A 126,362-nucleotide genomic window follows, 5' to 3' on the forward strand; every position below is an offset into this window, starting at 1 on the left:
TATTTGATTCTTTGCCTTTTGTTGGAAAATTGCGGAGACTTCCTCTGCCTTTTGCCTTAACTAATTATAACCGCCCAACGTAAACATGCCTGCCTCTCCTCTCCTTCCAATTGCCCTCCAACTTGCTCGTTTTTTATTGTGGGATTGTTGAAAAAGATGAGGATGATGGTAACACGCGTAAATGCAGCGTATGTGGGGTTCAGGTGCTCCCCCCTAAAGTGGGCCCCCCCAAGTTGGTTCTGGATTGGCTGTGAATGACGCCTTTCCAGTTTCCTCCATCACCCCAAGCCCAGCAGACCAGACACATATTACATGCTCTTTTTTTTTTTTTTTTTCTTTTCTCGGTTTTTCCCAGGGTGAGACATATGACTGATATGAGACATAATATTGTATTTATAACTTGCTTGGTATATATTTTGTTGTTCCATCACTTCCATGCTTCTCCCACCCCTTTTGGATACGCCCACGCCATGCGGAAAATTTTTTTTGTTACAAATGTAAATTATTAACCAACTTATCCAGTAATACTTTCTAATTTTACTTTTGTTTTAAAACTTATCTGGTCCTATTTATAAGATTGAGAGAGAAGTTTTTATTCGTCATATTTATGAGTTACTTTATTAAATTTTTAGCATGAATGTACTACTTTGCTCTTTATTTAATTATGATGTAGATAGTTATTTTTTTTTAAGGTGTTATATTATTAATAGGGATAAAGTTGAAAAGTTTAATATTTTAATGGAGAGTTAATACAGTTTAAAATTTTTCCTGATTTGTGTGAAATATATTGAAAGCGTCTTATAAATATGAGAAAGAGTAATAATGTTTGTTAAAAAGCTTGTTAAGAACTCTGTGTTTATCCATCTACATCAAATTGGGGAAACTTAGGAAAAAAAATTATTAATTTAGGACAAATTTAATTTAATGCTTTAACTGACATGAATGAGAATAAGCAGAAGGAGCATGAGAGCGGCAGGGCAAATAGGCAACTATGCATCCGCCTTGCAATCCACTGTCTGACAAGCGGACGGCGTTCATTGAGTAACAAACTTTAGCAGTTAGCACTGCTCCAACTTGAACCGTCCCTTCCTTCCACTCGCTGATATTTTTCGGGGCAGGGCACGTATTCCATGCTTTCCCCAAATAATAAACAACGACAATAATAAATTTGCAAGGAGATTGCGGTTCAGACGTGAAAGATGCGTGTTTTGAACATGAGAAAGAGACGGGACTTGGAAGGTGCCAAAGAGCCTCCACTTGAATTGACGAGGGCCCACCCCCTTCAATTATGCTTATCTCTATTCACTCCCAACCGTGGTTCCTCTGACGATTAAGAGTGTGTTTAGATGAAACCAAATTATGGTTTGGAGAATAGCTTTTGGAGAATAGATTCTAGAAAAATAGATTTTGTAAAAACAGATTTTTGTGAAAAAATAATTTTAAGAATTAAAGAGTTTTTGAATAGTGTTATCAGAAGCACTTTTATATGTACGAATTATTAAAAAAACAAGTTAAATAATAAGTTAATATGATAATTACATAAAGCATAGATCGTATGATATATTTTAATTTGAAGGAATAAAATTGTTAATAATAGTTTTTTACCAACATAATTAATAATACATAAGATAATAATTAATAAATAATTAATATGTGTATATTTATTTATAAGATATAAGATTATTGTTTATAAAAATTAATTAAGAGGTGTTAAAGTCATATTATTGTTGAGATTTACTCTAATAGGTACAATTATACTCTCCAATTTGAGCCAGAAGTAGAATGGATTCACTTCTCCGAAACCATAGTTTCAGAGAATTTGTGCCTGTTTGGGTTTGTTTTTTCTCACAACCAATAGTTGGGTTTCCAAACCATGGTTTGACCTGCTATCCAACAGGACCTAGTTCGTTATATTTATCTTTGCCACTCATGTTCTATACAATGTGGGGGCTTTTTATGTAGTAGGAGTTAGGTCTCAGAATTTAAAAAAAAAAAAAAAAACAGAGAATACATAAGCATTAACATATACTTCTCCGATTCTAAATATAAGACTCTTATACTAGTGTGTATAATGATCTTATATTAGGACTGGAAGAGTATAAAATGACATCACACTCCAAAATTTCTATAGTTCTTTTCTATTTTGTTTTTAAAAAAACAGATTGCATATTTTGAGGTGGCCCATAACCTAAGCCATACCAACTTATGCGTAGAAGGTGCTTCGCGTCCCACAGATTTGGAATAGAATCATTGATTCCTTCCTTATCCCCCAATTACCTCCACAGGGGATGCAACCCACTCCCTGCAAGAATCCCTTACGTTGCCACAAAACCAAATCATGTTATCTATTTTTTGTTAAAATTAATATTCCACACAGCTCCATCTGGAATCGATACATGTTAGTTCTAGTTGTGTCAATACTAAAAGGAATATCTATTTTTTTTAAAAAAAAAGAAGGAACGCAAGTAGGAAGCAAAGCTGACATGTTTATGCTAACAAGTAACTTGTGAGCCAATGACTTTTTTAAAATTTAAAAAAAAAAAAAAGAAATATGTTTCTGTTGGGCTGTGGAAGGGTGAGCCAAATGACTTTAGTGACCACTTGATGTTTTGGGTTAGAAGCAGTCAGTCAGCGCCGCAATCTTTACTTGTCACTTGTGCTTCCACTTTGTCCTTGACAGACCTTTTTAATACTTTCCCTTCCCTTCCACTTCAACCTTACTTTGTGCAGTCAATATTCTATGCTTTTATTTATTTCATTTGACCCCCTCCCTCATTTTGCAAATTGCCTGCCCTCTAAAAATCTTAATCACTCTACTTTTTGCCTCATCCTCATCCCTCAAGTTCCTTTCCTTCCCCTCTTGCTTTCCTCCTCCTCCTCAACTCCTTATTTTAGCCACGCAATTAGCATCTTAGATCTTTTATTGAATTATATGAATCAATTAGGACAATTTTGGAGGATAAAAAAATTATATTAATCCTTTATTATGAAAAGAAACTCAGATAAGGAGGGCGACTCTCATTTGGATTCACGGTATTCAAACTTAGACTAGTAAATAATAATGACACCAGATATAAGAGAATATTGATTCAATTTATAGATCCATGATTTAGACGAATGAACGATGTAAAACAACAAATACAGCCCATGATTTCGTCATAAAGTAAGGATATCACCGATTAATTGTATTATGCATGCATCGAATGCATGGGTGTTAAAATTGTTTATGTTTCCTTGGCGTGCAGTGTAATTGAATAGCAGAATAAATAATATTCTGTTTTTTCCCCGGTCAACCAAGAGTAGAACCAACAAAAACAACAACGAAGAAAAAGACCCGACGATACGATTCGCAGTTCCACCCCTAATAATAAAACGCATGTCAACCTTTAATTCGCCCATAAGAATTGAACCCAATTCAATGTATCAAAATGCCCCGACCCGGTTTATGGAGGCTCCTCCTTTTGACGTCTGTTTTGACACCTTCCTTCCTCCAATAATTAAGCATATTCCTATTTATTCTCTGGATATTCAGTTAGAAATCATCTTGTCCACGATTTTTCAAAAAAAAAAAAATTAAACATTGTATTTATCACTTTATTATGCCTATTTCTAAGCCCAAAAAAAAAAAAACCACCACTTTAAAACAATTACTCAATCTTAACCTAATGGGGATAAGGAATTTTTTTATGTCTAATTTATTTGCTGAATGAACAGCTAGAGAATTAGGAAGGTTTTGAAAGCGCCGTCAAGTGGGAGTCACGTCGCTTGGTTAGCGAGTTAAACATGGAAAGGAAAACGAGAAAGTTGAGGACAGACACATACACATGAAATGTAAGTTGGGTTAGTAGTAACTTTACTTGTTGGTAAAGCGCACACGTTGCTATATTCATCAAGTCGCAATCCAAGTCGCGTGAGACGTGCACTTAAATAAAGAAAGATCTTGAGACGTACCTTCACCTTGTGCATCGTATCCACCACCTTCACATCCTGTGCTTCCTTCCTTCCTTCTTCAATCTTCGATCATTCATTCACCACGCTTCGGAAACTCCAAAATATCCTCCTCTATCACGTGCTTCTTTTTATTTCTTTCCTGATTTTTTTAATTCATGCCTTTCATCCCTCACTTTCCCACTATATATATACATACACGATACTCCATCTCCCTCACAACTTCTTGTTGTGGCGCACAGTTGCTTGTTCCGTCGTCATCTTCTGTTGTTTTCTCCCTTCTTTCCACAAGCTAAGATGTCTTGGGTTCGAGGGAGCTTCATTGGAAGAGGGAGCTTCGCCGCCGTTCACCTTGCAGTACCTACCAACGGTGCCTCTCAGATTATTTCTGCTCCCACCGTTGTCAAATCGTCGGAAGTTCTCTGCTGTTCTTTTCTCAAGAACGAGAAGGAGGTTTTGGATGGGTCTTGGATTTTGTCCCCAAATTATAACTTGTTCTGGGGATGGGTATAGCTTGGAGAATGGTGTGGAGTATTATATTTGTTCTTGGATATATGCCGCAGGTGGTAACCTTGCGGACCACATCAAGAGCAGGGTGGTCGGTTTGCCGGAGTGTGATGTCCGGAGGTACACCGTGTCGATTCTGAAAGGAATCCAGCATATGCACGCGAAAGGTTTTGTTCACTGTGATATCAAGCTTCAGAACGTTCTTCTGTTCGACAATGGAGATGTCAAAATTGCGGACTTCGGCCTGGCGAAGAGAACAGGGGAGAAAGAACAGAGCAGGGAGGGAAGCAGTGCGAATGGAGGGGAACTCCTCTGTTTTATGTCGCCGGAATCGGTGAAAGACAACGTGTATGACTCACCGGCGGATATATGGTCTCTCGGCTGTGCTGTGGTGGAGATGGTGACCGGAAGACCCGCCTGGGATAGCCCGAAAGGATCGGAATTGAGTAATATCTATTCATTGTTGCTTCGAATTGGGGTTGGAGAAGAACTACCGGAAATTCCCGACGAATTATCAGAAGACGGGAAGGATTTTCTGAGGAAATGTCTGGTGAAGGATCCTGAAAAGAGATGGACGGCGGAGATGCTTTTGAAGCATCCCTTCCTAAAGCAGGCCGATAAAGAATCGTCGCCGAGAAGTCACTTCGATTTTCCAGATTGGGTTTCGAGCACAAGCAGCTTGGCTCCGAATTCACCGGAATCCGACGAATGGCGCGAATGGAAATTCGATGCGTCGTCGAGTTTTACTAGTTTCTGTTCGCCTGTCGATCGAGTCCGACAAATGGTGACTGATGAGAGACCCAATTGGCCGGAATCGGAATCTGAAAGTTGGGTGGTTGTTAGGTGAAAATAGAATATCAAAGCAGTGACGGAAAAAGCAGAGACCTCGACCCCGAAGCTATCTGGAAAATTTTTGATAGCACAAAAGGAGGTCTACTTCGACTTTGATTCTTTTTGTTTTTTTTCCGGGACATTGGTTCAGTGATACCAATTGAATTGAGGTTGTAAATTACATAGGATTAGGAAATGACCAGAATCGATTTAAGAATTTTCACAGGTCGAGTGTACAGAAAGCAACAGGCTCCAGTCTCGATTGATTATAATATACTACCAGTTTTGGGATTTTTTAGCTTGCAGTTCCTTGATTTTATATACTAAAATTCAGCTCGCTTGTTTAGTTTCCTTCACACAACTCTTTAACTTTTCGCAATTTATGAATCGAAAAAGAAGCTAAAAAATAAACATAGATTTTCTTTTGATGCAAAAGTTTAGCATTCTTATTCGAAAGAATATGCAACGCAATTTAAGGGGTGAATTGATTTTTTATGGTATGGCTTGACTAATATGATTTGGCGTGCGTATACGTGTATCTTGGTAAAGAAAAATTTAGATGAGTTAGGTTTATTTTATCACGCTCAAGACATACCTTCAAACTTAAAAAACACTTATAAAAATATTTACAGATTGTCTACTAATAAAGTTTTCATTTTGATTGTGAGATTTAAACTCATAGTCTTATGGATTATGAGTTAACTTATTACCAACTAGAACTATTCTTGTTTACAATTTTATATATATTTTACATTATAAAATATTAGCCGAGTGCAGATATTCATCTATGCTCAAGCCACTTTCTAGAGCATGATCGAGCGTTGATGCTCATATCAAATCATCACTGCACCTATCATGCGTTGATGTGAAATACAATCTCACACAGTTACTTGTTGCCTGTAGATGCGGAATCCAAGCGTGCATGTGCTCAAGTTTAGTTTTGATATTCCTGACGGGATCATCTAAATTGACCATGGGGCGTCCAAAGTTTGAGTTTTAGATTTGTAATTTCTTAAGCAATCAAATTGCTTTTAAAAATAAATTCTTAAAAATTATCTATACTTTAGATTTCATAACTACTGCCTTCGGTCCTTAATATAAGATCTTATTTGATTTTTATTTTGGTCCTAAATATAAGACCCCAATCCACTTTGTCTCTCATATTTATGTATTTTTTTCCAGATAGTCCTTCTAATAATTGTAGTTCTAGCCAATATAGTTGATTAGTAAGGATATTTTAAGAAAGACAACACCTATTAATTACAAATAACTAACTTAACTTCTTTCTTTAATCTCCTCAAATTGGTTAACTGGGTCTTATAATTAAGACCGGAGGTAGTATTAAATAAAAAACATTTATTAAAATTATAAAAACATATAATGAGCATCCAACAAGCTAATTTCATGTAAACGTTATCTCCAAATATACAAGGCCAGACCTACCACTGTAGCTATCATACGTCGATGCAAGATACAAATGTAAACTTGAACCATATAAATTAAAATTTCACTCTTTTTTGGCCAGTAAATTAAAATATCTCATTTTGCATATTAGTCCGACCATTCCCTGTTGCCCCATGACACCAACGCTTGTGTTCCTTTCATACATGAGAATTAGGTGAAATAGGAATGAGAATCCTAAAACAAGCATGTGGTGAACCCTTCTTAGCTATCAAAAAGCATGCTTCTCATAAATGAAATGAAATAAGGTTCAACAAAAATACAATAAAAAGAAACAACCGAACCCCACAAAAAAAAAAAAAAGAAACTATCCTGTATTAATTTAAAGTTGCGCATGTTATAATGGAGGTTTCCACACCCAATTCACAGGACAAAGATTTCTTTAACAAATTTTGACCACCGAATTAGCTATTAAATTTGTTTTCCTGACGGAAATGTGTTTTTTTTAAAATCAAATTCCTTAAAATAAGGATAGAATATCGCACTCTTCATTCAAGAGGAGGAACATTTTTGTTGAGACCGTTGATAAGAATAAAGCATTGCAATGCATTCAGCCATGAAAATAGAGTATTTGCAGTTTGTAAAAACATATTTAAATTTATAATTAAATACTAAAATGGCATTGACTCTTTTTCTCCCCTGGTTTTAATTTTTGGGTGCCGTCATATCACATATGATATTCAAAAGGCCAGGATGTTTTTTTAAAGCATAGGTATCCTTCTATTGGAAGTAATCCTATTCAAAGCACTGTAGGGTATTAAATGTAAGCACCTCTCCTAGCAAGAATTTAAACCTTAATTTATCATGTTGTGAGGAGCTAACCCCTTCTGCTAGATCCAACTCCGTTGGTTCAAAAGGCCAGATTGCAGTGAAGGAGGTTGGTCCTAGTGTGATCTGATGGTTTTACCTTTGGTCCCGTTTCTCCTTCTCTCTAAACTGGGCCTCTTTCATCGTTAACTTTGGACCAACTCACATGGTACATTATCTAAACTACACATATATCAGCGTGTACAGGTTTGGACTTAAATCTATTTTTTATTTTAATAATAAAAGTAAAATATAATCATTCAAATTAAGTCCATTTTTTTGGGTGGTTAAGCGCAAAGATCCAAATCAAATATTGAACAGTAAACAATGATGTACTAGTATTCTATTATTCCTCGTTCAAAACCACGTATGAATATGATTGACCTTGACCTAGAGCATATGGCGGCTTATAATCTGGGTGACGGTGATCTTTAATTTGCGGTTAGTCTTTGCATTACCCATAACCATCAGGAAAGCAATTAAAAATACATGTTTAATATAAAAACTAATTGACTAGTTTGAATAGATTAAAAAAACTAATTTAGTTATTTGCAATAAAGAGATATTGTTTTTTTAAATATCCTTAATAATTAAGTGTGTTGACTAGAACTATCATTATTACAAGTACTACTTTAAAAAAAGGAATAAATACGAGAGACCAAGTGAATTGAAATCTTATATTTAGAATTAAAATAAAAGTTAAACAAGTTCTTATATTAAAAACAGGAAATACTACCTCCGGTTTTAATTATAAAAGCTAGTTAACTAATTTGAGAAAATTAAGAAAATAAGCTAAGTTAGTTATTTGTAATAAATAGGTGTTATCTTTTCTAAAATATCTTTACTAATCAAGTGTATTAGCTAGAACTACCATTATTAGAAGGACTATTTTGAAAAAAAAAAGTATAAATATGAGAGACAAAATGAATTGGAATCTTATAATTAAAATCAAAATAAAAGTCAAATAATGTCTTAAATAAAGGAGGTAAATAGTATTAAAATTGTTAGAGGTGCCAGCGATTTTTCCTCTATGGACGGATTGAATTTAATCACTTCTCATTACCCATCAAAATCAAACCTCTCCCATTTTTGCCGACGACAAAAAACGAAAGCCACATGTTTCTCTCTTATTAATATGGCTAATTGAAGAACTTGATATAAAAGACAAAAGACGATCGAAATAAAACAAAATACTAAAGCACGCAAACAGAGCAAGTCTAAATCAGTGGTCCGGCAAATCCATGCAGAATCTGGCAGTGAACACCAGAGGAACCTGCTCCTTCGTGACGATTTTCACCAGTATCTGTATCACTGATAAGTACACATGTTCTTTAGCGAGATGGCCTTGTTCATCTTCTTCGGGTCCATATCCACCATGCACTCTACCTTCTTGTAGAACTTCGGCTTCACCAGTTCTCCCAACACCTTAGCCCTCGATCGCACCATGAAGCTCAGTTTCAACGGCACACTCTCCGCCGGTGCTCCGTTCACGCTGCTCAAGCTTGCTCCCCCTCCGTACAACGGTATGCCGCTCCCTATCAGCGTCACTCTGATCGATCTCTGGCTTTTCCTCGACTGATAGAACTTTGTTATCTGCAAATCCAAATCAAATCCCACACCCTGTTATTCAATAATCCTAAGTTAATTTAAATTTAAGTGATGAATTGCGCACGTACGGTGCCGGTGGCCAGAGTGAGCTGGTAATAAGTGAGATCTAGAGGCGTGGCGGTCACATGGACCCCGAAAAATGTCGCCGTGTTACGAAATGTCAGTTTCACAGAGGAATTCATGGACACCATGCTGGTCGGTACTCCTGATCCGTCCTCGCCCGCTTGAATCACAAATTGATTGAACACTATACTCTGTCCAACAAGACAACGATAATGCATTTAGATTAATCTGCGATTTCAAGAAATCAGAGTCTCAAAATGCAGGGTAGTCAGGTAGTTACCTTCATTGATATTGTGGGTTTCTGAGGGCGACTGGCTCCCCATAGGATCAAAGAGAAAACAGAGAACAAGGCGACGAAACCAAGAACGAAAACGGGAAAATAGCATCGGCGAGGGAGGCCTTGTTGGGAAGCGTCGTGAGGGTCGAGGAGGCCTTCTTCTTCGATGGCGCGGAACTGATCTTTCCAGGGTCGCCAAGTACTTTTCCGGTGAGAGGAACTGGTCTTGCGGGAGCCGGAGAAGCGGGTGGAGGAAGACTCGCGGGAATGTGGGCCCAGGGAAGAGTTGGAGTGGGAGTGCGGCGGAGAGCCCAAGGGGCTCTGGAGAGGGCTAGAATGGAAGGAGTTGGTGGTCTTCTCGCCGTCGTGGGAAGAGTCGCGAGACGGGCTCTGAACATAATAAACCGGGCGGCGAGGTGATCGTCCCGGCGACGACTGGCTCAGGCTGCTCACCTCAGAGTCGGTCTTGGCAAGCACTGATGACATGGCGACAGAGAAAAAGAAGAGGTATGAAAATCTAGAACGGAGAAATGCTTAGATTCATATGTATGGAGGCCAAGTTGATGAACATGCAGATGGGATAGAGAATAGTAGTGCTAATAGGTAAGAACGTACTTGCTGGTGCAGAAAGCGAGGGTTTGTGAAGTGGGAGTGGGGATTCTCGTATTTGTTTATTGTTTACGAAGGCTTTATTTATGGGGAAGTAATTAATACGATGCCCTGGTTTTTGTCCATTGTCAGAGATGGCATTGCAATTTGGATCCTTTCTTCCTTTGATGACACGCCCCGTGCACTAACTTAGGTCAACCAGAGAAGAAGATAATCCTTTTTTTTTTTCAATACAAAGATAATCCATTTTTTAAGTGTTAACAATAATCTCCGGATCTACTCGGCCCATTAGTCTAACTTTTAGCAGCCACCGAGGATCAATATGTGAGTTAGGCCCACTTTGGTACGCCGGATATAACCCTTTTAGGCTATACAACCAATGCTTTAGCCCAAAAAAAACTACAGCGCGGACGCAGGAGGGGTAATAACATGTTACTCTCATGTAATTATGGATCCGTTTGAATTAGTGATTAGAAAAGTAACTTATTATCAATTTGGTCTATAGAAAAGTGACATTAGATAAGTTGAATTGTGTTTTGATTGGAGTTCATAAAAATTAGTTTGCAAAAGTGAGATTGACAAAGAGTTTTTTGGATTATGGTTGAGTAAAAGTAAGTTTGGTTGTAAAATGACCAAAATGGGTATGAGTTTTAATAAATAATAAAATATCATTAAAAAAATAATTTCACATAATACAATAAAATTAAAATAAATTAATATGAAGAAGTCAAATTTAATGTGTGAATTAAATTTTAAAACTTTACAGAAATCATAAGAAATATTTTAAATATAAAGTGAAATATGAAAAAAATAAAAGTATATTTTTAGGAGCATATTTAAAAACAAAAGTATATTTCTAACTTATTTATTACTTTTCACTAATTTTAACTGATTTTTTGTTATTAGAAATCAGTTATTTGAGACTTATAATAAGAACCAAAGAATGTAATAAATTTCTTAGTTTTTTTCTCTCTCCATGTTTTAAAAGCTATACGTCATAAGCTGTTAATTTTAACTTATAGTTTATTGTAACTTTTCATACAAAAGTCAGATTGCTCAATCGTTCATCCAAACAGCATCCAAATTTTCAGTTGAGCTTCTATCAAATTTAAACTACTTTTCACTCTTGAAAAGCCTAACCAAACAGGCACTATGTTATGTTATGTTTAGTTTCTTTTAAGCTGCACGTATGGATCGAGCCGGTGGGCTGTGTCATACAGTGCAACCTAAGTGCCGCTAAACAGTTACTAATTCCTAACACACAAATGGGGTTTGGTGGTACCATACCGCCATATCTGATCCAAATTGATCTAAATAAAATTAAACAAGAAGCAGGCGGCGTTTCCAAAATAATGGCAAAAGCTGGGCTTGTGTTGCGAGCCTTCGGAACAAGAATGTCAGCACCCTTGATAGTTTCTGTACCAGAATAGATGGTTTCTAGGTCCCAGTTGGAGAGTGTAAGGGATCTCAAAGCCTGTATTTCACCTCCTAAAATATGAGATGAACCACAATGAACAAAGATCAGGTGGAAAACCTCTACAACATCTGTATGAAGTTTAATTTTGGAGACCCCTAAACCTATATGAATAGCCTGGATTTTTGCTGTGGTTGAGATCTATCACCTTGCTCTAGCGGCTAGTCCTTGGCTACTTAGGGAGCCATCTACGTCAACATGTACAGAACCAGTTGGAAATGGGGTCCGTTTTCAACAGCTTTTTTAGTGTATTCTTAAATTACCTTGAACTCGAAACTAATTTCTAGTCAGGAGTATTAAAGACTAAGATCTTCTCAATAAGTGTATTTTTTTTCAGGACTGAATTGTTAAGATTTGATAATATTGACTATATGCAAGATTCTTCTATATGGTCGGTCGCAACTCGCAATAAAAAGGTAGTGTGTGTGTGTCGTAAATCTTTCTTTTTGCGCAATAAATTTTTTTTGAAAAACAAAAAACCTTCCTCTCGTTTGTAACTGGCTTGTGATGAGTGTATATATATATATATATATATATATATATGTTTATTTATTTTTCATTATAAGGATGAGCCATGATAAATGATGATATTATTTTCTGCAGATGACCTCTGAACCTTGTTTTATTTTTAATTTTAAATAGTACCGTATAAAACAAATAAAGATTATTTCTGTAATCAATATCAATATAAATGCCAGCAAAACTTTTATGTGGAGACGCCGTTTTTTTCTAAGCTGTTTGAACCATGATGGCGGCATTGAGTTTTGCGCGTCAAGTAAAATATAAAATGGTTAGTAAATTGTTCTACTTAAAAGGTTATAAATAATACAATTTATTTTTCATACTTTTTAAATATAAATAAGTACGTACATCTAATTATACAAAAACTCTATCTTCATTCAAAAAAATTATACAAAAACTCCAGTAAAAAAAAAATTTCACAATGCAGACTGTCGTTGTGGATCAAATTAAACTCCTCAGATGATTCGTTTTACTCCCATTTAATACATGTAGAGGCATTATTAATCCGTACGTAGTTGTAAAAATTCTTGGACCGTTAAGCTGCTTTCTAATTTGAACTGAGGTGTACTTGTATTCCAGGCAGTTTCCTTGGATCTGGTTGTTGGGCTTGTTATTATGACAATTTAATGGAACACTTCAATTTTTTCTTACCTTAATTATGGGTGATTAAGTTTAGGCTGTGATTATTGTAAATAGTATTAGGTCATGAATGATTACTGGGTTTATACAAGGTTTAGGAATGAATTTTGTGCTTGATTGAGGGGTGGAAGAGAGTGAAGTTAGAAGGATTTAAGGAATGCCTATTAGTGTTCCAACACCATCTCATTGGTGCTACAACACCAGTGGGAGGAGGAAAAATTATAGCAGTTAGAGATCTTACAGCAATTTCACGATGATCTAGCACCAGATTCAGATTAGTAATAAATTGTAGCAAAAAAGGCGAGAAAAATAGAAAGAAAGAAGGAAGAACAAAAGAGGCTTGACTTCCTCTGCTAGGACTTATAGTTCCGTTTGATACGAAGCATTGAAAATGAGGGATTTATATTGAGGTTACAATTGAAAAAAAATCATTAAAATAGTATTTAGCATGAGTAATTGCTTATTATATGGGATTAGACAAACCTATAGACGTGGGATTAGGGAATACCACTTCCTCCCATGGTAATCTCTAATCCCATATACATGGGTTTGATTAATCTCATATAACAAACAATCTCTTATACCAAAATAGATTTTTGCAATCCCAATCCCAATCCCAATCCCTTGTATTCAATACTTCTTACCAAATGTAACCTATGATTTTAGCATCTTGGGAGTATTTCCAAGATCCTAATCATTCAGGTAAGCAATTCTAACTTAATTTTCATCTCTTGATCTTGGTTTTTGATAATGGGTAGTTCAGGGCTTTTGTTGGTTTTTGAATTGGGAAACATTTCACTAATTGTTTAAATAGTGTTTATGGGAGTGCATTTTTAGTGTTTAATTTTTTTGTTTTGTTGGGGGGGGGGTTACTCTATTGCATGATTTAAAGGATATGGAGTTACGGTTTGATGATCAATGGGAGTTTAGTTGAGATTTTATAATTCCACATGTGAAGAAGTGACTTCATGGTTTATTATGATTACTTGGGGTTGGATTAAAATTAATTGGTTTAGTTTATTATTTAAGCTTAAATTTCACATGAATATATTGAAGTTGAACCCAAATTAGACAGTTTTGGGAATAGTGTAATTTTTAGAGGATTCAATGGTTGATTAAGGGTTGTAGTGGATTAGTGAGTTTAAGAAAATATTGAATTTGAGATTGGAAGGAAGAGTTGGAAATTAGGAAGTGAGAATTTGGAAATTCTAAGCTATAGAATTAGTGTTAATAACTTGTTTAGTGTTGGTATTTGTTTTCATGCAGATTTACCTTGAATTGGATTATGAGGATTATCTTGTACTTTTGATGATTCTATATTGCCAAATGCCAAGTCTAAATTCAAATATTGCTATAGATCCAATGGCCAACACCCCTCCCATCATGACTACTCTCTATTGTTGTTATCATTTTTCTCTAATAATATTTATATTTTTTTACAATTTTTATATAAAATGCACAATAATCAGTTTTCATTGTTTTTTTTAAAATTTTTATTATATTAATAAAATTCGAACTTCAATTTATAAAAAATGTGTACCGAACATATCATATCAGTGTTTGGTGCAGAGAAAGGATCAAGAGGAACGCTTCAGAACATATTATTACCATCTTCCCTGCGATGAATACACAATAGCTAATCTCAAGTCCATCCCATTTCCCATTTGAAGGCTCAGCTAGACTAGCACAAGAACCTCATTATTTTCAAGACCCAGAACAGAAATACTGACCCTAAATTTTCTTATTTAATAAAGAAATACAAGATCATACATTAGTTTGGGACAACAAAATCATACAATTTAAAAGCACTTTAAACACCCGCATATCCTGACTGTATAAAAGGATTTATTTCCTCCCACTCGTACCAGAATCTTATTCAGGCCACGATCAATCGGTCCACAAGGCATGCAATTTTATTCACCTTGTTACTGCAGCTCCCCGACAGGTGCCTCATTGAGCCACAGAAAATGAATGAATTCATACAACTTCGCACTTACGCTAACCTGGTTAGGAAGCAATAAATTCAGAATCATAGAAGACGCAAATAATAGAATAATATGGGGTAAGATAATAGTCTATGACCTTATATGGAGTCGGGTTAAGTCTCCTCATGTGATCAGGTCGCATTTGTTCCAGTTGTTTAATACATCGCTCTCTAATGTCGTTTAAAGGAGGTAACGTCTCTCTCTTGTTAACTTCAATAAACAAGTACACATGTTACGCACAGAAAAGTAAAAATTTGACAATCAAGCTGATTTAGCTGTATATTAATAGCCCTTAGATAGTTTTGTAAAGAGTAACTCTGATTTTTTTTTTTTAACTAAGATATGTTCATTATAAAGTATGTTATGCAATCTTTTGTTATCACCTGAACTCCCGCGCCAGTAACACCTTAGAAGCTCCTCAACTCGCTGCGGCACCACATATGCTCTCTTGGACTCTTGAAAAGGATGGCGGCATAGAATTCTTTCTCCCACCTACAAAAAATAAAATGATAAAAAGATACGTTTAACCCTATATTGATTAAAATATATGTAATCAACTCCTGATTGTGACTTGTGAGGCTGTGAGGTGACTGGTCAAGAGATTTGAAACTTCAGAGAGCAACAAGATGACCCAAACTAATGCAAAGGCCTTGTGCCCGTTAATCTGATTTTATACCAAGGAAGAGTGGTTATATGTGGTTTTTTTCAGGACAGGATACAGTGGCTTCCGTAAATATTCACCCCAAATCCAACCCAAAAGATGTAAGCAACTCCCTAAGAATGCCTGAGAACAATTGTTTCAATCCCCAATCATACATTACAATAGATCATTGCATGCTTTGACAAACATGTATCGTGGCCTGCAGAATACCTTGGGAGGAGGCTCATTTTCCCCAGTCATTATGTCTACCAGTGGATAGCCTTCTTTTCCATACAACCTATAGGATCTTTTCTTGCATGGAATAGAGACCTGAACCAAAGAAGAAGGTCAAAGGGAGAAACAAATTATAAATAAAGATCACTAGGTGATTAACTAGCATGCCCTCTTCAGCATGTTCAAACCTTTGAAACATCTTCAGAAAGTTTAATGCGAGGTTGATTATTTATCTCAACCAACTTGAAAACAACACCTAAAGCAGCTTGAGCATAACACGTAACCAGGTATGTCCCAATCCCAAAGGCATCAACCTCATGACCCTGCATGGTTAAAAAAGCACAAACTAATGAACGTCACAAGCCTAGCAATCCTAAACTTGAACTCTGAACCAGTAGGGTAAAGACCCACTAGTCTGGAACGAATAATTACCTGTTTGTTTAGAGCATCCAATGTTTCCTCATTGAGGTCATTACTAGCAGTAATGCTCATCTTTCCAAAACCAGGCACTTTGAATTCCTCCTCAACGGAGCGAAAGAATTTTCTGGCCTCGCAAGACAGATACGCCAGGTCACCAGAGTCCAATCTAATTCCAATTGCCTTATATCTGTACAAGACATCGTCTAAACTCAGATAAGGAGCAAGCAATTCTACTGATGCTTCAAAAGCAATGTAACAGCTAGCAATCGAGGAGATTTTAAGTCCGGATTGAAAGTTTTTTTACATGACAGGCTTTCACGATTCTACAAATCTCTAAGCTGAAAGGTCAGGCTTTCCAAGAGTCAACTTGAGATCACGTCAAAAAGAAAGTAAATTTTATATATTTATTGCCCTGATTAGGCTAACTGAAGAAAAGGGGAAAAAGGACCACTGCCTTATACTCCGTGCAAATTTTGCATATATTGAAATAAAAGTTCAGATGTAACATAATAGGCATGATGTGAATCCCAATCATCACCATAGTTAATGCTATTGCAGCCATACTATCGCTACTGACAATGGTGCCTTGTGATTTTAGCATATGATTTTTTATTTGATTCATTTGCACACAAAAAAAACAAAAAAACAAAAAAAAAAAGAAAGAAAAGGAAAAAACTCTGTCAGCTCAAAACTAACTGGAAAACGCATTAATAACTTCCTGGCATACCCTAAGTCACCAAGAGCCAGTGCAACCGCACAGAAGTTTGGAATTCCACTTCTCATAACCTATCAAAAAAGATAAATTCATTGATGAAGAAAATCTAAACCAGAAAATTGGGATGACGCTACCATGGAATGACCGACAATGAAAAATTCAAGAAACTTAAAAACTTGCTATTAAACATACTGTCAACAAAAGATATCAGCTAGACAGACGACAATAACTGGATATTATAGTTTCTGAGCTTGCACGTTAACAGATGTTCAATATCAAGATATAAGATAGAATGATTTAGCAAGCTGAAGTGAGTTAGTTTTATGTACTAGAAATTCATAATTCACGTGCTTATCACACCACTTAAGGTTAAGTATGACTTATCATACATGCCATCCAGCTGTTATGCATCTGTTCTCTAGCATCCGTGTAATAAACAAGACCAACCATCCTGAGTTACACTATCTTCATTTGTACTTGAGGTTTACACTTACCTAAGATCAACATTAGTTATTGCGAACGAGACCAACCTTGTTCATCCACTCGTCTCTATCAAGCTAATTTCCAGGACATGCCATAAGGACCCTTTTACGTCAAAATCCAGTGGACTCATACTAGCAAATATAAGTTTCGTTTTCCTTTTACTACTAAGAAGATAAGCGAGTGGAATGGGTCTGCATTGGTGATTAAGAATATCAAAACTCATGAATATCTTAAACATCAAAGCTGAATCGTCATCTGACTCGATAAGAAATAATTCTCACTGAATCTATTATGCGCCTTTACTACTTTAGCAGAGTTTCCTACACAAGGCTAAAGCAATCTTTCCTGTTGCAAGGAGTTCACATAGGGCATCGTGAGAGACATACAGGATTTGCAAACAATTTTACATGTCTATTTGCAATTGCAAGACAATAGAAACTTCAAAGGAAAATACTTACATCATATGTATCCACAAGGGCAAGAAAGCTATCAGGAAATGCCAGTGCGTATGACGTGAATGCTGCTAGCTCACTTTGATTGGTCTCACCAAATATTCCACGTAGTGAATTTGACCACTGCAAAGTGTAAACATCCATTAATATGATGCCAAATCTATCTCTCATCTTGTGACTCTGCCAGTGATAAAAAGATGCTAGAATGATGGTCATTATTAATAAACTTGGGATAAAATGATCATAGTTTTTTTTTTTGGGGTGGGGGTTTTGAATTTGACCACTGCAAAGTGTAGACATCCGATAATATGATGCCAAATCTATCTTTCATCTTGTAACTCTGCCAGTGATAAAAAGATGCTAGAATGATGGTCATTATTAATAACCTTAGGATAAAATGATTTTTTTTTTTTTGGGTGAGAAAAAAGTTCGAGGGAGTTTTCACAATGATGACCAAGGACTATAATGTCTTCCTGAGTACTTTTACTGTCCCATTGCAAATTTTAACTTGGAATCACATTATTCCCATAAGAAATCATCCTGTGAACTTTGATTCTTAACCTCGATTTAAAATGCCTCTACACAATCTGGTGGTCCCCGATTCTCCTCCAAGGGAATAAAAAAAATTTAAATTGCTCATCCCAATTTGTGGATGGTCACCTATGATCATACAGCATTTATTATGGATTTTGTTCTTCTGATTCTCCTCTCTCTGTTGACCAAATATCAAGAGGTTGTTCTCATCTATGTCTTGGCTCTCTCTCTATCTCTCTCATATGTAGGTGTATGGCTCTACTTTTACTAATAACATGATATTATATGAGCTATTTTTGCATTCTCACAGCTACTGGCCATAAAATTATATCAAAATTTCATTTCTATAGGAAAAAAGCGAGAGAAATGAAACAATCTTCATTCATAATTATGAAAGATAAAAAAGTTAATAAAAATTGAACTTTACTAATACATGTCATTCTTGCCGTTAAAGAGCAACCACATCAAGTGTAAAAGCTTTTAGGAGAAGGCTAACTTTTTATTAATATCTTTAATGACCATGCTCACAGAAAAGCCTTTTGAACTTGAAATGTAAACATAGCAAAAAATACCCAAACTACGTACAGAAAGACTAATTAACACAGGACATAAATCCTGAGGAAATGGCTTAATGCATTACATTAACATTCCCAAAATTTCCAATCAGTTACTGTTATGTCCTTTTTATCTGCCAGGGAATTGAAACAATGCACTCAAATAGTTAATAGAGAGCAATACACTAATTAACATGAAGGATGCAAAGGCTCATATCATGACACCTGAATTTTGCTCAGCCATGATTGAACCAAACTAACAAAATCTTCACATTTACTTGAACCATCTTGTCTCCGAAGTGATTTATCTGTAATCTCATCAAGGCTCTGAAAATTAAAATAAGCAAAGTAAATAAAACAGAGAATGAATCATTTTCTAACAAAGTAAAATAACTTAATGCAAATGAAAAGTTTCACGCAAAAAGCCACCCAAAAACTGATAAAAATGTGCCTAGAAAAAACTTTATAAAGAAGTTTCAATTGTCGTATTTAGAGGGGATCTATCTTATAATTTTGAAGTTGCATTTGGTCTAACTTCGCATTTATAGGGTCTAATGCACATCTCAATAAACAATGAAAAGGAAAAAGTTTACTAAATTTCACAGACTCTTTCTATAATTTTCATCCAGTTCCTCAGACTTGTACAGTTCCTTTTGTCTTTCACCACAATCTCCATCAAGATTCCAATAATGAATCTGTTCTTTTTTATTCCTAAATTCTCAGCATTAGAATTCAAACAGATTTCTATATGTCTGAATTATTCATGCTGCAGAATTTTTTATGATTTAACAATTTGAAATACGGACAAGAAAAATAGAACCCTTCCTATATTTGAGTTTATAGTCGTATGCTTATATACCAAGATTGCAGCAAACAGCAGCATCTCACCACTTACTATTAAATTTGTCTATTTTTTCCCCCAATATGTATGACTTTCCTATTCACTAAGGCATAAGAACTGGGAATAACTAGAAATAAATGATCAAATCAAATTATGTTCCACTTTCAATTATATTGCATCGCTGGGTCAGACAAGAATCTTTCTGCTTTAAACTGCACTATAATCACAAATGACTTGTATATAAATTGGAAAAGCTCATTATAGACATCAGCCAAATGTGAAATTAGTCACTTCTTGTTCACCTAAAACAAAAGAAAAAAGGAAAAGTCAAGAGAAGTGGTCACACACCATATATGAGCTAACGAATGCATGAGAATGAGTGCCACGAAGGGGTATGCCAAATAACCTTCCTGCTGCAACATTGCTGTTGAAACATAGCATGAAAAAGTCAAGTTATTAAAAAACAAAAACTATTACCAATCTTCCAAATAAAAAGAAAAGGTAAATCGTACTTCCTCATATCAATGTCACCCCTAAAATTTCAACAAGTTTAGCAATGTCACACGTAGCACCCCATATTTGTATATAAATCTAGTTTTAATGGTAATGCTCACAACATGACATTTGCATGCCTAATACCCTGGATATTTACACGTTGTTAACCTACATGTGCAAATAAGAGGAAATGCCATATGTTTGTCAAACTAAAGTGCGTGGAAATTTACAAACATTCGATACAACATGTGAGGAATGGGGCCACAAGAGAGTTGATCAAGTCATCTCTCAATAATTGATAATACCTTGTTGCATCAAATCCTCCAATATAGCAGTACTTTGATGCTCCTATTGCACCATCAGGCCCCTACATTCAAAATAACAGATTCCTCTGGTGAAGACCAAGAAAGGTCAACTATTCCTAAGTTTACTTGCAGTAAACATTATTTCTGGAAAACTTAGTCACCTGAGCCCTTCGTAGTCCAAACTCAAGTAGAAGTTTGGATTTCCCAGCAACAAAACGATGCCTTGCAGCATTAGTAGTAACCAATGATGCATAGTTAACTAGATTCACGAAGGGTGTTTCCAGCAATTGAACTAGCTGAGCACCATACAAGCATATAGGTCAATTTACCATAAGAAATACATGATCTCCGAAAGGAAATAGCATTCAATAGATGTCTTTAAATGGTAGCAAGAAGCAAGTACTCACAGCAATTGGTCCTTCAATTCTCAACAGAGGTACCTTAGGGAAAACAACTGTTCCCTCGGGAATTGCATATACCTCAACATCAGAGCAATCAATTCCTCTAAGATAGTCAAAAAAACCATCCTATGAAAAGATCAATAATTATCATTGAACCAAACATTTAATATGAGGAGAGAATTTGAAATAATGAAGGCCAGCATAAAAACTGTTAACATAAAATCACTGTAAACAGAAGTATCAGCTACATTATTAAGGAACAAAAGAAAATGCACAAGGAAGCTTTATTAACATTTCATGGTTAACGTGATTATCTTTTCATCAAGAACTCCAAACATTTGTAACTTCATATTAAGTATGCATATCTTAGGATATTTGTCCCATTCAACCGAAGCAAGACAAGATGACTCAAGACTTTCGTGAAGAAAGAGCTGCCTAGGCTAGGGTTCTTTCTTCTAATCTATGTGCTACTATTTCTTTAACACCTTCCAAAATGCTACAATTTAACTTGTACTGAATTTCACTGCGGGATAAAATTTCAGGAAGACACTTACAAATGATAGAAGGAACATTAATTCTTTCATTATTGAAAAAACATGCTAATTACTAATCAGTAGGAGAGTATTATAGTTTGGTTTACCTCACATGATGTAGGTAAAGTTTCCCGGATGAATTTGATCTCCTCCTCTGTGAATTTGAAATTAGCTATGAATTTTATGCATTCTTCCAAACCAGCGAAGACTGTATACTCCCCACCAAAAGGATTCTTACGAAAATATAAATCAAACCTGAGCAAGTTAGAATCTCTATTAGACTAATACAATAATCTTATTAAAAATTCAAAAGACACCTGAGTATAAAAAGAAGATAAGCCCTGATATGCCACGAAGAAAGAAAGCAAGGACATGCTCAGGATCTTCGGAGCTGTCAGTAACTAGTCAATGAATTAGACAACACAAATGAAGTATATCGATTCTGCAATCATGGATGAGCTAAGTTCAGGAGGAGAAGAGTAACCTTAAATAGAGCTAACTGAACTGAGGGAACGTGTATTTTGAAGTTAAGTAACATCTATATGTTGTTTCCCTTGAACGTTTATGTGCCGTGTTTAATAGAATTGACCAATCAAAGCCTCAAATCGAAGCCGAAGATATTGAACGCTAGCAATTCGTTATAACTAGTCTTTAACAATTTTTTTCCATCTGTTCTTTCCGAGGCTAGCAGGCCATTAGAATAAAGGGAGAATTTGGATTCCTGTTACTTGCGGTTGCACTTCCTCGCCTCGGACAAACAGAGAATAAAGGCAATAAACAGAAGTAATGACAACTAAAATGATCACTCACACAGCTCGTTCTTGATGCTTGCCAGCTTTCCAGTAAGCGTAAGCCATAGTAAATTGGTAGAGATCCGTGAGCAGAGGCGTAACCATGGGGTTCGTGGGTCCCTCTACAACCCGACCAGTATTCTGCTCGGTCGGGCCATTCTCCTCGGCTTTCATTGTTTTCTCCATCGAATTTTTAGGGTTTTCTCTGTTTTTCTTCTTCTATCGAAATTTTAGTATTGCCGTGCTGTTCGTAGCCCGTTTATCGATCATAATAGGCTTCCCTGCGCGCTATTTAACATGAAAGGTGAAGCAAGAGCGAGAGCGTCACGCACGGGGGGAAAGAAGACAAAAAGAAGTGGATGGATGGTTCCTTGGAGTTTCTAAGCAAATGTATTGTTTTAGGTGTTGAACTCAATCTCGAAAACTACCGGGAAGAACCGAAGAAGAAGGGGAATAAAAAGAAATTAAGAAAAGGGGTAAGAAAGAGGATCAAGACGGGACAAAGGGGGTGATGTGTGACCTTGGGTTCAACGCAATTGGCTATTATGGGGATGAGAACAAATTCATCGTCTGTGGATTACACAGCTTCGTCCCTCCTTAACGACTTCTCAATCACGTGGCAGCTTCTCTGGTTTCTATTGTCTTATCTCCTCCGTCATTGATTTGTATTTGTCAACTCCATCACACCAGTTTCCCTAACGGATTCTCAGACCCCTTTCCAGCCGCCTCCCGGTTCACATCATTCTCCACGTCATTTTAAGTTTTCAACCGGTAAAAGTACCCAGGGGGACCGAATAAGAAGGTCAATGATATATCAAGAATCCTAAAATTTTTTATCACTATATTCAATCTATTATTCATAATTTAAAAATATTAAAAAATATTTAAGTTGATTATTTGTAATATTACTTTTAATCGGCTAATTGAGTAATTTGGAGAGATTAAATAAATTAGTTAAATTAGTTATTTGTAATAAATAAGTGTTATTTTTCTTAAAATACTCTTGCTAATCATGTGTATTAGTTAAAATTATCATTTAATGAAACATTTAACATGTGTAATTACAGTAAAAACTATTTTGAAAAAATAGATAAATATAAAAAACAAAGTAGATTAGAATATTATATTTAGGACCAAATTAAAAGTCAAACTAGCTCTTATATTAAAAACCGGCAGTAACAAATGCATATTTGCTTTCTAAACTATACTTTCAATAAGAATATTTTTTGAAAAAATTATAAATTTAGAAAACAAAATAAGTCGATATCTTATATTATATTGTATATTTTTTGGAAAAGAAAATTTGGCTCATAGACCCAGTCTTGCGTTATAACAATCATGACTCAAAATTAAAATGATTTTTTTGGCCCACCTCTAACATTTTAATATTATACTACCTCACTTTTAATATATTAGAGTTTGTTTGATTTTTAATTTGGTTCTGAATATAAAACCCCAATATATTTTGTGACTTATATTCATCTATTTCTTTAAGGTAGTCGTTGAAGTGGTTACATATGTTAAATATTTTATCAAATGAAACTTGATTTTAGAAAAAATAATATCTAATTATTACAAATAACTAACTTTTTTAATCTACTCAAATTAATCAACTAGCTCTTATATTAAGAACCGGACGTAATATATATATATGTGGATGGATGCCAGATTTTATGCTAGAGGACGTTAACATGTTGATGAAATGATGATATGTTAAATGGTCGGTCGTGTGTGTGTAATTATTTATGGGTCATGAATAGATAAATTTTTATGATAAGAATGTACAAAGATTTTACAGAAAGCTAACCAATTGTGCCCATAAATAACAGCGGAAGAAGTAACAAGACATCATTATTTTTGAACGCCCATTGTCCTGCTCGAATATTGTTAATTTTGTATAAATTAATATGTTTTATCTTTTATATACTACCTCCACTCCTAATTATAAAAGCTAGTTGACTAATTTGAGGAGATTAAAGAAGTAAGTTGAATTAGTTATTTGTCCTAAATAGGCGTTATTTTTCCTAAAATATCATTACTAATCAAGTGTATTGACTAGAACTATTATTGTTAAAATGACTATTTTGAAAAAAAAAATATATAAATATGAGAGACAAAGTGGATTAGGGTTTTATATTTAGGATCAAAATAAAAGTCAAACAGGATCTTATATTAAGAACCAGAGGTAGTATTTAACTTTTTTTTTTCCCAAAACCTATTTTAAAAACTTTAAACAGCCATATCTTTATACTTGATCATAGCCAAAAGGCTGAGAAAGCTATAGCCATATCTCTATACAATTTGAGTTGTAGTTGGTAATGAACCTGCTGTTAAATTCATTTAAAAATGATGCCGATCCATGAACATGATGATCAACATTATTTAAATTCATGTCTTCACTAATAAATAATATACAGTTTGAGTTATGTATGGTGGTGAACCGGCCACTAAATTCATTTCAAAAATGATGCTGATTCATGAATTGAACATGATGATTAATATTTTTTATGTACTGGGGAGTTTAATTTAATTTTGTGATTTATTCAATCCATTCAATTTGCTAAATAATACGTTAAAGACAAGCAGAGCCGCTATTGGCATTACTTTTCTTCTGTATGTGGAACTTTGAATTTTGGTCTAGACTTGCACATGTTTCAATTTCATTAAAAAAAAAAAAAACATTAGGTAAAACCAAAAACGCACCAGTTTTTTTTCGGTATAAACCATCCGGTATCTAACCGCGCCTTTTCTGGGTTCCAGCCTCTTTGAGCCAGTTGTACCCGAGCGATCGACTAGTCCGGATTCGGGCCAGGCGACAAATAAAGCCCTCCCCGGTATCTTTTTTAACAAGTGAGGATTCGAACCCCCGTCCTCAAAGAGCAGAGACTCGCCTCACTTGTGGCCTAACCAGTCACTACTAGGCCAGGAGTATTCAGGTACCAAAAATGCACCAGTGTCAATGAGGAAAATAATACCCTTTCTTAGACTAGTCAACAGTCAAAAAAAGAAAAGCGAAAAATTACTAGGAACAGAACAGTCCGAAAGTTTTGTCTTGACGTTCTTTCTTTTTCGTAGTCGCAAGACCAATTGGCTTTCTGTCGTATTGGACGGTATACTTTGAAGTCAACATTTAATAATGTTAACGATACAACTGAGAAATTTCGATCAATACATTTAGTAATAATTTACTACCTCAAAAATAGTTAAATAATTTATTAGTTATTTATGATAAATAGGAGTTATCTTTTTTAAAACATTATTTAAAACTGTAACATAGGAGTTATCTTTTTTAAAACACTATTTAAAACTGTAAAATATGTAACCAATACAAGAGCTACCTTAAAAAAATTGATAAATATGATAGACAAAATAAATTGATATCTTATATTTAGAACCAAATTAAATTTTAAATTAGTTTTTGTATTAAGCATCGGAATAGTTTTTTTTTATGGTAGAAGATCAGTGTGGTGTATATTGAAGGATAACTAAGAAAGATAAACTAATTTTACCACGGAAAAAAATGAAAAATGATACGATAAGAGAGAGACTTGCAAAATATAATTTAAATACTACATCCGGTTCTTAATATAAGATCTTGTTTAACTTTTATTTTAATCATAAATATAATATCTCAATTCACTTTGTCTCTCATATTTGTGTATTTTTCCTAAGGTAGTCCTTCTAATAATAGTAGTTTTAACCAATACACTTGATTAACAAGGATATTTTAGAAAAGACAATTCATATTTATTACAAATAACTAACTTAACTTATTTTTTTCATTTTCTTAAATTAGTCAATTAGTTCTTATAATTAAGACCAAAGATAGGATCTCTAAATATGACTAAAGAATAACCATGGCATGTTTGGTTTAACCAAAAAGGGAGTTGTACCTTGCGTATGAACTTTGAAATGCATCGGCATTAATAATAGAGCATAATAGAGCTTGCCATTTGATAGGATCCTAATTTGATTCGATCTAGATTAGTCTAAATCCCATTAAAGTCCTTAATTATGGGGTAAGCCCAGAATATTGTATGGTTTAATAAGAAAAAACAGATAATTAAAGAATATCACCAAGCATTCAATCCCTTCTTATTCCAAGATGAGTAAAGAATACCACCAAGCATTCCCATATGATCCTTTTCCCGAGGAGTTCAATCGCGTTTGGTTAGCAAGCACCGTTCTTTTCGCAAAGAATGTGCTTTTTAAGGACTTTGCATAGTAAAACAGCAGATTAAAGCAAGGCTCTCCTATCAAGACCAAACAATACTAATCAATCGTTATAGAATTTGGACTTGTTCATTACACATTTGACTTTAATAAATAGTAAATATTCTCATATATGGAAGCATCCTAGGACTAACTTTGACTAACATCCTTTCATTGTTCAATATTCCCTCGCTACGGAGTCCCTCGCATATTAGCCTGTAAAAAGGAGTTCTATTGTTTATAAATTGTAAATAGTGCATCTCATTTTTTTTAAGATCGATTTTAAATTTGAATGGCGAGAGTGGGGAAATGAGTCATCTTCTTGTTGGCATTTGGCAAGAACCCCAGCTCCTTAAGCTTATATGACCAAAGTTCAAGTTCTAATTAGTATAAATTTATTACATACAGGCCACTCTGGTTTTATAAACAAGCTGACAAGATAATGGCAGATAATGTGCGGCTTCTCGAAGAGGCAAAAGCTGACCATAGCAGGCATCCCCACAAACAGCTAAGCTAGCTTCATTCTTGTAATCATCGCAATATGGATTTCAGATATTCTTCTACAAGTTCATCGGATTTGGATCCTATCTCTAATACAATGAAAACCACATACCAACAAATTTAAGACATGATCAATGCTCTTGATATGTAAATCAATAGATGTTAGATACTTATATCCCATGCACCATAGTTTGGCTGCTGCTTCACTGAGAAGAACCTAAAATTCAAGCTGTGTTCATTGTCTTAAATTGACCCCTCACTAATCTCTTGCAATGAATGCTTTCAATTCTCCTTCACTTCGGTTGTTTTGCCCATCAAAGGAGAGTGATACTGTAGCCAAAGTGCCTGACTCAGTCTCGTACAGCTGAGGGGGCTTAAAAAAAGAAAAGGAGAAGACAGAAAGAGAGGCCATGAGTATGTTTATTTGTGTCTACTGTCAATTCTGTCAGTTACTTAAATCAGCATACAAGATGTCAGATCAGCACACCTTGAGAATCACCTAAAGGATTGGTATATGAATCTCCTGCATTTAATTGCTGGTGCTGCAATATGTCCTCCCTGCATATCTGCTTTATGATTCAAGAAAACAAATGTAAAAATTGACTGTTATAGAGGGGGTGAAAACCATGTGAGAAAACTTGAGCATACCTCAGAAGATGATGTTGTTGTGAGTTCAAAGGGTCTAAGATGCCCGATGATTTGGGAATCCAACCCAAAAGGTGTTTCTGCGTTGATTATATTTGATGGGGAAGGCACAGTGTGTTTGTTAGATAGATTGGATGAATGGTCAAGAGGCATAGTAGCAGTTGAGTTTAAAGGACATGACCCGTCTTCTTCTTCACCATATTCAACTCTCATCTGAGACAACTGCAGAGGCTGCAAGCCTTCGGCAAAGCACACGGGAAGCATATTCAATCCATTTCTCACAGACAGCATCTGAAGTATTAATCATTAGAACATATCAGAAACACGCTGACCAAGAACTTTTCATCTACATTTGTTGCAGTAAGTGACCATTTCACTAAGACTTTGCAAATATACAATGTGAGCAATCGTTAATGCATCATATATGATATGTGAAAATTTTTTGTTTTGGTAGTTTTCTAAGAAACCATAGGAGCGTTCATATTGATGCTCCAAAGAATATATATTGCAATTTTACCTTAAGCAGAACCCAATAAGCTAAGACAAAGGGCTTTTTTTATGCAGGATAATAATTTCCAATATAAGCCCGCATGATTAATTACTTGATCATGCTCCAAAATCTACACAACCAATCCGGGAAGCAGAAACAAAAATTAACAAGGACGTTAGGATTTAGGAAGGGGCCGGCACATATTATTGCGATCTTGTCATGTTGTCAAAGCAGCGAAGATGAACAATGGAACTTCAATTTTTGAAATCACACAAAGCATCCGACACTCCCGTTTTTGTGTATTGTCTCACTATAAATACATTGTAACGGTTTACTACTTAAAGTGCGTATCTTTTGCTCTTTGCTTAAAAGCATTGTTGCAGCTAAGATTTTCCAAATTGTACAACTTTTTTCAACTATTACATTCCCAGAAGGAATCCTTTTTCTGCAGAAATGTTCCCACCCCCAGGTTTACATGATAATATATGACAAGGATAAGCCCAAAGTATTACAATTTTTCCTTCGACAATCAACTTCTAGTAGTCTGAAAATAAGAATTGAGAATTATGACTGTTAAATGAATTTTTTGTATCGTAAAAAAAAAATTTTCCCCCCCTTTTCCCCTTCTTCTCTTGGGTTGCATGCATCAAGGTGAATTCTGGCATTAATCAAGTACAGTAATTATATAGACATACATGAGTACCAGTTTCAAAAAGGAAGCAAAGAATAAAGATTGCAGGTTTTAAAAGAGATACTCGCCTGGACTTGAAGCTGAAGCTGTTTAAGATACTCAATAGCTTCATCGAGCATTGAAGCTTTATCAGTCTGCCAAGGGCATAAGAAAGAAAGACTCAACCATGTCAGCTGAACAATGAATCCAAAACCGCAAGTAAACCAATATTGAACCAAGTGAAGAAGAAACTTGGTGTACCTTATTTGAATTTGGAATTAGATTCTGCAAAGCCTTCAGCTTTTCGTTGATCCGACTCCTCCTTCGCTGATCCATTAAAGAAAACCACAAGGAAATTTACACAATGTATGACAAAAAAATATCAAATCCCAGGTACACAGGCAACAACTACCAAATTACGCAATCAAATTCCAATAACCTTCTCAGACAAGTTATGAACTTCCGCAGCTCTGCTTCTCTTCGATGAACGCCTGGGAGGAACTGACTTCGCAACCATTGCTTCAACCGTGCCCCCCTAAACACAACAGTTAACTGTCAAGTAATTGAGCTGTGTTTTTACTTCAAATCTTAAGGAACTCAGAGATCCGGATAATGGACAGAGCAAATATAAAAAAACCAAAGTACTCATCAGTCAGATAACAGTACCTCACTTTCACAATCATACTCATCAGTCTCATTCCCACTTACTCCGACCGAGGAGGAAGACACATTTGCAGCAGAACCTCCCTGGATATAAGACGAGAGAAAGGCATGGTTTTTAGATGTAGAATTAACACCTGAGATTACGTCTTGAAGCAGAGAAGATGGGTACGAAAGGCTTGCATTTTCATGCTCAGAAGTGTTAGGCGCGTTCTCAGGCATGTGGGTGAGGAGGGAAGACGGTGGCGGTACGACGGCGGAGGAGGGGGGAGGGAGGAGAATCTGATGCAGAAAAAGGGAAAATTCGTCGGGAGGTAAGGTTGAAGAAGGAGATGAAGAGGGAATAATGTTACTCTTTCCATGGCCGTACATATCCCCCATGTCTCTCTGCTTCTTAGCTTTTCGATATCGTTTGCTTTTGGAGGGTGATGAGAGCCAAGAGGGTGCTTCTTTCCTTCAGAGTTGGTTGCAGAGTTTCTTTATTGGGTTCGTGTAGTTCGGAGCGGCTGCTTTGTCTTTATAAACGTTAGTAAATGAGTAATGTACTTTTCGAAACTGATGATGTGCTCGGATATGGGGAATTGTGGGCGGGTTTAGTGTCCAAATTATGACACAGCCAGTGTCACGCGCCACAAGACCGCGTTGAGACACATCAAACAGCAGACGGCATTTTTATTTCTTGAGCCCATACCGCCATTAAAATTATTTTAAAATTGTGAAATCCGATCCCTTTAATTTTTTCCAAAAAATATTTATAAAATTGTGAAGTTGGGAAAAGAATCATAACTCAAAGTATTTGTAAAATTATGGTAAGGTATATATTTGATCTTTTAATTTTATGTAAGATTTTAATTTGGTCTCTTAATTTTAAAAAGTACTAGTATACTTTTAATTTTTTAATCCTAAAATTGTTAGTCTTAAATGATAATTTTTTGTGATAATTATGGTTGTTGTGAAAATTAAACTTAATATGTTAGCATTTAGTATTGTTTTATCAATATTCAAAAGCTTAATATTATCATTTTTTGTTAACTGTTTTAGGGTTAGAGGACTAAAAGTTTACTTTTTAAATTTAAGATATCAAAATAAAACCTTATGTAAAGTTAAAAGACTAAAAATATACTTTAGTTTAAAATTATTTATGAATTGTTGTCCCAGGACATGTAACAATTAAATAAAGGCGTGCATGGATAGGGCTGGGCAGGGTAGGACTCTTGCCCAATGCCCAGCCCAAAGGATAAGCTGGCTGCATTGCCCGGCCCTGCCGAGTAGAAGCCCTAGTTAATTTGGGCCGGGCTAATGCGAGCTGGGCAGGACGGGCTTTCTTGTCCAAATTTACAACTTGAGTTATGAAATTTAAAATACTGACGTATGTCTTAACAGATATCCATGCTTTAAGAATTTAACAATATCCATAATTTATTAAAAACAAGACAATAAAAAATCATAATTAAAACTTTAAAGTCCAAATGATTTGCATCGGTCTCCACAAAGTTGAGAAAATAATAAAACATATAAAAAAATACAAGCTATATTAACATATTCAGTTATATTATTAACTTATAGTTCAATATAATTTATAGAAATCTATATATTACATTCAAATTAGTATAATTAGTATCATTTCATGATATATGAAGTAATATCAACATGAAAAAGTTAAAAAATAATTATAGTACACAGCAAAATAATTTAAAAAAGTTAAAAAAGGTGGTATATTTAAAAAAATAGAAATTTTTTTTAGCTGAAAAAATAGAACTTTAAAAATGTAAAGTCTAATAATATAAGGTAGTAATGTTTTGAAGTATAATAAAATATAGTATATTAATATTACACTATGTATATATTATAATCTTGAAAAAAATTTAAAATATAAATAATTATATATATTTAGGGTAGGGCCAAATGGGCAGGGTTGTATGCTGTGCCTGCAACCCAACCCTGCCCATGATTAGCCCAGCTTGAAAATGTTTATTTTTTTTCCTCGGGCTGTGTTTTTCTGGGCTGGGTAGGACATTTTTTTAGCGGGTTTGGGTGAACACACCGGGCTATTGGGCTTCATGAAAACCCCTACAATTGAATAACTAATTTGGAGATATTGAAAAAATTAGTTAAATTGATTATTGGTCACAAATATGTGTTGGTTTTTTTAAACTATCATTTTTAATTATGTGCATTGACACTCCCCTTAGTAAGAAATCCTTAATATATTCAATCAACAGGAATACTTGAAAAAAATTATAAATTTGAGAGAGAGAATGAATTAAAATCTCATATATAATACTACCTGTGGTCCTTATATAATAGTTAGTTAACTAATTTGAATAAATTAAGAAAATTAGTTAAGTTAGTTCTTTGTAATAAATATGTATTGTCTTTCCTAAAATATCCTTGTTAATCAAATGTATTGGCTGGGAACTACCATTATTATAAAAACTATTTTTTAAAAAAAAGATAAATATGAGAAACAAAATAAATTATGATATTTTATTTAGAATTAAAATAAAAGTCAAACAAACTCGTATACTAAAGACACTAAATTTATTTCCCAACTAGTTTTTATATTAATTACAAGGGTGGCGTTAATTAAGTCTTTAGTTTACAATGATAACAAAATTTACAATTATGATCAACTACAAGACTTACAGCTATCAATTTATTTTCTTTTTTTAATAAAACGACTGCAAATGATTAAACTTTTCCCTCCTCTTCCCACTCACCTCCAACCTCCAAGTCTAAATCATAAGTTTAGATCAATGAGTCTTTTAAGTCCTAAATATAAAAGTTATTTAAGAGGCTTTAGTTTTAAATATAAAACATTAATTTATTTTGTTCATCTCTTGGATTTATATTTTTTCCCTTAAATTATTCATATTAATTGCATATATGTTAAGGAGAATTCTCATTAATGGGATAATTTCAATATAAATGATTAAAAGTGATATTTTTGAGAAATCTACCCATATTTTTATAAATAATTAAACTGACTATTTTTCCTTAATCTTTGTAAATTAGTTACCAAAGGTGAATGATTTTTTTTCCCACTTGCCTTTGTATCAGGAAAAAAAAAAGGTAAATGATTTTGAATGCAGTATTTTGGTAATTACTCTCCACGATGTTGTGTCACTATTTTCCCGTGTGTATTGATGGGGGAACTTGAAATACAGGATCCTGAAATGGTGGAGAAGGACAAAAAAACACAACTACTAAATAAGAGATACCACTAAAACAGATGACAACTTCAACTTAAGCAGGGGAATTATATTAGTGAGAAAGATGACAACTTCAACTTAAGCAGGGGAATTATATATATATTAGTGAGAAATTTGGTATATGGCAGATGCATGTACGCTAAAACCTCAACATTTAAATCATCGTAGGCTCAACTTCAACATCTTGGTACATGGCATGAGGATGCATGTAACTCAACTTTTTTGACGAAAAGAGACGTGGGATGCCATTGAATTTAGAAGTTCTTGGCATATAATCCAGTAATTTTCCAGCGCAAGGAAGGGACCACAAAAAATCACCGTCCACGTCATCAAATGTCTCAATCCGAGCTCTGTTTTTGGCCCGACAGATAGTACACAATACAAGCTCAAGCTGTCAAACACAAATTGAATCAGCGAAAGCTCGTGCACGCCAAGTAACTCACTTGCGTCTGTCATCGAAGAAGAGATGATTTTCTCGAGATGTGTACCGTTCTGTGATTTTAAAACGGTGATTGGGTGGGTGAACCATGAGCTTCAGTAAATGCTATGTTCGCTTTCAGTCTTGCTATCCATGAGCTATTAACAAACCGTTCATACTGCGACTCATTCCTCACATTCCGTAGAGAAGGCAAGAAATTCATATCTATTTTGGCATTAATTAGAGAGTTCAAAGCAAATAAAACATGCAAATTATACTCCAAACTCTAACAGCAGGAAGTTTGCTTTACAAAAAGCAGCATAATCCTATATGAACAAAGCTGCGGGACACCTCTGTTGGGAAACCACTTTCCATTATGTCAACTGTTTATCAGAGGGTAGGAAGGGAGGGAAAGCAAAGGCCTCAAGGCCTTAAGCTTGCCAAAGTCAAACGCCGTCCCATGAAGGGAGAGATACAGAAATTTAAGGAGAATCAGGGAAAACAGGAAGCGCAACTTGTTTGCAGATTGGACAGCTGTTCTTCAGCTCTAGCCATGGCTTAATGCAGTCTACGTGAAACCTGTGGCCACACCACAGCTTACCCAGATCTTCATTTTCTTGGTACTCCTCCTACAAATAATATCGGGAACACAAGCATAAATCAAGACCAATAGATGGGAACCTTTAAATCTAAGAAAAGCCAGAACAGTTAATATAGTGGAGGCAAGATGAAGAAATTTTCATGAGCTCTAAATCTCATGGGATTAAGATGTACCGGACCTCACCTGACATACGCAGCAGCATTCATTTTCCTCGGACCCATCTGGGATGGGCTGGAATTTTTCCTGACTAAGGTGGCTGAGAATCATTTCCTCACTCAACCCCGCCTCTGGTACGCCAATAGGCTCTGTTAGGCCAGCAAGATCCTGAAGCCGGAAATCTACTTCCTTAGACGATGAACAAATGCAAAAGTGCTATTTAAGTGAAGCTTCACTTCAGCTTTTACCTCAAACGTCCAATCGTCTAAATCAAAATGCGCTTCATTTACGGTGTTATGCCCCATAAGTATATCCATTACTACTGAATGGTCCAACATCCTCAATTCCAGTGGAATCATCTGCTTTTGAAAGTGGAATAAAAAGTGAATCAATCAGCTCATAATTCCAGCCTAGAAGAACATCACAAATAATGTAACATAATATTAGTTTGTGTCCCTTGCATCTAACCTACCAATAACGTGATACAAAAGGAAGAAACAAAAACAGAGGAAAAACGAAAGCATTTCATTGAAAATATTTTATAGTTCATGTGAAAACCTACCACAGGCTGCAAGGGGTCAACACTGCGCAGATGTGCAAGGCGATTGTGAAGCTGCAACATATCGAAATACGAAAAGTGTCTGATTAGATCACAAATACTCATCAATTAGCATATCCATTAGATAGAATCGTCAAAAAGATACGTAGGCCAACTGTAGCATCATGGATCCTTAAATTTAATATAAAAGGGGGAATATAGAAGGGGGAAAAAGAAGATGGAGTCATCAAAATGATTTCAGCTTGATGGATTGGTTCTCAGCTCCCAAAAAAAAAAACTTGATGGATTGGTCCATTTAACCCACATATTTAACCCATGTGGGTTAAATGAGCCAACTCACGAGTTAGATGCATTGGCTCATTTAACTCACCGTGAATATTTTTTTAGTTTTTATTTTATTTTTCAGTGAATTAAACAAGTCAACTTACCGAACTCACCTAGTAAGTTAGATTTTACTTATTTATATATTCATGAAAGTCGGGTTTTGATTTTTAAGGCACCAAATTAAGATGAGATAAAACCAACTTGTTCACCTCAAGACCCATGATAACTTAGCTCATTTAACACGTCTGATCAGCAAGACAAAGAGACTTCGGCAGCTGAAAACAAACTTTATCTTGGAATAGGGAGGCTCATGCCTTCTACTTACCAAAGCTGGCAAAGCCAAATATGAGGGTTTTCTTTTTGCTTTTTTCTCAAATCCTTCTCAACAATCAATATTCTTTCTAATGATCCATGTGACATTGAATTGATATTTCCATTAAACACACCCTCAAAGTGGATGAATTGCATGTGTGCGTGCGCGCACAGCACTCACGGAGTCAACTATTACCATATTTTGTAAGAATCAGTTAAAAAATGGATCAGTAAAAACTGATAGTAATGATCACGAAGGCATTCAACATCGCAAAACAAGGAAAGAAAAAGGAATGCCTTTCCTTCCTTTCTACCAAGTGCGCTCAAACAAAATTGATCTGTATTCTTAATTAAAGTTTGAGGTGAAAATGCCAAAAGCTATTAATTTAATCAGTGCAATTTGGACAAATTACGGAATTATGCATGTCTGAGCAAATTAATGATGCAGGGAAGGAGAAACCAAGATGAATATCAAAAGAACAAAAAGTTTTGGTTTTCTTTTGTTTACAAATGAAAGTCCCAGTAAATGGGAAAAATAGTAAAAATCAAATTTACCACATCAAGCTCACCGAACTTACACTCCAAAGTTATATTTAAACCCTAAACGCCAATTTATAAACTCTAATCCCCTAAATCCTAATACGGTTACTAACAAAATCTAATTCCCTGATTCAATTGCAACAGAATTAATGCAGGTAGGAAATCACCATCACTTTGTCACGAATTGTAGCTCAATATCACATGCACGCGCATATAACCAAAACCAGAAAAGGAAATTTCCTTTCTATAATATAGTCACTTCTATCATTTGAATTAATTTCCCATCTTTAGAGTCTTGTACATCAGTATACACATTTCCACACATTACGACCAGATCAATTGTTTTCCACTCAAGTCATATCTAAATCGCCCAAGATATTCAGAGAGTATGTTATCAGGGCAAAGCATATATTGTAAGCATCACAAGTATTGGACAAACCATTTAAGAATAGGTGTCTCAGGCATACCTCAAGACTCAGCCTCCTTCTATACGCAGCATTAGCAGGTGACCAAAAATAATGATAAAGGTGATCATCATAGCTATCATCTTGATTCTCCAATCTTGCTTCTGATGTATACAGATTCTGAGATATAGCATTACCAAATCAAAAGAAAATCAAACCCAATCACTCCGAAGTTACCAAAAAATTAAAAACTAGAGAACTAGAATCACTGTGACAGATGATAAGCTCTATGGAGACAATTCAAACAAATCAGAATTTACCAAGGACAAGCAACCTGAAGAAAAAGGGGAGTGATTCTAAGGGGGGGAAAAAAGAAGGAAAAAAGAAATAGAATCATAATCCAAGAATTAACGAAGATACCATAAAACCTAGGTAATTAAATCTACGTACCCAAATAATCATATTTAAAACCAAAAATGCCAATTTACAAACTCAAATTCCCTAATTATATCTGCAACAAGGAAATCAAGAATTAATGCAGTTTACTCATCATCACTCCACGCATTATATATATATATATATATATATATATATATATATATATACACTCATCTTTGATTTTAATTTTCTAGAGTATTGCAAAATAGTATCTATCCACACATTACAACCTAATCATTTTAGTACTAAACAATAAACATTAAAGAAGGGGTGTATCAAGCATACCTCAGGCCTCAGCCTCATTCCATTTGGAGAATTAGCAAGACACCATGTAAAATTAGGGGCGGTGTGATTCTCAGATCTTGCTTCTGATGCATGCTGATTCTGGGATACAGCATTACCAAGTCCAACGGCAAAGCTCATTTCTTGTAGGACTGGTGAAGGGTCTGAATCTGCTGGGTTGTGAATATGCCTAGGGAAACCAGCAGTTGCAAGCACAGTATGATTCACAATTCTTGATGGTGTCAGCACATTACGATCAGCAAAACTGGACCCTGGGAACCAAGTAGGGGTATTTTCTGAATGAAGTACACCAGAAATAAAACGATGAAGGGGACAGGAAAAATCTCCATGGACATTTGCAGTTCCATCAACAAAATGCGAGTTTCTTGCATGAAGTGCCCAATTTCTCCTTTCAGTTTGCTGGTTAGGCATGATGTTTTCAGTTGTGTTTCTTGGGTAATGACAGGGTGCCACAGCCTCGCTTTCCAGTGCAGTATAGCCAGGCAAAAATGAAGAAAAACCACTACTTGATCTCATCATATGAATCCAGGGGGGAGCCTGTGAAGTTTCATGAAGATTAGGAACATGCTCATCAGGCTGCACCGAGGAAATCGGACAAATAGAACTTTCTGCAAACCTGAAGAAAGGAGGATGATTGTCTTGGCCATACAAAAGTGACTGAGTGGGTACCAGGATATGAGCATTCCTCATGTAATCTGAGGACAAAATGTTGGTTGGTAAAAAAGCTTGTTGATTTCTGGCTGTATGATGATGAACATCACTTTGGAAATTTTCAGATAGTCCGGCTCTATTCAAATGCTGCATATCAGAACATGGCCTTATCGTACCATGACCAATAATGGTCTCAGACTGTTCTTGATGACTAACAGGACTGGTACAAGGAGTAGATATGTCTAGGCAATTGCTGCCATGGACTTCAAAAGCCCCCTGTTTGGGAATCCCAGTTTGTGCAGCTGTGCTAGAACTCTCACCCACTAACAATTCTCTGACAGTATGTTCAGAAGACTTTCTCTTGCAGGATAAACGCCTCATATTCACTGAGCTGCTATCCAAACCCTGCTCATGCACTGTAGAACTTGATCTTCCATGATCATTTACTGTTGTATAAGAGTTGCTGGTATTCTGATTTTCTGGTCCATATGAATGAAGGCCTAAACTCAGAGACATATTCAAATTGTTGTAACAATTGTTCCGAGCATATTCTGCAACTGAGTCAACATTTTGAGGAGCAACACCAGCACTGCCACCAATGCTTGGAATACTATTATTACTTGCTTGACAATGGAGATCAATTGATCCAGACAGCCCATCTGGCAACCATTTAACATTTCTGGTAGGGGAAGTTAAAGAAGAAAAGCTCAATGCTTCAGATGACTCATGGGGAAAAACAGCAGCACACTGATCATTATTTGGAACAATATTTATACTCTCTTTATAGCTGACATGATTTGACCCCAAAACCTGATCAGGGAACCTTTGGTCACCTGCCGCAAGGGAACTTGCAGTAGGAAGCAATTCCAGTGCTCCAGTGGACTGATGATTGACCTTCTTTTGGTTATTAGCATTACAATTCGCGTGACTCATTCCTCCTGTCATAGCAAGGATATCATGAGTCAAGATAGTGACAGAAAATGTACCATGCATTATTCTTAATTAGCCCATGAAATCAGGTCGATTGTCAATCTTAATGTCCACAAGAAATTGGTGGTGATCAAGATTTAAAACAAACACACACGGAAGGAAAAAGAAGTGTTACCTTGATGGTTCATCATTGCCTATAGGTTAGCCCCTGAAGGCCAAATATTCAGGGGACAATCCCAAAAACGACCAGGCAGTGTGGCTAATTGTGGAGTTACTCAGGCTGCATGATGAGAACCAAGCAAATGAAGGCGAGAAATGAAACGAAATGGTTTTCTTTTCTAACCAACATCAGAACATAATTCATAACTATGGGCATTACTCTTAAGAATTCTGCAATGGTGGATATGTAAGAAGTGGCAACCAAGACAGAAAAAGGCAAGTTACTAAAATGGCACACAAATATATTCATGAGACGTGGGGGATGTCAATAAAATGGAAAGATAATGCATTTCAAAGAAGAATGGCATAAATGCATTCAAATGAAACTGAGGTTCTAACGGAGGGATTAACCATCTCAACGTGAAAGCTAAATCACAATGCAAAATTATTGCATTAAATAAACTTATAAATAGACATCTCTCACGTAAGAAGAGCATGCTTGTTAAGCAATTAACCAAACAAGGAGATCGCAGCCTTGTTTTCCGGTTACAGAGAGAGCAACTATTAATTGTAACTACCAATTGACTGGCAACCCATACATACAAATTATTAAACTAGTAGACATTATATGAAAATAGTAGTATTAAATACAAGCGTGGAGCTCAAGAACAAGAGCTCAGCAAAAATTTAATTGCAATGAAGTCTAGCCCTAAAAGGCATGAATATTACTCTTAAGAAGAAAAGGGTACTTATCCATAAAGAGTTTTTGAAACCATACGCAAGATAAACATGATTACTACATTAATGAATATACAACAAAACAACTCTTTTCCGACCACTGCACCTGAAAATACAGCAATGGAAAATCTAGGCGGGGTGAAATATTTATTAATTCAAACGTCATAAAGCAATATTACAAGTGGTACGCACAACTTCCAGACACTCAGGATGAACATTCACAACCGAAATATCTCAAGATATAACAGGAAACATGTTACCAGCTACAGTAACTGAAGTTGGCAAATGCCTATATGTAGTCATTCCCAACAACTCATGAAGGACGTACCTAACCCTAGACCAAAACATCATGCATAATCAATAAATGCCTACATTCTCCATCATTAATATTCAAAACTTACAAAAGAACCCAGCAGTCATAATAACATCATATGCAAATACTAGCAAGGCATGATGATAGATGAAACTAAAGTAGTAGTGAGCAAAATACGAGTAAAGAATGCATAATCAAAACTTAAGAAAGGAAAAATTATATATCATTGTCCAAAAAGACAGTCTAGACAGGTATAATATGCTAAAGCAATAAGTTCCATCCACAAATTTACTAGATCAGGAAAAAAAAAAAATTGACAAATAACATGATAAGAAATAGCAAGGCGTATAATTAAGAAGTCAGATCAACAATCATCCAAGAGGAAAAATTCCTTAGTCACTCAATCCTGAAAAAAAAATCGCCATTTCATAATCCATATAAGAAGCTTATATTCGTTCATGCAATGCATGAACAGAGGGATACGAGAATCTCAGACCAAAGAATGAGCATGCACTTAAACATGTCCATCTCCAATCTAAGCTGTTGATAAAGACATATTGATAGGATCAACATTTTCTACAGAGAAAAAATATTTCAAAAAATCAAAGCTCACAAGTAAAATAGTTTAATTCTTGCAATTTCTTATCCACTCAGCCATATAATGTAATCATATTATTTGCATAATACTGAGAGTTATCAAATATAAGATGTGAAGACAAGAATTTCTCATCAGTAAGATGTTTTTGGATTCTAGGTTCTATTCCTTCAGGCATCGTGTCTCAACATCCAGAACACTATATTATAATATTAATATGAAAAATGACAGCCACATGGGATAGTCGAAGTTAAGAATTTCACCAACATAAAGACGGTTTACAGAAACAAAAACACAAAAAATCAAAAGACATTGGATAATAAAAGAGAGAATGTTTTAGTTAAATCTTTGCTTCCAACAATCTATTCATAAAAATGTACACCTGATTGGCTGTGATATATTCCTAAACAATATCAAAAGGTTTCATGATTGATTGGCATTTGAAGAAAGAAATGTGAAAATGATCATCTATATGACAAAGGGAATGATAAACTAAAAATGGATGGACAATTAGAAGTTCTATTTTCTCTCCCTTAAAAACGAGTAAGATCTGTTTAGCCCTTTTCAAAGTTCACATAGAAAAGAAAAAAGCACACAAAATCGTCAAGCTCTTTTAGAAATGAAATAATAACAATATCATGGTCAATCATCAAATTTATTGAGGGATGATACACCTTACACCCATTAAGTCTAGCATCCTGATCACAATTTAAGTAAATGAAGTTCAAAACAATAAAATTTTGCCACTGTTCAATAAAATTTGTTGCTCTCATATGAGAAGTACACATTAAAAGATCAAGTACACTTTATCATCATAAAGTTTACTCACCACACTTACAACTTCAGTACTCAAATCGTTCAAAACATCCCACTGATTAAACCGTTAGGTTGGTGCCGAGTTGAATAATTAAAAATGGAAGAGTAACACAAAACAAAACAAAAACCTAGAACAATCTCATAATTTTATAAGCTTTGGAATTGTGACTATGCTGTCGAATACTCACCGCGAAATGAAATGAACACACCAATTTTACAAAACCGAAGCTTTTCAAGTAATATCATAAATACTAACCAAAAGCAAAAATTACGGTTCTTTCGAAAAGAAAGTGAACTGGGTAGAAAATTTCTTAGAGCTGTGGGTTTTCTTAGTTCGAAATCTAAGCAAGGATTTGCAACTTTGTAGAAAGATAAAGGGTGTTAAATACGATCGATCCACCAGCTAAGGAATTTTAACGGGGAAGTGGAAAGCAGAATCAGTAGAAACAGAATCGAAATCCCACTTCGAAAAACACGCGAATTAACGGAATAAGCAGTCATATAAACATAAACACGGCTGCATTAGACTCATAAACTAATCGAGAACTCAAACAAGGCAGAGAGGAAGAGATTATACCCTATAGACAGTGAAATTCGGCGAAGGGAAAGAAAAACTCGACATCTTACTCTCGTAAATTCATTCTTACACTTTCTCCCACACTACCTGAATCTCTTCTCCGCAAGAACAATCTGAAGAGGTGGATGTCTTTTATACTCTGAATTGGAGCATTGTATCGGTAACCTTGGAAGAATGTACATTGAATGGAAATTTGGGTATTAAAAGAATTCCTTTGAAGGATTGATCTCATTAGGGAAGTAAAATCAGAAAATCCCAGGTTGTAAGACCCCTAGGGTGGCTGCAGACAAAGGGCTTGTAACGCCTCTGAGGCACGTTTATCCTGCCGATCCAGCGTGTCGCTCATCTCCATGACTCCTAGTCTCATCCTCATTCTCTACGTTAAATCAAAAACGACGCGATTCATTGCCTTTATTTCCAAATTCGATCAGTTTTTATCTCATCCTTTTCCCGCCTCTGACTCGCCGCGTCGGTTTCAAATTCCTTCCATATTTGCCGCGAGGAAAGAAGAGGTGGACGCATGCACACCATATGCTTCTACGAACGCGCGTGGTGGGTTACCGCCTTGCTAGTGCTGGATATTTTTCTCGGTGAACAGTTACTAGAGTGGATTGTTTTCCAATTCGGAAATACTTCTATCAAGTTGCTTGTGAATATCATGTTAGATTCTTTAATCATACAAGGTCATATGACTTATTTTTAAAATATTATCATTTAATTATAATAGTAATTCTTATAATAATAGTAATTTTAATCAATACACTTGATTAGCAAGGATATTTTAGAAAAGACAACACCGATGTATTACGGATAACTAACTTAACTAATTTTTTTTAATCTACTCAAATTATTCAACTATCTCTTATATTAAGGACCAGAGGTAGTATAAGATTTCAATTCATTTTGTCTCTCATATTTATCCATTTTTTCCAAAGTACTCCTTGTAATAATGTTTGTTTTAGTCAATACACTTAATTAGTAAGAATATTTTAAGAAAAATAACACATATTTATTACAAATAACCAATTTAACTAGTTTTCTTAATACTCTCAAATTAGTTAGCTAGTTTTTATATTAAGGGCAGAAGATACTACTCTACATACATTGCAATAGCTGTTATTTTTTTTAACAAAGTCATATTTCCTATAATTATCTTTAAATTAAATTATATAGCCATTATGCCATTTAGAAAACGAAACTTAGTATCTATAACCTAATTGAAGCCTATAATTTATACTCCTCCGATTATTAATATAAGACCCATTTAACTAATTTGATTAGATTAAAAAAGTTAGGTAAGTTAGTTGTTTATAAGAAATGTGACACGTTTTTTCTAAAATACCGTAATCATCTTTCTTATTACCCCCTCTTCCTTTTCTACTTGATTATGGTTGAGGAAGTATCCATAGGGATAATTTAGAAAAAATTAAAAAATATGATAAATGGTCTTATATTTAGGACCAAAACCAACTCAATAATTGAGTCCTATATTAAGTACCGAAGGAGTATAACCTTAATGGCATCCTTAGGTACACACACATATAATATGTAAGGCGCGAAACCAACGGTACGGGAATTGATCAGCATGAGCTAAGGAAATTTCTCAGATATTGGTGGATTAGCACCCCATTTTTCTGAGGTATATCCGCCATCTTGCTTTTTTTTTTTTTTATGGTGTATCTGCCATTTTGATATTTTTTTTATTATGTATCTAATACTTCGATATTATTTTTTTAAATATATCTAATATTTTAATTTTTAAAGTACTGGATACACAAAAATAAATTTAAAATACTAAATATATCATAAAAATATCAAAATACTGGATGCATTTTTTTTTAAAAAAAAAAGATCACAGCAATAAATGCACTAAACCCAATTTTACTAGCCCCGCCAAACCTTACATATCACCGCAAAAGTTGAGAAGTCGGCATTTATCCTGACCGACCACGTCCTTAAATTATGCTGGGCCACTCAAAAAACAAAAAAAAAAAAATTGAATGCCGCGGGCTAGCTATTTTTGTTAGAGGGGTAGTTTTGTTAGAGGGGTAGCTAGAATATGCATTTTTCATTTAATACCGAGGGGAAGAGTTGAGTAATTTATGGAATAATTTTGTGAACCAAAATGATGCCACGATTCATACTTCTAGCCTCCAGCCCCATGCACAGTGACTGGGGAAAAGGTGGAAAATATGTGTACTTATTGTCGTCATTTTTATATATAATCAATCACTAACAAAAGACTTAGAACTTATTATCTTGTATGAAAATTAAAGAATTTTAATTTAACGTTGTTTATTGACTAAAAATCATATGAAAAATATGCAACACACCCGAAATTTCTACTCCAAATATCTTATGAAAAGGACTGAAGGAAGTAAAATACATATATACGTTATTTTGTCAAAGGAACACAAAGATGACATTGATTAATTATGTTCAATACTCCGTCGGTTCCTTATTATAAGAGACATTTGATGCTTACGGTATGTTTTTATATATAAGAGACACTTAAAAGTTGTCTTTATTTTTTTGTGTTGATTTCCTATTTTACCAATATTTATTGTCTCTAACTCACACTCTCTCTCCTTCCCACTTCTCTTTCTTTTAATAATTTACCATTGTTCTCTCTCATGTTCTCTCTCCTTATTAATGAGGGTATTTTTGAAAAAAAATTATTACACATTAATTGTTTTTAACTAATTTTTTTATTAATATAATTCGGTTATTCATCTCTTATAATAAGAAACGGAGGGAGTATCAAATAAGTACTTAAAAGTATCAGGTTATATGATAATGATCGATTCAAAGGAGTTGGTTTTTTTGGCAAAACCAATTAATATGATCACGATCATAAATTTATTGAAATAAACTATATATATTATTACATATTTAATATAATATGCAAAACTCGCCCAGTCATCTTTTTTTATAAATTATTTGCTTAATAGAAAAATTTTGAAGTATTTCATTTTATAAATCATTATGTAAAATGTTAGGAATAATTGATACATTTGTTCAAAAAATGCATCTTGTAAATTCAGAAATTACTCAATCCCAGTTTATTCAATAACCATCAATAGAATAACTGTATTTAATGAAGGATACAACAATAACAACAAAGTTTTACTCCTCTAGTCATATTTATAAATTACCTCAAATATGTTTCACACAAACAAAAAAAAATCTTAAACTTCATTAATCTCGTTTAAAATTCAATAATTATCCGATTTTATCTCTATTTGATATATATTATACTTTATATAAATAAAATCAACACAATAATAAATAAAAGATAAAATTGTACACCAATACAAAAAATTTCTCTCAGTACCTTATAAATAAGACCAAAAATATTTTCTCTCTCTATCATACAAAAAGAATTAAAGGAATATTTCATTAGATAGGTCATATGAATCAATATCACACGAAGTCATTGAGTTTTATCAATAATGATCAAATCTTTGTTAGGTACTTAATCAAAAGATCTCATTCAATAATTTTATTGAGTGTTCTCCTTTGTCTTCCTCTATCCCTTCTCATAGGATTGTATATTGTTTGATCAACCATGCTCATCGAAACATTCAAAGGCTTTCTTTGAACATGACTAAACCATTTCAAATAATCTTCTCCATATTATTTCTCTTCAATAGAAGCCACTCTAACTTTTTTGCATATATATTTTTTCACTACGAATACTATTTTTCTTGTATGACTAAACATTTATCTCATCATCCTCATCTCAGTTACTCCCACTTTATGCTCATGTTTATCCTTTAAAACCTACCATTCAGTATCATATAGCATTATAGCATTGTTCGTTGTATTGTAGTATGATAAAACTTAATTTTCTTTCACCTTATTAGATATTTTCTGATCACAAATAATTCTAGTAACTTTTTTCTATTTAAACCACCCAACTTGAATTCTATGATTAAATCTCTATTAATTTCACCATCTTTTTATTTATTTCACCTTAATACATAAACTTTGCCAATTGTAGAATGACTTGGGGGTGTTTGGATATAACCAAACCATGGTTTGGAGAATAGCTTCTGGAGAATAAATTTTGGGGAGAATAGATTTTGTAAAAAAGTGATTCTAAGAAATGAGAGTGTTTGGATAGTTGTTACCAAAAGCACTTTTTACATGTGCAAATTATTAAAAAGGACATAAGTTAATATGATAATTATATAAAAGATAGATTTTATAATATATTTTAATTTGAAAGAATAAAATTATTAACAAAATAATTTTTACTAACATAATTAATAATATATAAGATAATATAATTAATAAATAATTAATATGTGTATATATATTTATAAACTATGAGATTAAAAAAATTTTGTAAAAAATGAATAATTTTTACCAACAGAAAAAATATTATTTTATTCTAAAAACAACAAGACATATATTCCATAAATTCTTACACTCTTTCTTTTTCTTCCAAAAGCAGAAAATTTCTGCTTCTGCCAAAACCATGGTTTCTGGGCTAAAACCATGATTTTGATCCAAAACCATGGTTTTGGTTTTTTCCATGGTGTTTGGGTAATTTTTTCCCAAACCATAGTTTGGGTAATCACTCAAACACCCCCTTGATCTCTCAATTTAATCTTCAGATCACTTCAAGTTTATCTCTGATCAAAATTGCATGTATTCTGTATTTAATAAGGACATATTTGGAAAATTGAAATGACATTAATAACTCATTTAATTTCCTCATCTGTGTAAGGTAGTTAAAACTAAAAAGTTAAGGGAGGGAGTAATTGACACTGGAAGTCTGGAACTCGTCTATAAATACAATAGAATTTATTGCCTTTTTCTCCATCAGTTAACGGAACAATAGAGAGAAAGCTGCCAAGGCCAGGGATTATTGCACCTGCATATCTAACATAACAACTACAATGACTTCCATTAAGGGAGAGGAGCCAAAAACCCAAGGTTCGGGTCAACACAGAGAAGGGAATCATAAGAGCCTCTTGCAAAGCGACGCTCTTTATCAGGCGAGTACATATTGGAAGTATACTCGCTCCTCATATTATGCCATCTACATATCTAGTTTTTAACATTGTTGTAATTGATGCTTGTGCTGAACAATATGCATGTTTGTGCAGTATATACTTGAAACCAGTGTTTATCCCAGAGAGCACGAGTGCTTGAAGGAGCTGCGAGACTTGACTGCGAAACACCCCTGGTACGCTCTATGCAATATCAGTTCTATTCCTCTCATCAATCTCAGAATCCCTAGTAATTATCACATCATTATTCTGTACTTAAGTTATTAACTTTATTTTAATACATATACTCTTGCGAAATTGATTAAATATGTTGTGAAATAGGAACGTCTGTTCTGTGTCGGCTGACGAAGGCCAATTTCTGAACTTGTTGCTCAAACTGATGAATGCCAAGAACACCATTGAAATTGGCGTCTTCACTGGTTACTCCCTTCTCGCCACGGCCCTTGCCCTCCCAGAAGATGGGAAGGTTCCTGAAGTTATTCTTATTCTTCCTCTTCTTATCTCATAAAACACACACACGCACTATTATGTAAAACTAATAGTATATTGATTCCTCTTCTCATATATGTACTGTTTCATGATGCATTTAACATTTCATTTTTCAGATATTGGCTTTGGACATCAACCGCGCAGATTATGAGCTGGGCTTGCCTGTGATCCAAAAGGCTGGTGTTGCTCACAAGATTGACTTCAGAGAAGGGCCTGCGCTTCCTGTTCTTGACCACTTGCTCATAGACGTACGTGTACACTGTGCTAAGTTTTATCTGAACTGATATCACTCTCTCAAATTTATTAGTATCTTGCGACGATCATTAATTTGCAGGAAAAGAACAAGGGGGCCTTCGATTTCATATTTGTGGACGCGGATAAGGAAAATTACCTGAACTACCACAGGAGGGCCATTGAGTTGGTGAAGGTTGGGGGACTGATCGGCTACGACAACACCCTATGGAACGGCTCTGTTGCGGAGCCACCAGAAGTACCTCAGCTCGATTACATCAAGTATTATCGTGTTTTTGTGTGGGAGCTCAACAAGGCCTTAGCCCGTGACTCTAGGATTGAGATTTGTCAACTTCCTATTGGTGATGGCATTACCCTGTGCCGCCGCATCATCTGATCCCTTAGTACTACTTGTTTTCAACTATTTGCATTATGTACTACTCTAATTAATTTCTTTGTCAACAGCTCAAATATTAAGCAGGAATAATAAGGGAAAAATATACTCCTCCTATCCTTAATATATAACTCATTTAACTAATTTGATTATATTAAGGAAGTTAGGTAAGTTAGTTAATTATGATATAAGTGACACATTTTTCCTAAAACACCATAATCATCTTTCTTAATACCCCCTCTCCCTCTTCTACTTGATTATGGTTGAGGGAATATCTATAGGGGTAATTTAGAGAAAATTGATAAATATGAGAAATAAGTCTTATATTTAGAACCAAAACTAATTGGATCTTATATTAAGGACCGGAGGAGTAGTAAATATAGTTGCGTGGATACTTCTCCTGGTTATAGTGCTGCCTCAATTTAAGTGGCTGCATTGTGGATCAGAGCATTAATGAGTCGTTTTGCTATTAGCACTCTTTTCTCTTGAAGTTCCTCTCCTGCAGCAAGGGCTCTATTATTCTCTCATCCTTCTCGGTGCCTACTAGGGGTGTTCATCAAGCCCGCTAGCCCGGTATGCCCGCCCGAGCCCGCAAGAAAATGGCCTTGCCCAGCCCGAAAAAAAAATAGCCCAAAGAGAAATGGGCATTTTTGGGCTGGGCATATTATGGGCAGGGCAGGGCTGCGGGCATGGTATGCTGCCCTGCCCATTTGGCCCTGCCCGTGATATATATATTTATAATTCTTTTTTTTGCCAAAAATACTTATAATAATATATAATATATAATAATATATATTATTCTCCCCTCTTTTATTTGCCATAAATACATTTAGTGGTATGCGTAATTCTTCCTTCTTAGTATCTTTTAATTTGGTTTAGTATCTTTTAGTTTGTTTTTATTGTTGGTTGTCTTACAAAGATGCAAAAGCAAGCTCACTTTAGTGTTATATTAAAAGATATATCAATTTAAGACAAAGCAAAGTTATTGATTTGTTGAATTTATTGTTTATTCAAGTATTTATTTCTTTATAATTGTTATAAGATACCTTTACTTTAACTAAAAAAATTTTCACCAAGGTATCACTATTTGGGCTTGGAAGCCCGCCCTGCCCAGCCCGTTATTGCCCAGCCCGAAAATGGTTAGGGCTTCTATGGGCAGGGCAGGGCAGCGGGCCGCAAAATGCAGCCCGCTCATTTTTTGGGCTGGGCATCGGGCAGGGGGCATGCCCTGCCCAGCCCTGCCCATGAACACCCCTAGTGCCTACACCAAGTTGAGCAGTGACAGATCAAGTAAAATGTTCCCATGGTATTTCACCTATCTACTCTCTTTGATCTCTGTACGGAGGTCGTCTTCTCGAATAAATTTGCGGTCTCAAATATAAATGATCTAGAGAGTTATTAGCTAAAAATTTTCAAAATTTTCCCTATTTATCGCTAGTTATTAAAAGGAGAATTCATTCTAATCTAGTATTTTTATATGCCCTTCAAATAAAATGCCATGTTTTTTTCTCTCTTTTTCTTCAAACCATATTCTTTACTAGGACAAAGTTAACCGAAAAAAAATTGATTACAAAGTTAACAAAAAAATTGATTTTAAGACAAAATTAATAAATTAACAGGTTTTTCTTATTTCCAACAATGTGGTTGAAAATAATTTATACCACTCCTACGGTTTTAAATATAAAACCTATTTTCTAATATAAATTACAAGATATAATGGAAGAGTAATAAAAATCGGAGGGAGGATATCACAGGAATAAGAACAGCGGTGTAACAGTTTAATGTCGGTGGAGGGGATGATGGACTGGAATCAACAGAGAGAGCAGTGGTTCAGCGTCTGAAGTGGACAAGTGAACAAATTAGGTGCCTCTCTCTTAATTAATACATGAATGTGTTAATTGGCTGTCATTAATGTTCATGTCTTCTTGTCATTCAATAATAATTTTGCATTTTTACCAATCCCCCCTACAGTGTTGTAATATTATGAGTAGTGTATTTAAGAATCCCTCTTTGTTCCCTTTTTATTCTATGGCTTTAACCATTTTTAATCCAAATTGAAGTCTTGATCGAACGCTCTTTCAAAATGCAGTGTTCTAACATGACCAACCTCAATTGAATTAGGCTATCTCAGTGTCGGTGTGAGTTGCTCATTCAGTACTTCGTAAGCAATTTTTTGAGCTGTGAGACTTGTGTATGTTGATTTTGGTATGATCACCTCAACTAGGACCTAATTCGCTTTTTTAAAAAAAAAAAAAAATAGGACTCATCTAATTATTGGAAAAATTCATAAGTTTATATTGTTTAGAATAATACTTTCTCCATTCCTAAATATAATATTTTCTTCATCAATTCATAATTTTTTTAAAAAAAGTATGTAGGTTGATTATTTTTAATTAAAATGTAGAGAAGTTGTGACGTTTTCAAAAATTATCCTTGCCATTTTAATGATTGAAATTTAATCCGCTGATATAAAAATGTCTTAATAAATATGGGTATTAGCCTATTATATGAGAAATAAAAAATTAATATGAGAGATAAGAAAAATATAATTTTCTATTTTGAACTAAATTAAATATCACTAATGGACCTCATATAAATATATAATACAACAACGAAGGAAATATTACTTTATATAAATGGGGTATTAGTTACAGTAGAACGGGTAATAATTAAGGTTATTAGGTTTAAAGTGGTGTGAATGAAATTTTTCAAAAAGTTATCTTTATTTGAGCCTGATAATATTTGAATCTGTGTCCAATACAAAGGATATTGAAACCAAAAAAAAAAAACTATTTAACATTCAGTTAATGGTGGGAAAAAGAGTGGATGAACGATTCAAATCCTCTTAATATACATTTAAGAAACAATGTTTCATCTTCTCATAAGCATATTTTTCTAATTAATTAATCGCAATACTTCAAATAAAAGAGTATGTTTTAGAGAGGTTTGTGCTGTAGTGTTCAAGGTATTTTGTGGATTTCTAACGATAATTTATATCCATTTTGCTTGAAATATTACAAGATTATCCTAAAATTATTTACGTCCGTTAACATGGCCCCTTTTCCCATGAATTTAAAGAAGGACGAAGTTGATGAAATTAAAACAATTAAAAATTTTAACTATCTATTTTTTTATTGGCGTGCATTAAGTAAAATATCTCACATTTAAAGTGGAGGAGGTAAAACGATATTAGCTTCTTTTTCTTTTTTGGGACAAAAACGATTGTAGGCTAGCTAGCTTCTAGTTTCTAATTAAGAAACATTTTTCAGATCGAATGAGATTTAAAAGTTCGGTCATCAACGAAAATGACCTCTGCCGCTAGAGATCACGCTTGTCCAGACTTTGATTTCACTAATTCTCACAGTTTCATTTATTTTCCTGTTAGTTTCTATTTCAATTTAGATCCACAATCTCTCATATACCAACAAGCCAAAACTTACCAGATTTTTCTTTCAATTTATAATTTAATTAGTGAAAGATTAGGGCAACAGCTTACTATGAAAGAAGAAAATTTAATCTTTGTTGAGTTTAATTCTTCACACACATTTTTATTTTTGTTTTAGTATGTTGATATGATTACAAAACCTTCTGGTATAGTCGGTTAACTAATAATCAACATGATCTAGGAATCGCTTAACCTTTTTTTGACCAAAATGTGGGGGAATCTTTTCACCCAACCAAACCACTATTCATCTCTGAGACAAATTTGGCATCGTTCTGACCGGCTGCCTCCATATCAGTGAACATTGACCCAATACTTATATAAATATATATATATATATATGTATATATGGATTTGCTCATGATTTTGGTGCAGGCAACTAACTGCATAATTTAATTAGAGCGAGTGGTAGCCAGCGTCCACATTATATGATTTTTTTTCTTTAATAATGAAGAATAACAGTATTATGCTGCAATATTCAAAGTTTTCGCTCCTTGCAGCATAAAGTAACTTGTGAAAAAGTTAATGATACATATTTAATAACATGTAATTATTATTTATATCGAATTAACAAAGGTCTGGGAAAGTTTGCTGTGCCTATTTCGAAGAATGTTCGTGAGTTATCGGCATCGATCATCTTATTAAGAGAATTCTCAATCACTCCGAGGAGAAAACATTGTTCGAACTTGTCTATAAATAGAATAACATTTCGTGCCATTCTCCACCCAGTTAAACAAAACAATAGAGAGAAGTTGACAAGACCAGGGATCGGATCTGCATATATCTAAGATAGTCACTATGACTTTCGTTAAGGAAAAATACCGAAATCGCAAGCTTCGGGTCAGCATAAAGAAGTGAATCATAAGAGTTTCCTACAAAGCGATGCTCTACATCAGGCAGGTTTTGGAGATATATATACTTCCTTCACCATATATATATGCCTTCTAGCTAGCTAGTTTTTAACGTTATCCATCATTGATCCGTGCGTTGTATGAACAACGTGTACGCGTGTGGGTGCAGTATGTACTGGAGACCAGTGTTTATCCAAGAGAGCATGAGTGCTTGAAGGGGCTGCGAGACATAACGGCAAAACACCTTGTTATGCACAGTGTATATCCCAGTTTCATAATTTTCTCCCAGATATCCCAAATAATAATCAGAATCATTCTGTTCTTAGCTCTATTTCAATATGAATATATATAACAACGGGATAACATATTGTAAAACAGGAACCTGCTGGCTGTGTCTGCCGACGAAGGTCAATTTCTGAGCTTGTTGGTGAAACTCATCAACGCCAAGAACACCCTTGAAATTGGCGTCTTCACTGGTTACTCTCTTCTCGCCAGAGCCCTTGCCCTTCCAGAAGATGGAAAGTTCCCTTATTTTAAATACTTACTTTCCCTTATCTTCAAACACAAGCGTTGTATATACAAGTTCCTGTTTTACTGTATCTGATTGTACCTTTTCCTTAATTACAAGAAAATGATCTCAGTATGGCTGTTTCATGCCCTTAACTTGTCATTTTCAGATATTGGCTTTGGACGTCAACCGCGCAGATTAAGACCTGTAATTGAAGAGGCTGGTGTTGCTCACAAGATTGACTTCAGAGAAGGACCTGCTCTTGTTCTTGACCAGTTGCTAACTGATGTATGTGTCTGAATCAATATGACTTTCTCAGATTAATATAACGTTGTTTCCCACATGCATGTACTTAATTTATTGTCTTGTGATGATCATTTTGCAGGAAAAGAACAAGGGAGCCTTCGACTTCATATTTGTGGATGCGGATAAGGACAATTACCTGAACTACCACAGGAGGGCCGTCGAGTTGGTGAAGGTTGGGGGACTGATCGGCTACGACAACACCCTGTGGAACGGCTCTGTTGCGGACCCACCAGAATTACCTGATTTGGATTACATCAAGTATTATCGTGGATTTGTGCTGGAGCTCAACAAGGCCTTGGCCCTTGACTCTCGGATTGAGATCTGTCAGCTTCCTATTGGTGATGGCATTTCCCTGTGCCGCTGCATCATCTGATTACTACCTTTTTAAATTATACTAGTTTGTAATTAATTTCATTTTCAACAGCTAAAATATTAAGCAGGAATAATAGGGGAAATATATGTTAAATTTGGTTGCGAGGATATATATACTTCTCCTGGTTATACTGCGGTCTCTAGTTGATTAATTTGTATTCCTGGAATTAATCATAATTTCTTTTTACTTTTTGTTTTCGTTCTGAAGTTTTTCAATGCTTTCGTTGTTTTCGTTTGGCGGATGAATTGTAACACAGGAGGTGATACAATTATTCGAAAATTTTGCTTGTAATTTTGGAAGGACTTATAATTACTCCTTTGATCCTTAATGTAATAAGTTTTAATTGACTAATTTAAATAAATTAAAGATGTTTTTAAATTAATTAATATAATATACTATCTTTAGTTCTTAATATAAAAGTTAGTTAACTAATTTAAGTGGATTAAAAAAACTAATTAAGTTAGTATAGTGTCTTCTCTCAAAACTCAAACTTTTACAAAGGAGACTTACTGTGATTTGGTGTGATAATATTAGTGCAGCTTTAATTGCCTGTAGTCTAGTTTTTCATTCTAGAAGAAATCATATAGATATTGATACTCGTTTTATTAGAGAGCACGTTGCTGCCAAAAGATTATCTATTCAGCATGTTCCCACTACTGATCAAGTAGCAGATTGTCTCACCAAAGCTCTTGGGCACACCAGATTTCAACTCATAAGAGACGAACTCGGGATGCCTGAGACATCAGACACCCTCTCGTTTGAGAGGGGATGATAAAATACAAGCCCAAGATCAACAAGTCCATATTTCTCATAAGTTCAAGCCCACAATGCACATGCAACAGCTCAAGGATCAACACAACAAACCCTAGCCTATGAGCTAGGATGGAAATGCACATTGGGATTTGTTGTGGGGAGTTACGGTTTGGAAGCTAAGGATTTGGACAAATGAGGCAGTTTTTTATGATAATTTTTGAAACCTTCGAATCCAGCTACTCTGATTAATTGTAGCTGGAAGAGTTTAGTTAATATTCCGGATTTGAGGAAGAGTGATAAAGCAGCAAAGTGTTTCAAAAAACTCAGCTATTTGGACTCCTCCTCCCAAAGGTTGGGTGAAAATTAATGTTGATGGAGCTGTGGCAAAACATTCTAATAAAGCTCGATGCTGAAGCTCGATGCGGTGGTGTTATTGGGGATCATGATGGACATTGGATTGGTGGATTCTCTTCTCAAATTGGCAAATGCAATGTGGTGGAGGCTGAAACTTGGGCCATTTTCAAAGGTCTGAATCTAGCATGGCATTTTGGCTTCAAAAAAGTTATTTTTGAGTCTGATGCTAAGGGAGTGATGGCAAGACTGCAATCTCATGGATACGAGACACATTGCAAGAGAGGGCAATGGCGTTGTTGTTGCACTAGCAAAAAAAGGGGTATCTACTTCCTCCTACTTTGATGTCAGCCCAGATGATCTGAGGGGCCTTGTGCACAAGGTTAGCTTGGGATTTAATCCCTCTTTCAGTCCGTTTTTCTTTTGGGCTGAGCCCTTGTCCGTACCGGGGGAAAAAAAAGCCCTAGCCGTTTTATTTCATTATTATTTGTTTTTATCCTTTCCTGTACGTTATTCCTTTGGCCTTTTGTGCTGGCGCTCTCTTATTGGAGAGGATTGTACATGTTACTCCCTGTAACGGGAACCGTTAATAGTGAATGGTGAAATCACGGCGAAATTTCTAAAGCAATTTTCTATTGAGTAAAAACTTTATTCATACACCAACAAAGCTCGACACAGTTGGTAGATAGCTGGGTCCTTTAAACATGATGTCTTGGGTTAAAACTAGACCGTGTGCATGGAAAAAGCTTTATTGGGAGAAGCAAAACCCACTTCAGTGATCTCTACGCCTCATAAGGATTAGTCTCTGACTATTGACTAGGAGATACCAACTAGCTTCTACCCAAAAAAAACTTTATTCATACACCGAGAGTATAATGGTTGTTGATTAGATTTCTCGAGACCAAAATAAACAATGTCAAGGAGAATCTCACATGTCAAGTCAGCAGACTTGCACTTCTAATTGACGCTATTATTGATAGGCATATGGCGATAAGCGTTGCAGAAATCATCGATAATATCCAAGACCAAAATAAATATTCGAATAAATGTGCGATCTTATAACTAAAAAATTTGAGCAAAATATCTTTTTTTTTTAACGGAAAATATCTTCTTTACACTCTACATCAATGATTAAAGAACCGGACTAGACCAGAAGATTCGACTGGCTGAATCGTCAAGCAGGTTTATTAACAGCTTAGTTTAGATCAAAAAATCGTTTATATAGTTGAGCTGGATTGAACAAGAATTGAGCCGTCATTAAGCCGGAACCCGGAGTTGGACTGGGAATTGGAACGATTTTCAAAAAACCGGGTGGTTTTTTAGCCTGACTAAAAAATACTAAAGAATTGAAAAAATAAAGAAAAATAAAAAATTGACCCCCCTCAAATATCCTAATATATTTTAGACTATTTATAACCATATAGTATTATTTCATTAAAAATTTCATATATTGTGGTGTTAAAACTGTGAGTCGTTAGCTTTTTTGGTTCAATATCTAGTCTAGCTTTTAAAACAATATTTTGATTTAAATGAATTAATAATTTTTAATGTTATTAAATATCTTAAACATACATAAATTTAAATATAGAAGGTTGTAGTGCATTTTCAATGATTTGACCATAATTTTAGATTATTTAAATGTATTTCTAAATTATTTAATAATTTGATATTTTTCATATATATTAATTATATGTACATAATATTATTTTTAATTAATTATTACGTCATCTGACCAAACGGTATAACCAATCCGACGGATTGAATCATGACCCGTTAGTATTTCCGGTTCGACTTTTAAAACATTGCTCTATATATGTTGCAATAGCTGTTTTTTTCCCCCTTGAAAAACAAAGTCATCTTTCCTTAAATTAAATTATACAGCTATTATGCCATTTAGAAACTGAAGCTTAATATCTATAACCTAATTGAAGCCTACAATTTATCAAACCTTGATGGCATTAATATCATTTTGTATAAGGCGCGAAACCAAATAGTACTGCACACGGTGCGTGAATTAATCAGCATGAGCTAAGGAAATTTCCTAGGTATCGGTGGACTAGCACCCAAATTTTTTGAGCTATATCCAATATCTTGTTATTTTATTTTTTATGGTGTATCTGTCATTTTGATATATTTTTTATTGTGTATCTATCTAGTACCTCAATTTTTAAAGTGCTGGATGCACCAAAAAAAAAGAAAGTTAGAATGCTGAATATATCATAAAAATATTAAAATACTAAATACATTTTTAAAAAAATCACAGTAATGAATGCACCAAACCCAGTTTTATTAGCCCCGCAAAGCCTTACCACGTCCTTATATTATGGCGTCCGCGCCTGATTTTATTAAATGCCATGGGCCAGCTATTTTAGTTAGAGTGGCAGCTAGAATGCGCATTTTTCATTCAATAACGTGGGGAAGAGGGGAGCAATTTATTGTATGATTTTGTGAACCAAAATGACGCCGCGATTCAAACTTCTAGGCTCTAGCCCCATGCACAGTGACTGGCGAAAAAGCTGAAAATATGTGTACTTGTTGCTGTCATTTTTACAATCCATTTCCAGGCTCCAGCATCACTAAAACTAGCAAAAGACTTAGAACTTCTTATCTGTGCATGCAAATTAAAGAATTTTTCAATTTAACCCTCACACGGTGTAACTTTGAAAAATGAACTCACATTATTGACTAAACATAATATGAAAAATATTTAACACACCCGAAATTTCTTTAAAGGAGTTGGGTTTTTTGGCAAAACCAATTAATATGATCACTATCGTAAATTTGTTGAAATAAATTTTAGATATTATATATTTAATATAATCTGCAACACTCGCTCAGTTGCCTTTTTATAAATTATTTTTTAGTAGAAAAATTTTGAAGTATTTCATTTGATAAATCATTTTGTAAAATGTTACGAGTAATTAATACATTTATTCAAAAAAATGCATCTGGTAAATTCAGAAATTACTTACTCCCAGTTTATTTAATAACCATCAATAGAATAAATTGTATTTAATGAAGGATATGACAATAATAACCAAGTCTTATTCCACTAGATAGGTCGACTATATAAATCGATATCACACGATGTCATTAAACTCTATCAATAATAACCAGATCTTTGTTAAGTACTTAATTAAAAGATCTTGTTCAATAACTTTATTGAATATCTTTTTGGCTTTTTTCTACTCCTTTTCATATGACTCTATACTATTTGATCAACCATCTTTATTAGTGCATTCAAATGCTTTCTTTGAACATGAGTAAACCATTTCAAACAATCTTTTACATATCATTATTTTTAATAGAAGCCACTCCTACTCTATCGTGGGTGTGTGTGTGTATATATATATATATATATATCCATTATGAATATTAATTTTTCTTGTATAATTACACATTTATCTCATTATCCTTATCTCGACTACCTCCACTTTATGCTCATGTTATCTTTAAAACCCATCATCCAGTACCATATAGCATTGTTAGACTTATAGTAGCGTGACAAAACTTAATTTTCTTTCATTACCTTATTAGGTACTTTTTTATCACAAATACAGCTCCAGTAATTTTTCTCTATTTAAATCACCCAGTTTGAATTCTATAATTAACTCTCTGTCAATTTCACCATCTTTTGGTATACTTGACCTTAATTTCTAAATTTTGCCACTTATAGAATGACTTGATCCCTCAATTTAATCTTCATATTGCTTCTAACTTATCTCTTATCAAAATTGCACATATTCTGTATGTAATAAAGGATATAGTTGGAAAATTGAAGTGACATCAATAACTCATTTCTTCGTCTATGTAAGGTAGTTAAAGATAATTTATAGTAAAAACTAAAAAGTTAAGGGAGGGAGTAATTGACACTGGAACTCGTCTATAAATATAATAGGATCTGTTGCCTTTTTCTCCCTCAGCTAACGAAACAATAGAGAGAGAGCTGCCAAGGCCAGGGATTATTGCATCTGGATATCTAACACAATAACTATAATGACTTCCATTAAGGGAGAGGAGCCAAAAACTCAAGGTTCGGGTCAACACAGAGAAGGGAATCATAAGAGCCTCTTGCAAAGCGACGCTCTTTATCAGGCAAGTACATATTGGAAGTATACTCGCTCCTCATATGATGCCATCTAGATATCTAGTTTTTAACATTATCGTGATTGATGCTTGTGCTGAACAATATGCATGTTTGTGCAGTATATACTTGAAACCAGTGTTTATCCCAGAGAGCACGAGTGCTTGAAGGAGCTGCGAGACTTGACGGCAAAACACCCCTGGTACGCTCTATGCAATATCAGTTCTATTCCTCTCATCACTCTCAGGATCCCTAGTAACTGTCACATCATTATTCTGTACTTAACTATTAACTTTATTTGCATATATATACCCATGCGAAATTGATTACATATATTGTGAAACAGGAACTTCTGTTCTGTGTCGGCTGACCAAGGCCAATTTCTGAACTTGTTGCTGAAACTCATGAATGCCAAGAACACCATTGAAATTGGCGTCTTCACTGGTTACTCCCTTCTCACCACGGCCCTTGCCCTCCCAGAAGATGGAAAGGTCCCTTAAGTTATGCTTATTTGTTATGACCCATGCAGTGGAAGAGAATCATGCAGCCCATGCAGGAGACGCGAGCTTGGACCAAAATGGAAATCGAGCCCATGCGATTACGCACCGTCGTAGTGCACGTGCTAAACGTGTACCTTGGAGGCTGAGAGAATAAAGAGGCCGTTACGTGAGAGAGAGAGGTGTGAATTATGTGCGAGTCATTTCCTCTGACACTTCTGCTCTGTAATCTTCTCCCTGGCCCTTAGTGGGTATCCTTCTGATCTTTCTGTTATTTCCTAACGTCCCGGCTGCGTAGAGATTTGTGTATTGTTGAGTAATCGTTCATACACTGTGAACGATTGCAGTATTTCAATATATATATATCTTCCGTCAGATTTAGTTCCATCCGTGTATTTGCAAGATTCATAACATTTTGGTGCTTTCGTTGAGAGGAGACTGCAATGGCGGAAGCGACTCGATTTAAAGACGTGCAAGCGGACGTGAAGAACATGGGAGAGTACGTAAGGCAGAGTGAAGCCAACCTGAACGAGAAGATTGAGCGGCTGGATCTGAAAACGAATGACCGATTTGAGCAGCTAGAGAATCACTCTAACACGAGGTTCGATCGGCTAGAGGCAGCCATAGAGGCGTTAGCACGGGCACCTGATGGCCGGTTTGAGCAAATGAATGAGATGATTGTTGGGTTGAGTAAGGATGCTGAAACGAATAACCGAAGCATTGAACGGTTGAGCCAGTTGATGATGACCGGGGGAGGGCATTCTGAACAGGGACCCTCAGGATACCATTCACCGCATACATCCAAGCAAGTTAAGGTAGACTTCCCAAAATTTGACGGAACAGACCCCACGAATTGGATATTTCGGGCAGAGCAGTACTTCAATTACTATGAGACTCCGGACCATCACCGTCTGGTATTGGCTGCCATTAGCATGGAAGGAGATGTCATTCCATGGTTTCAATTACAGCAGAAGTCCAAGGCGATTCACAACTGGACCTCTCTGACTCGGGCCCTTGAGGCAGAATATGGGCCATCTCTGATGGAACAACCGAGGTCCAAATTGTTCAAGCTAATGCAGACCGGGACCGTTGAAGAATACTGCAGGCAGTTCATGGCATTAGCCAATCGGACTGAAGGGTTGTCAGAAGGGGCCTTGATCGATTGTTTCACGAGCGGACTGAAACCCGAAATAAGGAGGGAAGTCATTTCACGCCATCCTCATACCTTAATGAAGGCCGTAGAGCTTGCTAAGCTCTATCACATCGAAGAAGGCAGTACAGGGACGATGAAAGGTAGAAGCGTTCAGTCAGTTGGAGGAGCAGGTTCCCGACCACCTGGGGTGAATGCGACCCCTTACAATGCGGTGAAAACCCCTTGCCTCCATTGTTACCCACACCCAACCTGAAACCAAGTCCGCAGGTGAAAAAAATGACGCCATCTGAAATGATGCTCAGACGAGAGAAAGGTTTGTGCTATACGTGCGACGCGAAGTTCTCTCCGGGGCACCGATGTCCGAATAAACAATATATGCTCATTGAATGTGATGACCCTGAAGAGGAGAAAGGTTCGGGCGAGTTGGTCATGACGGACGGCTCGAAATCTGAATTGGACGGGGAAGGTGGCTCTATTCATCATCTGTCTCTTCACGCCTATCACGGCTCTCCGTGCAAGGCGACTATACGATTTGTGGGTCTCATCGGGGGAGCTGAGGTCCAAATCCTCTTAGATGGGGGAAGCTCAGATAGTTTCATACACCCAAGGATCGCTCAACATCTCCAATTACCAGTTGAGGAGGCCAGAAATGTGAAGGTAATGGTTGGGGATGGGAACGCAATGAAAGGAGAGGGCATCATTCGAAATCTAGTGGTGCAAATTCAGGGACATACCTTGGAGTTCCCTGCTTATGTTTTGGCAATAGCGGGGTCAGATCTAGTGATAGGAGCATCTTGGTTGGCTACGTTAGGACCTCACATCGCAAATTATGAAGTGGGGGGATCTTATATTAAGTTCTTAATGAACGAAGAATTCATCACATTGCGGGGAACAAATGGAGCTGTGGTGACACGAGCCGCCTATCACCATTTACAGCGCATGGTGCAGACCGATGCAATATTGGAGTGCTTTGTGTTGCAAGTAAGCGAAGTGGTGAGCGAACCTGAACAGAGCACCACCGAAACAGAGGAACCCCTTCCGACAGACATGCAAGCATTGCTCCACAGATATGGCCATGTCTTTGACAAGCCACGTGGGTTGCCTCCACCACGGAACCACGAACATCGGATCGTCTTAACAGAGGGAACAGGGCCGGTGAAAGTGAGACCATACAGGTACCCGTTCAGTCAGAAAAGTGAGATTGAGAAAATGGTGGTAGAATTACTAGACGATGGGTTGATTCAACCAAGTAGTAGCCCGTTTTCTGCTCCAGTTCTTCTAGTGAAAAAGAAGGATGGCACATGGAGGTTTTGTGTAGACTATAGAGCATTGAATGCTGTCACGATAAAGGACTCCTTCCCTATGCCTACGGTGGACGAGTTACTGGATGAATTGGGAGGTTCTGAATTCTATACTAAGTTAGATTTGCGTTCAGGATATCACCAGATCCTAATGCACTCTGACGATCGGGAGAAGACAGCATTTCGAACCCATCAAGGATTATATGAGTGGCTCGTCATGCCCTTTGGACTTTCGAATGCTCCGGCTACCTTTCAGTCTTTAATGAACTCAGTCTTTAGACCATTCCTGCGACAGTTTGTCCTGATTTTCTTTGACGACATCCTTGTTTATAGTTCAACATGGCAGCAACATGTAGAGCATGTACAGCAGGTACTGGAATTGATGGATGCCCACAGGTTATTCGCTAAGCTTTCAAAGTGCTCTTTTGGTAAAAGGAAGATAGGATATCTGGGCCATATTATATCAGCTCGTGGGGTTGAGATGGATCCTACCAAAGTTCAAGCAGTGCTACAGTGGCCTAAACCTCGAAATGCGTCCCAACTGAGGGGTTTCCTAGGCCTCTCTGGTTATTACCGGCGGTTCATTCATCGATATGCTCACTTGGCCAGTCCACTATCCCGGTTACTACAAAAGGATGGGTTTGAGTGGACTACGGAAGCTCAGCAAGCCTTTGAACGACTTAAGGAGGCATTGACCCAAGCTCCTATACTTGCTCTCCCGGATTTTTCAAAAACGTTTGTGATTGAGACTGATGCCTCAGGGAAGGGAATTGGGGCGGTTTTGAGTCAGAATGGGCACCCGATCGCGTACTTTTCAAAACAGATCTCACCCAGGATGCAGAGTCAGTCGGCGTACGTGAGGGAATTATATGCGGTCACCCAAGCAGTAGCAAAATTCCGACATTATGTGTTCGGTCAACGCTTCATCATACGAACGGATCAAGAGAGTTTGAAACATTTACAGGGACAGGTCGTGCAAACCCCAGAGCAAGAGCTCTACCTTCCTAAGTTAATGGGATATGATTTTACCATCGAATATAAACCAGGGAAGTCGAACCTAGCAGCTGATGCATTATCTCGTATATCTCACATGGCACTTATACGTGTACAATCTGACTGGTTGACTGAGGTTTCTGCCGAGATTCAGAGCTCGACATACATACAAGAATTGATTGCAAGGCACTTGACCGAACCAACACCGTCTCATGAATATAGTGTACGAGACGGGCTGCTGTATTGGAAGGGGAGAGTAGTGGTACCACCCGAGAATTCGGAACTGATACATAAATTACTATTGGAATTTCATTCATCGGTGATAGGGGGACATGCGGGCGCATATCGAACGTACCAGCGCATTGCAGCACTATTCTATTGGCCTAACATGAGGCGAGACATTACCAGGTTCGTGCGCCAGTGTCTGGTTTGTCAGCAGACTAAACACATTCAGGCACATCCGGCCGGATTGTTAGATCCTCTTCCAATTCCTAGCGCTATATGGGAGGACATAGCTATGGACTTCATCACATCACTACCGTCGGTGCAGGGATACTCGGTAATATTGGTGGTCATTGATAGGTTTTCAAAGTTTGCCCATTTCATGCCTTTAAAACACAACTACACTGCTCAGCAAGTCGCCGAAGTTTTCATCAAGAGTGTGATTAAGTTGCACGGCTTCCCTAGATCCATTGTGTCAGATCGCGATAAAATCTTTACCAGTGCTTTCTGGAAGCAACTTTTTAAATTGCAAGGGACGGCCCTCCGAATGAGTTCCTCCTACCATCCACAAACCGATGGTCAAACCGAAGCGTTGAATAAGAGCCTAGAGATGTATCTTCGATGTTTTGTATTTGAATGCCCGAGAATGTGGCTCGAATATTTACCCTGGGCAGAGTTTTCGTACAACACGGCTTTCCACACCGCCATCGGCATGACCCCGTTTAAAGCTGTTTATGGCAGGGATCCCCCTCATTTGTTGCCCGTTTCTGATGGAGGTGGGTTACCGACTGATTTATTTCAGCAACTGAAGGCGCGCGATCATATCCTGGCGAGACTGAAGGTGAACTTGCTCAAGGCGCAAGCTAGAATGAAACGATTCGCTGACAGGAAGCGCACAGAGGTCCATTTCCAGATCGGTGACTTGGTATTTGTTAAACTACAGCCTTATCGCCAGCATTCGGTCGCACTGAGGAAGCATCACAAGTTAGCTCTGCGATATTTTGGACCCTTCCCGATAGAACAAAAGATCGGCAAGGTGTCGTATCGCCTAACACTGCCTGAGACCGCCAGGATCCACCCCGTGTTTCACGTATCTATGCTGAAGAAGTGTGAAAGTCCTACGGCCATTCCCTATATGCCGTTACCTCTGTTAACAGAGCTCGAAGGACCGATACTGCAACCTATTGCTATTCTAGATGTTCGGGTGGTCAAGCAAAAAGACACGTGGGTTCAACAAGTCCTCGTCCAATGGGATGGAACTGACTCACCCACTTGGGAGCTCGCTGCTGAGATTATGGAGTTTTACCCCTCCTTCGACCTTGAGGACAAGGTCGCTGCTCTACAGGGGGGCAATGTTATGACCCATGCAGTGGAAGAGAATCATGCAGCCCATGCAGGAGACGCGAGCTTGGACCAAAATGGAAATCGAGCCCATGCGATTACGCACCGTCGTAGTGCACGTGCTAAACGTGTACCTTGGAGGCTGAGAGAATAAAGAGGCCGTTACGTGAGAGAGAGAGGTGTGAATTATGTGCGAGTCATTTCCTCTGACACTTCTGCTCTGTAATCTTCTCCCTGGCCCTTAGTGGGTATCCTTCTGATCTTTCTGTTATTTCCTAACGTCCCGGCTGCGTAGAGATTTGTGTATTGTTGAGTAATCGTTCATACACTGTGAACGATTGCAGTATTTCAATATATATATATCTTCCGTCAGATTTAGTTCCATCCGTGTATTTGCAAGATTCATAACATTATTCTTCCTCTTTTTATCTCATAACACACGCACTATTATAATTCATAATATATATTAATTCCTCTTCTTATATATGTACTATTTCATGATACATTTAAGATGTCATTCTTCAGATATTGGCTTTGGACATTAACTGCGCAGATTATGAGCTGGGCTTGCCTGTGATCCAAAAGGCTGGTGTTGCTCACAAGATTGACTTCAGAGAAGGGCCTGCGCTTCCTGTTCTTGACCACTTGCTCATAGACGTACGTGTACACTGTGCTAAGTTTTATCTGAACTGATATCACTCTCTCAAATTTATTAGTATCTTGCGACGATCATTAATTTGCAGGAAAAGAACAAGGGAGCCTTCGATTTCATATTTGTGGACGCCGATAAGGACAATTACCTGAACTACCACAGGAGGGCCATTGAGCTGGTGAAGGTTGGGGGACTGATCGACTACGACAACACCCTATGGAACGGCTCTGTTGCGGACCCACCAGAAGTACCTCAGCCGGATTACATCAAGTATTATCGTGTTTTTGTGTGGGAGCTCAACAAGGCCTTAGCCCTTGACTCTAGGATTGAGATTTGTCAACTTCCCATTGGTGATGGCATTACCCTGTGTCGCCGCATCATCTAATCACTTACTACTACATTTGTTTTTAACTATTTGCATTATTACTACTCTAATTAATTTCATCGTCACAGCTCAAATATTAAGCCGGAATAATAAGGGAGAAATATACTAAATATAGTTGCCTGGATACTTCTCTAGGTTACAGTGCTGTCTCAATTTAATTGGCTATTGTGGATCAGAGCATTAATGAGTCTTCTTGTTATTGGCACTCTCTTTTCTCTTGAAGTTCCTCTCCTGCAATAACAGCTCTATTATTCTCTCACCCTTCTCGGTGCCTTTATCAAGTTGAGCGGTGACAGGTCAAGTAAAATATTCCCATGGTAATACCTCAGGTCCTAATTATAAGACTTTGTTTGTAGTTTATAAATGGAGTCTTATAAGTAGGACTGGAGGTAGTATTTCATATATCTAACCCCTTTGATCTCTGTACACAGGACGTCTTGTAGAATAAATTTGCGGTCTCTAATATAAATGCTCTAGAGAGTTATTGACTAACAATTTTCAATTTTTTCCTCATTATTGCAATTTATTAAAAGGAGAATTCAATTCTAATCTAATACTATCTCTAGTCCTTGATATAAGACTTTTGATTAATTTGGAGAGATTAAGAAAATTAGTTAAGTTAGTCATTTGTAATAACTAAGTGTTGTCTTTCCTAAAATACCTTTGCTAGTCATATATATTAGCTAAAACTACCATTTGATAGAACATTCTACAAGGACTTTTTTGGGAAAAAATGGATAAATATGAAGACAGATTGAATTGGGATCTTATATTTAGAACCAAATTAAAAATCAAACTAACTCTTATATTAAAAATCAGAGGTAGTATTTTCATATGCCCTTCAAGTTAAATGCCATGTTTTTCTCTCTCTTTTTCTTCAAACCATGTTCTTTACTATGGGCAGAGTTAAAAAGAAAATTAATTTTAAGATAAAGTTAATAAATTAACAGGTTTTTCTTGTGTCCGATAATGTGGTTGAAAATAATTTATACTACTCCTCCAGTCTTAAATATAAGACCTATTTTACACTATAAAAGGAGTCTTATATTTAGAAGAGGAGTGCTCAATAAGAATTGGACGGAGGATATCACAAGAATGAGATCAGCGTATAACGATTTAGGAGGTGTTTGGATAAAACCAAACTATGGTTTGGAGAATAGCTTCTGGAGAATAGATTTTATGAAAAATAGATTTTGTTAAAAAGTTATTCTGATAAAATGAGAGCGTTTGGATAGTTGTTATTAGAAGTACTTTTTATATATATAAATTACTAAAAAGAACATAAGTTAATAGATTTTATAATATATATGAATTTGAAGAAATAAATTTGTTGATAATATATTTTTTACCAACATAATTAATAATATATAAGAAAATGTACTTAATAAATAATTAATATGTGTATATATATTTATAAAACATAAGATTAAATACGTTTATAGAAAATTGATTTTTTTTCACTAACAGAAAAATATTAATTTTTTTTAAAGATTAAACATGAAATCTTTAAACATTCTTTAAGGAGGAATGGATTCGTTTTGACATTCTCCCTTGCGTTATAAATTTTGCTAGCCACGTTAAATTTGCCGGAAGAGAATGAAGGCTTTGAATAATTGGAGAGGGGCATATTCGTCTCGGCCAAAAAAAAAGGCATATTGCTACATGTAGGCTTTGACACTCTCCTTTTTTTTTTTTTCCCCTTAGAAGCAGATAATTTTCGCTTCTATAAAAACCATGGTTTATGGGCCAAAACCCAAAACTATAGTTTTGGCTTTTTTCCTGGTGTTTGGCAATCTCTTTCCGCAAACCATGGTTTGAGTTCCCAAACCATGGTTTGAGATGATACCCAAACAGACCCTTAATGTCAGTGGAGGGGATGATGGACTGGAATCAACAGAGAGAGTAGTGGTTCAACGTCTGAGGTGGACAGGTTGAGCAAATTAGGTAGCTCATGGTTTTTGGTTTGTGATATGTATTTGTCGAGAAGTTAATTAATTAATACATGAATGTGTTAATTGGCTGTCATTAATGTTCATGTCTTCTTGTCATACAAGATTAATTTTGTATTTTTACCAATCCCCCCCACAATGTAGTAGTAGTATTATGATGTGTGACTTCGAAAAACACAGTAGTATTTGTAAGAATCTCTCTTTGGTCCCTTTTTATTCTATGGCTTTGACACATTTTTTCTCCAAATTCAAGACTTGATCGAACCCTCTTTCAAAATATATTGTTCTAACATAACCACCCTCAATTGAATTAGGCAATCTCAGTGTCGGTGTGAGTTGCTCATTCAGTACTTTTGTAAAGAAATTTTTGAGCGGTGATACTTTTGTGTGTTGATTTTGGTATGATCACCTCAACTAGGACCTAATTCGCTTTTTTTTCTTTCATAAACAAATTAGGACTCATCTTATTATTGGAAAAATTGATAAGTTTATATTGTTTAGAATAATGCTTTCTCCATTCCTAAATATAATATTTTCTTCATTAATCCATAATTTTTTTAAAAAGTATGTCGGCTGATTATTTGTAATTAAAATGTAGAGAACTTGTGACATTTTCAAAAATTATCCTTACCATTTTAATGATTGAATGTTAATGCGCTGATATAAAAGTCATAATAAATATGGGTATTACACTATTATATGAGAAATAAAAATTTAATATGAGAGATAAGAAAAATATAATTGTATATTTAGAACTAAATTAAATATCACAAATAGATCTCATATAAACATATAATACAACAACGAAGGAAATATTATTTTATATAAATGGGGTATTCGTTATATTAGAAGGAAGGGGCAATGATTATGGTTATTAGGTTTAAGGTGGTGTGAATGAAATTTTTCAAAAAGTTATCGAGCCTAATAATATTTGAATCTATGTCCAATAAAAAGGATATTGAACATTACGTTACTGCCATATATTAAAAAAAAGTATACTATCTATAATATATACCAATAACTATTCAACGTCTTTGAACACAAAAAAAAAAAAAACTATTCAACGTCCAATTAATTGGGGGGAGGGGGGAGTGTGGATATAAGATTCAAATCCTCTTGATATACATTTAAGAAACGATGTTCCATCTTCTCACAAACATATTTTTTGATAATTAATCACAATACTTCAAATAAAGTGGAGGGACTAGGGAGTAAAACGGTATCAGCTTCTTTTTTTGGGGGACAAAAACGATTGTAGGCCTAGCTTCTAGTTTCTAATTAAGAAATATTTTCAGATCGAATGAGATTTGAAAGTTCGGTCATCAACGAAATGACCTCTCCCGCTAAAGATCATGCATGTTGATTTCACTAATTCTCACAGTTTCATTTATTTTTCCTGTTAAGTTCTATTTCAATTTGGATCCACAATCTCTCATATACCAGCAAGGCAAAACTTACCTGATTTTTCTTTCAATTTATAATTTAATTAGTGAAAGATTAGAGCAACCTTTTATTTTTGTTAAGTCTAATTCTTCATACCCCTTTTTATTTTTGTTTTAGTCTGTTGATATGTTTACAAAACCTTCTGATATAGTCGGTTAACTAATAATCAACATGATCTAGGAATCTCTTAACCTTTTTTTGACCAAAATGTGGGGGAATCTTTTCACCTAACCAAACCACTATCCATCACTAGGATAAATTTGGCTTATTCTGACCGGCTGCGTCCATATCAGTGAACATTGTCCCAATATTTATATATTTATGGATTTGCGCATGATTTTGGTGCAGGCAACTAACTGCATAATTTAATTAGAATAAGTGGCAGCCAGCGTCCCCATTATATGCTTTTTTCTTTTAATAATGAAGAATAACAGTATTATGCTACAATATTCAAGGTTTTCGCTCCTTGCAGTATAAAGTGACTTGTGAAAAAGTTAATAATACATATTTAATAACATGTAATTATTATTTATATCGAATTAACAAAGGTCTGGGAACGTTTGGTGTACCTGTTTCGAAGAATGTTCGTTGAGTTATCAGCATCGATCACCTTATTAAAAGAATTCTCAGTCACTCCGGGGAGATAACATTATTCGAACTTGTCTATAAGTAGAATAGCATTTCATGCCATTCTCCACCCAGTTAAACAAAACAATAGAGAGAAGCTGACAAGGCCAGGGATCGGATCTGCATATATCTAAGATAGTTACAATGACTTTCGTTAAGGAAGCACCGAAGTCGCAAGCTTCGGGTCAGCATAAAGAAGTGAATCATAAGAGTCTCCTACAAAGCGATGCTCTTTATCAGGCAAGTCTTGGAAATACATATACTCCCTTCACCATATATGCCTTCTAGCTAGCTAACATTATCCATCATTGATCCTTGCGTTTTATGAACAATGTGCACGCTTTTGTGCAGTATATACTGGAAACCAGTGTTTATCCAAGAGAGCATGAGTGCTTAAAGGAGCTGCGAGACATAACAGCAAAACACCCTTGGTACGCGCAGTATATATCCCAGTTTCATAATTTTCTCCCAGATATCCCAAATAATAATCAGAATCATTCTGTTCTTAGCTAATTCAATATGAATATACATAACAACGGGAGAACATATTGTAAAACAGGAACTTGCTGGCCGTGTCTGCCGACGAAGGTCAATTTCTGAACTTGTTGGTGAAACTCATCAACGCCAAGAACACCCTTGAAATTGGCGTCTTCACTGGTTACTCTCTTCTCGCCACAGCCCTTGCTCTTCCAGAAGATGGAAAGGTCCCTTATTTTAAATACCTGCTTTCCCTTGTCATCAAACACAAACGTTGTATATACAAGTTCCTGTTCTACTGTATATGATTGTCCCTTCATTACAAGAAAAATGATCTCAGTATGTCTGTTTCATGCCTTTAATATTTCATTTTCAGATATTGGCTTTGGACGTCAACCGCGCAGATTATGAGTTGGGGCTACCTGTAATTGAAAAAGCTGGTGTTGCTCACAAGATTGACTTCAGAGAAGGACCTGCTCTTCCTGTTCTTGACCAGTTGCTAACTGATGTATGTGTCTCAATTAATATGACTTTCTCAGATTAAAATAACGTTGTTTCCCACATGCATGTACTTAATTTATTGTCTTGTGATGATCATTTTGCAGGAAAAGAACAAGGGAGCCTTCGATTTCATATTTGTGGATGCGGATAAGGACAATTACCTGAACTACCACAGGAGGGCCATTGAGTTGGTGAAGGTTGGGGGACTGATCGGCTACGACAACACCCTATGGAACGGCTCTGTTGCGGACCCACCAGAATTACCTCAATTGGATTACATCAAGTATTATCGTGGTTTTGTGCTGGAGCTCAACAAGGCCTTGGCTCTTGACTCTCGGATTGAGATCTGTCAGCTTCCTATTGGTGACGGCATTACCCTGTGCCGCCGCATCATCTGATAACTACCTTTTTAAATTATACTAGTATGTAATTAATTTCATTTTCAACACAGCTAAAAGAATAATACGGGAAATATATGTTAAATTTGGTTGCGAGGATATATACTTCTCCTGGTTATAGTGCGGTCTCTGTTTGATTGATCTGTATTCCTGGAATTGGTCATAATTCCTTTTTATTTTTGCTTTTGTTTTTAAGTTTTACAATGCTTTCGTTGTTTTCGTTTGGTGGACGAATTGGAACTCGGGAGGTGATATAATTATTCGACAATTTTGCTTGTAATTTTGGAAGGACTTTATAAAATTAATTGCTACAAGTGGGCTTTTGAATTTGATGTCCAGCGAGCTGAAGAAAGAGAGATGAAAGTAGCATGGTGGAACTTTTAAATATTTACTTTTGTTCTTTTTTTATTCTCTCTCTTAATTGACTGTGCTGGAGAAAATTAAGCCGTACGTTGCTCTCTTTTTTGTCTCCGAGTTTGTCTCCGGTCCGTGTGACTCGCGAGTCAGGCGAGGGATGGTTTAATTTGTGATGCACGTTGGGCTTATGCAGAGAAAAGCTCAATATTTAAACTTATATATATCCATTTGTTTTACTAATTAAATTAAAGTAGAAAAATGTCGAATTAACACAACCAAATAAATTGTTTAAGCTTATCAGACAATCAAATTGATCAATCTGAGTTTTGCGCATTTATTAACGAGTGGATTGGGCTGAAATTTCATTATATATTCCTATTTTAATCATAGTAAAGTTGGTTTCATTATTCTTGATAACTCATTGATATATTATCTTTGCATTAAAGGGTTTGCGTTGATAGGATAAAAATTTAAAGAGCATAATGCTCTTTAATTTTTATCCTATATATATATTACTTCATCTACATATAAGTAATTATTAGATTTGTGTTTTTAAACTTCTAGAAGCAAATAAGTATGAAGCAACTACGCACCCTCTTGATCCAATAAAAATCTGAAGGAATGAAATAATTAATAAACTTACCAATCAATGAAGATCGTTCTTATATGTGTGTGTGCCTATATGTCGCGAGCAACCCCCCCCCCCCCCCAAAAAAATGAAGCGACAGCAAATACTTTATTTCGAGATTTCATTTTGGGGGAATATATGGCCACCCACACTCCTAATTCCAGAATACCTTCCTTATATATTATGTATATAATATTGACCTGAAAAATACTTTATATATTGGATCCATATTACTGTCGTGTGTGTGTATATATTGCCATTATATATGTATAATTGCATGCCACTATATATTGCCAGCTTCATTAGTTAATTAATCATGAATCGTGGTTACGTGCAATCCCTGTAGTCTCTAGGTCCTTAGTACTGCCAATTTGCCTTTAAACAATTCCATCGTTGCGTGTTCAGAATATGCACCTACTCTCCATTAATCTAAGGTTGTTTACGCATAGTATTGGCCAAAAAAAATATGCCATCGTTGATTTACGCGTGATTCCTCATATAGATTTATTAAATTCCAACGTTATTAATACAAGAATTAATGAAGGGAAAATGATACAAAAATAACACTTGAATTTGCAAAATCCCAATTTAAGCACAATTGACCAATTTGACATTTGTAAATTTATTAAAATGACCATATTGCCTTTTATTTTATTTATTGTTTTTTAAAAAAACCAAATGTCTCTACTGGCCGGTCAGTCATCGGAGCTCAAGTGGCCCTTGTCATTGGAGCTCCGGCGACCACCGTTGGCACCAGAGCTCTGGCGATTGGCCGACCAGTGGAGGCATTTGGTTTTTTAAAAAAATAAATAAAATAAAGGGTAATATGGTCATTTAAGTAAATTTATAAATGTCAAATTGGTCACTTGTACCTAAATTGGGATCTTACAAATTCAAGTGACCATTTTAACATTTTCAAGTTCAAGTGTTATTTTTGTGTCATTTGCCCATTAATGAATAATTTGCCCACTTGTCACTAAAATGAAATTTGAGTCATGAGTTATCTTGTACTCCTCCTCATGTCCTTGTTATAAATTTTTGTTCTATACTATAAAATATACTGACTGATTGCCGTATATTACTACTAATAATGTACTCCTCCTCAAGTCATTGTAAGCCGTAATAGCTATATTCTCTCCCAGGCAAATAACTGGGATTTTCGATTATCAACTTTTGCATATAAAAAAATCTAATTATAAATTATCTGCTTTTCTCCTTTTCTACCCTGAAGGATATTTTTTTTTGTTGGTATAGAAAATAGTACTCTCCGGCCAGCTCCAAAACAATTGTATAACCCCTTTCCCGGGCCCAGGTAATAATCCTAGACAATCAAGATATTAAAAACTATTAAGTTTTTATCATCACTTAGTCAGTAATTAGCCATAACAAAATCCGTTACGAACACGACAAAAAATGTTACAGTAAATCAAATTGAAAATTAAAAAAATTGACCTTTCTGTCAATTGAAAATTAAAAATGAAATACAAAGACAAAATATAATTAATTATCTCTTCCTTTTATTAGCTGCGTAATAGGTTTCCTCTTTTTTAACTAGTTTTCCATTGTTACCTTACCCTGAACCGAATCATCCACTTGCTAATAATTTTTATATTACAGGCAGCAGTTGGCTCATCATACCTAACACTACCCTAAAAGTAATCTTCTTCAAGTCGTAATCAGACTTTTTATATTAACATTGACTATACATCCAATTGGGCCTGCCCTGTAAACCTATATTATGTTAATGGAAAGTAGCTACATATTTTAACTAGAACTTAAAGTTGGTGATCAATTAATCAACGGCTGAATAGAACCAGTGGCCTAAAACATACATGCTTTTTTTTTTTTTTTTGCACTTATTAATGTAATGCTGACGTTGTTAAAGAATTGATCTTGCATGCCACATTTTTTGTCGACTAAACAATAGTGATTCTAGAATTCAAATCGGTTCCTTAACCACTGAAAAACTTCACGTATGATTAATAAAATTCGCTCAATTATTGGTATATATGAGTATGACACTAATTAGGCGGTTCACGGAATGACGACAAAAAGAGCTTTAAGAGATTATCACAAAGTAAAATCAATTAGTGCAGGTCAATGATCAAGTTGGAATTGGTCGCCTTCGTGTTGCTTCACGGAAGCTAATTAAGTTGATCTGGAGAGGATTAAAAAAATTGCTTCACCAACTTTTCAACTCCAAAATAAAAGGTTCGTTGTGCGATCAGAGTCACTTGGCTAACCCGTCTGGCAGAATTATTATCGCTTTACAAACAGCTGAGTTGACCTGAACGTGTCTATAAATAGAACAGCATTTCACGCCATTATTCTCAGCAAACAAGACTAGCCAAGTTGCCAAGCGTAGGGTTCTTTACAATAAATCTAAGAGAGCTACAATGACTTTCGTTAAGGAAGAAGTACCCAAAGCCCAAGCTGCTGGCCAACATAAAGAAGTGAATCATAAGAGTCTCTTACAAAGCGATGCTCTTTATCAGGCAAGTATATACTGCAAATTAAACTAAACATGCTCTCTTCATATAATGCTACTTTTGAACGTTGTGATTGATCATTTTGTTTCTACAATGTGTGTTTGTGCAGTATATACTGGAAACCAGTGTTTATCCAAGAGAGCACGAGTGCTTAAAGGAGCTGCGAGACTTGACGGCAAAACACCCCTGGTATATATAGTCATTATATATATATATATATCAGTTTTGTTCCTCTCATCACTCTCAGGATCCCTAATAATGATCACATCATTATTCTGTAGTTAATTATTAACTTTATTTTATATATATAAATACTCTCACGAAATGGATTATATTTTGAAACAGGAACTTGTTGGCTGTGTCTGCTGACGAAGGTCAATTTCTGAACTTGTTGGTGAAACTCATGAACGCGAAGAACACCATTGAAATTGGTGTCTTCACGGGTTACTCCCTTCTCGCCACAGCCCTTGCCCTCCCAGACGATGGAAAGGTCCCTTACCTTATACTTACTTCCCCTTATTATCATGCACAAATGCTCGCTAGCTAGATGGATAAACAAGTTGCTGTACTGTATATGATTGCCCGATCCCTTTCCTTCATTATTACCACAAGAAAAATGATCTCATCAGTATATTTATTTAATGCATTAATTAATGTGTCGCTTTCAGATATTGGCGTTGGACGTCAACCGGGCAGATTATGAGCTGGGCTTGCCTGTGATTGAAAAAGCTGGTGTCGCTCACAAGATTGACTTCAGAGAAGGGCCTGCTCTTCCTGTTCTTGACCAGTTGCTCTCAGATGTATATATATTATCTCAACTAATATCACTTTCTCAAATTATTATAATATTGTCTACCCCCTGCATGTACTTTAGTAGTTAAGTTACTATCTTGTGACGATCGTTTTGCAGGAAAAGAACAAGGGAGCGTTCGATTTCATATTTGTGGATGCGGATAAGAACAATTACTTGAACTACCACAGGAGGGCCATTGAGTTGGTGAAGGTTGGGGGACTGATCGGCTACGACAACACCCTATGGAACGGCTCTGTTGCGGACCCACCAGAAGTTCCTCAGTTGGATTACATCAAGTATTATCGTGGATTTGTGCTGGAACTCAACAAGGCCTTGGCCCTTGACTCTAGGATCGAGATTTGTCAGCTTCCTATTGGTGATGGCATTACCCTGTGCCGCCGCATCATCTGATTATACAACCCTTCAATTATTAATCTGCCCCACCCTACAATTATCTTCATTAGCTAGCTACCCTCGAACATTAAGCAAAGAATAATTATACGAGGGAAAATGGTAAATGTGGTTGCGTGTATATTTTTCCTGGTGTGATTTTACTGTCGTTTATTTTCAAATATCGCAACGCCTCTGATGTACACTGGTTTGAAAGATAAGATATAACTTGAAGGCGACATGATTGAAAGTAACCAGAACCCAGAGACATACAAACTCCTGAAAGAAGCAAATTAAATCAACAAACTATCTGGACCCAAAATAGAAACCAGTGATGAAATGAAATACGAAACCAATGGAGATACACTCCAACTTTTCATCTATCGCCTGAACAAACTCTTTCGAATAAAATAAGAAATGGTAAGAATTTATTATTGATTTTCCTGACCGGATGATTTCATTTTACCTGCCGCAGGCGGGCCAGGATAGCTTCAATATTTTTCTGCATGGCAGAGATAAGTTCGTAATCATATGTGTGTGTGTGCGCGCTTCGACGGGTCCACTATAGAATTTTCAATTGGGTTTTCATCGTTACACGGTGTGCTAGCTTGTCACTTTACGTTTTACAAGAGAACTCGTTTGGTGCGTTCTTTTGAGCATGTTAATAAATTTACAACGACTCTCATCTAGTTGGTATACTAATGCGCTGTGTACCTAATAAATACAAATAATATTATATTTTTTTGGCCTGGTGAAGTATTAATAATGGTTACAATAATAACATGATGATAATTAGTTATACTATCAACACTTATTTAGTCTTTAAATATTTTAACTTGTACAATAATAAAATTTGTTAAATTGCTTTATACGATTAATTACAGCCATAGTCGATCAAAATTTAACAATGGATTTCTGACATGGAAAATTAGTTGGCATGGCAAATGACTATGGGAGTTAATGCGTATTTTTGAAACATGAATGTATTACCAACGAAAAACGATCTTAGGTAAGTTAGATTTATCGAGAATAATTAATCAATTACGGCTTATGATAACAAGGAAACATAATATGACAAGGAAAAGAAAAGACGATGAAAATGAAAGGCAAAATAATATAACAAACCCTAAAAACGAAACTAGGAATTGCGCTGCTCTACTGATCCTAATTAATTAATGGAGTTGGCAATAAAGTCAACATAGTTCCCATAAAAGTCTGAGGATGTACACAATAATGCATTTAATTTCTTGGTTATTTAGGAGTAAAATTCGGTGGGCGACAAGGACAGTATAATGAAAGTGTTTTTTTTTTTTTTTGCCAGAAATGATGAAAGTCTACAAATATTTAATGTATTTTCTCCGTTTCAAAATCTAAATCTTTTAAAGTTTAGGCACACGTATTAATGTGTTGGCAAAAAAAAAGCACACGTATTAATAAATACAATTAATACATTTTTTACCAACAAATACTACAATTCATACATTAATATGGTATATTGACTAATTATCTAACTCGCCCCTAATCAATGTGTTGATTATATTGAAGTGATTACAATAAATAAGGGTATATAATAAACATTAATAAATGCTGTCTTAAACTTCTAAAAAAGATAAATTAAAGGAAATGAAAATATTTTTCAAGGAGGCTTATACTCTCCATAACTTCAAACATTTTAACCAGAACAACAAAAGAACATTAAACCTCATAAACTGATCTACCTTAAAATTTAATAATTTTCTAAACTTTATCCCTACTTAATATATATATATATATATATATAGATTTTTAAAAACATAGCAATCTACATGATAACAAATGAAAAGAAAAATAGTACATTTGTAGTAAAAATTTAATGGTGTGACTTATAAATAAGATTAAAAAAATTCTTTCTGTTTATAAATAAGACCAAAGTGATATTTTAAAACAAGGGGGCAATATATAATTACACAATGTTAACAAGCTATCATGCAAATAACTTCCTGCACAACATATGTTTATCAAAAGAAAATATAGCTATCAAATCAAGTTTAATTTTACCTGAATTAGTTGTCAAGAATTATGTCTCTTAAACAAATAATTGGAGTTTCAATCCCCAATTCTTCTTATATATGTCGCAAATCTATTTTATTACTCTAATTTACTTTGAGATCAGAGATTATTCACTCTGACAATCGAGGTCAGTGTGGTGGTTTAAAGAGGACAGATTTGGTGATCTAGTAGTGGTAGATCAAGCTGAAAGGATTGGATTGTGCTAAAATCCAAAGGGAGTTCTCATGAATGGGTTTAATTAGTTCTATTTAATTCCTCTATATAATAACGACACATTGTAATAAATAACAAAAGAAATTTTTAGAGCAACAGCATCAAAAATTTAGTTGGAATGTCATAATCAATAACCCACTTGTAATTGATATATTTTAATTTTACCGTTGACATTATCTGTTTAATTTAATTCTTTTATTTAATTTAATTCTCCATACTGCAGTTGGTGCCACTGAAAAGGATTCCCAGATAAACTGCCACCAAAACTATATACGCTCTAATTTGACCATGTCCCTATCTAATTCGTTGATTATCCATTTACGTGGCAGATTTAAGTACAGTGACATGTATCCATGATTGAATTCATTATTTTCATAACAATAATAACTTTCAAGGTCTAACATTATTGTCTAACGTGTAAGTGTAACACATTAATTCAACGATAAGGGATTTGCTTATTTGGATGTCGGTGCTGATATATGATTTATTTGAATATCCTGTCTTCAGGACAATTTTTTTTTGAAAAAAAAAAAAGAATCTGTTTAAAAATGTGTTTTTGGATTCATCATGGCTTTGCAAAACTAAAAAAAATCAAAAATTGTTCTAAGAATATCTTTTAACGTTTTTTTTTATATTTTGTTCTACAAAATTAGAAAAAGAGGAATACAACATTATATTTTGGAAAAATTGCAACAAAAAAAAAGAGACCGGTTTACAAAAATCATTGTCAAAATCCATACTATTGTTATCAAAACCCATACTAATGTCTTACCAAAAAAAAAACCATACTAATGTTGTCATTGGTCCTTATTTGTAATGTTTCTATTTCGGTGGTTTTTTTTTTTGTTGCCATTTTCCCTTATATTTTTCTTAATAGAAGTTGATTATAATTATTTTTTTATCTCCCTTTTTTTTTTTGGGAGCTTTTACTTCGGCCTTCGGTTAGGATAGTCGCAATAGTGACCTTAATAGTTATATATGTTATGCCTTGTTAATTTTACTATAAGTTGTGTCCGATGTGTGCTACTGTTTTATATTGGCTTATCTGTATGTACTTTTCTTTTTTCACATCAAATAACAAAATGATTTTGATATGCACTACTACGTGAAAAATAAAATCTTCAAACAATTTTCAATATATCTCTAATTTAACAGCATCCTAAAAGAAATAAAGTGGCAGCGGGTAAACATTTGGTGACGACGGACCAGAAACACACGATCAGCTGACCTAGGGATCGCAAGGTAGACTAAATAGCTGCTAATATTTTTTAAATATTTTCATAACAGAATAGCATGAATAAAATTATTTTTTATCACATCTGAAAAATTAAATTACATATACTATTAATAAACACGAACATTTCAGGTCCAAAAAAAAAAAACACGAACATAATTGTTAAAGGCATTCTGTTTCTGGATCGGATCTGTTTGAACTTAAGACTGAACACGCAATAGAACTAAGAATATGGGCCTCGATCAGCTAGGAAGAATGGCCCAATCAGCCCAAACATGAAATGCTCATACGGTGGGCCGTGAAAGTTTAAAACTAGGATTAGAGGGGTGCCCTAGGCCCAAGTGGTAGTGCAACACATGGGCGACGCTTGAGGGTCCAAATAGCAAGTTATTTTGCTGGGCCATCCCACTAGAACAACGAATTTAATATCAGTGGGCCCAGGGACGAGCCTTCCTTTGGATTTCATTTCATCGAAGCTACTCGGCCTCCCGTGTTCTGTGGTGCCCAAGGGGGGACTCAGTTTGGACTTTAGAATGACAAAATTCTGACAACTCATTATCACAGGTAAACCTATGTCCATTTTCTGACGACACTTAAAAAATCAAGTTATACTTAAAAAATATTGAGTGAATTGCCAAAAAAAATTGTGAAAACAGAAAAATTACAAAGAAGACCCATTATAAGCAAATGGCAACAATCTTGTGAAGGGGTTTTTACCTACAATTTTTTTTTTTAATTTTTAAGGTCTTTTTTTATGATTTTTCAAAAAATATTTTCTTAATTACCAGCAACATAAAAACATAAAATTTTTTCAACAGGCATTTTACTTGTTTTCTAATTACAGAGCCTTTAACCATTTTAGTTAAGTGCAAAATCGATGATTCCGTGCACGGAATCTGAATCTCGTTTAAACTAAAACAGCAATGCAAAAGCCAAATATGGTCATCTGTTTTGAATTATAATAAAAAAAAGAAGAAAAATAGTACAAGAAAATGCAACACGATAACGTTGGGAAAGAACGTGGCAATAAGAAGACTGCGTAAAACGATGGCGCCAGCATGAGAGCACACTTTTCCCCTTTTTCCTTCGGTATCAAGGAGAACCCACGCGAACCCACCATTTTCTTTCCATTCCCAGAGGAGTCCTGACTCTGACAAGAAGGTAGAGATTTGAGGTCAGAGGATTCTGGGGAATGGAACTAGAGACAAAGATTGATCGCTTGCCTATTGACTTGCTGGCTCATATTTTTTGTTTCTTCTCCTCCTTCACTGATTTGGCTCAGTAAGTTGGCTCTATGTTTAACTCATGAATCGTTCCTTCTTCTGCCTATATGCTTATCTATCGTGTTCTTTGTTTTTCCTGTCAATTTCTGTGCAAAAATTTCAAGGGCGAGTAGTGTGTGCAAGAATTGGAAACAAGGGGTCAAGGAATCTTTGGCTCGCAAACAGAATCTGAGCTTCGCCGGATGGAAAATGGATGATGAATCCACAGCTCGCCTCGTTTGCGATGCCTACAACCTCAAAAAGCTTGACATGTATGTCTCTGTTTCGTTTGTTATCTTATAATTTTATATCCCTGTGGAGCTTATTGATAATATTCTACTTGGCTGAATGCTTTGAACATCTTCCTTTTGGGGGGTCCCTTGCAAGTTGTAATAATAAGATCATTCGACTTCCTATATGATGTTTTCTAACAAGTTAAGCAATGGGTTTTCATAGTTTCAGAGATATATTATATATTGAATGACCAATTAAATTGGAGCTCATTGCATCTCGCAATGCTATTGCAAGTTCAAGTATTATTTGGAGAAGGGTGATACCATGTTCATGAGTTCATCCCGGGATGGTTGATCACTAGCGACTTGATTGTGTTTTATTTGAGAACCATGCATTATAGCAATTATGGTGACTCAAAATTAGGACAGAATGTTTTAGATGTTCTCTTCAAAGACTTTCCTACAAGAAAGGATTCTCTCTCTTATTCCTGATCACTGTTGCCAACTTCTTGATAGCGTGATTTGACTTTAACAACCATACATGTTCAGAATTCATTGAGTAAATATCAGCCTATCAAGTTCCAATTTCTGTATACCTCAGTGGCATCATTCATTAATCCGAGTAATGACAGGACATGCCTTTCGTATACCACATTCAGAATTTCCTTTCTAATGGCCTCATTAAGCCATTTCTTTAGCCTTTGCTTATTGATTTATGGAGGCAACTGGTTGTGATGACATGGTAACTTTGTTCTCGTTTTAATATATATATATTTATATGATAGTGCATATGTTGGTTGAAAACAAATTATGTTTCTCACCCCAGAAATTACAGTTATTGAACAAAATAGATTAGATGTTTTGCTTCATATTAACCATTAAATCATGCATCTAAAGATGGCCTTGACACTGATCAATTAGTTAACATTTTAGACAAGCAAAAGCTGATATTTGGAAATTTCATAGCTGCAGTAAGATGATGGCTTGTGGCCTGTGGCTAAACTGTATTATGATTCCAATCAAGCAATATCTGAAAATCCACTTTGTATTATTTGTCTTTTTATGATGATTTTAGCCCGAGGAGCCGTTGGGGTTGCCAAATAACTGATAGCGGACTTATCAAAATATCTTTGGCAAAGTGTGTAGGCAATCTCACATCCATCTCACTCTGGGGTTTGACTGGGATTACAGATGAAGGAGTTATTCAACTGGTATGTTATGGTTTTATGGTTCTTGCAACTTCCACAGTTGTCTAGGAGCTTTTCCTCGGATTCCTGTAACTAGCCTGTTTGGTTGGGCATTTTTTTAACTCAAAAGCACGTTTGTAAATTTTTGACATGTTTGGTTGAGTTTTTGACCTATCCTCCTTATGAGCCAAAAGTGAGATTGAAACGCATGATAAGCTAATTTGAGAAGCTTTTGTCTGAGCTTCATCATACTTATGGTTGGTAGAGCACCTACAACTTCCATATTCATATATTAAATTTAGATCAAGTTCTTTATAATTTCTTCATCAACTTCTTCAATAAAAATATGACGTACTAGACATTTCTCAGGAGACCTAATCATGCAATGCAAAATTGTAAAAACCTCGTGTTTTATCTTTCATTGAAGAACCTGGCATTATATATATATATATATATATATATAAACTGAACTTTAGGTCTTTGCCTGAGATGAAATTTTAGCTTTAAAAGCAAAGATATAACACAGGCAAAGGTCTGCACTCAAACGTCGCAGACGTTCAATATTATATCACTTTTTGTCCATACATCACAATTTTGATTCATTTCGCTTCTAAATGGACAATCACTTGAACAGGTATCCAGAACCAAATCCTTACGACATTTGAACGTTGGTGGCACGTTTATCACAGATGAATCCTTGTTTGCCATTGCAAGAAGTTGCCCCAACTTAGAGGTAGGTTTGAATGAAGTTGAACACTAGATTTTTTGTCTATAACAATCGCGATACCCTTCTTAAATGGCAGAGTAAAGATAAGCATTCTAAACCTAAAGAGTTTTAAAATACTCCCCTAATCCTAAACATAGAAACTAATTAGGAATTTGATTTTAATATTCAATATAAGACTTTTGTTTATTTTATCATTCAATTTTATTTTATTTTTTCAAACTAACTTTATTATAAATTGATTTGTAATCTAATGTTATATAGGATATTTTAGAAAGATTGTCATATTTGTTAAAATTAAGTTATTTATTTAGCTTTTTTAATTTATCCTAATCAATTAAGTAGCTCTCATGGTAAGAATCAAATAAGCTTTTTCTAAAACGCAACTCCAAATAAAGTTTAAAAAAAAAACATTACAAATATCTGGATCCCCTATAATGCTGTTATAAAACATTAAGAGAGTGATACAAAGGTGAAAGAACAAGCATGAAGTTAGTTTCCTTTCTTTTCACATTTATTCTCTTAACCGCAACACTACACAAAATAATGTATTTATAATGAATACTACTTCAAATGGTTCTTAAATAAATGGAGAGCATATATATCATAGCTGCTTCTTGCTGTTTTACAGACCATTGTCCTGTGGAGCTGCCGTCATGTAACTGAAAGTGGACTTTTTGTGCTGATTGATAAATGTCACAACCTCAAATCAATGAACCTCTGGGGAACAAGACTTTCTGTGGATTGTCTCAACAAGCTATTAAATTTAAGTCCGACTCTTCAGATCAAAGTTTAGCATCATATCTTAACTCTGCTGTATGTTGTCAAATGTGTTGATTCTAAATTATTAGTTTCACCTTCTTTTGTGCACAGTTCCTGCGTAGGAACTATGCCATTGTGATTATACTTATTCTTGATCGATGTATGAAAATTGTTGTAATTGCTAATAACGAATTCACAGTTTGTAATTAAAGATGCCAAATTGGACTATCTCTCTCTCTGAAGTCTAGCAACTAACATGGGTTTGTAAATGGAGTGAGTGTGAATTAGATTCATGAGTTCGTTGCATCCAAACATTCTTTCTCTTAAGTTCTTAAGCAAGAAAATCCTGTTTAGACCGAGACCAACACCAACCATATACAAAATGCTCCGTTTGATTGCCATTCAAGCCTCGTACAGGTACCTCTGTTAAAATTTGTTAGCCAGTGTTTCCATATCCATTAGAAGTAACTTTGCCCAAATGTACGAGCCAACATTTTCTCTTCAACATTAATACAGTAATAAAGACCAGCTAGCGGAAGGAAATACAGTTTATATAAGTTGTTAGGATACAAACATGACAAACCTTAATGATTAGGGGCCTTCCATATTATACGGATCCTATGTCGCAAATTTCCTATTATGCCGTGGAATAACAATCCCTTGGTACTTTGGTGCAAAACCTGAAATGCAGAAAGAAGGGAAAAAAATTTAAATACCGCAGAGTGCCAAAATGGGGACCATATAATTTTGATAGTGACCAATTAATTGAAAGGGGAACATGAAGCACAGAAAATTTGTGTGTTATTGAAAACTCGCATTCATGTCAACAGCGTCAATTTTAATTTTCTTAGATACTAAGAAACCTAGAACAGGTTTCATTTGAAGGAGAGAGAATAAAAAACGGCAAAGCAACCGCCAATAGAATACACATGAGCACAATATTTATCAGTCAGATCTAACGGGACAAGAGCTAGAGTGTGGCACCCGGGAAAAAACTTGCTCTCATTTGATGTATTTTTTGCGAAGAGGTCTGTAAGCTCAATAAATACATCAACTTTGCAGAGAAAAAGGGAAAGCCCTCTGCCACATGATGACATGTAAAATCAATACTTTTCTTTCACGCACAAGGGAGTAAATGTCTGAACCTAAGAATTCTTGCGTTTAGCCCACACCCCTCACTACCAGCACAAACCAAGGGCTCAAATTAGAACTACCTAAGTGATAAGGTAGATTATCCAGGTATATCATATGAAATGAAAAGGATGAGTTCAGTAGATAAGGTCCTACGCTAAGAAGAAAGAAAATGATTATCGAAATAACATATTTTCAAAGGTAGAAGTCATACCATGAAGCTTTAAACAGAAAAAATTATCTCCACCTCAAAATTTGTCTGGATAAAATCTTAAGTAATAAAATTATTCATTGGGAAATCGTCGTCATTAACTCTGCATATATCCAATAGTTGAGTCTAGGCTTACAATAATATGAGGTAAACTTCAATGGGGTACCAATGAAGACACAGAAATCAAATAATCCCATTGGATTGTCATCTACTCTTTGGCACCACACTAAGTCGCTAACAACAATCAGAGAAAGGTGCAGCAGGGCTCAAATGATAAGTAGCAGCAGAGGACCACACTTAGGAAATGAAGAGAGATAGATGTCGAATACTGCACCAACTGTATCATCCAGTGAAATAATTTCTGACGAGAAACAGACAATTTATAAACCACTTTGATAGTAATAAATTTTGAAACAGAGCCAAATTGATTCCCTTCCCTTCCCTTCCCCCGTCTTCCAAAACAGAGAGAACAAAGCATGGACAACAAAGGAATAAGGGTCTATAAATTTGATGCAGATCTGCCTCTATTACTTTGTCATCTAGCCTTATAGACAGCGTTGAAATTCTATAACTAATCCTTTCCAGTAGCAGCCTATGAGGTTTCAAATATATCTCAAATTTGAAACTCATAAATGCAGTCATCATAAAAGTATCTTCACAGACATTCAGTTATTCAGTATTTGTATCGAACCTTTGTTCAACTTTAAGTTGGGAAATGTACTTATTTTTGTATATTTAGCGGCCCTAATTTGAACAGTAAACTCAGTCAGTCAGCCTTCTAGCTTGTCTTTACTCGTAAAGTTAAACTCAGTATGTGTGTTTGAAGCTAGAAAACTAAGCTAGCGCTTACAAAGTGCCAAAGCCTCCAATTATTGCAGGTTGAATCACCAGCTTTCCTGGAGAAAAATAATTCCTTAATTCCAATTGACTGTAAAGATTGATGATAGACATTAGGCTTTGTTCTTCAGCTAATCAAATTTTCATCGACTTAACTAACATACCCACAAAATTGGAACACGAGTGGAAATTTGGTCATTAATTTTATACTTAAACCATAGGCAGACATCTGACAAGAATCAGTATGTGGAAACTCCTTTTACAAATCACATTAGTGAAAATAAGAAAACATAAATGATATGCCCACGCACCAAGAGAGAGACGTTGATGTATCTTCATCCAGAGTTGCATTAAGAAATCAGGCTATACTGCAAACAAACATACCTGAACAGATTCTAGCTCCTTGCACATGCTTGATCTCTCTTGATTAGTTTCTACCCCAGATGACTGAACAGACCCTTGAATACAGGCTCATCAATCTCAAAACTTGTTTATCTCATTTTTCTAACAGTTCTATAACATTTCATAGATGAAGCAAGACTACAGCTTATACACTACGTATTAGAAGCCCCTCCTAAGGACTGGCTCTCATATGTCATACAAGAATGGTCATGATAGCTGTAACGAAACTGCAAAAATAAATGGAAAATACAAGAAGAGCAGAAGCATCCAAGTTGGAGAATAGACAGCAGAAGCTGAATTAGAGAATTGAACAGATCCAGTAAAGCTCCCAGAGGTTCCAGCAGCATTGCCCACAGGATTTGTACTAGGTACAGCAGTGTTCTTGCAAGAACCAGAAGGCACTCCAGCCTGCAAAATTCATGCACTTATGTGATTGTCTCCAAGCATTTCCTTTCACAAAATGTTCAGGTAGAAGCAGCAGTAGCAAGTAGAAACCTATCTACGTGCAGGAGTCCATCATGCAATCAAACCACATGAGATGCAGAGAATGGGAGTCTGAATCCACTTTAGCCCAAAAGTGTGCCACATGGTTTAGATAGTGTAGTTTAGAATTTCATGGCATTTCAAGCGCAAGGAATTTGAATTGCTACATTGCATTTTAAAACCCCTTGTTTGGATGACCATAGTATTTATAAGTTAGGGGGGTGTGTGTGTGTAAGCGTGCATGTGTGTATTTGTGTTTCTATAAATATCAATGTTTCTATAAACGAGGTTGAGTTTTAATTGGTGACTACTGATTAGATGACCAATTGTCTTGCCTGTTCAGAAGACTGACCAAAGTTAAGTTGATGTTATTACTTCCAGCAGACACTTTATAGTCAACCTTCAAAGAATATCATTACAAACTACCAAGTCTGACATTTCTTGTTTAAGGTGAATAATGGAAATTGAACACATTCTGGAAATTTTCTGCCTGTTGAAAAAGTACACCCACTTAAGCTTCCCCTCACTAGTTTATGACCAGAAGATAAATGTAAACATTAAATTAACAGGGTGCAAAAGATGGTTCACAAATGGAGGTTAATTCATAGTTGGATGAACAGAGCATACGAACCTGGCAAGCGGTGACCGTACTGCACCCACACAGTGAGTGGCCATTCATTTTATCCGCAACATCAAAAACACCACCTCCATCACTCCTCTGCATGGAATTTTGCTCAGAATGCTAAAGTGGATTTGCAAGAATTAAGTGCCTTAAAAGTCTATAACAATAAGAAATACCATGTAAAAATTAACTGCTACAAAATTGGGAAGCACATTCCCCGCAGCTTTGTAACATGTATTCACCATCTCTGCAAGTGGAGCTGAATGTTCCTTGCACGCATCAGCTTCAACTGGATATGTTGGAAAGTAATTCTGCAAGAAAAGCGACACACTCCTAGAATTCAGGGGCTTTGATTCTTTTCTATGCAGGCAAGACCCTGGTTGAACTCCAGGATCTCCAGCTGAAAGTTATTGAATAGGTTTTCGTCAGTATCATGTACTATAGACAATGAAAATATACAAGTTACAATGATGTCGTACATACACTCATTTTCAACCATATACTTCCACTGATAAGCTATTCCTTCTTCCGCTTCCTTTGAAGCAACGGAAGTAAAAACAAGAAGACGATGATTTGCTTGAACCATTTCTGTTACAGTAGGCCAATCTTGACCCTTTTTTGGCATCTTAGACACAGGAAACCAATACTTATCCAGTCCAGCATTAGTGAATAGATTAGTCAAACCCTTAGGAGTGTGCACATAGTCTTCAATTATAATGGTGACAATCTCCGTAGGGTTTTCGGTCAGGAATGCCTCCACCTCTTTTAATGTGTTGATTGCAGGTTGCTGTGATAGTTTTATAGACATATTAGAAAATCCGCCACTGAAGAATAACCATGAAAGCAAATTTAGATTCTAAAACAAATTGGAGTAAGGATTAGATTACAAAGGCAGTGAAGTTGAAGCATTGCCCCTTGAATGAATGGCAGAGCCAGATATCATTCTGGAAGTCGTACATGTCTAACATCAGCCCCCTCACTCCATTCTAGCAATATTAACCAAACAAATGTATAAGAACCACTGTAGGAATAATGTAATAACAACAAAGGAACAGGCGAATAAGATTTCATAATCTTGCACGGCTGTCACTCGTCAGTGTCAGCGATGGTTTAAAAAGGAAAGACTCAACTGTACTGAATGAGAATACAAGCTATGATGCAGCTCAAAACGGGTGAAGAGAGAAGCAAACATAAAAGAGTAAATATACAGTTTAATCCAAGAAAAAGATAACTCCTTACGTTTTAGTCCTTAAATCTATTTCTCTATACAGATGAGGCCCTCATTGGTCAGAATTCGTTATAATGAATTGAATCAGTCCTTTAAATTGAGCATATATATGATTTGGTCCACTAGAGGATTGACATACAGTTCTTTTTCTTTTTTCTTTTTTTTTTGGACCAGCTATTGACATACGTTCTAAACTTTGAGGGAGTAACTCGGGCAAAGGAATACATATACTAGGATAATCTTTGATTCAAGGACAAGATTGTGTATTTACTCAGTAGAAAGTACCAAACAAAACAAGAAAAATCAGATGTTAAGTTTGCGTCTTCATTGGTTTCCCCACATACCCTCAACTGGTTAGTCACAGTATCTTCTTGATTGTAAAGTGTTAGCCTCTGAACGCCCGGCAAAGGCTGTGCATCAACAATGCTGAATGAATTGTGAGTAACAATCCACGTGTACTTGTTGAAGGGCAAGTCATTAATCTACACAAGAAAAAGTAAAAGGTTGAGAAGAAAAACAGCGGAGTCCATCCCCAAATTCGCAAAAGACTACAGCACCCAAAACAACAAACTCAAGAAGTAAAGCTAAAAATATAAGACTCGTATCAGTAAATGTATAGGCAAAGTCCATTACTATAGCGGTAGGAATGGTGGCTTGACCTCTGGTGCAGACAGGTTGCGTCCGACCCAGAGCAGGGCAGTTGCCACAATAGAGACCTGACCCGCAATCTGTAGCCGCCGAACATGCCTCCAGAACCTGCGAATTACAGTGAAATTCAGCTCAATTTCGAAGAGAAAAAGAAGGGGAAATCCACGGATCTCATGAAAGCAAAGGGACCTGGCAATTGCCGTTAGAGCAGGCAATGGAAGTGGTGAAGAGTGAAGAAAGGAGTGACAAAAGGAGGAAGCCAAAGCCAATGGAAGGTGCTCTGCATTTGCTATGGGAGCACATGGCAGGTAGCTGTGCAGAGACCAGAAGCCTCCGGCAGAGAGAGAAAAAGAACGGAGGAGAGGAATTTTAGAGCAAAAATGATCATCAATGGAGGCCTTTTGCGGATTGCACTTGCACTGCTGTTAAGATAAAAATAAAATAAAAAGAAAAATTGGGCATGGTAACTTTTTGTGCTTTTTAGTTCGGACATGGTTGACGACATCGTTTCAAGTCAATACTGGGGGACAGATCCTGTCCTATCGAGGCTCGCCAAGGAGATTTGATCAGAAGTATATGGTAATTATATTACATTGTTAGCAATAGAAGGTTATATATTTATTAGTATCACGTAAGAACTCGTTTAACTTTTATTTTAATCTTAAATATAAGATCTGAATTTATTTTATTTTTCATATTTATTTATTTTTCTAATATAATTTTTATAATAATAATAATTTTAATTAATATACTTGATTAGTAAGAATATTTTTAAAAAGATAATACATATTTATTACAAATAACTTATTTAAATAATTTTTTAAAATTAGTCAGTTATATCTCATATCAAGAATTAGAAGTAGTATAATTTAATTTAGGAATTGATTAATAAAAATAGAAATATTGAATATAATGAAATCTTAGAATTGGTGCCACTTTACGAGTCACTCCCAAGAAATGCGCCGCTGCGTATCTCTGCTCCGGTATATGCTTCCCACGTGGTGGGGTACCCGCCTTCCTCTGAAGCCATGGCCTTGGGAAGCTTATGGAGACACCCGACAAGAAATTAAGTTGTAGATTAAAAGATGGGATTACAATACAAATTAAAAATACGGCATAATAAAATATAAATTGCATTAACTAAAATATGTATATTTGCTAAACATATTATACTCCTCCGGTCCTTAATATAAGACCCATTTAACTAATTTGATTAGATTAAAAAGTTAGGTAAGTTGGTTAATCATAAGAAAAGTGATACATTTTTCCTAAAACACCATAATCATCTTTCTTAATACTCCATCTCCCTTTTCTATTTGATTATGGTTGAGGGAGTATCCATAGAGGTAATTTAAAGAAAATTGATAAATATGAGAAATTGGTCTTATATTTATGACCAAAACTAACTCAACAATTGGGTCCTATATTAAGAACCGGAGGAGTAGATAACTATTTATTTGCTTAACACTTTCTTTGGGCTGCGTTATCTATTATTGGTTACATATAAGATTTTTTTTTTTAGGATTTTATTTATCTAAAATTCAAATCACGCAACGTTCATGACTTGGACCAGGAATACAGGATATTCTCACTTTTATTTTGGTACAGGATATTTTCGCACTTAAATGCTTTAAAAGATGGATGTTTTCCTTGGCAATGATGCTAAGCCCACTTTCGTGCCTCCGGATAACTTTGCATGAAACTTGGGAAGCCAGGGGACAAAATATCAGAAAAACAAACAATTTTAATACCGAACCCGAAAGAATTAGAATGCTTCAAGTAAAATTAATCAAATGGATTTCGCGTGCAATATTTTTTCAGCCATGTCGTGCATATCAAATATATTATGTCACTCGAGTATCCCTCAATCAGAGTTTAAGTTAAAGGATTCATATCATTATCCATCCTCATAGTTCAATGGTTTCATCAAATTTTACTTTCAGTCTTTATTGTTTTAAGTCGTGGTCTTAATTCGTATAGTTTCATAATTTTGTCTAAACTTAACAAGTAGTCTCTAGTTTCGATCCCTATACTTAAATTCAAATCAAACCCTTATAAAAAACACATTCCATACTCATCTCATAAATGAGCGTGAAATACTCATCTTAATCTATATTATCTAGAATTGATAATCTTAACCATAGATTCCATTACAACAATTTTGGTCCAAAAAAAAACAAAGATTGCATTTTAGTGATGAATATGGTATGATAAGTATTGCGTCCTAAATAAGGATGAAATCCTTAAAAAACAATAGAGACCAAAATCAATGATTTGAAATTATAAGAACTAAAATCAAAATTAGATCAACTATCAGATTAGCTGTAAGTTAAAACATTTCTGGATACCCGCGACAGGCCTGACACATTCCAAAGATTTATATATTAGATTCTGCAAAGCTTGCATCTTCCATCCGAGGTAGTTAATTCAGCAGATTGATATGAAAATGGTTTCTTTACAATGTAAAGTTACCTGTGAATTGAGATTGATTCCTCTACCTACCCAAAGAATAACGAAAGAATTGAATTTGGATTTCTTTCTCATAAGAAAACAAATTCCCTCCCATTAAGCAAGCTTCTTTGCACGACCACTTGAAGGAGCACCATCCTCTTTTTTTGAGCCAGATGCCTCAGGCTTCCGAGCCCAGGCAGGAGCCCTATCTGGTTCGTAGCGATAATCATAAAACAGTTCCTCCCCGGCATTAATCCGTTCCTTAGCAAAAATGCCTACCCTGTGATCCCCAGCGACCATTATAACCTGATTCAGGTAATGGCGTTGTTAGATTGAGACAATCAAAAGCCCTAGCATGGCCATGCAATGTGAACTTACATCGAAAAGTATCTAATAAGGAGTCAGACTCAGAACTACAAACCATATACCTTTGCATAGCAATTTGGATCAGGAGAATGATTGGCAAACTTCAATTTGTCACCCTTCCGATAAGCATCAAGAACAAACTGCATGTGGCAATCATATGAAATGATTCATCACTACGTTACATTTGATGCATGCATGACTGGGAAACAATAAAAGTATTATCAACTTGCCTGATCATTCAGATTAAAGAGAAACGATGAATTCTCACGATCATATATCTTTCCACGTTTATCTGCCTCCCTATGCGAAATTAACTCTCCAGTATACTCTCCAAGGTATTCATGCTTCCCGACACTGTTCTGCAGAGTAGCAACCAGATCACGTCAGTCGGGAAGAAGTTTAAGATAGCAACACTACGGAACCATCGTTTGACAGTTACCTTTAAGAAGGCTCCCCATCCAGATACATCAGACCTTCCAAGAAGAACCTGCAAGCATATTGGATTATAAGTTGCCACCATTGCGAACATGAATATGGAGAAGAACGCCCTCTCTCAAAGGTTGACACCAAAAAAAAAAAAAAGAGAGATATAGTGAGTTACATTGAAAGATTAAAAATCCATACTAACTCAAATCCCTGAGACTGAAGACCATCCACAATGGGACTAACAGCAACGGATTTTTCCCCAGTTCCCCAAATTCCCACCCTAACTCCGGTAGGCTCATTAGGTAACATTGTCTTTCAACAGGATTTTGTCTGCAGAAGTTTGACGAGCCTAGATTTGAATTCTATACACTAAAACATGGCTGAATTATTGAGAATTTTACTTCTCAGCTTGATTTCATCCACTTCTCTTCATTATTTTTTTTTTTTTAAAAAAAGTGTAAACTTACTAAATTTAATATGAAATAAGATTTGCGTTTCAGAAGGAAAGGAGAACATAAGCCTTGATACATAACTGTAGGCATGTAAAGGGAAGACGAGAAAAAGGAAGAAAAATACCCTTTGCTGCTGTTTGAGAAGAAGTTTCATATTCCTACATTCATAATTATCACCCCTTTGGCTAGGAATCCCAAGAGTGCCATCACCACAGCTGCAAAAAATGGAACTAACCATCAGGATAGAAGAAACTAGTGTGCCAATTGCCATACAGATACCGTAAAGTGATGAGATGAGTTAAAGCTTAACATCATAAACATTACTATACTACCAATTAAATTACATTAATGAAATAGAAAGGCAAAAAGTCTAAAGAACACAAGCGGAACCAATTTCTTTCAGATCCTCATTTGTTATTTAGTCCTATCATCAAGAAGGAAACGACAGAAATGTATAGTCAAACCAAAAGCAAACTAACAAACCTCAAGCTCACACATGATTGAACATTTGTTGAACAATCCATCAATTCAATAAATGAAACGATGACCAATTCAACAAAGCAGACTCAGGATGTTTTGAAATGCATATAAAATTGCTTCCATGTATAAACACTGAGTAAAATTAAATTAAAAAATAATAAAATTACCAAGACAGCTACATGGGCATATACAATGTAAAACAAAATCTTACCCAACCCAGCAATTCCTACAAACATCAGGATCACATTCCCTATCTGCAGCAAAGCATGGGCATTGTCGACTTCGGCATTGGCTCTTAGCACAATGACAGCCACGAAATCTATTCTTGCAACTTTTGGGGCATCTGAGGTTCCCAAAAAAAAAAAAAAAAAGCAATGTTAATTAACATTAGATGAAAATACAGGCAGGCAAGCCATAGAACTAATGCACTATTTATATGCCAGCAATAACTATAACACCCAGGACTCCTCACACGGTGAGGCATACGGAATTAATTTAAAAGCTTACCCACAGTACTTCTCACAGCAGGTTCCATTTTGAAGACAGGGACACTGCTTTCCACAAGCTGATTGGCAACCACATGGGTTATATTGACGACATGGCTGATCCTTTCTCTCTGTAATCCTCTTCCTGATTGAATGATATGCAGCAGATTTCCAGGTATACTTCAATCGACGGACTCTTCCTCTTCTACGTAAAAACCTTGATCTTCGTCTCAGTTCATTGTTACCCTTCAAATAATTTTATGTTACCAGAAGGTGTTAGGTGAGTGGCATGTGCAGCAAATTGCGAAGGATAAAATTGCACAAAACATAGTTGCATTCCAGTCAACCTTAGAATAGCCATCCAGAAGGGAATTTGCAGCATCACCAACAGGACCTGGCATCTTTCCCTCGTTGCAATTTATATACTGGAAAACCTCCCAACATGTCTTCAGACCAGTCAAGAGATTCCTCGCTATTAAACAGCTGCAGGAAAGCTCAATAGTCAGTAGCAGAAACGTTTGTGCATAAAGGCATTGCAAGGTCATTCTGCCCCTCCTCCCCCTTCATCATGGTCAATGCATTATGCAAGTGACTAATTTAAAACCAGTGGAGGCACAAGTGAGCAAAGTGGAACTTTCAAACTTATTTGAGAATAAACCAGAGTGGACCCAGACCACGTGTATAATCTATAATTTACTCATTGATTAGATTATTAAATCCTGCACACCTCCGTATAACGTTCACCTAGGAAAAAATGGAATGAGATATTACCGGGTTAAAAATAAAATAAGCTATGAACAACATCGAACTAAATACATCCACATTGTAGACACCTATTTCTCAAAAAGCAACTAGAGCTAACCTTATCTCCAGATGAATGCTAACATCAGTGATCATGCATGTTATTGATTAATAATTGCAACATTCATTTATAATGAGAAAAGTACAGGCAGCTCCAACCAAAAATGTCAATGGCATATGCTGACTGACCTGTTTCTACCAAATATTTCCACCCCTTTATCTAGAAGAGCTTTTTCAAGAGTTTTCCACGATTTAATATCAGTGAATTCTTGATTGCACATATTCTCATTTACACACTCTTCTTTCCTCAGGTTCTCATCACTACTTGTGACTGGGGGGTCAGGAATCATCTCATTCGATGAATGATCAAGAGCTTCACCCTAAAATAGATTAAGAATGTCAAAATTAGACCTACTGTCAAAAATTCACTTTTATGTTAAAACAACCAAGATTATTGGTTTTTCTAGTAAAAAGAATCAAAGCAATAATCCAGTTACACTAAGAAAAACACTCACAATGGAATCAGAATCAGACACAACTGTTTTCTTCTGCCTCTTCTGCATGCAAACTAGAACACGTTCTGCCACTCGCTTACTGTTCCTCTTACTAACTCCGCTTTTCCCTGTAGCTTTAGTTTTAGGTATTGACTGGGAAGGTGAAGCATTATTCTGCCCTGGGCCATTCTCTGAGTCACTACTCTCAGATATATTCTTTGCATTTGAGGAAGCACTTTCACTTCGGCTGCACTTCATTCGCCTTCTAGCAGATGGAGTACACAACTTCTTAGATGATTTTTGCACCCCAGCACCACTTGAGCATTTCTCTTCAACATCGCCCGGGGCAGAAGAGACCACTTTGGCAAATCTTTCAGATTTCAGCACCTATATATTATCAAGTTTAAGCACCTTATGTGACTCTTCACAGGAACTTCATAAATAGATTCCTGGACAAAAATGAAAGGACAAAACTTGGATGTGGTTTTTTTGTTATCAGCCTCTAATAATAACAAGCTTTTTTTTTTTTTTCATTACAGCTCAACATTACATGATTGGTTCTTTCAAATTTCCTTTGTATGTCATATGTTCATTGGATATCTTGATTACGGAACACTATAACTTTACCTAAATCAAGTCCAAAAATAAATCTAAATGCATACCAACTGAAAACAATTTGGTCCACATGGTGCATTTTCAGCATCAGGAGGCATCCATGCAGGTTGTTTCTCAGCCTGTCAATGAAATGAGTTAAGATGGATTCTGATTAATGCATAAGAAATAACTAACATAGAACTTACAGGAAAGATGAGATCCTGTGAACAACCATGCAATCTACAATCGAAAGCCTGCTAAGTAAAATAAAAGGCACAATAAATGAGATGTACAAAGTTTATGAAACTACATATTATCAAATGGACATGCTTGAGCTTACAAGACATCGTCGACAAAAGAGGTTATCAAAGGAATCAAGAGCTGCTTCAAGATCCTTGTCCAGAAACGAATTTCCACCTTGAGAACTCTTTTCAGCATTGTTTGAGCTGATAACATCATATCTTGCCTGCACAAGATGTTTGACTGTGTTTCATGTTTCTGTAAAGCCAGCACAAAGAAAATGGGAAAAGCTGGCGAAAACTTACTCTGCAACCAGTTCTCATTAGAACAATTGAAAGAGGGTGAAAGTGGAAATAACATGAGAGAACAAGACCAACATTTGATAACCCATACCTTAATGTCACAAGCGTTTCTAGAAAAACACCGGGCCAGTGATTCCAAAACAAGATCAGACAAGCCAAATTTTTTGACAGTCATGCTGTAAAAATTAAAGCACACATCATGAAGTATGAAAAGCTGCTTATCAAACAACAAAAATAACAACATGCAACACCCTTGAACAAACTAGTTTAAACACTATAATTCCATGAACAAAATGAGAACACTGCAGAGTAAAAAGAAACCATTTGGAATCTAAAATTATGGCAGGAGACTCAAAAATCAATGCAGAGTATGGACCCCAACTGGAAACAAAGAAATCAACTAAACTGAAAAACCTAGCACATGAAATTTCCCATTAAAAAATTGACTAACCGAGAAAATTGTTATATGGGAAAGATTATGGATTGACATGGATTAAATGATAGAACAATTAAGCATCGGCTAGTTTCATTTCCCCGTAAAACATTATACCATACATTTAACTGACCAGAGATCTTGTTTCTATTTTTTAGCCATTCCAAGAACAGAAAATCGTTACCATTTCATCCTGTCAGAAGCTCACTTTAAGTGAAATGAAAGATAACAGGCACGGTTGCACAAATATGACATATTGTTGCAACATAAGAGATTTAGAAATCTGTATTGTTCATATTATACGTAAATAGTTTGGATAGCAACAAAGACTACTCAATCTTCAGCCACCTGCTGTAGAGAAAGACTCAGAAAACATGATCAGAATTGAATCAGTTGTGGCAAAAGCAAGGGGTTGGATCTGGCCATATGAAAATGAAAAGGCTTGCCTTTAGACTGTACAAGATATGACAAAGATCCACCAAAAAACCAATGCGTACTTGAGACAGAAGAAGGTGTCCCAATCAACAAAAAGATAGAAATTCAGATCAATAAACATTTGAAAAAACTAAGCAAGAGATAGAAAACAGATTAAATAATAAAAAAGCAGACAAAACAACAAATGGAAGTTATTCCTGCATGATGATGATGATGAAGGAGAAGAAGAAAACCAAAAAGTAAAGGCGTGCAATACCAATTTACTAAGCAATACCAACCAAAGTATATAATCTTCTGATTCTACAAATTCTCTTTCTTCTTTTTCCTCTACCATCTCCTCCTCACTATCACTGCAAATAAGTGCTTCTCCACCATTTTGATCATAATAAATTCGCCTTCGACCTACTACTGACTGATCCTCAGTCATTCTTTGATTTCTGTGCCAGAATCGATATGTTCAATAAATATCTTCAAAAAATAATTTTATGTACATTTACTCACATTTTGAATTTATGAAATTACATTGTACTGGAATAAAGAAAAAAGCAAAGAGTTCAGTGCGATAAAGAAATTGAAGAGAAGGAAGAGGTGTGCTTGAGTGCTCCAGGAGAAAAATCAAAAAATAATTATATTGATTAAATAAAAATTCTTGAAATGCTTTCTCTCCTGTCAGTTTCCTGTAAAACACCCAGCTCAGAATACAAGGATAAACTTGTCCAACAGATGGAGATATGAATTATAATGCAGTCCACTAAACTAGTTAACCATCAATAAAAAAGCACCCCCCAAAAAAACAAAAAAACAGACTCTTGACCACTGCACTTCTTGACAATCAATCAACTTCCTCACCAGTTACAGCTCTCCATTGGTTAGAACTCTCTGTAGGTAGCCCTTTCCAGAAATGTCTACTGGCAACTCTAATATTAATTGATGGGCACTTAAATAAGGTGAGAAACTTTCCCTCAAAAGCTATCAATTGAGACGGAAAATCGACCCTACTTGAATTTCTCAGAGCATCCCACACAATAATGTAGGACCTGATATCTCAAAATACCTTTAGTCCCCATCAAATTGTCAAATACATGCGGATATGAATTATAATTCGGTCCACTAGACTTATTAATCATCAACAGAAAAAGGGGCAGAAAAGGTTATTCTCCCTAGCTGAGACAGGAAATGCAATATATCACAACAAACCTGTCCAGAAAAATCCATGTAGTGTAAGGAGGTAATCTTTTTACTTCAGGTAGTTTAACAGGACGAACAGCATTTTTTACAGCCACATTAGAACCTAGAAGAACAGCTGTAGAAGCATGGTTATCCTCATGATAGCCATTGCTCTCCTTATCTCCTTTACTTGCATGAATATCATTGTGCATAGCAATTGCATCTTGTTGCCTCCTGGTCAGTAGGTCCAGACTTCTCTGTGTGCCAGTACTGCTGCAGGATCTTCTTTCCATGGATAACTTGTGGAGGTGGTTTGTAACAACGACCAGCTTTGCTTTACTTTCTTCCATTGTTTTCTGATATACAAGCACATGTAAATTCAATGGGTCACAGCTAGTGAGAAATGTTCAAGAAGTCCAAATAAAACCATGATGAATTACAATTATGGGTAAGCTATTAAACCTTTATGGAAATGCCCCTCTCAGCAGCAACTTGTTTTTTCAAGGAATCAATAACCGATTGCACGTCCTTAGGAGTACAACCTGTGTCTTGCTCCCTCTTTGTCTGTATAAAAAAATTAGAAAAAATTAACTTACTTCATACAAGCTTGCAGCTGCATTATTTAGAAAAAGAAATCATATAAACCAGAAATCACGCCAGAAATAGTGTGATTGCATCATTGCGGATGATTCCACAGGGAGGGGGGGAAAAAAACAAATAAGGCAGTTATAGCAGAACGAGTGACTGGATTCTACTGACGCAATCACCATGGTGCCCGGTTAGAAATTACTTGCAAATGTGCTGGGTGAAGACTGCCTCTCAAATTGGTGATGTAGTTCGAGTTCAACGAATTTAGCAATTATGTTCAGTACATTTTTCTCACTACCTATCCTGATGTCATAGGCATGCATGTTCTTAGACATGAAATATCAAGTTGCCAACAAAGTTAGATGACGTATTTATAGTGTAACTCCGAAACTTTATCAAAGTAATAACCTCGCCATATTTCATCTTCAAAAGACTTGGAGACAAAAATAAATGTTTGAACCATATAATAAATTATGGGAGACTTCATGAAAACATTATAGTCTCCCCTAGATGCCAAAAAGGTGAATTAGCCCTTGAAGAACCTGAACAATCACAATGCAGCTTCAACTCCACGATTCCACCTATCTTGACAAGCATTTAAAGCACTCATCCTCAAAGGATTATTATGGAGTTCTCGCATTGAAAATCTATGAGCCAATATAAATGGAGTCGAAACATGCCCATAAATTATGCAAATTAAAGGCGTCATTTATTGAAGATCTGAGTCTAGATGAGAACATCCACCGAAGTCGGAACGAGAAAAATACCCCGAGCTTAGAGAGGACAGAAGAATGAACGCATTCAAGAGAAACTAAAGAATGAGAAAGCATACCGATTGGCCGTTGGGAGAGTCCGATGCGTCGGCAGAGGCCGAAGGCAGAGGCTTCGACGACGCCATTGACGTCGGCAATGCTGGCGAATCCAATATGACCCGATTCGGGAATGGGGAATCGGATCGAGATCCAGTTAGGATGTTGTCAAAGGAGGAACGAGATGACGAGTAAAATTGGCGGGCCGAGGAGAAACCCTAGTCAGGCCTCCAATTCGGAACTTGTGTTGACGCTTTCAGTTTCCCTCGGGCAGCTTTGACGACCTTTTTTTTCGTCTATTTTATCCACAGTATCTTGTTGTGTTGCTCGGAAAGTGAAATGGGGGGAACACGATTTTGAATTATACACTGTACAAAGCCCTCTTTCAGCCTTCCCTCTTCGTTTCCTTCTCCTGGTATTAGATTATAATTATTATTCCTATTTTTATTTTTTATTTTTTTATTCCTCACATAATTATCTTCATTCTCGTGCTCTTTATACCTTTTCTAAGCCTTTGGTATTATCTGTTAGTAATTAAGGGTCAGTTTTCACAATTTTGTGATTTATTTCCAGGTTTTAGTTAATATATTTAGTTAATTAGTTAATGGTAAGAGATGAATATTCGAAGTCAGCGACAGAATTCTGGATTCGAAGAGTTTAAAGTGCAGGAACGAGTTAAATGAATCAAACCTCGCAGAGAAGATCCAGGAACAAGTTCAATGAATCCACTTATTTGCAGACTGTTGAAAACTGTAATCACCAATGCCATCGTAATTATTAATAATTTATCAATGAATGCTTGTGGTTTTATTGAATTATTTGGATAAAGTTGATGACTTGGCCGGTTTTCCTAGCGAATAATGCGGCTAATCTATGGTCTTGGCGGTGGTAGTTTTTGTTTGAAGTGGATTTTATGAATATCGGAAAAAGGTTTTGTTCTTAGAGGCTGGCCTATCAGCATCATTAAAAGGTATACTTAAAAATTGAAAATCTATCATATTCATTATACACACAGGTGACTTTATTGACTATGATTATATATAGCTACCTTGGAGACATGTGTTTTAATTACTCAAATTATGTCATCTTTTGGCCCCAAAAATTAAAAAATTGTCTCCCCTGACTCATGCACCACGAAAAATATTTGCTAATACAACCCCGACAATTAAATTAACTGGCTGGGACTATTCTAACTTAACCATGGGTCTCGTGTTCGAGACGTGGGAATACAGCATCTTAGGGGCCAGGGGTGCCAACTTCGATGGTTCTTGTCATGCCTCGATCCGGATCAGTCTAGAGTCGTTCATGTGCCTTAAAGGTGGCTTGTTCCAGGATATCTGATGCGAAAGCAGAAAAAAAAAAATTTGCTATTACTACTCTCAATTCTTAATATAAGATCTCGTTTAATTTTTATTTTAGACCTAAATATAAGATCCTAATCTACTTTGTCTATCATATTTATGTATTTTTTTCAATGTAGTTCTTCTAATAATAGTAATTCTAGCCGACACACTTGATTAGTAAGGATATTTTAGGAAAGACAATAGATATTTATTATAAATAACTAATTTAACTTATTTTCTTAATCTCCTCAAATTAGTGCTCTTATAATTAGGACCGAAGGTAGTATAAAAGAGTGATGAGGCTCACGTGTGCCTTGAAACCTGTGTTGTATGATCCCATGGCCAAATTGAAACAAAATCATGCATCTAAAAGGAGATTAATTAGGAAAAAACTAATGATGATTTGTGAATCTTGCAACATCACAACCATGTTACTATATTATCAACCCGTGACATGCGTGAATGTGAATGAATATAACGATGATTCGCGAACCTTGCAGCGTAATTTATATTCAGATACCCTCTTTAATGCAAACTGTGTGAATACGATACATGAATCTTTAACGTCATTGTTATGTTATTATATTATGTATTTTCATAAATGTAAAATTTGCAAGCATAAATAAATAAGTATATGATGCGTGAATCTCAAACGTTCATGCATTTTTATAGACATGAAATGCGTGAACATATATAGGAAAATTGATAAAGCCCCTGTTTAAAGATTTTATATTGCTTATAACGATTTACATTAGAATACTAGTACACTAGGCATATGAAATCATATACGACGTCTAGTTTTTAATATAAAAACTTGTTTGATTTTTATTTTAGTCTTAAATATAAGACTCAAATCCACTTTGTTTCTTATATTTATTTATTTTTTCCTCAAAGTAGTCATTTGTAATAATAATAGTTATACCTAATACACTTAATTAATAAAGATATTTTAGAAAAGATAACACCTATTTACTACCTCCGATCCTAAATATAAGAGCTAGCTGACTGATTTAAGTAAATTAAGAAAACAAGTTAAGTTAGTTATTTGTAATAAATATGTATTATCTTTACTAATTAAGTTTATTGGTAATAACTACCATTATTAGAACGACTATCTGGGAGAAAATTGGTAAACATGAGAGATAAAATATATTAAAATATTATATTTAGGACTAAAATAAAAGTTAAAAATCTTATATTAAGAACCAGAAGTAGTATTATAAATAATTACTTTAACTAATTTTTTTAATCTACTCAAATTAGTCAATTATCCTTTACATTAAGTATTGAAGGTAGTAGATTACGTATACTTTATGTATATAAAACACAATTTTCTTAATCTCGAATAGGGACTTTTTATTGGTTTTTCATATGAAAACACCTGAATGACAGAAATGCAAAACTTTAACCCCAACCTCGTCAGGCTGGATGAATATCCAAGAATTGACCCTAAGAAAAGTTAGAGCTCTATTCACGAGAAAAAATGACTATACTCATCTAACACATGCAAAGTAAATTAATATGACGATAATACGTGAATTTCATGCGTAATGACATAAAAAAAATGATTTAATTGAAGTGTGCCCCTAAAAAGAAAAGGAGAAAGAAAAGCTCATAATGAGACCCAAGGGCCTACGATATTGTGGTGAACGTGAACCCGTATCCATTTTGATTTGGACATTCTCAAATGCGTTCTGCTCATGGACCCTCTGAAGGGTCTTGATAGATTGGGCCTCCTTTTTTGTTTTTAAATTTGCTGTCAACATTGGGCTTTGACCCATCACAAGCTTTAAAAAAAACATACTACATCCGGTCCTAATTATAAGACCTCTTTTATAGCCTAATTATAACATAAAAGAGGTCTTATAATTAGGATCGGAGGCATAAAAAGAACCAACAGGGTCAGGTCTGGTGAAAAGGCCTAGTCACTCATAATATGAAGAACTGAGGTTTGAATTTTCATCAGAAGAGATACCTAATAGTATTTTGAACACTACTGCCTCCAATAAAAAGATACTTACCGGTGCAAAAAAGAGAGGAAATAAAATCTAGTGCGGGCAGTTTTGAGTGAAACAGAAAAACAGGAGGCGAGTAATATAAGGGGGTAGGTGAAAAGATAGCGTTGAAGGCCATACATTATCCGTTAAGTTATTAACAGGAAAAAGGAGTGAACCTTAAAGTCCATCACATTCAACTAACGTACCTAAATGAGAAAACAACCTTGTTTAACTAGTCAAACCATTCCCCATTTGGCCCATTCTTGACTCCCTACAATCCCTGATTATGATTTTCAGGCTCCAATTGCTCCCTTTTCACGCCCTACTAGCTTGTAAAGCTCGTTCATTTATCGTCATTTCAAAGCAGGGAACTCAAACTTTATGATACCATCTAAGTACGTGTTTGCTTTGATCTTCTTATTATGTAAATAGATGTCCAAATTTCAAACTCAGAGAGAGAGAGAGAGAGAGCCACAGAATTAGTCCAATGCCTCTTTACAAATAATATAGTTTTGTTATTAAGATTCTTAATAAAAATCTCTTTTTCTTGTTAATTTCAGTAGGAAAAATTAGTTGAGAATATGATGACAACTATGAATGTAAAAATAAATGTGTTTTTTTAAAAAAAGGTAATACCCACGATATTAGTGCTGATGGTTAAAGGGGTGTTTGGGATAACCCAAAGGTGTTTTTAAAAAGTATTTTTTTACAAATCGAAACAAATTTCTTCACATATTTACTTCTTATATTGTAAAAGCACTTTTAAAACTATGGTTTTCTTCTACCCAAACACCTCTAAAATTACAAATGAAATTGGATCTGTCACTTTTGGCTTATAAGAGAGCATTTATGTCACTATACTACGAGGTGAATTTCCAAATAAGTTGTTACGTAGATTTTAGCTTTTATAGGTGGCAAGCACGATGAGAGCGTGAAGAAACACCAACTCGTGGATCATGTATTTCCATTAATAGAAACCGGAGAAGCCATTGTTGAAGTAACCCAAAAGGAAAGAGAGGCAAAAGCAAAGGAGAATCAGATTGCTTTTTTGGAGATTAAGCAAATTGGCTGGACAAGACAAACAGGCCAACCTTAGCGTTATTTTTTGACCTTCTCTCTCTGTTTCAGCGTTTACATCAGATTCTTAGATTTTCTTGTGAAAAAAGGAAAATTCTGTGAGCCGCCTTTATTGTGTTCACAAGTGTCAACCATGTTACATTGATTATGGACCTGAATTGAGGTTGTGAGATTGAGACAATGTCTTCACAAGCAGCTTCTCCGTTGGGACATTGAATTTAATTCGCTGTCTTCTCTTCTGCTACTTTTGTTTCCATCTTTGGACCTGGAAATTTGCAGTTGCGTACCAATTTCTCCAGCTTCCTATAAAAAATCTTAGTAACGTTCTCATACATTATACTGACTTATCAAAACCTCAAATTAGCTGGATCACCCACCGACTTGATTTGACGTCTCAGTTATAATATGATGTTATAGCCAGCATCCACACACAAAACACATATATATTGATATCATTTTTAGTCCCTATAATTTGTTTTTGTTTTTATCCCTAGATTTTAAAATCAGTGGTTTTGATATCTTTTGACCAAAATCACTGTTTCAAGGATGGTAAATAATACATGTAAACGCTAATATCATTCTTAGTTCCTGCAATTTGATTTCATTTTTGTTTTCTATTTCTGGAATTTGAAATTGATGATTTTTGAACCTTGATGAAAATCACTACTCCAGGAATAAAAATCTTTAAACAGACAAAATGATCTCAAGTTTAGACTAAAATCACTGATTTCAAATTTAAAGACTGAAATTAAAAGGAGGTAAAAGGAATAGTATTAACCCTGTATATAAATTCAATCCATGAATAAGGAATTAGGTTTCTTGCCTTTTTAGGCATTTTTTAATACACCTGTAGCCATTAAGCTTGATATAGACAACAACTTTTTTAAAAAAAAAAATTCGCATCTTATGTTTAGGATATGAACATGAAAAAATATATTTAAATTAATTATATTGGAATTTAAGCAGTTGATATGAATCTATTAACAGCTGGCATCCATTCCCACTTTGTAAAAATGAGAACAACTAAATGAAGAAAGACTCAAACTTCACGTTATGGGATTGGCCTGTTGAAGAAAGAAGTGACTTCTCACGTGATAGAGAAATTTCATCCTTAATTAACAAAAGAGTGTCATTGTGGTTTTTGGCTCTGGCTTTGACAAGAAAAGAAATGCGATAAGATATACGAATTGCTGAATGCTCAATGATTAACTCTGATGAGAAAGATTAATTACCAGAAAAATCTTCAAACGTGGTTGTTCGTTAATTCCTTATTTTTCATATTTGTTTTGGAAAAGAGACGTAGAAAATAAGTTTTCTTTTATGTCTGTTCTTAAACGCAAAAATTTTATTATAATTTTAAAAATGTTACCGTCTATGTTTGTTATATCTGTTTCTATCATAACAGTGTACAGATTAGCGAGATAAGAACTGCTTCTTATAATAACAGAGGAATACAAGTTACATTTTTTTTTTATGTTATCACTTTAAATTTTACAATAACAAAATTTAATATTATCTCCGATCCTTAATGTAAAACCTTATTTGACTTTTATTTTGGTTCTAAATATAATACTCTAATCCACTTTGTCTCTCATATTTATATATTTTTTCCCCAAAGTAATCCTTCTAACATAAAAAATTATTAGTCAAACTAGGTTAAAGGTTTTAGATTTTGAATTCAGCTATATGTTTGCGTGATAAACTATCCTTGGAAAGAAAAGATAAGTAACAGGAAAAATCAGTAGAAATAATTCTCTATCAAAAATTTTATTGATGAGAATAACTTGATAAATTTTTAGTGTCTATGTTTATTATATCTATTTTTAAAATAACAGTGTACAGATTAACGAGATAAGGACTGTTTCTTATAATAACAAAGGAATACAAGTCAGTATTAAAAATTTAAGTGAACATTATTAAAAGGTCAGAACGTTAGACTTTGACCTAAAAAATTAATATGTATATATATAGCAAAATATATGAAAGTAATAATACTAAAATGGCCAGAGGATTCATATGCATGCCTGGAACCATTATTATTATATTTTTTCTAAGTGGCTTCGATGCTCATAATGGCCAAAAATGTTGTTCCAAGTCATTGATGAGATGGGTGGCGTCGAATAATATGGTTGATCAACCTAAAAAACACGCCGACGCTTTGAATAAATTTGAGTCGACAATTTGACATTTCAGTAGGTTATTGCTTTTCTTTTAAATCAACTATCTTTTTAATAAAAATATTTTGTCAATTTTTGCGACATTTGTTTAAGTTATTAAAAATCATCTGAAAAAAAAACAGATCTCTAATTATTTTGACAAAGTTTGAATAGCTTCTGAAAAACAGAGACACTGCCAAAAAAAAAATGGAGATATTATAAAACTTTTACACAACCACATAATACATCATTTTACATAAATAGAGATTCATCAAGAAGATATCAAATCTACTACTACCAATAAAATCTCTAAACTATATTAAAATTACTTGATTGTTAAGCTTAAAGAAACATGCCTTGAAAATATATAGTACTACTATATACGTAATTTGTGAAATCTGTATTACAAAGTTCTTTATTTTCTTATTTTTAAATTTTTCTTACATATAAAATGTCAATTACATGATGCTCTCTTTTATTTTTTTTAATGAGATGTGCGAAAGGTTTGTATTTATTTTTAAATTAAAAAAATGATATTTAAGAAATAAAATGAATTAAAATCTTATATTTATTAGTAAAACAAATTTCTCTAAGTGGTCTATCGTAATTATTGATCAAAGGAGTTAACTTTCACTAAAGGTTTGTTTGGCACAAGAGAAATGGGAGAGAGGGAATGCGAGGAAAAATTTTAATCAGTTTGATTTAAAAAATTAGAGAAGTAGGGTAAAAAAACTTTTAATTAATTTTACTTGGTCTTTTATCTTACATATTTTTTATCAAAATTTTATAATTTTACTTTTTTAATTTTTTAAATTGAGTTCATTACCTCCATTTGCTCCTTAGACACAAAGCTCCATTGAATTGAAACGTGTTCGTGGTCTGATAAAAGAAAAAGGAAAAGGAAAGGGCATAAAAGAGACAAAGTTGGTGGTGAACTGGAAATCTATTCGGAGAATATAATAATTGAACATCGCGTGCTGACGAAGGCGGCTCCTATAATTTTAGTTAGCCGCACACGGCCGGTGTGGGCGGGAATCATATCCTATGTTATAAAAATGAATTGTTTTATTACTCACACAAACATATCTATCTTGCCTCTAAAACCATTATAGCTGCCCTTTATTTTATTTATTTCCAGAAACCTTTCTGGTCAGACGGGGCGTGCCATTATTTTAGAAACTTCCCATTAATAGCCTCCAATCAAAACACAATCTTTAACCTCTAATCCCCCAACTTGGTCGCCAGATTTGATCCCCATTATTAGCTGATCTTATATACTGCTTTCACAGACACTCATACTGTCATACGATGTATACATAGTTGCTTTTCATAATAATATACTACCTCCGGTCCTTGTAAGACTTTGCTTATACTGTGCAAATGAGTTCTTATAATTAGTACAGGGAAACGGTATGCGTTTGTTTGGAATACCCGTAATATACTTCATAAATAGTTTTTGACAACAGTAATTAATAGAATACAAAATATATATGGGAACATTTTTTGTCTCTACTCACAAATTTAAGCAAACTTACGATGAGGATGTAAATTAGAATCGCAAGCTTATAAGAATTACTTTTATCCATAAATAGTTATTAAAAATATACAATTAAATAGTTTAAATATAAAATTGCAACAATTTAATTTAAATATATTTTAAATCCAAATAATTGAAATCAAATTTATAAACACTTTGTAGCTTGCCGTACTCAATACAAAATTTCTACAAGGTCCATGAAAAAATCCCCAATCATAATCAGATACCAAAAAAAAGTATGAATTCAAGAATGAGTGGACATACTTTGTAAAGCTGAAAGTGCTAAGACGGTAAATTCAATGAGTTTGCAACCAGCATAAAATTGAAAATGATTCGTCATGATTTTGTAAGTTGAAAATATAAAAACGATAAACTCGTAAAGTTAACTTGCAGTCTAGTTAATTTAACAACATGTAAGTTATTTTCAAGAGAGAATTTCACAGAAAGAAGTTTAAAATTACTAAATATCAAATCAGGTATGATAACAATATTTTATTAAGTTTTGATAACACTGTCTTATTTAGAACTTAGTAATTTGATTTTTTTTTTCTCCCCTGAGATTCTCTCTGTTTTCAATGTGAATGAAATGAAGAATATAGTGTTGCGGTAACTAAATCTATGGCCACATTCCAAGTATAGAAACAAACAAAAGAAGGGTTGGAGGAGTAATGTAGGTACAAAAAATGAGGACTACTTCATTTGTAGGTTATATCTTTTAGAGAAATCTAAGAGTGGGGGGGACCTCAACGCCAACCTTCTATTTCAATATAGCTGTTACACTCACCACGACACTACCCACACATGTGGTCCATTCAGAATAATTAGCATTTTCCCCAATACTTGATCTTTTTTCCTCTCTCAATTTTCAATATATTCCATATGATCAACAGTGAGGCATTATTTATTTAATTATTTTCTTCATGAATTATTGTACTTGATATATGTATATTATAGGCAATGGTGCCAAGTGTAGCTTGATCATAGATTCTGTGATCCTCACACTTGTTTTTCAGTGTGTCTTTCCCTATCTTTTTCTTGTTTCCTCTGTCTCTTTTATTTTATAATTTTGCAGAGAAATTTTGATGTTAGGGTCATTAAATTATGGTTGGTTCGGGCATTTGTCTCATTAAAGATTTTGTAATACTGGGGGAGTTGGCTAGCAAGTATTAGATGCCGCCTCCTGAATTTAATGAAAATAATCTCTCCTTTTTTTAAAAAAAAACAGAGAGAAAAACTGGAATTGTTTCAGGAAGAAAGAGATGCATCCTCCATATGAAATGATCAGAATGGTAATGGACAATAATTAATATATTTATTTTACAGACAGTTAATGTTTCATTACTTCTTTAAATAAGAGCCTCTGTATTTCTTTCATCAGGTTTTCTATTTCATCTGACAAAATATGTATAAACATTATATTCATTTTTTTATACACGTCCAGGTAAAAACTACCTAATAAATTTTAATAAATTAAATAAGCTAAATAAATTATTTAATTCTAGCAAAATTGACATAATTTTTCTAAAACACTCATTTATATATATATATATATATATATATATATAACATTGATTAATCCATCTATAAGTTCTATAAGTTAGATAAAATAAATTGAGAAAGTTGGTAAATACTATTTCCGGTTCTTAATATAAGACATCGTTTGACTTTTATTTTGGTCATAATAATAAGACTCCAATTCAGTTTATCTCTCATATTTATGTATTTTTTTTTAAGATAGTCTTTCTAATAATAGTAATTATATACTTAATTAGCAATAATATTTTAGAAAATATAATTCCTATTTATTATAAATAACTAGTTTAACTTATTTTTTTAATTTTTTTAAATTAGTCAACTAGCTATTATATCTATGACTGAAAGTACTATGTTTGATAAAATGTCATCAGAGTTTATATTTAAGTTCAAGATTAACTTCTTGAACGACTTTTATGTTCACAAGTAACACGATTATCACACATCAAATCCGTTCACATCAGTCTATTATTTCTACTGCGCGTGAAAACATCACTTTTATAAAACAGGAAACAGATATATATTCCCACATACTATAATAGGAGTGCATCGTCAAAGTTCTGGACTTTGAAGTGGGGTCATTTTTTTTTATGAGCAATAAAAATAGCAAGTATAATTTAATACAGGGATAATACAAGTACTTTTTAGTCTTTTTTTTTTTGGATTACTCCATCCGGTATCCTAAGGAAATAGGCGTCTTTCAGACGTGACAACGTCCCCAAACTAATCTGGATTCGGGGGCTTGCAAGGATCCATACGGACGGCGCCTTCTGGCCCCTTGGAGTGCTGCGTTCCCACGTCTCGAATCCGAGATCCGTAGTTAAGCTAGGACGACCCCAACCAGTCGACCTAACCCCGCGGGGTTAAGTACTTTTTAGTCTTTTAAATTTGAAATCATATCTAGCTTATAATTTTATATATTGAGTCAATTTTAAGGATAAAAAATACTGATTTAAAATTCAACTGATCAAAATCAAAACGGAAGTAAATCGTACGGACTAGAAATCATATTAATTCACTAGCAGGATTTGGGTCTAGCGGAAGAAGCTAGTCTCTCACAATTTGACAAACCAAGGTTCGAATCTTTGTTGGGAGAGGTACTCATATTTAGTACTAGACAATATCTCCAATAAAAAGATACTTATACTTTAAAAAAAAAATCATATTAATCCCTTAATATGATTGGAAAAGTTTGAGATATATTCAATGTTTTGCATCCAGTGAAGGACGTACAGGATAGGGTGAAGATCATTTAAAAAGGCGAACAACCACAATTAATTAAGTGGAAACTGGAATTGCATGAGTGTACTATTCTAATGAATTTCACGAGTTTAAAAAACGATGAGGATAATATATTAAAAAGAAGCAAAAAGGACGATTTCTGAGAGGCTGGTCTCAAACCGCACATGGGAGCAAAGAAGGATGTAGAACTGTGAATTAAATATGTAAATGATTCTTATCATCGTCATCGTCATCTATCTGTGCGTGATTAATACGCACAACAAACCCTAAACCATTCCCCCCATGGAAAAATGTTACTCCTCTGGTCCTTAATATAGGACCCAATTAGTGAGTTTGTTTTGGTCCTAAATATAAGATCCATTTCTCATATTTATCAATTTTCTCTAAATTACCCCTATAGATACTCCCTCAATCATAATCAAGTATAGAAGAGGGAGGGGGTATTAAGAGAGATGATTATGGTGTTTTAGGAAAAACATGTCACATTTTTTATAATTAACTAACTTACCTAACTTCCTTAATTTAATCAAATTAGTTAAATGGGTCTTATATTAAGGACCGGAGGAGTATTAACATTTAAGACAAAGCAAATCAAACAACAAGTTTGTACCAGTTAATACTAATCAAAGAGGTTTATTCTAACAACTCAACTAATCAATCAAGATCGAGCACAATGCATGCCTAGAGGAAATCAGGATGCCTTTTGTTTATTATTTTTCAAGGTCATTTTTTTACTTTTGTAATTTATGCATTTAAAAAAAACAAAGCAATATCCAATACTCCTCCGATCCTTAATATAAGACACATTTAACTAATTTGATTAGATTAAGAAAATTAAGTAAGTTAGTTAATTATAAGAAACGTGACACGTTTTTTCTAAAATACCATAATCACCTTTCTTAATACTCAATCTTTCTCTTCTACTTTATTATGGTTGAGGGAGTATCCATAAGGGTAATTTAGAGAAATTTGATAAATATGAGAAATAGGTCTTATATTTAGGACCAAAACTAGCTCAATAATTGACTCCTATATTAAGAACCGAATGAGTACATTTTATTAGAACTTTTTAAAACATTGGAGAATCTCACAAAAAGAAATTTGAAATTACTAAATTCCAAATCAAATTTGGTAATAACGATTTTATAGGTTTTGACATCGCTGGATTTACAAATAACAGTACGTTTTTGTAGAAATTTCTTATTTGAGATTTAATAACTTTAAGCTTCTTTTTATCGGATTTTTCTTAAAAAATATGTAATCCTAAAAAATTAAAAAAAATACACATAGCTTTTTAGTTTTGATATAAACGAAACTAATGGGAAATTTGTACAGTTTATTGTTTTTTATACAACATTTTGCATATTAAAAGTGATGAATAAATAATATAATGAATTGATTTGATTTCACTGAATAAAATTACAATGTTTCGTTTGTTTTTAACGGTGATACAATTGTTATTTTATGTAAAATTTCCATAAAGGTTTGAAACACAAATGCCGACCAGTGGTCAATAATTATTATAATTTATGATAAAAATAAAGCATGAAACATGACAACACAATGGAGATAATCTTAAAGTAGGTGTGACAACGAATTTTCAACCAGCGAAGAAATCCCATAAATAGAAACCCTTAAAAGGAAACAAAGGTGGTCTCAACTCAAAACCTTCCTTTTCCCCACTTCACTTTACTCTCTTTTTGATTCCATTCTTTTCTTTCTTTTGCAGACCTTGTCTTGCTCTTTGTACTCATTACCCCCCCCCCCCCTTCTTTCTCCCTCTTTATTCATTTTAAACCTTAACCATTTCCTAACCCTAAACCTGGGAACACATCTTCCTTTTCCTGAAAAATAAAAAAACCTGGCAAGGCTTTGAAACTAACAGAAGAGATGAATCTCGTTGGCAAAAAAAAAAAAAAAACAGAAGAGATGAATCTCTCTTCATTTCTTCTCTCTGGGTGTCGCAGACTTGCAGTAACTCTTGCAGAGTCTAATAAAATCATAAATCCTGTCAAGTACTGTTTTCCAGAGCTCATAAATAAAATAGGAGAATTATTATAAAATCTAAAACAATATAATCACCCAAAAAAATCAACAATATATGTAATAAGTAAGTAGCATGCAATAACAAAGATTTCAGTACAGAATGCATTTCTCCATTAAAATCTCATAGTAATTTTTTATTTTTAAATCACAAATCTCACTCAAAGTTACATCATCTATCATCTCTGGGTCTAGGCAGAGACTTTATTACCCTCTTCGGTACTGAATTATTGTCCCTTTTTTATTTTCCTTTACACAAACCAGTCGACATAATTTTGACAGAAAGGGAAAAAAACAAGTTGTCATACATAGGCCAATGACAATCACTTGTCCACTTCTGCATCTAGCACCTATCTATTGATAATATACTTTAAATTTTTTTCACATGATTAAATTCACGTAAGCTTATTAGCATCCTGCTGGTAACAATGAACTCGACTTTTCAAAAATCACACAATTTTAGGTTAAAAAAATAGTTTCATATAGGTTATCTTTTCATACCCATCAAAATGAACACATGGATGATACACACACACATATATACACGACTAAGTACATGCAATATATTCGAAAAAAGAGGGGATAAAAGATGGTTTTTTTATATGAAAAAAGATAGAAATTATTATGGAGTATATTTTCTTTTCACTCTCTTGCTACTATAAAAATAAAATATTTAATTCCAACGCCTCACATCTTCTTCACCTTCAGCATCTATTATTGTTGTTACTTTTGTTTTCTTCCTTCCCGAAGAATCGAGCTATGGCATTAATTCGTTGGACCACCTCCTCCTTACCTTATCATATGTCACCTTCTTGGTTTTTTTCATGGTACCATCCAGTCTCATGAATGGAAAACTTACTAATACGAACATCTTTAGACACAGATGAAAACTGCATTATATTATTGACAAACAATAACGGTGTCCTTCTCCTTGTTCCTCTGTGTGTCTCTCTCTCTAAGAAGGCCGATGATAATTATCGTTTTCAGCAGAGTCATCTATCTATCTTGCAGATTTTACCTAAGAACCTTACGAACTAATCCTAGCCAGTTCATTTCATTCGCATATCTGGCGGCAAATCAGTAAGATTGATGAAAATAAGCGAGACAAAAAGGACAGGTTTGTGTTTGATTATTATTGCATAGGCATATGTCCCAAGATTAGTTATTTTATTAAGCGAGTGGGCGTTAGCAAGTTGGGAGACCTGCTTCCTTAAAATATCTACGATGACGCTGCGAATGATGCAAGTCGCAAAAATATTATAGTATTAAACAATTACCCAAACTAGAACATTCAAATCACAGATATTTAGTATTTAAATAATTGAATTTGCCTCAATACCAGTTCAGAAGCTCTCCTTCAATACTCACAGGTCCAGAATCATTGAACCCCAAGTCATATATATGCCAATGACTCTCTGATTCCACACACATCGTTTCTTTCCCTTTTGCCCTTTACGGTAATTATTATGATTATTATCACCTTTCTTCGTAATACTGAGAGAAGGGTTTTAGGTTAAAAAAACTAAGCAATAACCGTTAAACCCAGTGTACCCTTTTGCGGGTGTTTTCTTTTTTATCTTTTCTTTTCTGCTATCTCACTCAATGTATCAGTGTCCTCTCTCGAAGTTTTAGGCTTTAAGCGAACAAGGATAGGTCCCTCCCATCATAACAATAACTTTGTCTGACTGCTTTTGGACGAGAGAACTGATTCAAAGGACACCGTTGATGGAGACTATTCATCACCATCCAGTTATATTTCCAAGACTCTCTTTGGATCTCTCCGATATTCTCTTCATAGCTCAAAAGATTTTTCTCACTCGTTACGTCAAACCAAACAACTCCACAGTACGAGAACCCAAGCCAGCTCGCAGAGAAGCTAGCCAGCTACTAGCTAGCAAGCTAGTATCTTTTCTTAATAGGTAGGTTGTTAGCTTAAGAACGAATTGACAATAAATGTGAAGGCAATATAACCCAAATAGAGGAAAGAATACGTACTGCCATTCATGGCATAAAGTAGAAGATCAATAAATTTTAAAGGTTTTCTCTTTACAAAAGAGCAGAAATTTTAGTCAGAGTCCCAGAAACACATCTAGTCGATTTGTTAGTTTGACCGTGTGTTTCCCAATCCGAACGGCTTCCTTTTTTTGTTTTTTTGGTGTGATCCCTGCCTTTCACTTCAATAGTAAAAACCTTGGTTCTATGTAACGTTCCTAAAGAAGCCTATAAAATAACATGGAATATGTTTACAAGCTATGTGGCGCACACAGATGAAGGAAAGGACAATTCTATTATGCACAAAAAGATCCAACTCTTTTGACCATTAGATTTATTTTCACTTTTTTTTTTATTGACGACCAAAATTTTTTTGTAAAATAGATCTAATGGTAAGACTGTGCTCCTTATAGAATTATCCCCAGAAAGAAGGAGGGTGTAAAACTGTAAATTATTGGAATACAATTGGTGGGACAGAAAATTTTAAAAGAGGGTCAGATCAGGAGGGTCGCATGAGAGAAGTGTGGAACCCATTTTTCTGCAGCCAGGCTTGAGAGGTAGTGATCTGCTGTGGGAATCCTGATGATGCTGCAGCAGTCGAGAAATATTGAGAGTGTCCAGATTGCCATCGTTCTTGATCATTCATTGACAATGAAAGATCACTTCCCAAACGACCTGCGTTTCCATTACTGCTGCTAGGAATCTGAAGTCCAAAAAAAAGAAAGAAAGAAATACATATGTATTTCAGCTTCAAGGGATCGGATAAAACCTAAATAAAACTTTCATCTATCCATCTACCTATCTATATATGTATAGGAATAATAAAAGTCTAGAGTTACCTACACGATAATTTGGGGGATGAAAATGTGAAAAATGGTGAACTTGAGGTTGTCCAGAAGTCTTGTAGGGACCATATCTCTGGGTTTCATCAGCGGCTGGAGATTGAAGGTGAGTTCGACTCAGAAGACGCATCGTTTCATTCTCGCCGTGCCCAATTCTTCGATGAGATTCTATGTTACTTCTATTAGGTTGTTCTGGTACCAGATTTACCTAAATTTTAAGCAACAGATTAAATGTTGGGTTCGTATGATAATTACAAGAGGAAATGTCTAAAACTGACGAGTCTGATATGTGAATCTTACCAATGACTGCCTAGCACTGTGATTTGAGCTCGCATTGCCCAGACTTAAATCCAGATTGTGATCAGCATTACCCGAGGACTCTAATGACAATAACAAGAACAAAAATAAAATTAATAAGTGCTTGTGTTTACACAAAGAACAAAAGAAAAGAAAGATTTGTTGCTTACCAGAATGAAGCTCAGTTTCATAGATGCTGGGATCAAAATTGGTGACGGCGTCCTTGCCGTTGCACTTCATTGCTGCTTTGTCATAAGCCCTAGAAGAAAATGAGCCGCGTACGAGATTATTCATATAACTCTAAAAATGATGAGGCGTTAACAAGCTTGGTAACAAGGTAAAGGAGAGATATTTATACCTAGCAGCTTCAATCTCGGTGTCAAATAGACCCAGATAGACGTACCTGAAAACGAGTGATGAATCAAATGAAGCTTGGTAAGGTAAGAGAGGAAAGAAATGAATTGAAGATGGAGGAGGAGAGGAAAGGAATTTAGATTATTGGTACTTTTTGCCTAGAAATTGGCCCATTCGAGCCTCCCATCTTCCACACTTGTGTAAGGTTACCCCTCTGTATTTGGAGCTTCCTCTCGGGAACCCAGTGCTTTGTCGGCGAAGTACGTGCACGAACTCTTCCTTCGTCAGATTGCCCATCTGTTCCACATCCAACCAAATCATCATGAATCCAAATAATTCTCATTTATTTTTTTAAAAAAAAGGGGATTGATTGATTGATTCATAATTAATTAATTAATCGATTTAGTGCTGGAGGAGATAAGGAATCACTGTTGATGATAAGATGAACGCAACTTTAGGCATCTTCTCTTTCTCTCTCACCCTCTTACCTGTTTCAAGTCTTCTTCATAGTCTTCTATGTTGAAGTTTATGTCTGCTTCTACTCCTCGGAACTTAATGGCCGCTCTATCGTATGCACTGCGCAGAGTTATCAAATATAACTTCTCTTTCAGCTTTACATTTCCCAGAATGATTCTATATAAAATATATAATGTTATATTAATGAAGTGCTTACCGAGCAGCTGCATGTGCTGTGTCAAATCCACCTACACAAAATTACCCAGACAACAACAATCTCGTCAGCCTTCGCAGAAATTTCCTCACATGTATTATGCTCTCTCCTAAGAAAATGATTTCTCTTTTGATTGAAACCAGAAAAGAAAGGAAATTAGCTAGTATGGTACAATCACTCTTTGTGGTGATAATATTTATAGCCTTACCCAGATAGACTTGTTTCCCGCAATCCCTGAAGCATCGGAGACAAACAGAAACAAAAGAAGAAGAAAAAATCAATTCCCCTTTTATAATTAGATGTATAGCTAAACAAAGTGTAGGCAAATCAATCGAAAGTATAGAGCCGTGGCTCGCATTTTATGGAATGGAAAATTGGTAAAACCAGTACTGTACGGACCATATGTGAGACTCCCATCGACCTGTTCTCCTGTAAAAAGTGACTCCTCTATACTGTGAGCTTCTCGACCGTGGGCCTCGCCGACTTTTCTTAATCATAGGCTGGGATGTCGACGACACCACTTCCACTGATTTCCCACCACCGCCGTCGCCGCTGGTCGCTTCTGGCTGGCTGAATTTTAGGCCTACCCAGTGAGACCGAGGAAAGGCTGAGCTGGGGGCGCCGGCGACGTCGTCAGCTTCCTCCACCGGCATAAACTGTCTGGTTACAGGCGGTTCAGCTTCAGCACTATCCATGGATGACTCTTCATGGGTCACAGAGAACCCGAATATCTTACTGCTTCGCTTCTTCTTCATCTTCCGGCTATCTTTCCCGTCTGATATTCCTCGGCTCCCCTCTCCGTCTTCTTCGGCGGATCCGTCCTCCATGACCACCGCGGATGAACTTGAATTGGAAACAGATCCGTCGACCCGCTTTCCTTTATCATCATTCAGCGAAGAACAGCCTTCCGATTCGTCGTCCTTTATCTGATCAGGCGAGTCGTTAAGATCCCACATTATTTTGCTTCTCACCTACCTAACAAGGCAACCAAACCCAGATTTCTGATGTCCACTCTCACATCAAAGACCAAAACTTTATCCTCCGCCAAAAGGAACTAGCCTCTGTTTCCTTCTCTCAGCCTGGCTGCCCCAATATATATGAGAATTTTGAATCCAAAAAAGAAGAGACTAAACCTAGGACGAATTAGCAAGAGAGCGAAGGAAGGAAGGAAGGTGCGAAAAGAGAGTGAAAGGAGGAGGAGTTTCAAAGATCTTTGTATTGTATTTGATAACTGCCGAATACAGCACAGACGAGGCCCGTTTGAGCAAACTTAACCGAAAGCATCACAGCTTCGCCTCTTAGCACAGGGAAGCCTCTCCTTTCCTTGTCTAACCACTTCACCTCTCTTTTCTTTTTCAATGACTCATCATCACGATTCACTCTTCTCACTCTCTCTCTCTCTGCCTCTCTCTCTCAACACGTCCTTCCTCGTTCATTAATATATCGTTAAGTAAAATTATAAACCATTATTTATGCGTCTAAAGTTTGCTTCGTCGGTAATTAATAATGCGGCAATCGAAGCCACTGATTTATAAAAATAAAAAAAATAATGGTGATAATAAAGAGGAAAGGTAGTTGGTTATTTAAATAATGGGAGGTGGGCAAAAGAGGAAAGAAAGAACAATCTCTTTCTTAAACAACTTTCCCACGTTAACCAAATCGAAAAGCATCTTGGGGCTGTCTGTCTAATTCTCTCTCATGCCTGGCTCAGTTGAAATAACCCAGTAATGGAAATGGACAGCGCAGGGAGTCGAAAAGTTTGATAAATACCCAAATTTACCTTTTCATAACTTAAAATTGATATCGTAGATGATTGGGCAACGCCCACCTCACATAGCCCTCCCAAGTCGCCAGGCGCAAGTCCATCCAGCAATTTTATCTCTTTGCAGGATCTAGTCCAAATGAGTAATTTTCCATCCCAAAAAAAAAACAAACCGGAGAGAAGGCATTTTTAATCAAAGGTCAGATCTTAATACTACTTCCAATTTTTATTTTGGTTCTAATTATAAAATTTTAATCCATTTTGTTTCTTATATTTATCTATTTTTTTTAAAGTAGTATTTATAATAATGATAGTTTTAGTCAATATATTTGATTAATAAGGATATTTTAGAAAAGAAGACACCTATTTATTATAAATAACTAACTTAACTAGTTTTTTAATATACCTAAATTAATTAACTAATTTTTATATTAAAGAAATGAGGTAGAATTTAATTTCCAATTGCAATTAGATGGGCATCTGCGTATGACCTAACAAAGATAGCTATTATCGTCTACAATTTTTTAATATTATAATTCATATATACATGAACCTTTTTAGATAACACATGCACATAAACTTTTTTTTTTTGGTGGAAACCTTCTTACATGCACATAAACTTTAAACAGTATAAACGGTTGGAAAAATATAAATTACTCCTTCGGTTTTTAATATAAGACCCATTTAACTAATTTGATTAGATTAAGAAAGTTAGGTAGATTAGTTAATTATAAGAAAAGTGACACATTTTTCCTGAAACACCATAATCATCTTTCTTAATACCCCATCTCCCTCTTTTACTTGATTATTGTAACATCCTAATTTTTATATATCTAATATTTAAACAAATTTTTATAGAATAGGTAGAGGTTAAATATATATATATGTAATTAAAATAATTCTTATTTTGTGTGTGTGTGTATGTGTGAGAAAATGAATAAAATAGCGATGTTAAGAAGTCCCACATTGATTAAATGATAGGAAGTGGATAAAATAGCAATGTTAAGAAGTCCCACGTCGACTAATCTTTAGAGTGAAGGAGTTTGAGGAGCCTATATATAGGAGATAGTGAGTGGAGCTTGAAGGGAGTAAATAATTTTCGCACATATCTGAGGTAGTCTTAGAAAAGTGCTAGTTTTGAGTTTATTAACCGTTGGATCGGACTGAAATTTGGTCAGCCCATTTGGGACATCCAAATCGTTAATTTCAACGGTTGGATCATCATTTTGATTTCCGAGTTTCAAGTTATTAGATATAAACTCTATTGTGGCATTTTCGAGGTTGGACTCTGGTTGTAGTTCACTGTTAGCTAGGAGACCAGGTAACTAAATTTCTATCTGTTGCATGCTCTAGTATGAAGTTGGTGAGCGGCTTTATAACTGATTCTATAAAAGTATATTACGTTTTGTATGAACTGTCTTGTGGGATGCTATTTTTAAAAAGATTGACATAGTTTGTATTGCAAGAAATTGGTGATCATGATTATGATGTGCTATTATGAAATTCTGTTGATTATGCATATAAATGTGTCATTTTGAACCCTGTGCATCTATTTTGGGTGGGAAAAGGAGGTAATTGGAGCTATTGAGATTCATATACTTGCCACGTGGTATTAGCCTCCATACGGAGCTCTATGGTTGGCTGTTATTGTTGTCCCACTGGTTCTTCGAGGGACTGCGACACCCCACTAGTTCTTCGAGGGGGGACCCATGGTCCACCGAGTGTCTGTGGTCTTTGGCCGGTCCACATCATTCGTGTGGTGAGCTGTCAGAGTTGCCAGTCAAATGGAAAGAACTTAGCCCATGGGTCCAGTCGGCGGAAATAAGGAGGATATAAGGATGGATTTGGGTTCAGGAATTGCATATGACATGAAATATTCATTGATATTTATATCTTTTAAATAAATGACAAGTGCGTTATTTCTTTTGAAATGTATAAATTGCATGAGAGTGGTGGAAATATTTGTCTTATATGATTATTGTGAGTTTAAATGTTAAATAAATGTTTATCAATTATTATTAACTCTGTGTATCCCACCTGATACCTCGCTAGCCCATGCTAGGGTGTGTGATAGGTAGGGATTTAGTTACTGAGACGTTGTCTCATCCTATTGTTTAACATTTTTCAGGTGAAAGCTTTAAAGGAGGGACGTCAGGGAAGGCTCAGGAGGAGTAAAGCTACATTAGCAACTTGTAGCGTCTCCTCGGTTTATGAGCTATGTTGTATCCTGTATATTGCCACCTTAGGATAAATTGTTTTTAATTGATTCATGCATTATTATTTCTTATGTCCTTTGAGTGTACTATTGTGGTATGTGTGCTGATAGGTGGCCAGAAGCCTAGGATGGCATATTCACATGTGATTTATTTATGAATCTATTATAAAGTATGAGTTAAAATTTAATTCTTAACATTTTGACTTATGAGCTATATTGTATGTTGTATTATACCTATATTAGATAAGATTAATCCTTTCTTATATAGTTTGTATTTGAATGAGTTAAAAAAATTCTTTTATCCGTGATAGAATGTATGATTGGGTGCTGCTCTTTTCTATCACGGATAACAATATTATATAATTAGTTAGTGTAGATGATTGTGATATAATTTGAGTTTGTATTTAGCATAGTTTGGTTATAAAATGTTATTTCTTAAAGTTATTATGAAAAAGTTAAGTTTATTTGTTTATTTAGGAAGGTTGTTTCATTGATTATGGTTGAGGGAGTATTTATAGGAGTAATTTAGAGAAAATTGATAAATATGAGAAAGGGGTCTTATATTTAGGACCAAAACCAACTCAAGAATTGAGTCCTATATTAAGGACCGGATGAGTATTTTTTATAATGAAATCAGTGAAAGTTTTGATCCTGATGTCCTATTAAATTTTGTGCACAAAAAGCATTGACTTTTTTTTTAGCAAAAAAAAAGCATTGACATTTGAATTGAAGTCCCTTCTAGTAAAAATTTACTGTCTTCATTGATGGTAAAAAATTTTTTAATAAGAAGTAATTTTAAAATACATTGATTATAAATATCACCTCCTGTTCTTAATATAAAATCCTGTTTAACTTTTATTTTGATTCCAAATATAAGACCCCAATCCATTTTGTTTCTCATATGTATACATTTTTTCTAAAGTAATCATTCTAACAATGATAATTTTAGTCAATACACTTGATTAGTAAGGATATTTTAGGAAAGATAACATCTATTTAAGGCAAATAACTAACCTAACTTATTTTTTTAATCTCTTCAAATTAGTTAACTGACTCTTTTAATTAGGACCGGAAGGAATAATTGATTTAATTAATTTTTAATTTCTTTTTTAAATTAACTACTTCTGAATATAAAAATAATATTGATATTTTTTTGTGAATGGAGAGAGGGGAGGAAGGGGGGAGTCTTTCCTAAAAAGTCTAATCCAAGAGTACGGGAGGAGGCAATACCCACCAATACGGCAATAGCCTTCCTTGGCTGTACTTCGTATTTATGACCTCCCGCCCTTTTTCCTCTCTCACACTCCTTCTCGGCGCGCGTGTCTTCCACCTTCCTCATTTCTTCTCTCTCCACGCCTCTCCCCATCGTATTCGCCTATTCGGGCTGTTTGGGATAAAATTAAAAAATAATTACTCTTCTGATTTTAAATATAAGACCTTTATATAAATACATTTTATATGAGATGAGATAAAATTTTTTTACATACTTATTTTATATTTTATAAATTATAATTAAAAAATTACTTATAAACTATTCTTCTAATTCTAAATATAAGATTCACTTTATAGTGTATACTGTAAAACGGGTTTTATATTTAGGACCGGAAGAATATTTAAAATAACCATTCTTCATTTGGACACCCTCCATCTAATTTTATACTTAAATGCTCCATCCATATTCTCCAATTAAACATCCCCCAGCATTTTGGGAGGAAGAAAAAAGCATTTTTGTATTTGATAATAAAAAATATAAAATTGAAATGACTGAAAATGGAAATTACTGAGAGCGGAGAGGAGAGAAGGTCGAAGTGGCGGGGTGGCTGCCTTTCTCTAAGTTTTTAATAATAATAATAACAATAATATTATTATCATTATTACTACTATTACGAGGAGAAAACATAATAAGAAAAATAATAGGATATAGTTGGAGAATTATTAATATTAAAAAGGAGAGAGCAAACATGGGAGAGAGGAGGTTTAAGAATTAAGAACCCGTTTAGAATAGCTTATAAGCTATTTGTCAAGTACAAAATAAATATATAAAAAAAATTTTGTTTTGATTTACATAAAATATACTTATAAATTTTTTTTATCATTTTGCCAAACGGGGGCCTAAGACGGAGGAAGGGGTTCCTAATAAAGGAAGAAAAACGCGGCTTTGGTTGCCAAGCTTGATTTCCTCAACTGGTAACACTTCCTGCCACGTGGGCCTCCCCTTCCTTAACTCTAGCCCAGGCCCACTCTCTTTATTACCGTATTGTCCTTAATACCCTCCTCCGCCTTTCACCCATACATGCTTCACCTAACTCCCCTTTTTTTTCCGCGCTTTTCTTTTTCTCTTTTTTGTCTTTTTTTCCAAAGAAGCTTTAGGGTCAGCAGGTCCATGACTCCCAGTCTATATGATTCCCACAATGCAATGCAGAAGTATAATGAGAATATAAGTTGATGTTTTATTCCTTATATATATATATATATATAAACCAACAGCTTTTGGAATGTATTGCGTTAGAATCTGCTTCGGATTTTTTTTTGGAAAGAAATCTGAGTCCCAAAGTACGTTAGGTATCAATTAGTGTTGTCAAATACCCCCTTCTTATTAGTTTGTGACAATTTTTCTTCTGATTTACACATTAATAAAACAGTTTTAACCAATTCATATTTTAAATTTTCATCTTTTTTATTTTGAAAAATACTTAGGTCAAGTGCTTATATCTATTATGTCAAACTCTTTAATCGCATACGATCATATGTTTTACTTTTTATGTAAATGATCTTAAATGCTAATAAATCAAAAACAAAAAACATGACTGTATACTCCTCCGGTCCTTAATATAAGACCCATTTAACTAATTTGATTAGATTAAGGAAGTTAGGTAAGTTAGTTAATTATAAGAAATGTGACACGTTTGTGCTAAAATACCATAATCATCTTTCTTAATACCCACTCTTCCTCTCCTATTTGATTATGGTTGAGGGAGTATCTATAGGGGTAGTTTAGAAAAAATTGATAAATATGAGAAATGGGTCTTATATTTAGGACCAAAGTCAACTTAACTATTGGGTCCTATATTAAGGACCGGAGGAGTACCATTGGATATCTTAACATAATGAATATAAATAATTTGACCTAAATATTCTCTTTCTATTTTTGCCCTCAATTAATACCCATCATCTTCTTATTAATTGTATTCTCAAGGGGTCAAGGATATTTTAGGAAAAAAATTATTGATTACCCTTATACATTTATAAATTCTTTTATTTTTTTCATTTTTATCCTCAATTAGGTGGGACAAGTTTTTCAAAAAATTGTTAATTACTCTTATGAATTTATAAATTGTTTTATATGACACTCTCATATATATATATATATAGAGAGAGAGAGAGAGGAAGGGGGAGGAAGCATGAGCTGATTGGAGTCGAAAAATTAGGAGATAAGAAACAGGTGAGGGGTAATATGTTTGCTATGTTATTGAAAAAAACCATAGGAAAAAGGCAGGGGACGTGGCTCCGATATACATCATGGCTGCTTCCCATATTTAATTTGAATCTGTTCCAAGGTTTTTTATAAAAAAAAAAAAAAACAGAAATCTGATTCACAAACTACGTTAGATATAAATTAGTGTTGTCAAATACTCCATCTCTAGTTTATGACAAACTTTTCTAATTTTACACATATTAATAAAACAGTTTTAACTAATTTATATTTTAAAATTTTCATCCTTTTGTTTTATTTTTCCCCTCAATTAATACTTATCATCTTCTTAATTTTATTGTCAAGAAGGTCAAGGGTATTTTAGGGAAAAACAGAGATAAGAAACAGGTAACGGGTACTATGTTTACTACGTTATAGAGAAAACCATAGGAAAAGGTACGGGACGTGGCTCCTCTCTCTCTCTACATAGATACGTGTATGTGTGTGTGCGCGCATATACACACACACATCATGGCTACTTCCCATATTTAGGAAAAGCCATTTTCTGAGCAAGTAAAACAAGCCGTTTATTTCCAACCCAAAGGGAAAATGACGTTTATAGAAAGCCAACGAAGCTAGGTAGCCAGCTACCAGAAAATCCTCCACCAAACACAAATATATTTCTTCCACGTTTCCATTTCCAATTTTTATTTTTGTCGTTTTATTTTTAGTGTCCGGTTCCCTTCTGTCCCCATTTGATGTCTTGTTATTATCTAGATTTTTTTTCCGTCTTGAATTCTGAGGATGAGCAGAAATAACTGGAAGAATTATATTCCCTTCCGTTTTCCCCCCATAACACAGAAGGATTTTTTTTTTTCCCTCTCCTTAAAACATAAATCCATGACAAGTAGAATTTTAGCAGCATCGTGTTTTAATTTAAATTTTATGTAATGTAAATAATGGTGAGAGGACAACCTAAACGAAGAGATAGAGATAGGATGGATTTATCAGTTGGGTTGCATGTACTGTCCTTTTAAGGTAGATAAATAGAGCACATGGTTCTATCCAAATCTGGTCCTCTTCGTATATATCAACAATTTAAGGGACAGCGGTGAGAGAGAATGCATCCAATTTACACCACAAGTTTTTCTTAGGCCAATCAACACCACATGCTCTGTCCGTGCAATCCTTCGATGATTATTACTACCTCTTATCCTAATTATTATCTCTAGTTTTTAATATAAAATTTTTTTTTATTCTGATCTTAAATATAAAATCCTAATTTATTTTATTAATCATATTTATATTTTTTTTTTAAAATAATCCTTCTAATAATGGTTGTTCTAAAAAATACACTTGATTAGTAAGGATATTTTAGGAAAAACAACACATATATGTTACAAATAACTAACCTAATTTCTTTTCTTAATCTCCTGAAATTAGTCAACTAGCTCTTATAACGAGGACTTGAGGTACTATAGAATATTGTTTCTAGACTATAAACAAGGTCTTATAATTAGAACCGGAGGTAGTATTATTATAAAAACTAGATAACTAATTTGAAGAGATTAAAAAAATAGTTAAGTTAGTTATTTATAACAAATGTGTGTTGATTTTTTTAAAATTATCCTTATTTAATCATGTACATTAGAAATACACTTGGGTAAAAGTACTTATAATTAATAGGAATATTTTTGTGAACACATTATTATAAATTTGAAAAACAAAGTGAATTGAGATCCTACATTTAAAATTTTCAACTAGTTTTTATATTTAGGACCGGAGGTAATATTTATTGGTACTGTCTAAATAGATAGATGATAAACAACGTCCACAATAATCCTATCATAAATCGATTTATGAATGGAGAATGTTTGCATTTTACATGAAATCAATATATTCCGAGTGTTTTTTATGCTTCCGTTTTTTACATATGCTAATATCATAGTTGTGTTCATGCGTTTGACTACCGGTTAGAAAGCCCGAACTAACTTTCCAAAAATATTTTTGATTATACATATGTGGTTGTCTGAGTGTTATAGAATAGAATATCATGAACTTCAAAGCTGGGTTTTGCAGATGGAAATTAGGTTGTGAAGATGTAACACTTTGATGTGATTCTTGTCCCGAGTTCATGGAGAAGAGTTTTTGCATTAAGCTAGTTAATAGCAATTCAAACAACTTCTTAAACAAAATGAATATTGGTAGTGATAATAATTACACATGTTTTGCCTTACTCCACCGTAAATCAAAACAAATTTTTTTATATATTTATTTTTATATATTGTAAAAATATTTTTAAAATGATGACTTTACATGAGTCCAAACATCCTAATTCATGCCCCACGGACAATTGGCTTTTTCAGCGACCTCGCTCTCTTATCAGAGGGAACAGTTGCCCTTTGGTCTATCGTTGTAGACTCCTAATCAGAGGTAGCTTTCTTGCTTAGTGCAATAGCCACTGCCTATTCATATCGCTGCACACCGTACAGTACAGTCCTACACCGTGGTATGAGAATTAAGTGGGGGTTGTCATTCAAAGCACAGATAAGACGTTTGATTTGGGTAGCGATGAAATATGCTTATAACCACATTCTATACGATGAGGCAGAACTTTCTTCATATATACTATTCACCTCTGTAAATTATTATTAAAAAATTATTTATAAATTATTTCAAACACACCTGATAATAAAAAAAGATTCTGAAAATTATATAATGTCAAATAACAAATTTTTATAATAACATGTTGTTATTCACAAGTCAAGTGTAGTGAAATCCTATTAAAGTATAGGAACAAATTTGATTTAAGATTTAATAATTTTTATTATTTTCTATTATTTTCCCTTCAAATTATAAGGCGTCTCTTCCATTTATATTTTTTTAAAAAAATTATTCTTATTAGTTAGACATATTAAAAGGGTTTGTATCAATTAAATATTTTTAATATAAATGATTTAGGATGACATTTTAAAAAAATAACATATATATTTTTATAAATAATTAATTTAACTAATTTTTATAATTTATTTAAATTAGTTAAACAAATTTTATATTAAGTGTCGAGCTACATGGCATAGCTTCGTTTATTATAATTGCGTTCGTGATCAGTCCAGCAGCATAAATGTTTCCTTTTTTTTTTTTGGCAGGTGACAAGTCATGGATTCAATCCCATCTGTAATTTCAAGCTGAATAATACTATCCATTTTATTGAGAAAATCACTTCGCCTGTCATTCTCCCTTGTTGTGCCTGTTGTAAGTTCTATCTCACGCATATTCAAAGTATAATGGCTAGGGGTTACAGATACAAATCAGACTAATCAGGATCAGGTTATAATAAGATCTATAAAGGTGACAACACTACTACCTACAGTACACCGTTCCGTTTC

The 126,362-nt window shown here is 34.9% G+C and overlaps 12 protein-coding genes and 2 pseudogenes across 22 annotated transcripts; 7 read left to right on the forward strand and 7 right to left on the reverse strand.

Annotated features, from left to right (window-relative positions):
• Nucleotides 1–4,110: 4,110 nt before the first annotated feature.
• Nucleotides 4,111–5,582, forward strand: LOC114719241 (mitogen-activated protein kinase kinase kinase 17-like; annotated as a pseudogene).
• A 3,073-nt stretch (nt 5,583–8,655) lies between these two features.
• Nucleotides 8,656–10,217, reverse strand: LOC114719243 (uncharacterized). 2 transcript variants are annotated; one of them, XM_028904710.1, is made up of 3 exons: nt 9,506–10,217; nt 9,231–9,416; nt 8,656–9,147 (listed from the first exon to the last, which is right to left on the reverse strand). In XM_028904710.1, the coding sequence occupies exons 1-3, from the start codon at nt 9,986–9,988 to the stop codon at nt 8,863–8,865; spliced, it is 954 nt and encodes a 317-aa protein (XP_028760543.1). In that variant the 5' UTR covers nt 9,989–10,217; the 3' UTR covers nt 8,656–8,862. The 2 variants fall into 2 exon arrangements, with proteins under 2 accessions (XP_028760543.1, XP_028760544.1); XM_028904711.1 differs by having other exon boundaries at nt 8,903–9,147; nt 9,227–9,416.
• A 4,106-nt stretch (nt 10,218–14,323) lies between these two features.
• LOC114719224 (nicotinate phosphoribosyltransferase 2) lies at nt 14,324–22,771 on the reverse strand. The gene is made up of 15 exons (XM_028904689.1): nt 22,149–22,771; nt 21,446–21,593; nt 20,812–20,931; nt 20,566–20,700; nt 20,405–20,466; nt 19,953–20,028; nt 18,989–19,090; nt 17,682–17,798; nt 16,753–16,811; nt 16,038–16,212; nt 15,794–15,928; nt 15,603–15,701; nt 15,115–15,223; nt 14,829–14,941; nt 14,324–14,749 (listed from the first exon to the last, which is right to left on the reverse strand). Exons 1-15 carry the CDS (start codon nt 22,313–22,315, stop codon nt 14,672–14,674), a joined length of 1,695 nt encoding a protein of 564 aa, XP_028760522.1. The 5' UTR covers nt 22,316–22,771; the 3' UTR covers nt 14,324–14,671.
• Nucleotides 22,772–26,836: 4,065 nt separating this feature from the next.
• LOC114719213 (transcription factor SPATULA) lies at nt 26,837–29,881 on the reverse strand. 2 transcript variants are annotated; one of them, XM_028904671.1, is made up of 7 exons: nt 29,314–29,881; nt 29,087–29,182; nt 28,909–28,974; nt 28,737–28,802; nt 27,491–27,778; nt 27,330–27,411; nt 26,837–27,215 (listed from the first exon to the last, which is right to left on the reverse strand). In XM_028904671.1, the coding sequence occupies exons 1-7, from the start codon at nt 29,686–29,688 to the stop codon at nt 27,193–27,195; spliced, it is 996 nt and encodes a 331-aa protein (XP_028760504.1). In that variant the 5' UTR covers nt 29,689–29,881; the 3' UTR covers nt 26,837–27,192. The 2 variants fall into 2 exon arrangements, with proteins under 2 accessions (XP_028760504.1, XP_028760505.1); XM_028904672.1 differs by having other exon boundaries at nt 27,330–27,408; nt 29,314–29,879.
• Nucleotides 29,882–33,142: 3,261 nt separating this feature from the next.
• On the reverse strand, nt 33,143–41,850 carry LOC114719212 (E3 ubiquitin-protein ligase MBR2-like). Of its 4 annotated transcripts, none has more exons than XM_028904668.1 (8): nt 41,441–41,850; nt 38,331–38,435; nt 36,557–38,163; nt 35,897–36,013; nt 34,257–34,307; nt 33,943–34,056; nt 33,722–33,862; nt 33,143–33,566 (listed from the first exon to the last, which is right to left on the reverse strand). In XM_028904668.1, the coding sequence occupies exons 2-8, from the start codon at nt 38,344–38,346 to the stop codon at nt 33,420–33,422; spliced, it is 2,193 nt and encodes a 730-aa protein (XP_028760501.1). In that variant the 5' UTR covers nt 38,347–38,435; nt 41,441–41,850; the 3' UTR covers nt 33,143–33,419. The 4 variants fall into 4 exon arrangements, with proteins under 4 accessions (XP_028760501.1, XP_028760499.1, XP_028760503.1 ...); XM_028904666.1 differs by having other exon boundaries at nt 41,354–41,850; XM_028904670.1 differs by having other exon boundaries at nt 33,943–34,053; nt 41,354–41,849.
• Nucleotides 41,851–46,258: 4,408 nt separating this feature from the next.
• LOC114719215 (caffeoyl-CoA O-methyltransferase) lies at nt 46,259–47,596 on the forward strand. The gene is made up of 5 exons (XM_028904674.1): nt 46,259–46,359; nt 46,471–46,550; nt 46,696–46,840; nt 46,980–47,111; nt 47,198–47,596. Exons 1-5 carry the CDS (start codon nt 46,261–46,263, stop codon nt 47,489–47,491), a joined length of 750 nt encoding a protein of 249 aa, XP_028760507.1. The 5' UTR covers nt 46,259–46,260; the 3' UTR covers nt 47,492–47,596.
• A 4,132-nt stretch (nt 47,597–51,728) lies between these two features.
• Nucleotides 51,729–52,968, forward strand: LOC114719218 (caffeoyl-CoA O-methyltransferase 1-like; annotated as a pseudogene).
• Nucleotides 52,969–58,068: 5,100 nt separating this feature from the next.
• LOC114719219 (caffeoyl-CoA O-methyltransferase-like) lies at nt 58,069–64,700 on the forward strand. Its single transcript, XM_028904676.1, has 5 exons — nt 58,069–58,167; nt 58,279–58,358; nt 58,503–58,647; nt 64,189–64,320; nt 64,407–64,700. Exons 1-5 carry the CDS (start codon nt 58,069–58,071, stop codon nt 64,698–64,700), a joined length of 750 nt encoding a protein of 249 aa, XP_028760509.1.
• A 4,105-nt stretch (nt 64,701–68,805) lies between these two features.
• LOC114719216 (caffeoyl-CoA O-methyltransferase 1-like) lies at nt 68,806–70,422 on the forward strand. The gene is made up of 5 exons (XM_028904675.1): nt 68,806–68,959; nt 69,071–69,150; nt 69,279–69,423; nt 69,573–69,704; nt 69,802–70,422. The coding sequence occupies exons 1-5, from the start codon at nt 68,864–68,866 to the stop codon at nt 70,093–70,095; spliced, it is 747 nt and encodes a 248-aa protein (XP_028760508.1). The 5' UTR covers nt 68,806–68,863; the 3' UTR covers nt 70,096–70,422.
• Nucleotides 70,423–73,413: 2,991 nt separating this feature from the next.
• Nucleotides 73,414–74,994, forward strand: LOC114719214 (caffeoyl-CoA O-methyltransferase 1-like). Its single transcript, XM_028904673.1, has 5 exons — nt 73,414–73,575; nt 73,679–73,758; nt 73,915–74,059; nt 74,238–74,369; nt 74,480–74,994. The coding sequence occupies exons 1-5, from the start codon at nt 73,477–73,479 to the stop codon at nt 74,771–74,773; spliced, it is 750 nt and encodes a 249-aa protein (XP_028760506.1). The 5' UTR covers nt 73,414–73,476; the 3' UTR covers nt 74,774–74,994.
• A 4,363-nt stretch (nt 74,995–79,357) lies between these two features.
• On the forward strand, nt 79,358–82,722 carry LOC114719221 (F-box protein At5g67140). Its single transcript, XM_028904681.1, has 5 exons — nt 79,358–79,529; nt 79,636–79,782; nt 80,819–80,954; nt 81,565–81,663; nt 82,286–82,722. The coding sequence occupies exons 1-5, from the start codon at nt 79,441–79,443 to the stop codon at nt 82,448–82,450; spliced, it is 636 nt and encodes a 211-aa protein (XP_028760514.1). The 5' UTR covers nt 79,358–79,440; the 3' UTR covers nt 82,451–82,722.
• Nucleotides 82,723–82,874: 152 nt separating this feature from the next.
• LOC114719220 (PI-PLC X domain-containing protein At5g67130) lies at nt 82,875–88,367 on the reverse strand. 4 transcript variants are annotated; one of them, XM_028904677.1, is made up of 9 exons: nt 88,168–88,367; nt 87,964–88,086; nt 87,675–87,812; nt 86,990–87,088; nt 86,586–86,889; nt 86,279–86,502; nt 86,112–86,198; nt 84,980–85,405; nt 82,875–83,096 (listed from the first exon to the last, which is right to left on the reverse strand). In XM_028904677.1, the coding sequence occupies exons 1-8, from the start codon at nt 88,279–88,281 to the stop codon at nt 85,205–85,207; spliced, it is 1,290 nt and encodes a 429-aa protein (XP_028760510.1). In that variant the 5' UTR covers nt 88,282–88,367; the 3' UTR covers nt 82,875–83,096; nt 84,980–85,204. The 4 variants fall into 4 exon arrangements, with proteins under 4 accessions (XP_028760510.1, XP_028760512.1, XP_028760511.1 ...); XM_028904679.1 differs by having other exon boundaries at nt 84,609–85,405; XM_028904678.1 differs by having other exon boundaries at nt 84,450–85,405.
• A 1,896-nt stretch (nt 88,368–90,263) lies between these two features.
• On the reverse strand, nt 90,264–98,823 carry LOC114719228 (histone-lysine N-methyltransferase CLF). 2 transcript variants are annotated; one of them, XM_028904695.1, is made up of 18 exons: nt 98,525–98,823; nt 97,567–97,668; nt 97,135–97,460; nt 96,216–96,374; nt 95,161–95,245; nt 94,868–94,993; nt 94,734–94,781; nt 94,596–94,667; nt 93,955–94,320; nt 93,629–93,819; nt 92,986–93,121; nt 92,661–92,884; nt 92,365–92,496; nt 91,798–91,888; nt 91,235–91,282; nt 91,026–91,154; nt 90,858–90,935; nt 90,264–90,735 (listed from the first exon to the last, which is right to left on the reverse strand). In XM_028904695.1, exons 1-18 carry the CDS (start codon nt 98,588–98,590, stop codon nt 90,544–90,546), a joined length of 2,571 nt encoding a protein of 856 aa, XP_028760528.1. In that variant the 5' UTR covers nt 98,591–98,823; the 3' UTR covers nt 90,264–90,543. The 2 variants fall into 2 exon arrangements, with proteins under 2 accessions (XP_028760528.1, XP_028760527.1); XM_028904694.1 differs by having other exon boundaries at nt 94,734–94,784.
• A 14,819-nt stretch (nt 98,824–113,642) lies between these two features.
• Nucleotides 113,643–117,001, reverse strand: LOC114719245 (floral homeotic protein APETALA 2). 2 transcript variants are annotated; one of them, XM_028904715.1, is made up of 10 exons: nt 115,984–117,001; nt 115,793–115,818; nt 115,588–115,618; nt 115,403–115,490; nt 115,066–115,211; nt 114,919–114,963; nt 114,731–114,819; nt 114,564–114,643; nt 114,261–114,471; nt 113,643–114,124 (listed from the first exon to the last, which is right to left on the reverse strand). In XM_028904715.1, exons 1-10 carry the CDS (start codon nt 116,538–116,540, stop codon nt 114,117–114,119), a joined length of 1,281 nt encoding a protein of 426 aa, XP_028760548.1. In that variant the 5' UTR covers nt 116,541–117,001; the 3' UTR covers nt 113,643–114,116. The 2 variants fall into 2 exon arrangements, with proteins under 2 accessions (XP_028760548.1, XP_028760547.1); XM_028904714.1 differs by having other exon boundaries at nt 114,265–114,471; nt 115,984–116,997.
• Between the last annotated feature and the right edge of the window lie 9,361 nt (nt 117,002–126,362).

Source organism: Neltuma alba, unplaced genomic scaffold (assembly GCF_004799145.2).
Source record: "Neltuma alba isolate B1F8T4 unplaced genomic scaffold, ASM479914v2 tig00011899_pilon, whole genome shotgun sequence".
NCBI classification, from domain to species: Eukaryota; Viridiplantae; Streptophyta; class Magnoliopsida; order Fabales; family Fabaceae; genus Neltuma; species Neltuma alba.

Bases quoted from the DNA above. Each gene is read 5' to 3' on its own strand.
- LOC114719243 (XM_028904710.1), bottom strand. From the start codon at position 9,988: ATGTCATCAGTGCTTGCCAAGACCGACTCTGAGGTGAGCAGCCTGAGC. The intron at 9,417-9,505 runs GTAACTACCTGA...CTTGTTGGACAG, and splicing joins AACCCACAATATCAATGAAG to AGTATAGTGTTCAATCAATT. The intron at 9,148-9,230 runs GTACGTGCGCAA...TTGGATTTGCAG, and splicing joins TCACTCTGGCCACCGGCACC to ATAACAAAGTTCTATCAGTC.
- LOC114719224 (XM_028904689.1), bottom strand. From the start codon at position 22,315: ATGGAGAAAACAATGAAAGCCGAGGAGAATGGCCCGACCGAGCAGAAT. The intron at 21,594-22,148 runs GTGAGTGATCAT...TAACTTGCTCAG, and splicing joins AAGCATCAAGAACGAGCTGT to GTTTGATTTATATTTTCGTA. The intron at 15,224-15,602 runs GTATTCTGCAGG...TATTTTTTGTAG, and splicing joins AAAATGAGCCTCCTCCCAAG to GTGGGAGAAAGAATTCTATG.
- LOC114719213 (XM_028904671.1), bottom strand. From the start codon at position 29,688: ATGGGGGATATGTACGGCCATGGAAAGAGTAACATTATTCCCTCTTCA. The intron at 28,803-28,908 runs GTACACCAAGTT...TGCCCTTGGCAG, and splicing joins TAATTCCAAATTCAAATAAG to ACTGATAAAGCTTCAATGCT. The intron at 27,779-28,736 runs GCGAGTATCTCT...TTAATACTTCAG, and splicing joins AGCTTCAGCTTCAAGTCCAG to ATGCTGTCTGTGAGAAATGG.
- LOC114719212 (XM_028904668.1), bottom strand. The intron at 34,057-34,256 runs GTAGGTTTTCAC...CACTTTCAAAAG, and splicing joins TTGACCCCTTGCAGCCTGTG to CAGATGATTCCACTGGAATT. The intron at 33,863-33,942 runs GTAAAAGCTGAA...TTCCGGCTTCAG, and splicing joins TAGACGATTGGACGTTTGAG to GATCTTGCTGGCCTAACAGA.
- LOC114719215 (XM_028904674.1), top strand. From the start codon at position 46,261: ATGACTTCCATTAAGGGAGAGGAGCCAAAAACCCAAGGTTCGGGTCAA. The intron at 46,841-46,979 runs GTTCCTGAAGTT...TTCATTTTTCAG, and splicing joins CCCTCCCAGAAGATGGGAAG to ATATTGGCTTTGGACATCAA. The intron at 47,112-47,197 runs GTACGTGTACAC...ATTAATTTGCAG, and splicing joins TTGACCACTTGCTCATAGAC to GAAAAGAACAAGGGGGCCTT.
- LOC114719219 (XM_028904676.1), top strand. From the start codon at position 58,069: ATGACTTCCATTAAGGGAGAGGAGCCAAAAACTCAAGGTTCGGGTCAA. The intron at 58,359-58,502 runs GTACGCTCTATG...ATTGTGAAACAG, and splicing joins TTGACGGCAAAACACCCCTG to GAACTTCTGTTCTGTGTCGG. The intron at 58,648-64,188 runs GTCCCTTAAGTT...GTCATTCTTCAG, and splicing joins CCCTCCCAGAAGATGGAAAG to ATATTGGCTTTGGACATTAA.
- LOC114719216 (XM_028904675.1), top strand. From the start codon at position 68,864: ATGACTTTCGTTAAGGAAGCACCGAAGTCGCAAGCTTCGGGTCAGCAT. The intron at 69,151-69,278 runs GTACGCGCAGTA...ATTGTAAAACAG, and splicing joins ATAACAGCAAAACACCCTTG to GAACTTGCTGGCCGTGTCTG. The intron at 69,424-69,572 runs GTCCCTTATTTT...TTTCATTTTCAG, and splicing joins CTCTTCCAGAAGATGGAAAG to ATATTGGCTTTGGACGTCAA.
- LOC114719214 (XM_028904673.1), top strand. From the start codon at position 73,477: ATGACTTTCGTTAAGGAAGAAGTACCCAAAGCCCAAGCTGCTGGCCAA. The intron at 73,576-73,678 runs GCAAGTATATAC...GTGTTTGTGCAG, and splicing joins AAAGCGATGCTCTTTATCAG to TATATACTGGAAACCAGTGT. The intron at 73,759-73,914 runs GTATATATAGTC...ATTTTGAAACAG, and splicing joins TTGACGGCAAAACACCCCTG to GAACTTGTTGGCTGTGTCTG.
- LOC114719221 (XM_028904681.1), top strand. From the start codon at position 79,441: ATGGAACTAGAGACAAAGATTGATCGCTTGCCTATTGACTTGCTGGCT. The intron at 80,955-81,564 runs GTATGTTATGGT...TCACTTGAACAG, and splicing joins ATGAAGGAGTTATTCAACTG to GTATCCAGAACCAAATCCTT. The intron at 81,664-82,285 runs GTAGGTTTGAAT...GCTGTTTTACAG, and splicing joins GAAGTTGCCCCAACTTAGAG to ACCATTGTCCTGTGGAGCTG.
- LOC114719220 (XM_028904677.1), bottom strand. From the start codon at position 88,281: ATGTGCTCCCATAGCAAATGCAGAGCACCTTCCATTGGCTTTGGCTTC. The intron at 87,089-87,674 runs GTATGTGGGGAA...TAATATTGCTAG, and splicing joins CTGTGACTAACCAGTTGAGG to AATGGAGTGAGGGGGCTGAT. The intron at 86,503-86,585 runs GTATGTACGACA...AATAACTTTCAG, and splicing joins GTATATGGTTGAAAATGAGT to CTGGAGATCCTGGAGTTCAA.
- LOC114719228 (XM_028904694.1), bottom strand. From the start codon at position 98,590: ATGGCGTCGTCGAAGCCTCTGCCTTCGGCCTCTGCCGACGCATCGGAC. The intron at 95,246-96,215 runs GTTGGTATTGCT...TAATTTTTACAG, and splicing joins TCAGAAGATTATATACTTTG to CATGACTGTCAAAAAATTTG. The intron at 92,497-92,660 runs GTAAGCTTTTAA...TGGGAACCTCAG, and splicing joins TGCTGTGAGAAGTACTGTGG to ATGCCCCAAAAGTTGCAAGA.
- LOC114719245 (XM_028904714.1), bottom strand. From the start codon at position 116,540: ATGTGGGATCTTAACGACTCGCCTGATCAGATAAAGGACGACGAATCG. The intron at 115,819-115,983 runs GTCCGTACAGTA...CCGATGCTTCAG, and splicing joins CGATGGGAGTCTCACATATG to GGATTGCGGGAAACAAGTCT. The intron at 115,212-115,402 runs GTAAGAGGGTGA...GATGTGGAACAG, and splicing joins ATGAAGAAGACTTGAAACAG to ATGGGCAATCTGACGAAGGA.